Below are 139,097 nucleotides of genomic sequence, written 5' to 3' on the forward strand. Positions count from 1 at the left end.
TTAGCATAGGTATCTTAACGCTTGACACTGTGCAGTTGCTGGTGTCTGTAGTGCATTTGTGGGATTCGGTTGCAGTGACCCTCTACCTGCCTGAACCCAGGGCTATCGCGGGAGAGGGGTGGACAACATTGTAAGGCTTGGATAGAATGCTGTACGGGTGGAGTGTACGGTCAGGCCACTCGAGGTGGCCGTTCTCTTGCTCTTTACATGCCCCGCTTGACCAGTCCCTGCTTCACTCACATGACTATCCAATCCCCTTAATCATCGGGCTTAATCAGTAACTGCCTACAGGCTTGCCCCCAGCCCCACCCGCTGGTTTCCCTGGTAACTGATGAGCCAATCTGACATCGATTCCCCCTATAAGTGGTAGCCTCGTCCTCCCCAGAGCAGTGTGGGTGGTTGCCACGTCCTGCTTGCTGTTGTCCGGACGTGGTGGAGTATTGCTCCAGGACCCTTTACTCGGACTGGTAAGATCCCCCATTTAGTAACCTGTTGATGTCTTGTCACTGTGTGCGGGCTCTTTCTTTGGTTCTGAGGCTGAGAAGTTACAGGCCTTGCAGGCCTGCGGGGTGCAGCCCGACAATTGGTGAGGCAGCTGGGAAGCCGAGAAAACTCCTAGGAGCCCCGCGATGTCAGGAAAGAAGGACGGGAAGGGAAGCCGTGGGGGAGAAATCCCAAGGTGGCCGTCCACGAGCGTGTGGGACCCGAAAGTCTGAGTCTCTTTCCACTTTCAAAGCGGCAGCCCGGTGCTCGTGGCTCACCTGACTGCACGGGGATGGCTAGTGAATACAGACAAAATGCAATGACCTGCATTATCTATCATACGCTTGCGTGTTATCTGGTCCGGTAAGACAAGTGTACCCCTGAACCACCACCTGTAAGGGATTACAGACCCAGGCTGTGGGGTTATTAACTCAGGGATCGACTTGCAAACTGGATGTGGCTACTTAAGCGGAAGGGGTTGTTTGGGACCTGAGGCAACGGCAAACTAATGGGTACCCTTGGGCTTCTGGTCCCAGCAACGAAAGGGGTCAGAGGCACGATATAGTGGGATGGATCAGCTATATACCGTCTACATGGTGTTACAACAGGTGGGAGGCATTACAGAAGGTCAATCCGAGTCATCAAGCAACGCAGGAAAACAGTGTGGGGTCTAGAGCAGCTGTCCATAACATACGGGACCCCCATGGATATCGATAGTGACCAAGGAACCCACTTTACTGACCAGGAGGTTCAGGAATGGGCTGATGAAAAATGACATATGCTGGTATTTCCACCTGCTTTATGACCCTACTACTGCCAGGCTAATGAAAGGATGAATGGACTACTTAATAGAGACTGAAACCCGCTCTCCACGTGTGGACGAGGAGGCTGACTCAACCCCATGAACTCTAGCTGAACGTCGCAGGAGTAATCAACCCTGTGGCTAAGCCATGTTAACCCAGAGGCAACTAGTCCACGCCATCCAAGTCCAACTATTGACCACCGCAGGACCGTTGCCAAGTATCGATCTGGACAGTAACTTGCTTTTGCCCTGCCCACGGGACCTATCCGCAGGAGGAGACATTGTAAAACGGCCTGGGAGTCGCAGGTAATTCCCCGATGATTTCAGGTTTGCTGCCCCGTGGGGAATAGGATTTGAAAGATCTCACCTGTCTTCTCCCCGGCCCCAAGGAAGCCCCCTTTTATTAACCCTGTGGTCTGTGGTTACACGGCCTCTCCAGGGTTCAGCATCGGCTGTGGGGACTGAGGGCAGATGATTGGTATGGTACTGCAGGCCAGGACAAAAGCCACAGGCAGGGTGGTGTCACCTCAGGATGCTTTCACTGCTTGTATTTTAATGGTGATCTCCCCCGTACCGTGTGTGTCGAACGCCTTACGGTTCCTCCCTAGTCTGAGCAGAGGGAATCCGTTCACGGGCCGGGCGACAAGGGTGGCCTGGCTGTGAGTGAGTCTCATTGCTGCGTCTACAGTGAGAAGTCAGTGTCATCTTCGTCCGGACTTCCGTGAGAAATTGACCCGATTAGCATCTGGTTCCAAAGTTTGCCCACCTCTTGGTGAATGGCTCTTTTTAGCATAGGTATCTTAACGCCTGACACTGTGCAGTTGCTGGTGTCTGTAGTGCATTTGTGGGATTCGGTTGCAGTGACCCTCTACCTGCCTGAACCCAGGGCTATCGCGGGAGAGGGGTGGACAACATTGTAAGGCTTGGATAGAATGCTGTACGGGTGGAGTGTACGGTCAGGCCACTCGAGGTGGCCGTTCTCTTGCTCTTTACATGCCCCGCTTGACCAGTCCCTGCTTCACTCACATGACTATCCAATCCCCTTAATCATCGGGCTTAATCAGTAACTGCCTACAGGCTTGCCCCCAGCCCCACCCGCTGGTTTCCCTGGTAACTGATGAGCCAATCTGACATCGATTCCCCCCATAAATGGTAGCCTCGTCCTCCCCAGAGCAGTGTGGGTGGTTGCCACGTCCTGCTTGCTGTTGGCCGGACGTGGTGGAGTATTGCTCCAGGACCCTTTACTCGGACTGGTAAGATCCCCCATCTAGTAACCTGTTGATGTCTCGGTCACTGTGTGCGGGCTCTTTCTTTGGTTCTGAGGCTGAGAAGTTACAGGCCTTGCAGGCCTGCGGGGTGCAGCCCGACAATTGGTGAGGCAGCTGGGAAGCCGAGAAAACTCCTAGGAGCCCCGCGATGTCAGGAAAGAAGGACGGGAAGGGAAGCCGTGGGGGAGAAATCCCAAGGTGGCCGTCCACGAGCGTGTGGGACCCGAAAGTCTGAGTCTCTTTCCACTTTCAAAGTGGCAGCCCGGTGCTCGTGGCTCACCTGACTGCACGGGGATGGCTAGTGAATACAGACAAAATGCAATGACCTGCATTATCTATCAAACGCTTGCGTGTTATCTGGTCCGGTAAGACAAGTGTACCCCTGAACCACCACCTGTAAGGGATTACAGACCCAGGCTGTGGGGTTATTAACTCAGGGATCGACTTGCAAACTGGATGTGGCTACTTAAGCGGAAGGGGTTGTTTGGGACCTGAGGCAACGGCAAACTAATGGGTACCCTTGGGCTTCTGGTCCCAGCAACGAAAGGGGTCAGAGGCACGATACAGTGGGATGGATCAGCTATATGCCGTCTACATTGTGTTACAACAGGTGGGAGGCATTACAGAAGGTCAATCCGAGTCATCAAGCAACGCAGGAAAACAGTGTGGGGTCTAGAGCAGCTGTCCATAACATACGGGACCCCCATGGATATCGATAGTGACCAAGGAACCCACTTTACTGACCAGGAGGTTCAGGAATGGGCTGATGAAAAATGACATATGCTGGTATTTCCACCTGCTTTATGACCCTACTACTGCCAGGCTAATGAAAGGATGAATGGACTACTTAATAGAGACTGAAACCCGCTCTCCACGTGTGGACGAGGAGGCTGACTCAACCCCATGAACTCTAGCTGAACGTCGCAGGAGTAATCAACCCTGTGGCTAAGCCATGTTAACCCAGAGGCAACTAGTCCACGCCATCCAGGTCCAACTATTGACCACCGCAGGACCGTTGCCAAGTATCGATCTGGACAGTAACTTGCTTTTGCCCTGCCCACGGGACCTATCCCCAGGAGAAGACATTGTAAAACGGCCCGGGAGTCGCAGGTAAGTCCCCGATGATTTGGGTTCGCTGCTCCGTGGGGAATAGAATTTGAAAGATCTCACCTGTCTTCTCCCCGGCCCCAAGGAAGCCCCCTTTTATTAAGCCTGTGGTCTGTGGTTACACGGCCTCTCCAGTGTTCAGCATCGGCTGTGGGGACTGAGGGCAGATGGTTGGTATGCTACTGCAGGCCAGGACAAAAGCCACAGGCAGGGTGGTGTCACCTCAGGATGCTTTCACTGCTTGTATTTTAATGGTGATCTCCCCCGTACCGTGTGTGTCGAACGCCTTACGGTTCCTCCCTAGTCTGAGCAGAGGGAATCCGTTCACGGGCCGGGCGACAAGGGTGGCCTCGCTGTGAGTGAGTCTCATTGCTGCGTCTACAGTGAGAAGTCAGTGTCATCTTCGTCCGGACTTCCGTGAGAAATTGACCCGATTAGCATCTGGTTCCAAAGTTTGCCCACCTCTTGGTGAATGGCTCTTTTTAGCATAGGTATCTTAACGCTTGACACTGTGCAGTTGCTGGTGTCTGTAGTGCATTTGTGGGATTCGGTTGCAGTGACCCTCTACCTGCCTGAACCCAGGGCTATCGCGGGAGAGGGGTGGACAACATTGTAAGGCTTGGATAGAATGCTGTACGGGTGGAGTGTACGGTCAGGCCACTCGAGGTGGCCGTTCTCTTGCTCTTTACATGCCCCGCTTGACCAGTCCCTGCTTCACTCACATGACTATCCAATCCCCTTAATCATCGGGCTTAATCAGTAACTGCCTACAGGCTTGCCCCCAGCCCCACCCGCTGGTTTCCCTGGTAACTGATGAGCCAATCTGACATCGATTCCCCCTATAAATGGTAGCCTCCTCCTCCCCAGAGCAGTGTGGGTGGTTGCCACGTCCTGCTTGCTGTTGGCCGGACGTGGTGGAGTATTGCTCCAGGACCCTTTACTCGGACTGGTAAGATCCCCCATCTAGTAAACTGTCTCGGTCACTGTGTGCGGGCTCTTTCTTTGGTTCTGAGGCTGAGAAGTTACAGGCCTTGCAGGCCTGCGGGGTGCAGCCCGACAATTGGTGAGGCAGCTGGGAAGCCGAGAAAACTCCCAGGAGCCCCGCGATGTCAGGAAAGAAGGACGGGAAGGGAAGCCGTGGGGGAGAAATCCCAAGGTGGCCGTCCACGAGCGTGTGGGACCCGAAAGTCTGAGTCTCTTTCCACTTTCAAAGTGGCAGCCCGGTGCTCGTGGCTCACCTGACTGCACGGGGATGGCTAGTGAATACAGACAAAATGCAATGACCTGCATTATCTATCATACGCTTGCGTGTTATCTGGTCCGGTAAGACAAGTGTACCCCTGAACCACCACCTGTAAGGGATTACAGACCCAGGCTGTGGGGTTATTAACTCAGGGATCGACTTGCAAACTGGATGTGGCTACTTAAGCGGAAGGGGTTGTTTGGGACCTGAGGCAACGGCAAACTAATGGGTACCCTTGGGCTTCTGGTCCCAGCAACGAAAGGGGTCAGAGGCACGATACAGTGGGATGGATCAGCTATATGCCGTCTACATTGTGTTACAACAGGTGGGAGGCATTACAGAAGGTCAATCCGAGTCATCAAGCAACGCAGGAAAACAGTGTGGGGTCTAGAGCAGCTGTCCATAACATACGGGACCCCCATGGATATCGATAGTGACCAAGGAACCCACTTTACTGACCAGGAGGTTCAGGAATGGGCTGATGAAAAATGACATATGCTGGTATTTCCACCTGCTTTATGACCCTACTACTGCCAGGCTAATGAAAGGATGAATGGACTACTTAATAGAGACTGAAACCCGCTCTCCACGTGTGGACGAGGAGGCTGACTCAACCCCATGAACTCTAGCTGAACGTCGCAGGAGTAATCAACCCTGTGGCTAAGCCATGTTAACCCAGAGGCAACTAGTCCACGCCATCCAGGTCCAACTATTGACCACCGCAGGACCGTTGCCAAGTATCGATCTGGACAGTAACTTGCTTTGGCCCTGCCCACGGGACCTATCCCCAGGAGGAGACATTGTAAAACGGCCCGGGAGTCGCAGGTAAGTCCCCGATGATTTGGGTTCGCTGCTCCGTGGGGAATAGGATTTGAAAGATCTCACCTGTCTTCTCCCCGGCCCCAAGGAAGCCCCCTTTTATTAACCCTGTGGTCTGTGGTTACACGGCCTCTCCAGGGTTCAGCATCGGCTGTGGGGACTGAGGGCAGATGGTTGGTATGCTACTGCAGGCCAGGACAAAAGCCACAGGCAGGGTGGTGTCACCTCAGGATGCTTTCACTGCTTGTATTTTAATGGTCGTGATCTCCCCCGTACCGTGTGTGTCGAACGCCTTACGGTTCCTCCCTAGTCTGAGCAGAGGGAATCCGTTCACGGGCCGGGCGACAAGGGTGGCCTGGCTGTGAGTGAGTCTCATTGCTGCGTCTACAGTGAGAAGTCAGTGTCATCTTCGTCCGGACTTCCGTGAGAAATTGACCCGATTAGCATCTGGTTCCAAAGTTTGCCCACCTCTTGGTGAATGGCTCTTTTTAGCATAGGTATCTTAACGCTTGACACTGTGCAGTTGCTGGTGTCTGTAGTGCATTTGTGGGATTCGGTTGCAGTGACCCTCTACCTGCCTGAACCCAGGGCTATCGCGGGAGAGGGGTGGACAACATTGTAAGGCTTGGATAGAATGCTGTACGGGTGGAGTGTACGGTCAGGCCACTCGAGGTGGCCGTTCTCTTGCTCTTTACATGCCCCGCTTGACCAGTCCCTGCTTCACTCACATGACTATCCAATCCCCTTAATCATCGGGCTTAATCAGTAACTGCCTACAGGCTTGCCCCCAGCCCCACCCGCTGGTTTCCCTGGTAACTGATGAGCCAATCTGACATCGATTCCCCCTATAAATGGTAGCCTCCTCCTCCCCAGAGCAGTGTGGGTGGTTGCCACGTCCTGCTTGCTGTTGGCCGGACGTGGTGGAGTATTGCTCCAGGACCCTTTACTCGGACTGGTAAGATCCCCCATCTAGTAAACTGTCTCGGTCACTGTGTGCGGGCTCTTTCTTTGGTTCTGAGGCTGAGAAGTTACAGGCCTTGCAGGCCTGCGGGGTGCAGCCCGACAATTGGTGAGGCAGCTGGGAAGCCGAGAAAACTCCCAGGAGCCCCGCGATGTCAGGAAAGAAGGACGGGAAGGGAAGCCGTGGGGGAGAAATCCCAAGGTGGCCGTCCACGAGCGTGTGGGACCCGAAAGTCTGAGTCTCTTTCCACTTTCAAAGTGGCAGCCCGGTGCTCGTGGCTCACCTGACTGCACGGGGATGGCTAGTGAATACAGACAAAATGCAATGACCTGCATTATCTATCAAACGCTTGCGTGTTATCTGGTCCGGTAAGACAAGTGTACCCCTGAACCACCACCTGTAAGCGATTAGACCCAGGCTGTGGGGTTATTAACTCAGGGATCGACTTGCAAACTGGATGTGGCTACTTAAGCGGAAGGGGTTGTTTGGGACCTGAGGCAACGGCAAACTAATGGGTACCCTTGGGCTTCTGGTCCCAGCAACGAAAGGGGTCAGAGGCACGATACAGTGGGATGGATCAGCTATATGCCGTCTACATGGTGTTACAACAGGTGGGAGGCATTACAGAAGGTCAATCCGAGTCATCAAGCAACGCAGGAAAACAGTGTGGGGTCTAGAGCAGCTGTCCATAACATACGGGACCCCCATGGATATCGATAGTGACCAAGGAACCCACTTTACTGACCAGGAGGTTCAGGAATGGGCTGATGAAAAATGACATATGCTGGTATTTCCACCTGCTTTATGACCCTACTACTGCCAGGCTAATGAAAGGATGAATGGACTACTTAATAGAGACTGAAACCCGCTCTCCACGTGTGGACGAGGAGGCTGACTCAACCCCATGAACTCTAGCTGAACGTCACAGGAGTAATCAACCCTGTGGCTAAGCCATGTTAACCCAGAGGCAACTAGTCCACGCCATCCAGGTCCAACTATTGACCACCGCAGGACCGTTGCCAAGTATCGATCTGGACAGTAACTTGCTTTGGCCCTGCCCACGGGACCTATCCCCAGGAGGAGACATTGTAAAACGGCCCGGGAGTCGCAGGTAAGTCCCCGATGATTTGGGTTCGCTGCTCCGTGGGGAATAGGATTTGAAAGATCTCACCTGTCTTCTCCCCGGCCCCAAGGAAGCCCCCTTTTATTAACCCTGTGGTCTGTGGTTACACGGCCTCTCCAGTGTTCAGCATCGGCTGTGGGGACTGAGGGCAGATGGTTGGTATGCTACTGCAGGCCAGGACAAAAGCCACAGGCAGGGTGGTGTCACCTCAGGATGCTTTCACTGCTTGTATTTTAATGGTCGTGATCTCCCCCGTACCGCGTGTGTCGAACGCCTTACGGTTCCTCCCTAGTCTGAGCAGAGGGAATCCGTTCACGGGCCGGGCGACAAGGGTGGCCTGGCTGTGAGTGAGTCTCATTGCTGCGTCTACAGTGAGAAGTCAGTGTCATCTTCGTCCGGACTTCCGTGAGAAATTGACCCGATTAGCATCTGGTTCCAAAGTTTGCCCACCTCTTGGTGAATGGCTCTTTTTAGCATAGGTATCTTAACGCTCGACACTGTGCAGTTGCTGGTGTCTGTAGTGCATTTGTGGGATTCGGTTGCAGTGACCCTCTACCTGCCTGAACCCAGGGCTATCGCGGGAGAGGGGTGGACAACATTGTAAGGCTTGGATAGAATGCTGTACGGGTGGAGTGTAGGGTCAGGCCACTCGAGGTGGCCGTTCTCTTGCTCTTTACATGCCCCGCTTGACCAGTCCCTGCTTCACTCACATGACTATCCAATCCCCTTAATCATCGGGCTTAATCAGTAACTGCCTACAGGCTTGCCCCCAGCCCCACCCGCTGGTTTCCCTGGTAACTGATGAGCCAATCTGACATCGATTCCCCCTATAAATGGTAGCCTCGTCCTCCCCAGAGCAGTGTGGGTGGTTGCCACGTCCTGCTTGCTGTTGTCCGGACGTGGTGGAGTATTGCTCCAGGACCCTTTACTCGGACTGGTAAGATCCCCCATCTAGTAACCTGTTGATGTCTCGGTCACTGTGTGCGGGCTCTTTCTTTGGTTCTGAGGCTGAGAAGTTACAGGCCTTGCAGGCCTGCGGGGTGCAGCCCGACAATTGGTGAGGCAGCTGGGAAGCCGAGAAAACTCCTAGGAGCCCCGCGATGTCAGGAAAGAAGGACGGGAAGGGAAGCCGTGGGGGAGAAATCCCAAGGTGGCCGTCCACGAGCGTGTGGGACCCGAAAGTCTGAGTCTCTTTCCACTTTCAAAGCGGCAGCCCGGTGCTCGTGGCTCACCTGACTGCACGGGGATGGCTAGTGAATACAGACAAAATGCAATGACCTGCATTATCTATCATACGCTTGCGTGTTATCTGGTCCGGTAAGACAAGTGTACCCCTGAACCACCACCTGTAAGGGATTACAGACCCAGGCTGTGGGGTTATTAACTCAGGGATCGACTTGCAAACTGGATGTGGCTACTTAAGCGGAAGGGGTTGTTTGGGACCTGAGGCAACGGCAAACTAATGGGTACCCTTGGGCTTCTGCTCCCAGCAACGAAAGGGGTCAGAGGCACGATATAGTGGGATGGATCAGCTATATACCGTCTACATTGTGTTACAACAGGTGGGAGGCATTACAGAAGGTCAATCCGAGTCATCAAGCAACGCAGGAAAACAGTGTGGGGTCTAGAGCAGCTGTCCATAACATACGGGACCCCCATGGATATCGATAGTGACCAAGGAACCCACTTTACTGACCAGGAGGTTCAGGAATGGGCTGATGAAAAATGACATATGCTGGTATTTCCACCTGCTTTATGACCCTACTACTGCCAGGCTAATGAAAGGATGAATGGACTACTTAATAGAGACTGAAACCCGCTCTCCACGTGTGGACGAGGAGGCTGACTCAACCCCATGAACTCTAGCTGAACGTCGCAGGAGTAATCAACCCTGTGGCTAAGCCATGTTAACCCAGAGGCAACTAGTCCACGCCATCCAAGTCCAACTATTGACCACCGCAGGACCGTTGCCAAGTATCGATCTGGACAGTAACTTGCTTTTGCCCTGCCCACGGGACCTATCCGCAGGAGGAGACATTGTAAAACGGCCTGGGAGTCGCAGGTAATTCCCCGATGATTTCAGGTTTGCTGCCCCGTGGGGAATAGGATTTGAAAGATCTCACCTGTCTTCTCCCCGGCCCCAAGGAAGCCCCCTTTTATTAACCCTGTGGTCTGTGGTTACACGGCCTCTCCAGTGTTCAGCATCGGCTGTGGGGACTGAGGGCAGATGGTTGGTATGCTACTGCAGGCCAGGACAAAAGCCACAGGCAGGGTGGTGTCACCTCAGGATGCTTTCACTGCTTGTATTTTAATGGTCGTGATCTCCCCCGTACCGTGTGTGTCGAACGCCTTACGGTTCCTCCCTAGTCTGAGCAGAGGGAATCCGTTCACGGGCCGGGCGACAAGGGTGGCCTGGCTGTGAGTGAGTCTCATTGCTGCGTCTACAGTGAGAAGTCAGTGTCATCTTCGTCCGGACTTCCGTGAGAAATTGACCCGATTAGCATCTGGTTCCAAAGTTTGCCCACCTCTTGGTGAATGGCTCTTTTTAGCATAGGTATCTTAACGCTTGACACTGTGCAGTTGCTGGTGTCTGTAGTGCATTTGTGGGATTCGGTTGCAGTGACCCTCTACCTGCCTGAACCCAGGGCTATCGCGGGAGAGGGGTGGACAACATTGTAAGGCTTGGATAGAATGCTGTACGGGTGGAGTGTACGGTCAGGCCACTCGAGGTGGCCGTTCTCTTGCTCTTTACATGCCCCGCTTGACCAGTCCCTGCTTCACTCACATGACTATCCAATCCCCTTAATCATCGGGCTTAATCAGTAACTGCCTACAGGCTTGCCCCCAGCCCCACCCGCTGGTTTCCCTGGTAACTGATGAGCCAATCTGACATCGATTCCCCCTATAAGTGGTAGCCTCGTCCTCCCCAGAGCAGTGTGGGTGGTTGCCACGTCCTGCTTGCTGTTGTCCGGACGTGGTGGAGTATTGCTCCAGGACCCTTTACTCGGACTGGTAAGATCCCCCATTTAGTAACCTGTTGATGTCTTGTCACTGTGTGCGGGCTCTTTCTTTGGTTCTGAGGCTGAGAAGTTACAGGCCTTGCAGGCCTGCGGGGTGCAGCCCGACAATTGGTGAGGCAGCTGGGAAGCCGAGAAAACTCCTAGGAGCCCCGCGATGTCAGGAAAGAAGGACGGGAAGGGAAGCCGTGGGGGAGAAATCCCAAGGTGGCCGTCCACGAGCGTGTGGGACCCGAAAGTCTGAGTCTCTTTCCACTTTCAAAGCGGCAGCCCGGTGCTCGTGGCTCACCTGACTGCACGGGGATGGCTAGTGAATACAGACAAAATGCAATGACCTGCATTATCTATCATACGCTTGCGTGTTATCTGGTCCGGTAAGACAAGTGTACCCCTGAACCACCACCTGTAAGGGATTACAGACCCAGGCTGTGGGGTTATTAACTCAGGGATCGACTTGCAAACTGGATGTGGCTACTTAAGCGGAAGGGGTTGTTTGGGACCTGAGGCAACGGCAAACTAATGGGTACCCTTGGGCTTCTGCTCCCAGCAACGAAAGGGGTCAGAGGCACGATATAGTGGGATGGATCAGCTATATACCGTCTACATTGTGTTACAACAGGTGGGAGGCATTACAGAAGGTCAATCCGAGTCATCAAGCAACGCAGGAAAACAGTGTGGGGTCTAGAGCAGCTGTCCATAACATACGGGACCCCCATGGATATCGATAGTGACCAAGGAACCCACTTTACTGACCAGGAGGTTCAGGAATGGGCTGATGAAAAATGACATATGCTGGTATTTCCACCTGCTTTATGACCCTACTACTGCCAGGCTAATGAAAGGATGAATGGACTACTTAATAGAGACTGAAACCCGCTCTCCACGTGTGGACGAGGAGGCTGACTCAACCCCATGAACTCTAGCTGAACGTCGCAGGAGTAATCAACCCTGTGGCTAAGCCATGTTAACCCAGAGGCAACTAGTCCACGCCATCCAAGTCCAACTATTGACCACCGCAGGACCGTTGCCAAGTATCGATCTGGACAGTAACTTGCTTTTGCCCTGCCCACGGGACCTATCCGCAGGAGGAGACATTGTAAAACGGCCTGGGAGTCGCAGGTAATTCCCCGATGATTTCAGGTTTGCTGCCCCGTGGGGAATAGGATTTGAAAGATCTCACCTGTCTTCTCCCCGGCCCCAAGGAAGCCCCCTTTTATTAACCCTGTGGTCTGTGGTTACACGGCCTCTCCAGTGTTCAGCATCGGCTGTGGGGACTGAGGGCAGATGGTTGGTATGCTACTGCAGGCCAGGACAAAAGCCACAGGCAGGGTGGTGTCACCTCAGGATGCTTTCACTGCTTGTATTTTAATGGTCGTGATCTCCCCCGTACCGTGTGTGTTGAACGCCTTACGGTTCCTCCCTAGTCTGAGCAGAGGGAATCCGTTCACGGGCCGGGCGACAAGGGTGGCCTGGCTGTGAGTGAGTCTCATTGCTGCGTCTACAGTGAGAAGTCAGTGTCATCTTCGTCCGGACTTCCGTGAGAAATTGACCCGATTAGCATCTGGTTCCAAAGTTTGCCCACCTCTTGGTGAATGGCTCTTTTTAGCATAGGTATCTTAACGCCTGACACTGTGCAGTTGCTGGTGTCTGTAGTGCATTTGTGGGATTCGGTTGCAGTGACCCTCTACCTGCCTGAACCCAGGGCTATCGCGGGAGAGGGGTGGACAACATTGTAAGGCTTGGATAGAATGCTGTACGGGTGGAGTGTACGGTCAGGCCACTCGAGGTGGCCGTTCTCTTTTTACATGCCCCGCTTGACCAGTCCCTGCTTCACTCACATGACTATCCAATCCACTTAATCATCGGGCTTAATCAGTAACTGCCTACAGGCTTGCCCCCAGCCCCACCCGCTGGTTTCCCTGGTAACTGATGAGCCAATCTGACATCGATTCCCCCTATAAATGGTAGCCTCCTCCTCCCCAGAGCAGTGTGGGTGGTTGCCACGTCCTGCTTGCTGTTGGCCGGACGTGGTGGAGTATTGCTCCAGGACCCTTTACTCGGACTGGTAAGATCCCCCATCTAGTAAACTGTCTCGGTCACTGTGTGCGGGCTCTTTCTTTGGTTCTGAGGCTGAGAAGTTACAGGCCTTGCAGGCCTGCGGGGTGCAGCCCGACAATTGGTGAGGCAGCTGGGAAGCCGAGAAAACTCCTAGGAGCCCCGCGATGTCAGGAAAGAAGGACGGGAAGGGAAGCCGTGGGGGAGAAATCCCAAGGTGGCCGTCCACGAGCGTGTGGGACCCGAAAGTCTGAGTCTCTTTCCACTTTCAAAGCGGCAGCCCGGTGCTCGTGGCTCACCTGACTGCACGGGGATGGCTAGTGAATACAGACAAAATGCAATGACCTGCATTATCTATCATACGCTTGCGTGTTATCTGGTCCGGTAAGACAAGTGTACCCCTGAACCACCACCTGTAAGGGATTACAGACCCAGGCTGTGGGGTTATTAACTCAGGGATCGACTTGCAAACTGGATGTGGCTACTTAAGCGGAAGGGGTTGTTTGGGACCTGAGGCAACGGCAAACTAATGGGTACCCTTGGGCTTCTGGTCCCAGCAACGAAAGGGGTCAGAGGCACGATATAGTGGGATGGATCAGCTATATACCGTCTACATTGTGTTACAACAGGTGGGAGGCATTACAGAAGGTCAATCCGAGTCATCAAGCAACGCAGGAAAACAGTGTGGGGTCTAGAGCAGCTGTCCATAACATACGGGACCCCCATGGATATCGATAGTGACCAAGGAACCCACTTTACTGACCAGGAGGTTCAGGAATGGGCTGATGAAAAATGACATATGCTGGTATTTCCACCTGCTTTATGACCCTACTACTGCCAGGCTAATGAAAGGATGAATGGACTACTTAATAGAGACTGAAACCCGCTCTCCACGTGTGGACGAGGAGGCTGACTCAACCCCATGAACTCTAGCTGAACGTCGCAGGAGTAATCAACCCTGTGGCTAAGCCATGTTAACCCAGAGGCAACTAGTCCACGCCATCCAAGTCCAACTATTGACCACCGCAGGACCGTTGCCAAGTATCGATCTGGACAGTAACTTGCTTTTGCCCTGCCCACGGGACCTATCCGCAGGAGGAGACATTGTAAAACGGCCTGGGAGTCGCAGGTAATTCCCCGATGATTTCAGGTTTGCTGCCCCGTGGGGAATAGGATTTGAAAGATCTCACCTGTCTTCTCCCCGGCCCCAAGGAAGCCCCCTTTTATTAACCCTGTGGTCTGTGGTTACACGGCCTCTCCAGTGTTCAGCATCGGCTGTGGGGACTGAGGGCAGATGATTGGTATGCTACTGCAGGCCAGGACAAAAGCCACAGGCAGGGTGGTGTCACCTCAGGATGCTTTCACTGCTTGTATTTTAATGGTCGTGATCTCCCCCGTACCGTGTGTGTCGAACGCCTTACGGTTCCTCCCTAGTCTGAGCAGAGGGAATCCGTTCACGGGCCGGGCGACAAGGGTGGCCTGGCTGTGAGTGAGTCTCATTGCTGCGTCTACAGTGAGAAGTCAGTGTCATCTTCGTCCGGACTTCCGTGAGAAATTGACCCGATTAGCATCTGGTTCCAAAGTTTGCCCACCTCTTGGTGAATGGCTCTTTTTAGCATAGGTATCTTAACGCTTGACACTGTGCAGTTGCTGGTGTCTGTAGTGCATTTGTGGGATTCGGTTGCAGTGACCCTCTACCTGCCTGAACCCAGGGCTATCGCGGGAGAGGGGTGGACAACATTGTAAGGCTTGGATAGAATGCTGTACGGGTGGAGTGTACGGTCAGGCCACTCGAGGTGGCCGTTCTCTTGCTCTTTACATGCCCCGCTTGACCAGTCCCTGCTTCACTCACATGACTATCCAATCCCCTTAATCATCGGGCTTAATCAGTAACTGCCTACAGGCTTGCCCCCAGCCCCACCCGCTGGTTTCCCTGGTAACTGATGAGCCAATCTGACATCGATTCCCCCTATAAGTGGTAGCCTCGTCCTCCCCAGAGCAGTGTGGGTGGTTGCCACGTCCTGCTTGCTGTTGTCCGGACGTGGTGGAGTATTGCTCCAGGACCCTTTACTCGGACTGGTAAGATCCCCCATTTAGTAACCTGTTGATGTCTTGTCACTGTGTGCGGGCTCTTTCTTTGGTTCTGAGGCTGAGAAGTTACAGGCCTTGCAGGCCTGCGGGGTGCAGCCCGACAATTGGTGAGGCAGCTGGGAAGCCGAGAAAACTCCTAGGAGCCCCGCGATGTCAGGAAAGAAGGACGGGAAGGGAAGCCGTGGGGGAGAAATCCCAAGGTGGCCGTCCACGAGCGTGTGGGACCCGAAAGTCTGAGTCTCTTTCCACTTTCAAAGCGGCAGCCCGGTGCTCGTGGCTCACCTGACTGCACGGGGATGGCTAGTGAATACAGACAAAATGCAATGACCTGCATTATCTATCATACGCTTGCGTGTTATCTGGTCCGGTAAGACAAGTGTACCCCTGAACCACCACCTGTAAGGGATTACAGACCCAGGCTGTGGGGTTATTAACTCAGGGATCGACTTGCAAACTGGATGTGGCTACTTAAGCGGAAGGGGTTGTTTGGGACCTGAGGCAACGGCAAACTAATGGGTACCCTTGGGCTTCTGGTCCCAGCAACGAAAGGGGTCAGAGGCACGATATAGTGGGATGGATCAGCTATATACCGTCTACATTGTGTTACAACAGGTGGGAGGCATTACAGAAGGTCAATCCGAGTCATCAAGCAACGCAGGAAAACAGTGTGGGGTCTAGAGCAGCTGTCCATAACATACGGGACCCCCATGGATATCGATAGTGACCAAGGAACCCACTTTACTGACCAGGAGGTTCAGGAATGGGCTGATGAAAAATGACATATGCTGGTATTTCCACCTGCTTTATGACCCTACTACTGCCAGGCTAATGAAAGGATGAATGGACTACTTAATAGAGACTGAAACCCGCTCTGCACGTGTGGACGAGGAGGCTGACTCAACCCCATGAACTCTAGCTGAACGTCGCAGGAGTAATCAACCCTGTGGCTAAGCCATGTTAACCCAGAGGCAACTAGTCCACGCCATCCAAGTCCAACTATTGACCACCGCAGGACCGTTGCCAAGTATCGATCTGGACAGTAACTTGCTTTTGCCCTGCCCACGGGACCTATCCGCAGGAGGAGACATTGTAAAACGGCCTGGGAGTCGCAGGTAATTCCCCGATGATTTCAGGTTTGCTGCCCCGTGGGGAATAGGATTTGAAAGATCTCACCTGTCTTCTCCCCGGCCCCAAGGAAGCCCCCTTTTATTAACCCTGTGGTCTGTGGTTACACGGCCTCTCCAGTGTTCAGCATCGGCTGTGGGGACTGAGGGCAGATGGTTGGTATGCTACTGCAGGCCAGGACAAAAGCCACAGGCAGGGTGGTGTCACCTCAGGATGCTTTCACTGCTTGTATTTTAATGGTCGTGATCTCCCCCGTACCGTGTGTGTCGAACGCCTTACGGTTCCTCCCTAGTCTGAGCAGAGGGAATCCGTTCACGGGCCGGGCGACAAGGGTGGCCTGGCTGTGAGTGAGTCTCATTGCTGCGTCTACAGTGAGAAGTCAGTGTCATCTTCGTCCGGACTTCCGTGAGAAATTGACCCGATTAGCATCTGGTTCCAAAGTTTGCCCACCTCTTGGTGAATGGCTCTTTTTAGCATAGGTATCTTAACGCCTGACACTGTGCAGTTGCTGGTGTCTGTAGTGCATTTGTGGGATTCGGTTGCAGTGACCCTCTACCTGCCTGAACCCAGGGCTATCGCGGGAGAGGGGTGGACAACATTGTAAGGCTTGGATAGAATGCTGTACGGGTGGAGTGTACGGTCAGGCCACTCGAGGTGGCCGTTCTCTTTTTACATGCCCCGCTTGACCAGTCCCTGCTTCACTCACATGACTATCCAATCCACTTAATCATCGGGCTTAATCGGTAACTGCCTACAGGCTTGCCCCCAGCCCCACCCGCTGGTTTCCCTGGTAACTGATGAGCCAATCTGACATCGATTCCCCCTATAAATGGTAGCCTCCTCCTCCCCAGAGCAGTGTGGGTGGTTGCCACGTCCTGCTTGCTGTTGGCCGGACGTGGTGGAGTATTGCTCCAGGACCCTTTACTCGGACTGGTAAGATCCCCCATCTAGTAAACTGTCTCGGTCACTGTGTGCGGGCTCTTTCTTTGGTTCTGAGGCTGAGAAGTTACAGGCCTTGCAGGCCTGCGGGGTGCAGCCCGACAATTGGTGAGGCAGCTGGGAAGCCGAGAAAACTCCTAGGAGCCCCGCGATGTCAGGAAAGAAGGACGGGAAGGGAAGCCGTGGGGGAGAAATCCCAAGGTGGCCGTCCACGAGCGTGTGGGACCCGAAAGTCTGAGTCTCTTTCCACTTTCAAAGCGGCAGCCCGGTGCTCGTGGCTCACCTGACTGCACGGGGATGGCTAGTGAATACAGACAAAATGCAATGACCTGCATTATCTATCATACGCTTGCGTGTTATCTGGTCCGGTAAGACAAGTGTACCCCTGAACCACCACCTGTAAGGGATTACAGACCCAGGCTGTGGGGTTATTAACTCAGGGATCGACTTGCAAACTGGATGTGGCTACTTAAGCGGAAGGGGTTGTTTGGGACCTGAGGCAACGGCAAACTAATGGGTACCCTTGGGCTTCTGGTCCCAGCAACGAAAGGGGTCAGAGGCACGATATAGTGGGATGGATCAGCTATATACCGTCTACATTGTGTTACAACAGGTGGGAGGCATTACAGAAGGTCAATCCGAGTCATCAAGCAACGCAGGAAAACAGTGTGGGGTCTAGAGCAGCTGTCCATAACATACGGGACCCCCATGGATATCGATAGTGACCAAGGAACCCACTTTACTGACCAGGAGGTTCAGGAATGGGCTGATGAAAAATGACATATGCTGGTATTTCCACCTGCTTTATGACCCTACTACTGCCAGGCTAATGAAAGGATGAATGGACTACTTAATAGAGACTGAAACCCGCTCTCCACGTGTGGACGAGGAGGCTGACTCAACCCCATGAACTCTAGCTGAACGTCGCAGGAGTAATCAACCCTGTGGCTAAGCCATGTTAACCCAGAGGCAACTAGTCCACGCCATCCAAGTCCAACTATTGACCACCGCAGGACCGTTGCCAAGTATCGATCTGGACAGTAACTTGCTTTTGCCCTGCCCACGGGACCTATCCGCAGGAGGAGACATTGTAAAACGGCCTGGGAGTCGCAGGTAATTCCCCGATGATTTCAGGTTTGCTGCCCCGTGGGGAATAGGATTTGAAAGATCTCACCTGTCTTCTCCCCGGCCCCAAGGAAGCCCCCTTTTATTAACCCTGTGGTCTGTGGTTACACGGCCTCTCCAGTGTTCAGCATCGGCTGTGGGGACTGAGGGCAGATGATTGGTATGCTACTGCAGGCCAGGACAAAAGCCACAGGCAGGGTGGTGTCACCTCAGGATGCTTTCACTGCTTGTATTTTAATGGTCGTGATCTCCCCCGTACCGTGTGTGTCGAACGCCTTACGGTTCCTCCCTAGTCTGAGCAGAGGGAATCCGTTCACGGGCCGGGCGACAAGGGTGGCCTGGCTGTGAGTGAGTCTCATTGCTGCGTCTACAGTGAGAAGTCAGTGTCATCTTCGTCCGGACTTCCGTGAGAAATTGACCCGATTAGCATCTGGTTCCAAAGTTTGCCCACCTCTTGGTGAATGGCTCTTTTTAGCATAGGTATCTTAACGCCTGACACTGTGCAGTTGCTGGTGTCTGTAGTGCATTTGTGGGATTCGGTTGCAGTGACCCTCTACCTGCCTGAACCCAGGGCTATCGCGGGAGAGGGGTGGACAACATTGTAAGGCTTGGATAGAATGCTGTACGGGTGGAGTGTACGGTCAGGCCACTCGAGGTGGCCGTTCTCTTGCTCTTTACATGCCCCGCTTGACCAGTCCCTGCTTCACTCACATGACTATCCAATCCACTTAATCATCGGGCTTAATCAGTAACTGCCTACAGGCTTGCCCCCAGCCCCACCCGCTGGTTTCCCTGGTAACTGATGAGCCAATCTGACATCGATTCCCCCTATAAATGGTAGCCTCCTCCTCCCCAGAGCAGTGTGGGTGGTTGCCACGTCCTGCTTGCTGTTGGCCGGACGTGGTGGAGTATTGCTCCAGGACCCTTTACTCGGACTGGTAAGATCCCCCATCTAGTAAACTGTCTCGGTCACTGTGTGCGGGCTCTTTCTTTGGTTCTGAGGCTGAGAAGTTACAGGCCTTGCAGGCCTGCGGGGTGCAGCCCGACAATTGGTGAGGCAGCTGGGAAGCCGAGAAAACTCCCAGGAGCCCCGCGATGTCAGGAAAGAAGGACGGGAAGGGAAGCCGTGGGGGAGAAATCCCAAGGTGGCCGTCCACGAGCGTGTGGGACCCGAAAGTCTGAGTCTCTTTCCACTTTCAAAGTGGCAGCCCGGTGCTCGTGGCTCACCTGACTGCACGGGGATGGCTAGTGAATACAGACAAAATGCAATGACCTGCATTATCTATCATACGCTTGCGTGTTATCTGGTCCGGTAAGACAAGTGTACCCCTGAACCACCACCTGTAAGGGATTACAGACCCAGGCTGTGGGGTTATTAACTCAGGGATCGACTTGCAAACTGGATGTGGCTACTTAAGCGGAAGGGGTTGTTTGGGACCTGAGGCAACGGCAAACTAATGGGTACCCTTGGGCTTCTGGTCCCAGCAACGAAAGGGGTCAGAGGCACGATATAGTGGGATGGATCAGCTATATGCCGTCTACATTGTGTTACAACAGGTGGGAGGCATTACAGAAGGTCAATCCGAGTCATCAAGCAACGCAGGAAAACAGTGTGGGGTCTAGAGCAGCTGTCCATAACATACGGGACCCCCATGGATATCGATAGTGACCAAGGAACCCACTTTACTGACCAGGAGGTTCAGGAATGGGCTGATGAAAAATGACATATGCTGGTATTTCCACCTGCTTTATGACCCTACTACTGCCAGGCTAATGAAAGGATGAATGGACTACTTAATAGAGACTGAAACCCGCTCTCCACGTGTGGACGAGGAGGCTGACTCAACCCCATGAACTCTAGCTGAACGTCGCAGGAGTAATCAACCCTGTGGCTAAGCCATGTTAACCCAGAGGCAACTAGTCCACGCCATCCAGGTCCAACTATTGACCACCGCAGGACCGTTGCCAAGTATCGATCTGGACAGTAACTTGCTTTGGCCCTGCCCACGGGACCTATCCCCAGGAGGAGACATTGTAAAACGGCCCGGGAGTCGCAGGTAAGTCCCCGATGATTTGGGTTCGCTGCTCCGTGGGGAATAGGATTTGAAAGATCTCACCTGTCTTCTCCCCGGCCCCAAGGAAGCCCCCTTTTATTAACCCTGTGGTCTGTGGTTACACGGCCTCTCCAGTGTTCAGCATCGGCTGTGGGGACTGAGGGCAGATGGTTGGTATGCTACTGCAGGCCAGGACAAAAGCCACAGGCAGGGTGGTGTCACCTCAGGATGCTTTCACTGCTTGTATTTTAATGGTCGTGATCTCCCCCGTACCGTGTGTGTCGAACGCCTTACGGTTCCTCCCTAGTCTGAGCAGAGGGAATCCGTTCACGGGCCGGGCGACAAGGGTGGCCTCGCTGTGAGTGAGTCTCATTGCTGCGTCTACAGTGAGAAGTCAGTGTCATCTTCGTCCGGACTTCCGTGAGAAATTGACCCGATTAGCATCTGGTTCCAAAGTTTGCCCACCTCTTGGTGAATGGCTCTTTTTAGCATAGGTATCTTAACGCTTGACACTGTGCAGTTGCTGGTGTCTGTAGTGCATTTGTGGGATTCGGTTGCAGTGACCCTCTACCTGCCTGAACCCAGGGCTATCGCGGGAGAGGGGTGGACAACATTGTAAGGCTTGGATAGAATGCTGTACGGGTGGAGTGTACGGTCAGGCCACTCGAGGTGGCCGTTCTCTTGCTCTTTACATGCCCCGCTTGACCAGTCCCTGCTTCACTCACATGACTATCCAATCCCCTTAATCATCGGGCTTAATCAGTAACTGCCTACAGGCTTGCCCCCAGCCCCACCCGCTGGTTTCCCTGGTAACTGATGAGCCAATCTGACATCGATTCCCCCTATAAATGGTAGCCTCGTCCTCCCCAGAGCAGTGTGGGTGGTTGCCACGTCCTGCTTGCTGTTGGCCGGACGTGGTGGAGTATTGCTCCAGGACCCTTTACTCGGACTGGTAAGATCCCCCATCCAGTAAACTGTCTCGGTCACTGTGTGCGGGCTCTTTCTTTGGTTCTGAGGCTGAGAAGTTACAGGCCTTGCAGGCCTGCGGGGTGCAGCCCGACAATTGGTGAGGCAGCTGGGAAGCCGAGAAAACTCCCAGGAGCCCCGCGATGTCAGGAAAGAAGGACGGGAAGGGAAGCCGTGGGGGAGAAATCCCAAGGTGGCCGTCCACGAGCGTGTGGGACCCGAAAGTCTGAGTCTCTTTCCACTTTCAAAGTGGCAGCCCGGTGCTCGTGGCTCACCTGACTGCACGGGGATGGCTAGTGAATACAGACAAAATGCAATGACCTGCATTATCTATCAAACGCTTGCGTGTTATCTGGTCCGGTAAGACAAGTGTACCCCTGAACCACCACCTGTAAGCGATTAGACCCAGGCTGTGGGGTTATTAACTCAGGGATCGACTTGCAAACTGGATGTGGCTACTTAAGCGGAAGGGGTTGTTTGGGACCTGAGGCAACGGCAAACTAATGGGTACCCTTGGGCTTCTGGTCCCAGCAACGAAAGGGGTCAGAGGCACGATACAGTGGGATGGATCAGCTATATGCCGTCTACATGGTGTTACAACAGGTGGGAGGCATTACAGAAGGTCAATCCGAGTCATCAAGCAACGCAGGAAAACAGTGTGGGGTCTAGAGCAGCTGTCCATAACATACGGGACCCCCATGGATATCGATAGTGACCAAGGAACCCACTTTACTGACCAGGAGGTTCAGGAATGGGCTGATGAAAAATGACATATGCTGGTATTTCCACCTGCTTTATGACCCTACTACTGCCAGGCTAATGAAAGGATGAATGGACTACTTAATAGAGACTGAAACCCGCTCTCCACGTGTGGACGAGGAGGCTGACTCAAGCCCCATGAACTCTAGCTGAACATTGCAGGAGTAATCAACCCTGTGGCTAAGCCATGTTAACCCAGAGGCAACTAGTCCACGCCATCCAAGTCCAACTATTGACCGCCGCAGGACCGTTGCCAAGTATCGATCTGGATAGTAACTTGCTTTTGCCCTGCCCACGGGACCTATCCGCAGGAGGAGACATTGTAAAACGGCCTGGGAGTCGCAGGTAATTCCCCGATGATTTCAGGTTTGCTGCCCCGTGGGGAATAGGATTTGAAAGATCTCACCTGTCTTCTCCCCGGCCCCAAGGAAGCCCCCTTTTATTAACCCTGTGGTCTGTGGTTACACGGCCTCTCCAGGGTTCAGCATCGGCTGTGGGGACTGAGGGCAGATGATTGGTATGGTACTGCAGGCCAGGACAAAAGCCACAGGCAGGGTGGTGTCACCTCAGGATGCTTTCACTGCTTGTATTTTAATGGTCGTGATCTCCCCCGTACCGTGTGTGTCGAACGCCTTACGGTTCCTCCCTAGTCTGAGCAGAGGGAATCCGTTCACGGGCCGGGCGACAAGGGTGGCCTGGCTGTGAGTGAGTCTCATTGCTGCGTCTACAGTGAGAAGTCAGTGTCATCTTCGTCCGGACTTCCGTGAGAAATTGACCCGATTAGCATCTGGTTCCAAAGTTTGCCCACCTCTTGGTGAATGGCTCTTTTTAGCATAGGTATCTTAACGCCTGACACTGTGCAGTTGCTGGTGTCTGTAGTGCATTTGTGGGATTCGGTTGCAGTGACCCTCTACCTGCCTGAACCCAGGGCTATCGCGGGAGAGGGGTGGACAACATTGTAAGGCTTGGATAGAATGCTGTACGGGTGGAGTGTACGGTCAGGCCACTCGAGGTGGCCGTTCTCTTGCTCTTTACATGCCCCGCTTGACCAGTCCCTGCTTCACTCACATGACTATCCAATCCCCTTAATCATCGGGCTTAATCAGTAACTGCCTACAGGCTTGCCCCCAGCCCCACCCGCTGGTTTCCCTGGTAACTGATGAGCCAATCTGACATCGATTCCCCCTATAAGTGGTAGCCTCGTCCTCCCCAGAGCAGTGTGGGTGGTTGCCACGTCCTGCTTGCTGTTGTCCGGACGTGGTGGAGTATTGCTCCAGGACCCTTTACTCGGACTGGTAAGATCCCCCATTTAGTAACCTGTTGATGTCTTGTCACTGTGTGCGGGCTCTTTCTTTGGTTCTGAGGCTGAGAAGTTACAGGCCTTGCAGGCCTGCGGGGTGCAGCCCGACAATTGGTGAGGCAGCTGGGAAGCCGAGAAAACTCCTAGGAGCCCCGCGATGTCAGGAAAGAAGGACGGGAAGGGAAGCCGTGGGGGAGAAATCCCAAGGTGGCCGTCCACGAGCGTGTGGGACCCGAAAGTCTGAGTCTCTTTCCACTTTCAAAGCGGCAGCCCGGTGCTCGTGGCTCACCTGACTGCACGGGGATGGCTAGTGAATACAGACAAAATGCAATGACCTGCATTATCTATCATACGCTTGCGTGTTATCTGGTCCGGTAAGACAAGTGTACCCCTGAACCACCACCTGTAAGGGATTACAGACCCAGGCTGTGGGGTTATTAACTCAGGGATCGACTTGCAAACTGGATGTGGCTACTTAAGCGGAAGGGGTTGTTTGGGACCTGAGGCAACGGCAAACTAATGGGTACCCTTGGGCTTCTGGTCCCAGCAACGAAAGGGGTCAGAGGCACGATATAGTGGGATGGATCAGCTATATACCGTCTACATTGTGTTACAACAGGTGGGAGGCATTACAGAAGGTCAATCCGAGTCATCAAGCAACGCAGGAAAACAGTGTGGGGTCTAGAGCAGCTGTCCATAACATACGGGACCCCCATGGATATCGATAGTGACCAAGGAACCCACTTTACTGACCAGGAGGTTCAGGAATGGGCTGATGAAAAATGACATATGCTGGTATTTCCACCTGCTTTATGACCCTACTACTGCCAGGCTAATGAAAGGATGAATGGACTACTTAATAGAGACTGAAACCCGCTCTCCACGTGTGGACGAGGAGGCTGACTCAACCCCATGAACTCTAGCTGAACGTCGCAGGAGTAATCAACCCTGTGGCTAAGCCATGTTAACCCAGAGGCAACTAGTCCACGCCATCCAAGTCCAACTATTGACCACCGCAGGACCGTTGCCAAGTATCGATCTGGACAGTAACTTGCTTTTGCCCTGCCCACGGGACCTATCCGCAGGAGGAGACATTGTAAAACGGCCTGGGAGTCGCAGGTAATTCCCCGATGATTTCAGGTTTGCTGCCCCGTGGGGAATAGGATTTGAAAGATCTCACCTGTCTTCTCCCCGGCCCCAAGGAAGCCCCCTTTTATTAACCCTGTGGTCTGTGGTTACACGGCCTCTCCAGTGTTCAGCATCGGCTGTGGGGACTGAGGGCAGATGGTTGGTATGCTACTGCAGGCCAGGACAAAAGCCACAGGCAGGGTGGTGTCACCTCAGGATGCTTTCACTGCTTGTATTTTAATGGTCGTGATCTCCCCCGTACCGTGTGTGTCGAACGCCTTACGGTTCCTCCCTAGTCTGAGCAGAGGGAATCCGTTCACGGGCCGGGCGACAAGGGTGGCCTGGCTGTGAGTGAGTCTCATTGCTGCGTCTACAGTGAGAAGTCAGTGTCATCTTCGTCCGGACTTCCGTGAGAAATTGACCCGATTAGCATCTGGTTCCAAAGTTTGCCCACCTCTTGGTGAATGGCTCTTTTTAGCATAGGTATCTTAACGCCTGACACTGTGCAGTTGCTGGTGTCTGTAGTGCATTTGTGGGATTCGGTTGCAGTGACCCTCTACCTGCCTGAACCCAGGGCTATCGCGGGAGAGGGGTGGACAACATTGTAAGGCTTGGATAGAATGCTGTACGGGTGGAGTGTACGGTCAGGCCACTCGAGGTGGCCGTTCTCTTTTTACATGCCCCGCTTGACCAGTCCCTGCTTCACTCACATGACTATCCAATCCACTTAATCATCGGGCTTAATCAGTAACTGCCTACAGGCTTGCCCCCAGCCCCACCCGCTGGTTTCCCTGGTAACTGATGAGCCAATCTGACATCGATTCCCCCTATAAATGGTAGCCTCCTCCTCCCCAGAGCAGTGTGGGTGGTTGCCACGTCCTGCTTGCTGTTGGCCGGACGTGGTGGAGTATTGCTCCAGGACCCTTTACTCGGACTGGTAAGATCCCCCATCTAGTAAACTGTCTCGGTCACTGTGTGCGGGCTCTTTCTTTGGTTCTGAGGCTGAGAAGTTACAGGCCTTGCAGGCCTGCGGGGTGCAGCCCGACAATTGGTGAGGCAGCTGGGAAGCCGAGAAAACTCCTAGGAGCCCCGCGATGTCAGGAAAGAAGGACGGGAAGGGAAGCCGTGGGGGAGAAATCCCAAGGTGGCCGTCCACGAGCGTGTGGGACCCGAAAGTCTGAGTCTCTTTCCACTTTCAAAGCGGCAGCCCGGTGCTCGTGGCTCACCTGACTGCACGGGGATGGCTAGTGAATACAGACAAAATGCAATGACCTGCATTATCTATCATACGCTTGCGTGTTATCTGGTCCGGTAAGACAAGTGTACCCCTGAACCACCACCTGTAAGGGATTACAGACCCAGGCTGTGGGGTTATTAACTCAGGGATCGACTTGCAAACTGGATGTGGCTACTTAAGCGGAAGGGGTTGTTTGGGACCTGAGGCAACGGCAAACTAATGGGTACCCTTGGGCTTCTGGTCCCAGCAACGAAAGGGGTCAGAGGCACGATATAGTGGGATGGATCAGCTATATACCGTCTACATTGTGTTACAACAGGTGGGAGGCATTACAGAAGGTCAATCCGAGTCATCAAGCAACGCAGGAAAACAGTGTGGGGTCTAGAGCAGCTGTCCATAACATACGGGACCCCCATGGATATCGATAGTGACCAAGGAACCCACTTTACTGACCAGGAGGTTCAGGAATGGGCTGATGAAAAATGACATATGCTGGTATTTCCACCTGCTTTATGACCCTACTACTGCCAGGCTAATGAAAGGATGAATGGACTACTTAATAGAGACTGAAACCCGCTCTCCACGTGTGGACGAGGAGGCTGACTCAACCCCATGAACTCTAGCTGAACGTCGCAGGAGTAATCAACCCTGTGGCTAAGCCATGTTAACCCAGAGGCAACTAGTCCACGCCATCCAAGTCCAACTATTGACCACCGCAGGACCGTTGCCAAGTATCGATCTGGACAGTAACTTGCTTTTGCCCTGCCCACGGGACCTATCCGCAGGAGGAGACATTGTAAAACGGCCTGGGAGTCGCAGGTAATTCCCCGATGATTTCAGGTTTGCTGCCCCGTGGGGAATAGGATTTGAAAGATCTCACCTGTCTTCTCCCCGGCCCCAAGGAAGCCCCCTTTTATTAACCCTGTGGTCTGTGGTTACACGGCCTCTCCAGTGTTCAGCATCGGCTGTGGGGACTGAGGGCAGATGATTGGTATGCTACTGCAGGCCAGGACAAAAGCCACAGGCAGGGTGGTGTCACCTCAGGATGCTTTCACTGCTTGTATTTTAATGGTCGTGATCTCCCCCGTACCGTGTGTGTCGAACGCCTTACGGTTCCTCCCTAGTCTGAGCAGAGGGAATCCGTTCACGGGCCGGGCGACAAGGGTGGCCTGGCTGTGAGTGAGTCTCATTGCTGCGTCTACAGTGAGAAGTCAGTGTCATCTTCGTCCGGACTTCCGTGAGAAATTGACCCGATTAGCATCTGGTTCCAAAGTTTGCCCACCTCTTGGTGAATGGCTCTTTTTAGCATAGGTATCTTAACGCCTGACACTGTGCAGTTGCTGGTGTCTGTAGTGCATTTGTGGGATTCGGTTGCAGTGACCCTCTACCTGCCTGAACCCAGGGCTATCGCGGGAGAGGGGTGGACAACATTGTAAGGCTTGGATAGAATGCTGTACGGGTGGAGTGTACGGTCAGGCCACTCGAGGTGGCCGTTCTCTTGCTCTTTACATGCCCCGCTTGACCAGTCCCTGCTTCACTCACATGACTATCCAATCCACTTAATCATCGGGCTTAATCAGTAACTGCCTACAGGCTTGCCCCCAGCCCCACCCGCTGGTTTCCCTGGTAACTGATGAGCCAATCTGACATCGATTCCCCCTATAAATGGTAGCCTCCTCCTCCCCAGAGCAGTGTGGGTGGTTGCCACGTCCTGCTTGCTGTTGGCCGGACGTGGTGGAGTATTGCTCCAGGACCCTTTACTCGGACTGGTAAGATCCCCCATCTAGTAAACTGTCTCGGTCACTGTGTGCGGGCTCTTTCTTTGGTTCTGAGGCTGAGAAGTTACAGGCCTTGCAGGCCTGCGGGGTGCAGCCCGACAATTGGTGAGGCAGCTGGGAAGCCGAGAAAACTCCTAGGAGCCCCGCGATGTCAGGAAAGAAGGACGGGAAGGGAAGCCGTGGGGGAGAAATCCCAAGGTGGCCGTCCACGAGCGTGTGGGACCCGAAAGTCTGAGTCTCTTTCCACTTTCAAAGTGGCAGCCCGGTGCTCGTGGCTCACCTGACTGCACGGGGATGGCTAGTGAATACAGACAAAATGCAATGACCTGCATTATCTATCATACGCTTGCGTGTTATCTGGTCCGGTAAGACAAGTGTACCCCTGAACCACCACCTGTAAGGGATTACAGACCCAGGCTGTGGGGTTATTAACTCAGGGATCGACTTGCAAACTGGATGTGGCTACTTAAGCGGAAGGGGTTGTTTGGGACCTGAGGCAACGGCAAACTAATGGGTACCCTTGGGCTTCTGGTCCCAGCAACGAAAGGGGTCAGAGGCACGATATAGTGGGATGGATCAGCTATATGCCGTCTACATTGTGTTACAACAGGTGGGAGGCATTACAGAAGGTCAATCCGAGTCATCAAGCAACGCAGGAAAACAGTGTGGGGTCTAGAGCAGCTGTCCATAACATACGGGACCCCCATGGATATCGATAGTGACCAAGGAACCCACTTTACTGACCAGGAGGTTCAGGAATGGGCTGATGAAAAATGACATATGCTGGTATTTCCACCTGCTTTATGACCCTACTACTGCCAGGCTAATGAAAGGATGAATGGACTACTTAATAGAGACTGAAACCCGCTCTCCACGTGTGGACGAGGAGGCTGACTCAACCCCATGAACTCTAGCTGAACGTCGCAGGAGTAATCAACCCTGTGGCTAAGCCATGTTAACCCAGAGGCAACTAGTCCACGCCATCCAGGTCCAACTATTGACCACCGCAGGACCGTTGCCAAGTATCGATCTGGACAGTAACTTGCTTTGGCCCTGCCCACGGGACCTATCCCCAGGAGGAGACATTGTAAAACGGCCCGGGAGTCGCAGGTAAGTCCCCGATGATTTGGGTTCGCTGCTCCGTGGGGAATAGGATTTGAAAGATCTCACCTGTCTTCTCCCCGGCCCCAAGGAAGCCCCCTTTTATTAACCCTGTGGTCTGTGGTTACACGGCCTCTCCAGTGTTCAGCATCGGCTGTGGGGACTGAGGGCAGATGGTTGGTATGCTACTGCAGGCCAGGACAAAAGCCACAGGCAGGGTGGTGTCACCTCAGGATGCTTTCACTGCTTGTATTTTAATGGTCGTGATCTCCCCCGTACCGTGTGTGTCGAACGCCTTACGGTTCCTCCCTAGTCTGAGCAGAGGGAATCCGTTCACGGGCCGGGCGACAAGGGTGGCCTGGCTGTGAGTGAGTCTCATTGCTGCGTCTACAGTGAGAAGTCAGTGTCATCTTCGTCCGGACTTCCGTGAGAAATTGACCCGATTAGCATCTGGTTCCAAAGTTTGCCCACCTCTTGGTGAATGGCTCTTTTTAGCATAGGTATCTTAACGCTTGACACTGTGCAGTTGCTGGTGTCTGTAGTGCATTTGTGGGATTCGGTTGCAGTGACCCTCTACCTGCCTGAACCCAGGGCTATCGCGGGAGAGGGGTGGACAACATTGTAAGGCTTGGATAGAATGCTGTACGGGTGGAGTGTACGGTCAGGCCACTCGAGGTGGCCGTTCTCTTGCTCTTTACATGCCCCGCTTGACCAGTCCCTGCTTCACTCACATGACTATCCAATCCCCTTAATCATCGGGCTTAATCAGTAACTGCCTACAGGCTTGCCCCCAGCCCCACCCGCTGGTTTCCCTGGTAACTGATGAGCCAATCTGACATCGATTCCCCCTATAAATGGTAGCCTCGTCCTCCCCAGAGCAGTGTGGGTGGTTGCCACGTCCTGCTTGCTGTTGGCCGGACGTGGTGGAGTATTGCTCCAGGACCCTTTACTCGGACTGGTAAGATCCCCCATCCAGTAAACTGTCTCGGTCACTGTGTGCGGGCTCTTTCTTTGGTTCTGAGGCTGAGAAGTTACAGGCCTTGCAGGCCTGCGGGGTGCAGCCCGACAATTGGTGAGGCAGCTGGGAAGCCGAGAAAACTCCCAGGAGCCCCGCGATGTCAGGAAAGAAGGACGGGAAGGGAAGCCGTGGGGGAGAAATCCCAAGGTGGCCGTCCACGAGCGTGTGGGACCCGAAAGTCTGAGTCTCTTTCCACTTTCAAAGTGGCAGCCCGGTGCTCGTGGCTCACCTGACTGCACGGGGATGGCTAGTGAATACAGACAAAATGCAATGACCTGCATTATCTATCAAACGCTTGCGTGTTATCTGGTCCGGTAAGACAAGTGTACCCCTGAACCACCACCTGTAAGCGATTAGACCCAGGCTGTGGGGTTATTAACTCAGGGATCGACTTGCAAACTGGATGTGGCTACTTAAGCGGAAGGGGTTGTTTGGGACCTGAGGCAACGGCAAACTAATGGGTACCCTTGGGCTTCTGGTCCCAGCAACGAAAGGGGTCAGAGGCACGATACAGTGGGATGGATCAGCTATATGCCGTCTACATGGTGTTACAACAGGTGGGAGGCATTACAGAAGGTCAATCCGAGTCATCAAGCAACGCAGGAAAACAGTGTGGGGTCTAGAGCAGCTGTCCATAACATACGGGACCCCCATGGATATCGATAGTGACCAAGGAACCCACTTTACTGACCAGGAGGTTCAGGAATGGGCTGATGAAAAATGACATATGCTGGTATTTCCACCTGCTTTATGACCCTACTACTGCCAGGCTAATGAAAGGATGAATGGACTACTTAATAGAGACTGAAACCCGCTCTCCACGTGTGGACGAGGAGGCTGACTCAAGCCCCATGAACTCTAGCTGAACATTGCAGGAGTAATCAACCCTGTGGCTAAGCCATGTTAACCCAGAGGCAACTAGTCCACGCCATCCAAGTCCAACTATTGACCGCCGCAGGACCGTTGCCAAGTATCGATCTGGATAGTAACTTGCTTTTGCCCTGCCCACGGGACCTATCCGCAGGAGGAGACATTGTAAAACGGCCTGGGAGTCGCAGGTAATTCCCCGATGATTTCAGGTTTGCTGCCCCGTGGGGAATAGGATTTGAAAGATCTCACCTGTCTTCTCCCCGGCCCCAAGGAAGCCCCCTTTTATTAACCCTGTGGTCTGTGGTTACACGGCCTCTCCAGGGTTCAGCATCGGCTGTGGGGACTGAGGGCAGATGATTGGTATGGTACTGCAGGCCAGGACAAAAGCCACAGGCAGGGTGGTGTCACCTCAGGATGCTTTCACTGCTTGTATTTTAATGGTCGTGATCTCCCCCGTACCGTGTGTGTCGAACGCCTTACGGTTCCTCCCTAGTCTGAGCAGAGGGAATCCGTTCACGGGCCGGGCGACAAGGGTGGCCTGGCTGTGAGTGAGTCTCATTGCTGCGTCTACAGTGAGAAGTCAGTGTCATCTTCGTCCGGACTTCCGTGAGAAATTGACCCGATTAGCATCTGGTTCCAAAGTTTGCCCACCTCTTGGTGAATGGCTCTTTTTAGCATAGGTATCTTAACGCCTGACACTGTGCAGTTGCTGGTGTCTGTAGTGCATTTGTGGGATTCGGTTGCAGTGACCCTCTACCTGCCTGAACCCAGGGCTATCGCGGGAGAGGGGTGGACAACATTGTAAGGCTTGGATAGAATGCTGTACGGGTGGAGTGTACGGTCAGGCCACTCGAGGTGGCCGTTCTCTTGCTCTTTACATGCCCCGCTTGACCAGTCCCTGCTTCACTCACATGACTATCCAATCCACTTAATCATCGGGCTTAATCAGTAACTGCCTACAGGCTTGCCCCCAGCCCCACCCGCTGGTTTCCCTGGTAACTGATGAGCCAATCTGACATCGATTCCCCCTATAAATGGTAGCCTCGTCCTCCCCAGAGCAGTGTGGGTGGTTGCCACGTCCTGCTTGCTGTTGGCCGGACGTGGTGGAGTATTGCTCCAGGACCCTTTACTCGGACTGGTAAGATCCCCCATCTAGTAAACTGTCTCGGTCACTGTGTGCGGGCTCTTTCTTTGGTTCTGAGGCTGAGAAGTTACAGGCCTTGCAGGCCTGCGGGGTGCAGCCCGACAATTGGTGAGGCAGCTGGGAAGCCGAGAAAACTCCCAGGAGCCCCGCGATGTCAGGAAAGAAGGACGGGAAGGGAAGCCGTGGGGGAGAAATCCCAAGGTGGCCGTCCACGAGCGTGTGGGACCCGAAAGTCTGAGTCTCTTTCCACTTTCAAAGTGGCAGCCCGGTGCTCGTGGCTCACCTGACTGCACGGGGATGGCTAGTGAATACAGACAAAATGCAATGACCTGCATTATCTATCATACGCTTGCGTGTTATCTGGTCCGGTAAGACAAGTGTACCCCTGAACCACCACCTGTAAGGGATTACAGACCCAGGCTGTGGGGTTATTAACTCAGGGATCGACTTGCAAACTGGATGTGGCTACTTAAGCGGAAGGGGTTGTTTGGGACCTGAGGCAACGGCAAACTAATGGGTACCCTTGGGCTTCTGGTCCCAGCAACGAAAGGGGTCAGAGGCACGATATAGTGGGATGGATCAGCTATATGCCGTCTACATTGTGTTACAACAGGTGGGAGGCATTACAGAAGGTCAATCCGAGTCATCAAGCAACGCAGGAAAACAGTGTGGGGTCTAGAGCAGCTGTCCATAACATACGGGACCCCCATGGATATCGATAGTGACCAAGGAACCCACTTTACTGACCAGGAGGTTCAGGAATGGGCTGATGAAAAATGACATATGCTGGTATTTCCACCTGCTTTATGACCCTACTACTGCCAGGCTAATGAAAGGATGAATGGACTACTTAATAGAGACTGAAACCCGCTCTCCACGTGTGGACGAGGAGGCTGACTCAACCCCATGAACTCTAGCTGAACGTCGCAGGAGTAATCAACCCTGTGGCTAAGCCATGTTAACCCAGAGGCAACTAGTCCACGCCATCCAGGTCCAACTATTGACCACCGCAGGACCGTTGCCAAGTATCGATCTGGACAGTAACTTGCTTTGGCCCTGCCCACGGGACCTATCCCCAGGAGGAGACATTGTAAAACGGCCCGGGAGTCGCAGGTAAGTCCCCGATGATTTGGGTTCGCTGCTCCGTGGGGAATAGGATTTGAAAGATCTCACCTGTCTTCTCCCCGGCCCCAAGGAAGCCCCCTTTTATTAACCCTGTGGTCTGTGGTTACACGGCCTCTCCAGTGTTCAGCATCGGCTGTGGGGACTGAGGGCAGATGGTTGGTATGCTACTGCAGGCCAGGACAAAAGCCACAGGCAGGGTGGTGTCACCTCAGGATGCTTTCACTGCTTGTATTTTAATGGTCGTGATCTCCCCCGTACCGTGTGTGTCGAACGCCTTACGGTTCCTCCCTAGTCTGAGCAGAGGGAATCCGTTCACGGGCCGGGCGACAAGGGTGGCCTCGCTGTGAGTGAGTCTCATTGCTGCGTCTACAGTGAGAAGTCAGTGTCATCTTCGTCCGGACTTCCGTGAGAAATTGACCCGATTAGCATCTGGTTCCAAAGTTTGCCCACCTCTTGGTGAATGGCTCTTTTTAGCATAGGTATCTTAACGCCTGACACTGTGCAGTTGCTGGTGTCTGTAGTGCATTTGTGGGATTCGGTTGCAGTGACCCTCTACCTGCCTGAACCCAGGGCTATCGCGGGAGAGGGGTGGACAACATTGTAAGGCTTGGATAGAATGCTGTACGGGTGGAGTGTACGGTCAGGCCACTCGAGGTGGCCGTTCTCTTGCTCTTTACATGCCCCGCTTGACCAGTCCCTGCTTCACTCACATGACTATCCAATCCCCTTAATCATCGGGCTTAATCAGTAACTGCCTACAGGCTTGCCCCCAGCCCCACCCGCTGGTTTCCCTGGTAACTGATGAGCCAATCTGACATCGATTCCCCCTATAAATGGTAGCCTCCTCCTCCCCAGAGCAGTGTGGGTGGTTGCCACGTCCTGCTTGCTGTTGGCCGGACGTGGTGGAGTATTGCTCCAGGACCCTTTACTCGGACTGGTAAGATCCCCCATCCAGTAAACTGTCTCGGTCACTGTGTGCGGGCTCTTTCTTTGGTTCTGAGGCTGAGAAGTTACAGGCCTTGCAGGCCTGCGGGGTGCAGCCCGACAATTGGTGAGGCAGCTGGGAAGCCGAGAAAACTCCCAGGAGCCCCGCGATGTCAGGAAAGAAGGACGGGAAGGGAAGCCGTGGGGGAGAAATCCCAAGGTGGCCGTCCACGAGCGTGTGGGACCCGAAAGTCTGAGTCTCTTTCCACTTTCAAAGTGGCAGCCCGGTGCTCGTGGCTCACCTGACTGCACGGGGATGGCTAGTGAATACAGACAAAATGCAATGACCTGCATTATCTATCAAACGCTTGCGTGTTATCTGGTCCGGTAAGACAAGTGTACCCCTGAACCACCACCTGTAAGCGATTAGACCCAGGCTGTGGGGTTATTAACTCAGGGATCGACTTGCAAACTGGATGTGGCTACTTAAGCGGAAGGGGTTGTTTGGGACCTGAGGCAACGGCAAACTAATGGGTACCCTTGGGCTTCTGGTCCCAGCAACGAAAGGGGTCAGAGGCACGATACAGTGGGATGGATCAGCTATATGCCGTCTACATGGTGTTACAACAGGTGGGAGGCATTACAGAAGGTCAATCCGAGTCATCAAGCAACGCAGGAAAACAGTGTGGGGTCTAGAGCAGCTGTCCATAACATACGGGACCCCCATGGATATCGATAGTGACCAAGGAACCCACTTTACTGACCAGGAGGTTCAGGAATGGGCTGATGAAAAATGACATATGCTGGTATTTCCACCTGCTTTATGACCCTACTACTGCCAGGCTAATGAAAGGATGAATGGACTACTTAATAGAGACTGAAACCCGCTCTCCACGTGTGGACGAGGAGGCTGACTCAAGCCCCATGAACTCTAGCTGAACATTGCAGGAGTAATCAACCCTGTGGCTAAGCCATGTTAACCCAGAGGCAACTAGTCCACGCCATCCAAGTCCAACTATTGACCGCCGCAGGACCGTTGCCAAGTATCGATCTGGATAGTAACTTGCTTTTGCCCTGCCCACGGGACCTATCCGCAGGAGGAGACATTGTAAAACGGCCTGGGAGTCGCAGGTAATTCCCCGATGATTTCAGGTTTGCTGCCCCGTGGGGAATAGGATTTGAAAGATCTCACCTGTCTTCTCCCCGGCCCCAAGGAAGCCCCCTTTTATTAACCCTGTGGTCTGTGGTTACACGGCCTCTCCAGGGTTCAGCATCGGCTGTGGGGACTGAGGGCAGATGATTGGTATGGTACTGCAGGCCAGGACAAAAGCCACAGGCAGGGTGGTGTCACCTCAGGATGCTTTCACTGCTTGTATTTTAATGGTCGTGATCTCCCCCGTACCGTGTGTGTTGAACGCCTTACGGTTCCTCCCTAGTCTGAGCAGAGGGAATCCGTTCACGGGCCGGGCGACAAGGGTGGCCTGGCTGTGAGTGAGTCTCATTGCTGCGTCTACAGTGAGAAGTCAGTGTCATCTTCGTCCGGACTTCCGTGAGAAATTGACCCGATTAGCATCTGGTTCCAAAGTTTGCCCACCTCTTGGTGAATGGCTCTTTTTAGCATAGGTATCTTAACGCCTGACACTGTGCAGTTGCTGGTGTCTGTAGTGCATTTGTGGGATTCGGTTGCAGTGACCCTCTACCTGCCTGAACCCAGGGCTATCGCGGGAGAGGGGTGGACAACATTGTAAGGCTTGGATAGAATGCTGTACGGGTGGAGTGTAGGGTCAGGCCACTCGAGGTGGCCGTTCTCTTGCTCTTTACATGCCCCGCTTGACCAGTCCCTGCTTCACTCACATGACTATCCAATCCCCTTAATCATCGGGCTTAATCAGTAACTGCCTACAGGCTTGCCCCCAGCCCCACCCGCTGGTTTCCCTGGTAACTGATGAGCCAATCTGACATCGATTCCCCCTATAAATGGTAGCCTCCTCCTCCCCAGAGCAGTGTGGGTGGTTGCCACGTCCTGCTTGCTGTTGGCCGGACGTGGTGGAGTATTGCTCCAGGACCCTTTACTCGGACTGGTAAGATCCCCCATCTAGTAACCTGTTGATGTCTCGGTCACTGTGTGCGGGCTCTTTCTTTGGTTCTGAGGCTGAGAAGTTACAGGCCTTGCAGGCCTGCGGGGTGCAGCCCGACAATTGGTGAGGCAGCTGGGAAGCCGAGAAAACTCCTAGGAGCCCCGCGATGTCAGGAAAGAAGGACGGGAAGGGAAGCCGTGGGGGAGAAATCCCAAGGTGGCCGTCCACGAGCGTGTGGGACCCGAAAGTCTGAGTCTCTTTCCACTTTCAAAGCGGCAGCCCGGTGCTCGTGGCTCACCTGACTGCACGGGGATGGCTAGTGAATACAGACAAAATGCAATGACCTGCATTATCTATCATACGCTTGCGTGTTATCTGGTCCGGTAAGACAAGTGTACCCCTGAACCACCACCTGTAAGGGATTACAGACCCAGGCTGTGGGGTTATTAACTCAGGGATCGACTTGCAAACTGGATGTGGCTACTTAAGCGGAAGGGGTTGTTTGGGACCTGAGGCAACGGCAAACTAATGGGTACCCTTGGGCTTCTGGTCCCAGCAACGAAAGGGGTCAGAGGCACGATATAGTGGGATGGATCAGCTATATACCGTCTACATTGTGTTACAACAGGTGGGAGGCATTACAGAAGGTCAATCCGAGTCATCAAGCAACGCAGGAAAACAGTGTGGGGTCTAGAGCAGCTGTCCATAACATACGGGACCCCCATGGATATCGATAGTGACCAAGGAACCCACTTTACTGACCAGGAGGTTCAGGAATGGGCTGATGAAAAATGACATATGCTGGTATTTCCACCTGCTTTATGACCCTACTACTGCCAGGCTAATGAAAGGATGAATGGACTACTTAATAGAGACTGAAACCCGCTCTCCACGTGTGGACGAGGAGGCTGACTCAACCCCATGAACTCTAGCTGAACGTCGCAGGAGTAATCAACCCTGTGGCTAAGCCATGTTAACCCAGAGGCAACTAGTCCACGCCATCCAAGTCCAACTATTGACCACCGCAGGACCGTTGCCAAGTATCGATCTGGACAGTAACTTGCTTTTGCCCTGCCCACGGGACCTATCCGCAGGAGGAGACATTGTAAAACGGCCTGGGAGTCGCAGGTAATTCCCCGATGATTTCAGGTTTGCTGCCCCGTGGGGAATAGGATTTGAAAGATCTCACCTGTCTTCTCCCCGGCCCCAAGGAAGCCCCCTTTTATTAACCCTGTGGTCTGTGGTTACACGGCCTCTCCAGTGTTCAGCATCGGCTGTGGGGACTGAGGGCAGATGGTTGGTATGCTACTGCAGGCCAGGACAAAAGCCACAGGCAGGGTGGTGTCACCTCAGGATGCTTTCACTGCTTGTATTTTAATGGTCGTGATCTCCCCCGTACCGTGTGTGTCGAACGCCTTACGGTTCCTCCCTAGTCTGAGCAGAGGGAATCCGTTCACGGGCCGGGCGACAAGGGTGGCCTGGCTGTGAGTGAGTCTCATTGCTGCGTCTACAGTGAGAAGTCAGTGTCATCTTCGTCCGGACTTCCGTGAGAAATTGACCCGATTAGCATCTGGTTCCAAAGTTTGCCCACCTCTTGGTGAATGGCTCTTTTTAGCATAGGTATCTTAACGCCTGACACTGTGCAGTTGCTGGTGTCTGTAGTGCATTTGTGGGATTCGGTTGCAGTGACCCTCTACCTGCCTGAACCCAGGGCTATCGCGGGAGAGGGGTGGACAACATTGTAAGGCTTGGATAGAATGCTGTACGGGTGGAGTGTACGGTCAGGCCACTCGAGGTGGCCGTTCTCTTGCTCTTTACATGCCCCGCTTGACCAGTCCCTGCTTCACTCACATGACTATCCAATCCACTTAATCATCGGGCTTAATCAGTAACTGCCTACAGGCTTGCCCCCAGCCCCACCCGCTGGTTTCCCTGGTAACTGATGAGCCAATCTGACATCGATTCCCCCTATAAATGGTAGCCTCGTCCTCCCCAGAGCAGTGTGGGTGGTTGCCACGTCCTGCTTGCTGTTGGCCGGACGTGGTGGAGTATTGCTCCAGGACCCTTTACTCGGACTGGTAAGATCCCCCATCTAGTAAACTGTCTCGGTCACTGTGTGCGGGCTCTTTCTTTGGTTCTGAGGCTGAGAAGTTACAGGCCTTGCAGGCCTGCGGGGTGCAGCCCGACAATTGGTGAGGCAGCTGGGAAGCCGAGAAAACTCCCAGGAGCCCCGCGATGTCAGGAAAGAAGGACGGGAAGGGAAGCCGTGGGGGAGAAATCCCAAGGTGGCCGTCCACGAGCGTGTGGGACCCGAAAGTCTGAGTCTCTTTCCACTTTCAAAGTGGCAGCCCGGTGCTCGTGGCTCACCTGACTGCACGGGGATGGCTAGTGAATACAGACAAAATGCAATGACCTGCATTATCTATCATACGCTTGCGTGTTATCTGGTCCGGTAAGACAAGTGTACCCCTGAACCACCACCTGTAAGGGATTACAGACCCAGGCTGTGGGGTTATTAACTCAGGGATCGACTTGCAAACTGGATGTGGCTACTTAAGCGGAAGGGGTTGTTTGGGACCTGAGGCAACGGCAAACTAATGGGTACCCTTGGGCTTCTGGTCCCAGCAACGAAAGGGGTCAGAGGCACGATATAGTGGGATGGATCAGCTATATGCCGTCTACATTGTGTTACAACAGGTGGGAGGCATTACAGAAGGTCAATCCGAGTCATCAAGCAACGCAGGAAAACAGTGTGGGGTCTAGAGCAGCTGTCCATAACATACGGGACCCCCATGGATATCGATAGTGACCAAGGAACCCACTTTACTGACCAGGAGGTTCAGGAATGGGCTGATGAAAAATGACATATGCTGGTATTTCCACCTGCTTTATGACCCTACTACTGCCAGGCTAATGAAAGGATGAATGGACTACTTAATAGAGACTGAAACCCGCTCTCCACGTGTGGACGAGGAGGCTGACTCAACCCCATGAACTCTAGCTGAACGTCGCAGGAGTAATCAACCCTGTGGCTAAGCCATGTTAACCCAAAGGCAACTAGTCCACGCCATCCAGGTCCAACTATTGACCACCGCAGGACCGTTGCCAAGTATCGATCTGGACAGTAACTTGCTTTGGCCCTGCCCACGGGACCTATCCCCAGGAGGAGACATTGTAAAACGGCCCGGGAGTCGCAGGTAAGTCCCCGATGATTTGGGTTCGCTGCTCCGTGGGGAATAGGATTTGAAAGATCTCACCTGTCTTCTCCCCGGCCCCAAGGAAGCCCCCTTTTATTAAGCCTGTGGTCTGTGGTTACACGGCCTCTCCAGTGTTCAGTATCGGCTGTGGGGACTGAGGGCAGATGGTTGGTATGCTACTGCAGGCCAGGACAAAAGCCACAGGCAGGGTGGTGTCACCTCAGGATGCTTTCACTGCTTGTATTTTAATGGTCGTGATCTCCCCCGTACCGTGTGTGTCGAACGCCTTACGGTTCCTCCCTAGTCTGAGCAGAGGGAATCCGTTCACGGGCCGGGCGACAAGGGTGGCCTGGCTGTGAGTGAGTCTCATTGCTGCGTCTACAGTGAGAAGTCAGTGTCATCTTCGTCCGGACTTCCGTGAGAAATTGACCCGATTAGCATCTGGTTCCAAAGTTTGCCCACCTCTTGGTGAATGGCTCTTTTTAGCATAGGTATCTTAACGCCTGACACTGTGCAGTTGCTGGTGTCTGTAGTGCATTTGTCGGATTCGGTTGCAGTGACCCTCTACCTGCCTGAACCCAGGGCTATCGCGGGAGAGGGGTGGACAACATTGTAAGGCTTGGATAGAATGCTGTACGGGTGGAGTGTAGGGTCAGGCCACTCGAGGTGGCCGTTCTCTTGCTCTTTACATGCCCCGCTTGACCAGTCCCTGCTTCACTCACATGACTATCCAATCCCCTTAATCATCGGGCTTAATCAGTAACTGCCTACAGGCTTGCCCCCAGCCCCACCCGCTGGTTTCCCTGGTAACTGATGAGCCAATCTGACATCGATTCCCCCTATAAATGGTAGCCTCCTCCTCCCCAGAGCAGTGTGGGTGGTTGCCACGTCCTGCTTGCTGTTGGCCGGACGTGGTGGAGTATTGCTCCAGGACCCTTTACTCGGACTGGTAAGATCCCCCATCCAGTAAACTGTCTCGGTCACTGTGTGCGGGCTCTTTCTTTGGTTCTGAGGCTGAGAAGTTACAGGCCTTGCAGGCCTGCGGGGTGCAGCCCGACAATTGGTGAGGCAGCTGGGAAGCCGAGAAAACTCCCAGGAGCCCCGCGATGTCAGGAAAGAAGGACGGGAAGGGAAGCCGTGGGGGAGAAATCCCAAGGTGGCCGTCCACGAGCGTGTGGGACCCGAAAGTCTGAGTCTCTTTCCACTTTCAAAGTGGCAGCCCGGTGCTCGTGGCTCACCTGACTGCACGGGGATGGCTAGTGAATACAGACAAAATGCAATGACCTGCATTATCTATCAAACGCTTGCGTGTTATCTGGTCCGGTAAGACAAGTGTACCCCTGAACCACCACCTGTAAGCGATTAGACCCAGGCTGTGGGGTTATTAACTCAGGGATCGACTTGCAAACTGGATGTGGCTACTTAAGCGGAAGGGGTTGTTTGGGACCTGAGGCAACGGCAAACTAATGGGTACCCTTGGGCTTCTGGTCCCAGCAACGAAAGGGGTCAGAGGCACGATACAGTGGGATGGATCAGCTATATGCCGTCTACATTGTGTTACAACAGGTGGGAGGCATTACAGAAGGTCAATCCGAGTCATCAAGCAACGCAGGAAAACAGTGTGGGGTCTAGAGCAGCTGTCCATAACATACGGGACCCCCATGGATATCGATAGTGACCAAGGAACCCACTTTACTGACCAGGAGGTTCAGGAATGGGCTGATGAAAAATGACATATGCTGGTATTTCCACCTGCTTTATGACCCTACTACTGCCAGGCTAATGAAAGGATGAATGGACTACTTAATAGAGACTGAAACCCGCTCTCCACGTGTGGACGAGGAGGCTGACTCAAGCCCCATGAACTCTAGCTGAACATTGCAGGAGTAATCAACCCTGTGGCTAAGCCATGTTAACCCAGAGGCAACTAGTCCACGCCATCCAAGTCCAACTATTGACCACCGCAGGACCGTTGCCAAGTATCGATCTGGACAGTAACTTGCTTTTGCCCTGCCCACGGGACCTATCCGCAGGAGGAGACATTGTAAAACGGCCTGGGAGTCGCAGGTAATTCCCCGATGATTTCAGGTTTGCTGCCCCGTGGGGAATAGGATTTGAAAGATCTCACCTGTCTTCTCCCCGGCCCCAAGGAAGCCCCCTTTTATTAACCCTGTGGTCTGTGGTTACACGGCCTCTCCAGGGTTCAGCATCGGCTGTGGGGACTGAGGGCAGATGATTGGTATGGTACTGCAGGCCAGGACAAAAGCCACAGGCAGGGTGGTGTCACCTCAGGATGCTTTCACTGCTTGTATTTTAATGGTCGTGATCTCCCCCGTACCGTGTGTGTTGAACGCCTTACGGTTCCTCCCTAGTCTGAGCAGAGGGAATCCGTTCACGGGCCGGGCGACAAGGGTGGCCTGGCTGTGAGTGAGTCTCATTGCTGCGTCTACAGTGAGAAGTCAGTGTCATCTTCGTCCGGACTTCCGTGAGAAATTGACCCGATTAGCATCTGGTTCCAAAGTTTGCCCACCTCTTGGTGAATGGCTCTTTTTAGCATAGGTATCTTAACGCCTGACACTGTGCAGTTGCTGGTGTCTGTAGTGCATTTGTGGGATTCGGTTGCAGTGACCCTCTACCTGCCTGAACCCAGGGCTATCGCGGGAGAGGGGTGGACAACATTGTAAGGCTTGGATAGAATGCTGTACGGGTGGAGTGTACGGTCAGGCCACTCGAGGTGGCCGTTCTCTTGCTCTTTACATGCCCCGCTTGACCAGTCCCTGCTTCACTCACATGACTATCCAATCCCCTTAATCATCGGGCTTAATCAGTAACTGCCTACAGGCTTGCCCCCAGCCCCACCCGCTGGTTTCCCTGGTAACTGATGAGCCAATCTGACATCGATTCCCCCTATAAGTGGTAGCCTCGTCCTCCCCAGAGCAGTGTGGGTGGTTGCCACGTCCTGCTTGCTGTTGGCCGGACGTGGTGGAGTATTGCTCCAGGACCCTTTACTCGGACTGGTAAGATCCCCCATCTAGTAACCTGTTGATGTCTCGGTCACTGTGTGCGGGCTCTTTCTTTGGTTCTGAGGCTGAGAAGTTACAGGCCTTGCAGGCCTGCGGGGTGCAGCCCGACAATTGGTGAGGCAGCTGGGAAGCCGAGAAAACTCCTAGGAGCCCCGCGATGTCAGGAAAGAAGGACGGGAAGGGAAGCCGTGGGGGAGAAATCCCAAGGTGGCCGTCCACGAGCGTGTGGGACCCGAAAGTCTGAGTCTCTTTCCACTTTCAAAGCGGCAGCCCGGTGCTCGTGGCTCACCTGACTGCACGGGGATGGCTAGTGAATACAGACAAAATGCAATGACCTGCATTATCTATCATACGCTTGCGTGTTATCTGGTCCGGTAAGACAAGTGTACCCCTGAACCACCACCTGTAAGGGATTACAGACCCAGGCTGTGGGGTTATTAACTCAGGGATCGACTTGCAAACTGGATGTGGCTACTTAAGCGGAAGGGGTTGTTTGGGACCTGAGGCAACGGCAAACTAATGGGTACCCTTGGGCTTCTGGTCCCAGCAACGAAAGGGGTCAGAGGCACGATATAGTGGGATGGATCAGCTATATACCGTCTACATTGTGTTACAACAGGTGGGAGGCATTACAGAAGGTCAATCCGAGTCATCAAGCAACGCAGGAAAACAGTGTGGGGTCTAGAGCAGCTGTCCATAACATACGGGACCCCCATGGATATCGATAGTGACCAAGGAACCCACTTTACTGACCAGGAGGTTCAGGAATGGGCTGATGAAAAATGACATATGCTGGTATTTCCACCTGCTTTATGACCCTACTACTGCCAGGCTAATGAAAGGATGAATGGACTACTTAATAGAGACTGAAACCCGCTCTCCACGTGTGGACGAGGAGGCTGACTCAACCCCATGAACTCTAGCTGAACGTCGCAGGAGTAATCAACCCTGTGGCTAAGCCATGTTAACCCAGAGGCAACTAGTCCACGCCATCCAAGTCCAACTATTGACCACCGCAGGACCGTTGCCAAGTATCGATCTGGACAGTAACTTGCTTTTGCCCTGCCCACGGGACCTATCCGCAGGAGGAGACATTGTAAAACGGCCTGGGAGTCGCAGGTAATTCCCCGATGATTTCAGGTTTGCTGCCCCGTGGGGAATAGGATTTGAAAGATCTCACCTGTCTTCTCCCCGGCCCCAAGGAAGCCCCCTTTTATTAACCCTGTGGTCTGTGGTTACACGGCCTCTCCAGTGTTCAGTATCGGCTGTGGGGACTGAGGGCAGATGGTTGGTATGCTACTGCAGGCCAGGACAAAAGCCACAGGCAGGGTGGTGTCACCTCAGGATGCTTTCACTGCTTGTATTTTAATGGTCGTGATCTCCCCCGTACCGTGTGTGTCGAACGCCTTACGGTTCCTCCCTAGTCTGAGCAGAGGGAATCCGTTCACGGGCCGGGCGACAAGGGTGGCCTGGCTGTGAGTGAGTCTCATTGCTGCGTCTACAGTGAGAAGTCAGTGTCATCTTCGTCCGGACTTCCGTGAGAAATTGACCCGATTAGCATCTGGTTCCAAAGTTTGCCCACCTCTTGGTGAATGGCTCTTTTTAGCATAGGTATCTTAACGCCTGACACTGTGCAGTTGCTGGTGTCTGTAGTGCATTTGTGGGATTCGGTTGCAGTGACCCTCTACCTGCCTGAACCCAGGGCTATCGCGGGAGAGGGGTGGACAACATTGTAAGGCTTGGATAGAATGCTGTACGGGTGGAGTGTACGGTCAGGCCACTCGAGGTGGCCGTTCTCTTGCTCTTTACATGCCCCGCTTGACCAGTCCCTGCTTCACTCACATGACTATCCAATCCCCTTAATCATCGGGCTTAATCAGTAACTGCCTACAGGCTTGCCCCCAGCCCCACCCGCTGGTTTCCCTGGTAACTGATGAGCCAATCTGACATCGATTCCCCCTATAAATGGTAGCCTCGTCCTCCCCATAGCAGTGTGGGTGGTTGCCACGTCCTGCTTGCTGTTGGCCGGACGTGGTGGAGTATTGCTCCAGGACCCTTTACTCGGACTGGTAAGATCCCCCATCTAGTAAACTGTCTCGGTCACTGTGTGCGGGCTCTTTCTTTGGTTCTGAGGCTGAGAAGTTACAGGCCTTGCAGGCCTGCGGGGTGCAGCCCGACAATTGGTGAGGCAGCTGGGAAGCCGAGAAAACTCCCAGGAGCCCCGCGATGTCAGGAAAGAAGGACGGGAAGGGAAGCCGTGGGGGAGAAATCCCAAGGTGGCCGTCCACGAGCGTGTGGGACCCGAAAGTCTGAGTCTCTTTCCACTTTCAAAGTGGCAGCCCGGTGCTCGTGGCTCACCTGACTGCACGGGGATGGCTAGTGAATACAGACAAAATGCAATGACCTGCATTATCTATCATACGCTTGCGTGTTATCTGGTCCGGTAAGACAAGTGTACCCCTGAACCACCACCTGTAAGGGATTACAGACCCAGGCTGTGGGGTTATTAACTCAGGGATCGACTTGCAAACTGGATGTGGCTACTTAAGCGGAAGGGGTTGTTTGGGACCTGAGGCAACGGCAAACTAATGGGTACCCTTGGGCTTCTGGTCCCAGCAACGAAAGGGGTCAGAGGCACGATATAGTGGGATGGATCAGCTATATGCCGTCTACATTGTGTTACAACAGGTGGGAGGCATTACAGAAGGTCAATCCGAGTCATCAAGCAACGCAGGAAAACAGTGTGGGGTCTAGAGCAGCTGTCCATAACATACGGGACCCCCATGGATATCGATAGTGACCAAGGAACCCACTTTACTGACCAGGAGGTTCAGGAATGGGCTGATGAAAAATGACATATGCTGGTATTTCCACCTGCTTTATGACCCTACTACTGCCAGGCTAATGAAAGGATGAATGGACTACTTAATAGAGACTGAAACCCGCTCTCCACGTGTGGACGAGGAGGCTGACTCAAGCCCCATGAACTCTAGCTGAACGTCGCAGGAGTAATCAACCCTGTGGCTAAGCCATGTTAACCCAGAGGCAACTAGTCCACGCCATCCAAGTCCAACTATTGACCACCGCAGGACCGTTGCCAAGTATCGATCTGGACAGTAACTTGCTTTTGCCCTGCCCACGGGACCTATCCGCAGGAGGAGACATTGTAAAACGGCCTGGGAGTCGCAGGTAATTCCCCGATGATTTCAGGTTTGCTGCCCCGTGGGGAATAGGATTTGAAAGATCTCACCTGTCTTCTCCCCGGCCCCAAGGAAGCCCCCTTTTATTAACCCTGTGGTCTGTGGTTACACGGCCTCTCCAGTGTTCAGCATCGGCTGTGGGGACTGAGGGCAGATGGTTGGTATGCTACTGCAGGCCAGGACAAAAGCCACAGGCAGGGTGGTGTCACCTCAGGATGCTTTCACTGCTTGTATTTTAATGGTCGTGATCTCCCCCGTACCGTGTGTGTCGATCGCCTTACGGTTCCTCCCTAGTCTGAGCAGAGGGAATCCGTTCACGGGCCGGGCGACAAGGGTGGCCTGGCTGTGAGTGAGTCTCATTGCTGCGTCTACAGTGAGAAGTCAGTGTCATCTTCGTCCGGACTTCCGTGAGAAATTGACCCGATTAGCATCTGGTTCCAAAGTTTGCCCACCTCTTGGTGAATGGCTCTTTTTAGCATAGGTATCTTAACGCCTGACACTGTGCAGTTGCTGGTGTCTGTAGTGCATTTGTGGGATTCGGTTGCAGTGACCCTCTACCTGCCTGAACCCAGGGCTATCGCGGGAGAGGGGTGGACAACATTGTAAGGCTTGGATAGAATGCTGTACGGGTGGAGTGTACGGTCAGGCCACTCGAGGTGGCCGTTCTCTTGCTCTTTACATGCCCCGCTTGACCAGTCCCTGCTTCACTCACATGACTATCCAATCCCCTTAATCATCGGGCTTAATCAGTAACTGCCTACAGGCTTGCCCCCAGCCCCACCCGCTGGTTTCCCTGGTAACTGATGAGCCAATCTGACATCGATTCCCCCTATAAGTGGTAGCCTCGTCCTCCCCAGAGCAGTGTGGGTGGTTGCCACGTCCTGCTTGCTGTTGTCCGGACGTGGTGGAGTATTGCTCCAGGACCCTTTACTCGGACTGGTAAGATCCCCCATCTAGTAACCTGTTGATGTCTCGGTCACTGTGTGCGGGCTCTTTCTTTGGTTCTGAGGCTGAGAAGTTACAGGCCTTGCAGGCCTGCGGGGTGCAGCCCGACAATTGGTGAGGCAGCTGGGAAGCCGAGAAAACTCCTAGGAGCCCCGCGATGTCAGGAAAGAAGGACGGGAAGGGAAGCCGTGGGGGAGAAATCCCAAGGTGGCCGTCCACGAGCGTGTGGGACCCGAAAGTCTGAGTCTCTTTCCACTTTCAAAGCGGCAGCCCGGTGCTCGTTGCTCACCTGACTGCACGGGGATGGCTAGTGAATACAGACAAAATGCAATGACCTGCATTATCTATCATACGCTTGCGTGTTATCTGGTCCGGTAAGACAAGTGTACCCCTGAACCACCACCTGTAAGGGATTACAGACCCAGGCTGTGGGGTTATTAACTCAGGGATCGACTTGCAAACTGGATGTGGCTACTTAAGCGGAAGGGGTTGTTTGGGACCTGAGGCAACGGCAAACTAATGGGTACCCTTGGGCTTCTGGTCCCAGCAACGAAAGGGGTCAGAGGCACGATATAGTGGGATGGATCAGCTATATGCCGTCTACATGGTGTTACAACAGGTGGGAGGCATTACAGAAGGTCAATCCGAGTCATCAAGCAACGCAGAAAAACAGTGTGGGGTCTAGAGCAGCTGTCCATAACATACGGGACCCCCATGGATATCGATAGTGACCAAGGAACCCACTTTACTGACCAGGAGGTTCAGGAATGGGCTGATGAAAAATGACATATGCTGGTATTTCCACCTGCTTTATGACCCTACTACTGCCAGGCTAATGAAAGGATGAATGGACTACTTAATAGAGACTGAAACCCGCTCTCCACGTGTGGACGAGGAGGCTGACTCAAGCCCCATGAACTCTAGCTGAACGTCGCAGGAGTAATCAACCCTGTGGCTAAGCCATGTTAACCCAGAGGCAACTAGTCCACGCCATCCAAGTCCAACTATTGACCACCGCAGGACCGTTGCCAAGTATCGATCTGGAGAGTAACTTGCTTTTGCCCTGCCCACGGGACCTATCCCCAGGAGAAGACATTGTAAAACGGCCTGGGAGTCACAGGTAAGTCCCCGATGATTTGGGGTTTGCTGCCCCGTGGGGAATAGGATTTGAAAGATCTCACCTGTCTTCTCCCCGGCACCAAGGAAGCCCCCTTTTATTAACCCTGTGGTCTGTGGTTACACGGCCTCTCCAGGGTTCAGCATCGGCTGTGGGGACTGAGGGCAGATGGTTGGTATGCTACTGCAGGCCAGGACAAAAGCCACAGGCAGGGTGGTGTCACCTCAGGATGCTTTCACTGCTTGTATTTTAATGGTCGTGATCTCCCCCGTACCGTGTGTGTTGAACGCCTTACGGTTCCTCCCTAGTCTGAGCAGAGGGAATCCGTTCACGGGCCGGGCGACAAGGGTGGCCTCGCTGTGAGTGAGTCTCATTGCTGCGTCTACAGTGAGAAGTCAGTGTCATCTTCGTCCGGACTTCCGTGAGAAATTGACCCGATTAGCATCTGGTTCCAAAGTTTGCCCACCTCTTGGTGAATGGCTCTTTTTAGCATAGGCATCTTAACGCTTGACACTGTGCAGTTGCTGGTGTCTGTAGTGCATTTGTGGGATTCGGTTGCAGTGACCCTCTACCTGCCTGAACCCAGGGCTATCGCGGGAGAGGGGTGGACAACATTGTAAGGCCTGGATAGAATGCTGTACGGGTGGAGTGTACGGTCAGGCCACTCGAGGTGGCCGTTCTCTTGCTCTTTACATCCCCCGCTTGACCAGTCCCTGCTTCACTCACATGACTATCCAATCCCCTTAATCATCGGGCTTAATCAGTAACTGCCTACAGGCTTGCCCCCAGCCCCACCTGCTGGTTTCCCTGGTAACTGATGAGCTAATCTGACATCGATTCCCCCTATAAATGGTAGCCTTCTTAACCTCCAATTAGCGAGGATTGCTTCCGTGTCTTGCCAGTGGGGAGTTTCTTCAGGACCCTTTCCTTCAGGTGAGTGAGATTCCCCTGTCCAGTAATGCATTGGTGTGTCTGTCGTTTTCTCCGGGCTCTTTCTTCAGTCTTGTAGTTGGGCAGTGAAGAGGCTTGCTGGCCTGTGCGGCAGAGCCCAACTGCAGGGAACAGGGGAGGGAGGAAGAGAGAGTGGCTGCTTAATCTGTTCAGAGTTTCTTTTTGGAATCGTTTGGAACTGGATAAAGGTGATGGTTGCACAACATTGCAAATGTACTTAACGCCCCTGAACCATACCCTTTAAAGTGGTTAAAATGGTAGGTTATTTCAACATTAGTAACCTTCACGACAGCAGACAGGAGAAAGATAGGTGGATGGCGACAAGGACAGGAGGGAGGTTTTCCACTATTGTCACTTCTTATACTTGGGATTTCTGGAACTTCAACCCATTCTTCTCAGCCTGCATGTATGTCACATTGGTTTCAGTATTTTGATGAGCTAGTTAATTAGGAGCACCACTTTTTTGTTTATCTCAGAAAAACAATTCATGTTCTGGAAGCCTGGGGAAGCAGCTCAGTCTGCAGACAAGATGCAACGGGAAAATGAGCTGATGCCTCTGCAGGTCACTTAATCAGCACAAAATTTGTCTGTGCTGAGGCAGAGAAAGACCTGCCACGTGGAACTGCCCTGCAGCACTTTTTCCCCACCTCGTCCCTTGGGACACAGAAAAGCAGGGAGTGGGTTTAGCACCATCTTTCTGTAAACGCAGATTTCATCACTGGAGCCCCGCGGCTTTCTCTTTTTTCCAACTGTCAAACCGAAGGGAGACCAAGCTCCTGTGCCACTCTTCCTAGGCATCGTTCCCTCACCAAGCAACCCGCCCATCCCCCCTCCTTGCCCAGCATTTCATTAACTGCTTGTGATGAATTCCAGCTTCTCCCATATCCAAGGTAGTTAGCTCAGGAAGTCTGCTCTTGAGTGGCTTACGCACCTGTGTCCCCTCCCTCCACCCCTGACCCCAGCCTCCATCTGGAGACACTTTTACAGGCGGGGCACCGTGTGTATATAGCTGGTGGCGGGCTGCCCTTCCGGGTCCTTTGCTCCCCTTGGGCTTCGAGAAGTTCATCCAGTCAACTCGACTCTGTCTGGTCCTTCCTTTGAGGCTAAAGCTTCTTCAGAGAATTTTCTTGTCCTCCCTTTACTCAAGGATGAGGTTACCCACGCCCTAATCCAGACAAGCGTCTCAGTTGTAAGTTTTTAGTTTTTCCTGGAAATCTGAGTCAGGTGTCCTGCTGTGAACAGGAGGCCGGGGTCGCTGGAGAGCCTAGACGCCTGTAACATCATCCCTTACTCTCTGAGCTGCTGAAAGCTAGTCTTCCAGCCCATGGCAGCGCAGACGGTGAGTTCGAAAAGTGACGAGGCTCGTTAGGCTGCAAACTGGAGGTGAGTCAGCATTGGTCCCGGTAAGTCTCTGGCGCCCCCAAGTGGAAAGAATGAGGTGCAGAATGACTACCTTGCAAAGAAAGTACCCTAAGAGGATTCTTGGCCCTGGCGCTGCCTCTGGCTGTGGTTCCCATACAGGGTACAGGTGGGCACCGCCATGGGAGCCTTCCATCCGTGTGAAGAAATACGCCGGGGGTTCGGGAAGGGAAGTACAAGGCTTGGGAAGTGAACACTTTCTGACGTGCTTTCCTGTGGCCACGCCTTCATTTGAAGCGACTCTGCTTTTTATTTATTTATTTTTTAACTAAAATGGTTTTTAATGGGAACCAGAGATATGGTTACATTACATAATCTGACTCAAAAAACCGGTGGGTGACCAGGAGTTGGAAGGTTACAAAATAATGAGGGTAACACTGGGGACAGGAGGAAAGTTGCTTCAGAACCTCAGGAGCCAGGCTAATACGGCCTCTCCCTGCAATGCTGTCTGTGCTCACCCCTGGAGTCCATCTTGCCAGGGCCAAAGCCACCTCTGTCCCCACCACCCCGGCCCCCTCGGTCCCCCGCCTCAGCCGCGGTAGCCGCCCAGATCATAGCCTCCTCTGCCACCACGACGAGCGTCTCCATAGTTACCCCCCATGTGAGAGCCTCCTGATGGCCCTCCTGGGCCATCTGGTTTAGGGGCCTTACACTGGTGGCAGTCATTCCTCCACGAGAAGTTCACGTTCTCACACGTAGGATGAGGACACTTCCAGTCCCCTGCTCGCCGCTGTCCGCCACTGCCGCCACTGGGGAATCCTCGGCCACTGTCACCACCTCCACAGCCTCCACGGCCTGTGGGTCCTCCTTGCCCTCGGCCTCCACGACCATTGTCACCACCCCGATTGAAGTCTGCTCGCCGGGTAGCAGATGAGACCTTGATAGGATTCCCAGAGAATTCTTTACCTTCAAACCAGTCCGTAGCTGCTTTAGCGGTAGGTGGGTCATCAAATGATACTGTGCTATGCGGCTGCTTCCCACTAGCTACCTACTTAACATTTGGTAGTGTGTATATGTCCACGCCACTCTCTCACTTCATCCCGGCTTACCCTTCCCCCTCCCTGTGTCCTCAAGTCCATTCTCTACATCTGCATCTCTATTCCTGTCCTGCCCCTAGGTTCTTCAGAACCTTTTTTTTTTTAGATTCCATATATATGTGTTAGCACATGGTATTTGTTTTTCTTGCAGCTGCATAGCACAGGGAGATCAGCTCGGTGCTTTGTAACCACCTAGAAGGATGGGATAGGGAGGGTGGGAGGGAGACGCAAGACGGAGGGGATGTGGGGATGTATGTGTACATATAGCTGATTCACTCTCTTATACAGCAGTAACTAACACACCACTGTAAAGCAAATTCTACTCCAACAAAGATGTTAAAAAAAGAAAATGATACTGTTGTCTCTCCCTTCAGCTTGCCTGTTTCCCTGTCTGTACAGATTAATCGTGGGCTGTCCCATCTTCTTGTTTGCCTTAATGATCCCAATCTGCTTGAAATAATTGGCTACAGACTCAGTCGTAGCATTCTCTCCCAGGCCTTGCATGAAGATGGTTGGCCAGGGTCAGTCCTCCATGAGCTGGCGGTCGTTACAACTGCAGCAGTGGTGGCCGTGAACCCAGAGGTCGTGGAAGGCGACTCTGCGTTCTTGCCTAACTTTTCCTCCTACCTCTAGAAAGCCTGAACTTTCTGGATCCCCAGATAAAGAAAAAAGCCCTTTACCTCCTGGGCCCAAGTTGCAGCCTCTTGACATCTGATTGCCACTGCTTCTCCTTGAAGCTGCACAAACTCGTTCTTTCAGAGACCCCTATATTCTCCATAGAAATTCCCCAAGTAATCTTTCTATGAAGGTCAGTTCTGTTGATCAAGATTCATCAGGCAAGAATGATCTTGGGGCCTCCTCCTCTTGATGGAAGTCTTCATTTTATGGCCCAGTGTCTTGGTCCTGTGTCTGTACAAGAATGCAGCTGTCATTATGTGAAGGCTTCTTTCTCTCCAAGGGGACAGCCCCTCCTGCAGTCACCTGCCTGGGGAGAAACATGGACCCCAGCCCGTCTCTCCTCAGGGCCCATCAGCCTGAGATGCAGCTCGACTCATGTTACTTTCTTGCTGAAAACCTTCATGCAAGGACTCTGAAGATGATCTGGTCCTACCCCTTCTTTTAAGATGAGGAAGCAAAACACCAGAGACATCGACTTTTTTTTTTTTTAACCGAGGTCAACCCCTTTTAGCAGAGTACCTGGGGGCTGCAGCCAGCCTCCTGACAGTCTCCTGAGCTTCCATCCCCTCTGGCCCTGGAGTCTTCCAGGCTCAGCCCCTTCCTGCCTTTCGGCCTTATTTCCTACCCTGCTCCTCTGTGCTGTCAAATCCCTGACGTTGCTTGTTTTCCTCCTTCCTTATTTGGCTCAACCCAGATGCCACTTTCTCCCAGAATTCCCACGCAGAAGTGCTCCCTCCTTCCTGGGGTCCCTTGGCTTCAGGCGATGCCTGTCCTAGGACGTCAAACTCTCCAGCTGGTGTGAGCCATTCCCCAGTAAGCCGTCAGCATCCAGAGGCAGGGGCCGAGTCTTCATCACTTCAGTCTCCCTGGAGCCCAGCACCAGCAGTGCACACACAGTATAGGTCTCTCAGATGTTAGCAGAACCAAACGGATGAATCTTTGACACATACTGGAACCAGGAACAGTTACAATGAAACTTGGGAAGTGTGTTCTGTTTGCTCACTGTGCTTTCCAGACTCTGTATTTTGGACTTTATGACAGTGGCTATACCCTTCACCTTGACATGAATGGGCACCTGGGGGGACTAAACAGAAAAATGCAGCCAGAGGGGCCTGAGCTCAATGCTGTGCTCCCCCATCCAGAATGGGGGTTGGCAAACCTTTGCTGTAAAGGGCCAGATGGTAAATGCTTCCGACGTTATGGGCCATACAGCTACTCTGTCACGATGACTCAATTCTGCTGCAGCGTGAAAGCAACCATATGTACTATGTCACTGAACGTGAGTGTGTCCCCATAAAACTTTACAAAAACAGGCCGTGAGCCCCAAACCTGGCCTGCAGGCTGTACTTTGATGACTCCAGACTTAAGTGAGGGAACCTGGCCACGTGGCTTAAATTCTGAATCTGTTTCATCATTTGTTTTTTTTTTTAAAAAAAAGTTGAGTGGAAAGTGCTTCCTGCATATGGCCTTGTATGGGAATGATAGAGTAAGTAGACTAGGGTAGGTGAGCCCTGGGCACCAGGTCTGGAGCACGTTGCTTGCTTTTTTCTTTGTCTCTTCTTTCATCCTTTTAGGTGTCCGAAGTCTTCCGCTAATGTTCAGCAGGTGCTCTGTGGGAACTGTTCCATTTGTAGAGGAATTCTTGGTGTACTTGTGAGGAGCGATGAATTCCGCGTCCTCCTATTCCGCCATCCTGACACCCCCCTCACCCCCCGTCTGCTTGCTTAATAGTAATTCATATGATCTTTTCAAGTCGGCCAAAGACTTCCTAAACGTTAGCTCATTCTCACTCCACAACTTAAAATAGCTAGGCTTAAAGCCAATTGGAATGAGCAAAAAAGGAATTTCAGGTGCCTGAACCTGTTTCATCCAGGGGCAGTACTGGCTGGACACGGGCTTTGCACATGCTGTTCCTTCTGTCTGGAATGCCCTTCCCTCCCCTCCCTCACCTGCCTGCACCTGCAGCAAGTCCTTCTCAACCTCCAGGGTTCAGCACGTTCTTTTGGGAAGCCTTCCCTGATTTCTTGCCTAGAAAATCTTCTCCCTACACAAGCTTTTAAATCCTCTTCGTGGCATCCTTCATAGTTGTGCTTTAACATTTATTAGTTGAATAGTGTTTTCTTCCTTACTAGTCTACAAGCTGAGAGAATTGGGCGTGCCCAGGAATCACCAGGCCACCTTATTAAAATGCGGGTTCTGGTTTAGCAGGTCTGGGGCAGGCCTGAGGATCTGCATGCCTAAGAAGCCCCCAGGCTGTACCAAGGCCAAGGCTGCCAGTCAGCACACCACACCTTGAGTGTTAAGAGGTCCAAGAGAGCTAAACCCTTATTCCCTTCTTTCCCGCTTCAATTCCCATTCATGACTTTTGCACAGAGGTTTGTCTATTTTTTCCCCTTCAACCCATCAACCTAGGCCCCCAAGGCTGTGCATTCCGTTAGAGTCCCCTCCCCTATAACCCCCAACCTTCAACGTCACCACTACTAGTGCACGGGCTTATCAAGGAATTTCCCCCCAAATAGCTTTCTCTTGAAGAAATCTAGTGTCATTGGCTAAAATATTATTATTATTTTTTTTCCACTCGATTCCTTCAGGCAGAAGACCATAAGGCAATCACGCATTGCTGGGATTTCAGCAAGAAACATTTCCTTTTTCTCCTCAATTTGGGGGACCAATTAAGCTATAGATGCAGGTGAGAGATGAGCTTTTTTCAAAAAAAGAATCAGTTTTATTCCAATAAAGCTGATTGGGGAATGTGGTTGGGATCTACAGCCAAAGAGGTTTGCTAGTCTGTCCTCTCAGAGTAACTTAATTCTTCTTCAAAGCTGCAGGCCACCCCATTGCAAAGGAAGTTTCTATCCCAGCCACCTTCGTGTAGGCAAGCGGAGAACTCAGGTGCATTGGGGGGTGGCTGGGCTCTGCTGGACTTTGCTGCCTCATCTCTCCCGCAGCTTTCTAGGGCAGGTGACTATGGGAGAAGTAGGTGAGGGGCCGAGAGGGGTCAAGGGCACTATGTAAGTTACCTTCCTCCTAGAGGGACCCCAACACTTACGAGTATTAGTACAGTGGGAGAGAGGGCTTTTTCCTTCAAGTTGAACAGAAAGCCTACTTTGTTCTGAAATCTTAGCCCTCCAAACGTCTTCTCACTAGACCTTCCAAGGAAGTCCAGGTAGCCTTAAGGCAAGGGAGCAAAGGAGGGTCACTATCTTTTGGGTACTTTGACTAAACGGCTCAGGGATAGCTGTGGCTTTTTTTTTTTTTGTAGGAATATATTGTAGTTTTATCTTTTTTATTTTAAAAATAATTCTTAATTTTTATACAACTTTAAAAGCTACTTTCCATGTACATCTATTAAAAAATATTGGCTATATTCCGTTTGTACGATACCCCTTGAGCCTACTTACACCCAATAGTTTGTACCTCCCCCTCCCCCATACTTCCAGCCCCTCCCCTTACCACTGGTTACCACTAGTTTTTTTTTAATTCTTATTTATTTAGTTTTTTAAAAAAATTCTTATTTAGTTAGTTGTGGCTTGCCAGCTCCTTAGTTGTAGCAGATGGGCTCCTTATTGCAGCTTGCCGGCTCCTTAGTTGCGGCATGCGAACTCTTAGTTGCAGCATGCACGTGGAATCTAGTTCCCTGACCAGGGATCGAACCCGGGCCCCCTGCATTGGGAGCGCGGAGTCCTATCCACTGCGCCTCCAGGGAAATCCCACCACTTTTTCTTTCTTTTTTTGGCCGGGACTTGAGTCTTGCTGGGATCTTGGTTCCCCGAGCAGGGATTGAACCTGGGCCCTACACAGTGAAAGTGTGGAGTCCTAACCACTGGACTGCCAGGGAATTCCCTAGTTTGTTCTCTATACCTGTGAGTCTGCTTCTTTTGTTATATTCACTAGTTTGTTGTATTTTCCGATTCTACTCGTGACTCCTTCTTTGAAAAGTTGTGATTAGGGGTGGGGCGTGGCCTTCAGAGGAAGGAGTATTTGGGAAACGCGTCAGTGGGGGGTCAGCCAGGATGCTTTCAGCTGCCCCAGAGGAAGGTGAGGGCAGCTGTAAGCAGAAGAGGAAGAGGCTTCTGCTCCCTCTTCTCTCCCAGCTCTGTTTTCTCCCGTCTCCTCTTCCTTCTCCCTTTGCAATTCCTACGAGTTAGTAAACTTAATGTTTTCATTTTGGATCTCTTGACCAAACAGAAAACAGGCTTGAGGTGAGCAGTTAACAGTGTCAATTAGTAATCCCACAGCCCGTGACGAAGACTCTCTCCCGGACCACATTTAGTCTGGCTGCTCTGAGCCCTGTGCTCAGCTAGATCTCGACCTTTGGGCTTCCCCGTCTGTCTTTGCATCACCCAGTTTTAGCAAAACTTCTAAGTCCCTCAGTATGTGATCAAGTTCCTCATCCCTCACACCTTGGTGTCTAATCGTGCCAGCTGCCTTCAGCAAGAATCTCGTCAAGTCGGTGTAGCCAGAATCCCCCTCACCCCTGATGTTTCCCCTCAGTAATTTTCCACCGACCCCTAAGCCCGCTCCTCGGCTATAAATTACCACTGGCCCATGCTGTGTGCAGAACTGAGCCCAGTCCTATACCAAGGTCTCTTTTCCCCTTTTGCAATTGTCCTGAATAAAATCTGCTTATACCACTTGACTGTCCAGTTCTGGTTTTCTTTGACATCCACCCTACATTTTTTTTAAAATAAATTTATTTTATTTTTGGCTATGTTGCTGCGCATGGGCTTTCTCTAGTTGCGGCAAGCGGGGGCTACTCTTTGTTGCGGTGCGCGGGCTTCTCATTGTGGTGGCTTCTCTTGTTGCGGAGCACGGGCTCTAGGTGCGCAGGCTTAAGTAGTTGTGGCTCATGGGCTCAGTAGTTGTGGCGCACGGGCTTAGTTGCTCCGCAGCATGTGGGATCTTCCTGGGCCAGGGATCGAACTTCTTAACCAAGACACCACCAGGGAAGCCCCATCCTACTTCTTTTTTTTTTTTTAACATCTTTATTGGGATATAATTGCTTTACAATGGTGTGTTAGTTTCTGCTTTATAACAAAGTGAATCAGTTATACATATACATATGTTGCCATATGTCTTCCCTCTTGCGTCTCCCTCCCTCCCACCCTCCCTATCCCACCCCTCCAGGCTGTCACAAAGCACTGAGCCAATATCCCTGTGCCATGCGGCTGCTTCCCACTAACTATCTACCTTACTACGTTTGTTAGTGTGTATATGTCCATGACTCTCTCTCGCCCTGTCACAGCTCACCCTTCCCCCTCCCCATAACCTCAAGTCCATTCTCTAGTAGGTCTGTGTCTTTATTCCTGCCTTACCCCTAGGTTCTTCATGACATTTTTTTTTCTTAAATTCCATATATATGTGTTAGCATACGGTATTTGTCTTTTTCTTCCTGACTTACTTCACTCTGTATGACAGACTCTAGGTCTATCCACCTCATTACAAATAGCTCAATTTCGTTACTTTTTATGGCTGAGTAATATTCCATTGTATATATGTGCCACATCTTCTTTATCCATTCATCCGATGATGGGCACTTAGGTTGTTTCCATCTCCGGGCTATTGTAAATAGAGCTGCAATGAACATTTTGGTACATGACTCTTTTTGAATTTTGGTTTTCTCAGGGTATATGCCCAGTAGTGGGATTGCTGGGTCATATGGTAGTTCTATTTGTAGTTTTTTAAGGAACCTCCATACTGTTCTCCATAGGGGCTGAACCAATTCACATTCCCACCAGCAGTGCAAGAGTATTCCCTTTTCTTCACACCCTCTCCAGCATTTATTGTTTGTAGATTTTTTGATGATGGCCATTCTGACTGGTGTGAGATGATATCTCATTGTAGTTTTGACTTGCATTTCTCTAATGATTAATGATGTTGAGCATTCTTTCATGTGTTTGTTGGCAGTCTGTATATCTTCTTTGGAGAAATGTCTATTTAGGTCTTCTGCTCATTTTTGGATTGGGTTGTTTGTTTTTTTGTTATTGAGCTGCATGAGCTGCTTGTAAATATTGGAGAGTAATCCTTTGTCAGTTGCTTCATTTGCAAATATTTTCTCCCATTCTGAGGGTTGTCTTTTGGTCTTGTTTATGGTTTCCTTTGCTGTGCAAAAGCTTTGAAGTTTCATTAGGTCCCATTTGTTTATTTTTGTTTTTATTTCCATTACTCTAGGAGGTGGGTCAGAAAGGATCTTGCTGTGATTTATGTCATAGAGTGTTCTGCCTATGTTTTCCTCTAAGAGTTTGATAGTTTCTGGCCTTACATTTAGGTCTTTAATCCACTTTGAGCTTATTTTTCTGTATGGTGTTAGGGAGTGATCTAATCTCATACTTTACATGTACCTGTCCATGTACCTGTCCTTTCTCCACTGTACATTCCTGCCACCTTTATCAAAGATAAGGTGTCCATATGTGCATGGGTTTATCTCTGGGCTTTCTATCCTGTTCCATTGATCTATCTTTCTGGTTTTGTGCCAGTACCATACTGTCTTGATTACTATAGCTTTGTAGTATAGTCTGAAGTCAGGGAGCCTGATTCCTCCAGCTCCTTTTTTCGTTCTCAAGATTGCTTTGGCTATTCGGGGTCTTTTGTGTTTCCATACAGATTGCAAAATTTTTTGTTCTAGTTCTGTGAAAAATGCCAGTGGTAGTTTGATAGGGATTGCATTGAATCTATAGATTGCTTTGGGTACTAGAGTCATTTTCACAATGTTGATTCTTCCAATCCAAGAACATGGTATATCTCTCCATCTATTTGTATCATCTTTAATTTCTTTCATCAGTGTCTTATAATTTTCTGCATACAGGTCTTTTGTCTCCTTAGGTAGGTTTATTCCTAGATATTTTATTCTTTTTGTTGCAATGGTAAATGGGAGTGTTTTCTTGATTTCACTTTCAGATTTTTCATCATTAGTGTATAGGAATGCCAGAGATTTCTGTGCATTAATTTTGTATCCTGCTACTTTACCAAATTCATTGATTAGCTCTAGTAGTTTTCTGGTAGCATCATTAGGATTCTCTATGTATAGGATCATGTCATCTGCAAACAGTGACAGCTTTACTTCTTCTTTTCCGATTTGGATTCCTTTTATTTCCTTTTCTTCTCTGATTGCTGTGGCTAAAACTTCCAAAACTATGTTGAATAAGAGTGGTGAGAGTGGGCAACCTTGTCTTGTTCCTGATCTTAGTAGAAATGCTTTCAGTTTTTCACCATTGAGGATGATGTTGGCTGTGGGTTTGTCATATATGGCCTTTATTATGTTGAGGAAAGTTCCCTCTATGCCTACTTTCTGCAGGGTTTTTATCATAAATGGGTGTTGAATTTTGTCAAAAGCTTTCTCTGCATCTATTGAGATGATCATATGGTTTTTCTCCTTCAGTTTGTTAATATGGTTTATCACATTGATAGATTTGCGTATATTGAAGAATCCTTCCTTGCATTCCTGGAATAAACCCCACTTGATCATGGTGTATTATCCTTTTAATGTGCTGTTGGATTCTGTTTACTAGTATTTTGTTGAGGATTTTTGCATCTATGTTCATCAGTGATATTGGCCTGTAGTTTTCTTTCTTTGTGACATCCTTGTCTGGTTTTGGTATCAAGGTGATGGTGGCCTTGTAGAAGGAATTTGGGAGTGTTCCTCCCTCTGCTATATTTTGGAAGAGTTTGAGAAGGATAGGTATTAGCTCTTCTCTAAATGTTTGATATAATTCGCCTGTGAAGCCATCTGGTCCTGGGCTTTTGTTTGTTGGAAGATTTTTAATCACAGTTTCAATTTCAGTTCCTGTGATTGGTCTGTTCATATTTTCTATTTCTTCCTGATTCAGTCTTGGCAGGTTGTGCATTTCTAAGAATTTGTCCATTTCATCCAGGTTGTCCATCCTATTGGCACAGAGTTGCTTGTAGTAATCTCTCATGATCTTTTGTATTTCTGCAGTGTCAGTTGTTACCTCTCCTTTTTCATTTCTAATTCTATTGATTTGAGTCTTCTCCCTTTTTTTCTTGATGAGTCTGGCTAGTGGTTTATCTATTTTGTTTAGCTTCTCAAAGAACAAGCTTTTAGTTTTATTGATCTTTGCTATTGTATCCTTCATTTCTTTTTCATTTATTTCTGGTCTGATTTTTATGACTTCTTTCCTTCTGCTAACTTTGGGGTTTTTTTGTTCTTCTTTCTCTAATTGCTTGAGGTGCAAGGTTAGGTTGTTTATTCGAGATGTTTCCTGCTTCTTAAGGTGGGCTTGTGTTGCTATAAACTTCCCCCTTAGAACTGCTTTTGCTGCATCCCATAGGTTTTGGGTTGTTGTGTCTCCATTGTCATTTGTTTCTAGGTATTTTTTTATTTCCTCTTTGATTTCTTCAGTGATCACTTCATTATTAAGTAGTGTATTGTTTAGCCTCCATGTGTTTGTATTTTTACAGATCTTTTCCTGTAATTGATATCTAGTCTCATGGCGTTGTGGTCAGAAAAGATACTTGATACAATTTCAATTTTTTTAAATTTACCAAGGCTTGATTTGTGACCCAGGATATGATCTATCCTGGAGAATGTTCCATGAGCACTTGAGAAAAATGTGTATTCTGTTGTTTTTGGATGGAGTGTCCTATAAATATCAATTAAGTCCATCTTGTTTAATGTATCATTTAAAGCTTGTGTTTCCTTATTTATTTTCATTTTGGATGATCTGTCCATGGGTGAAAGTGGGGTGTTTAAGTCCCCCACTATGAATGTGTTACTGTTGATTTCCCCTTTTATGGCTGTTAGTATTTGCCTTATGTATTGAGGTGCTCCTATGTTGGGTGCATAAATATTTACAATTGTTATATCTTCTTCTTTGATCGATCCCTTGATCATTATGTAGTGTCCTTGTCTCTTTTAATAGTCCTTATTTTAAAGTCTATTTTGTCTGATATGAGAATTGCTACTCCAGCTTTCTTTTGGTTTACATTTGCATGGAATATCTTTTTCCATCCCCTTACTTTCAGTCTGTATGTGTCTCTAGGTCTGAAGTGGGTCTCTTGTAGACAGCATATATAAGGGTCTTGTTTTTGTATCCATTCAGCCAATCTGTGTCTTTTGGTGGGAGCATTTAGTCCATTTACATTTAAGGTAATTATCGATATGTATATTCCTATTCCCATTTTCTAAATTGTTTTGGGTTCGTTATTGTAGGTCTTTTCCTTCTCTTGTGTTTTTTGTCTAGAGAAGTTCCTTTAGCATTTGTTGTAAAGCTGGTTTGGTGGTGCTGAACTCTCTCAGCTTTTGCTTGTCTGTAAAGGTTTTAATTTCTCCATCAAATCTGAATGAGATCCTTGCTGGGTAGAGTAGTCTTGGCTGCAGGTTTTTCTCCTTCATCACTCTCAGTATGTCCTGCCACTCCCTTCTGGCTTGTAGGGTTTCTGCTGAGAGATCAGCTGTTAACCTTATGGGGATTCCCTTATGTGTTATTTGTTGTTTTTCCCTTGCTGCTTTTAATATGCTTTCTTTGTATTTAATTTTTGACAGTTTGATTAATATGTGTCTTGGCGTATTTCTCCTTGTATTTATCCTGTATGGGACTCTCTGTGCTTCCTGGACTTGATTAACTATTTCCTTTCCCATATTAGGAAAGTTTTCAACTATAATCTCTTCAAATATTTTCTCAGTCCCTTTCTTTTTCTCTTCTTCTTCTGGAACCCCTATAATTCGAATGTTGGTGCGTTTAATGTTGTCCCAGAGGTCTCTGAGCCTGTCCTCAGTTCTTTTCATTCTTTTTTCTTTATTCTGCTCTGCAGTAGTTATTTCCACTATTTTATCTTACTTCTAATATCAAATAGGACCAATATTTTGAAACAACAGTTATCAAGCCCAAATGGGAGAGACTATTGCACTCTGTTTTAATCATTGAATATGTAACATTTATCTCATGCTGGATACTGTGGAACATACAAAAACATAGAGCATACAATATTTCCTGGCCTTGAGGGACACTTGATGTGATAATAAAACAAGAGAACGAATGGACCAATATTTATTACAAATTATTTTACATGGCGAATGAAAGAATAACCTTATGGAATTTTTTCAGGTTTAATATACTTTCCTGCTTTACCAGGAGATACTCTGGTGATGGAATAATAGAAACAGAGGTAGAGAACGGAGTTTGCCTCCATCTCATGGTTTCCAAACTAGTTAGGGCTCATAATAGCAAGTGGGGAGCAGGGAAAAAACCAAGAGGGAGACATTTACAGAAGCAAGAAATCTAACCCAAGCTCAGAAGAAGATGCAGCAGGACCACCAGTGAAACGAAAGGGCAGCTTCCTGGGACTCAAGCAGATTGGACCAGACATGAGCCACGAGTCCAGACAAGCACAAGACCCCAAGTGCAAACACACGTGGCTTCCCTGGCTGTGTCCTGGGTCTCTGGTCTCCTCTCCAGGCAGCCTTCTGAGGGCTCTACATAAATCAGAAACATGACCACGCACCCCACGCCCCCGGCACGTTAAACAACACCCTTTGGTGCCTCTGCACAGCCTGATAAACAACACCCCAGCTCTTCACCTGGCCTTCAAGGCCCCCCACCATCAGATCTGCCTCTCTGGGACTCCCCACTCCAGACCCAGCGCTTCAGCGACACTGTCCCAGGGCACTGGCCAGGCTGCTTCTTACTTCTCTCTGTTCATACTGCCCCCCTGCCAGGGAAGCCCTTCTTTGACCTTCACACAGCTGTCTCTTCATCATCAGGACCTGGTTTGCACATCTTCCCTGAACCCTTCTCCGGATAGCCAGGGACAGCCTGAACCTCCAATGTTACAATGACCAGTTTGTGTGACTTGCTTCCCTTCTGACACTGTGAGTTACTGAGGGCAGCGGCTACGTCTTATTCATTTTTAGGATCCCCAGCACCAGGCACGGTCGTCTAGTGAGAGTCTGTGGAGGGGGAAATAAAATTCCTTAAGGCGGCAGGAAGGAGGGTTCCAGGCACTGTTTTGCGGTGATTTAGCGCATGAGTGGGGGGTTTAAAGGATGGTTCTGCCATTTACTAGCTGGGTAACTTCAAACAAGATTTTTTCAATATACTAAGGAAAACAAGCCTGGTAATAATACTCATCCGACAGGGCCGTTGGGAAGGATGAATGAAACTGGACATCTAAAGCATCCCGTGCCGCTCCACCAAGGTTGGTTCTTTTTCCATCCCTACCACGTGTGCCCCTACCCAAGTATCACTCCCAACACGGCTCGTGACAATAAGCGAATCCTGTTTACCCAAGACACGTTTAATGGTAAGAACAGAGACGAAGGTCAACTCTTGATAAAAATCAGGCTCAGGTCTCGTCTGGGCAGGGCCGTGTTGCCCCCTCCCTTCACTTCTTCGGGCGGCAGTGTTTCTGGATCTCTCCCGCCAGCCACAGGCAGTGCAGGATGCGTTTCTTCTCGGCAGCCAGCTCCTCTTCAGAGAACTGGCCCAGGAGTTTCTGGACAAATATATTTTGATCCTTCAGGAAAATATTCTTATTGACGCCTACGTTGGGCATATTCTCCAGGGACCCAGACTTGAAATGGAAGCTTAAATGTCTGTTTCGCTTTAGGCCAGGTGCCTTCTCTTCAATCCACGTCAACGGGCTGTGGAAGCAAGAGGCACAAGATTAGTTTCACAGGGGCGCACGGATGCGGGCTGGCACCTGAGTGCCCAGTGCCAGGTCCTCGTTTTGTGCCCGTTTTCCCTGCAGCTGCTGCATCCCAACCTCCACCATCCTCCCAGACGCCATGGGTGACTGTTGGCAACTTTACTGCCCAAAGGTCCTTTGTTCAATTTTGCCACCAGGCAGGGGAGTTCAAAGATTTTCGTGTATCAGTTTGTTATTTAGGAGTCTTTACCCTGAATCTCACCGGATCCTTCTGCAAGATCCAGACCTGAGATCCTGTGCAAACTGTTGTTTCCAAGTGTATGTGCATTTTTATGGGAAAGAATTCTTAGCGTTCTTTCATCACATTTTCCAAGAGGTCTATGACTCCAGGCACATGCCAAGACCAGATGCTGCCTGCCCACTCACAGGCACCTGTTTCCACTTCACATTTGCCCCTCAGGCCAAGGTCAGTACTCACAAAAATCTACAATTCAAATAGGACAGACCCCGCTCTTCTAAAGCGTCTTCTTTTTCTGGATTTATCTTTTCTGTCTTTAGATAAAAGCTGTGTTATCTGCTTAATGAAAAAGAGAAACCTAAGCAGATTTGATCTAAAGTTAGAAGCTTCACTTCTATAATAATGAATAATGTGACAGGAAAAATATAAAATCTGCTCTTCAAAAATATATTCTAAAAACAATACAGCATTGATTTAAGGACTTTCAATGGAAAAAAAATCCATAATTCTTTTGCCTAAATAATCTTCAGTTTGAGACAATCCTTTCAAATATTTGCCTATATGTATATGGAATATAAATCCTAAAGTATAACTAATTTTTAATTATGTTTATTTAAAAATGTTATGATCCTACAGATACTATATTATTTTTATCTGCATATTATTGAGACAACTGATTATATAATTCATTCAATATTTCATTATTGCCAAATATTCAAGCTCTTTCCAAATGGATAACCTCCATTCAACCTCTTTACACGTATACACATACAGAGTTTTCCTTCCTTCCTTCTGGGAACGAAGTCCCAGGAATGAGAGGACTTGCTCTGGCTACTTCTCTTTGCTTTCCCCTCCTTCTTCTTATACTACAGGGAGAGTCAGGGTCAAGGACAGGCAATCTGGTTGGGCTGCCATGCTAAGTAATGGCGTTTTCAGGGCGAATAGGGAAAGGGTTCAATGCCGGGCAGGCATCAGGGTCCCTGGCCTTCTCGTCTCCATTCCTCGGATTCCCTCTTCCTCTCCCCGTGGGCTGCAGTGGGGCAGGCCCGGCGTGGGCAGGCTAGATCAGCGTGGCTAAGGAACGAAGGGGAACTACCTTTGGTTTGTTCGTTCTCCGCCTCTAGAGGCACGGGCCATAATACGGCTAACGGTGTGAGTGCGGAGTTGCAAGAAAGGGGCCCAAGCAGGTCACTTAAGATTGTTTTGGGTGCTGTAGGAAACTCAGGGGTACCTCCAACCTGGGTAAAGGAGGCCTCCCCTTCAGCCAATCAGCTCACCCAGACCTACATTAGAGTGTGGGGTGAGTGGTTAGGAGGAAAAGATCTGAAGTACATAAAAGGGGAGCCGTCAGGAGAGATGTGGACAGAATAACTTCCTCATCTTGTGGCCCTAAAAACTTAAAGCATTTGCCCTGGAGGACGAGGGCATGGGGGGTAGGGCACGCCTGGCTCTGGTACCACTCCTACCAACTGGCTTCAACAGGAGGCTTGAAACGTGTACCTCTTCTATATAGATTTGGGTTGAAAAGGTGTTCTAATGCTTTTTTTTTTTTTTTTAACAAAGTTTGAAAACTGCTGGTAAAATGGGAAGAACACGGGCTTGGGAGTAAACTGCACCGGGTTTTCCTGGATAATCTGGGACCTGAGGCTAATGATACCCAACCTCGTGGACAGGTGAGGACTACAGGACAAATTAAAGACAAGGCCTGGCATGTTTTCAGTACGATTCCCTTCTCGTGCCCTTCCTGTGCATTTCTGTGGAGGTGTGACCATCTGGGGACCAAAGACAGGCTGCCTGAGCGCGATTCTCACACAATCACTTGTTAGCTGTGTGCCCTTAGCAAGTTTCTTAACCTCTCTGAGCCTCATAGTTTCCTAGGTGATCATAATCATAATAATGCCCACTCCGGAGAGTTGGTATAAAGATTATATGAGAAAATCCTTATAAAAGGACTAGGCCCTGGCACATGGTAGGAACTCAGGAAATGTTAGCAAATACTAGTACAACCGGGATTCAAGCAGTGATCCTGGTCTTGCTGATCCTTTTATTGTGACCTTTCAAGGTCACGTCTGCCCTCCTCCCCATCCTCTGCTGAGGTTCTGCTCTGTTCCACTAGGTTGTTGGAAGGCAGCTGTAACTTAAGAAACTGTGTGGGCAAATGACACACAGAGGGTCCTTATGTTTAAAAAGACTTGGCTTAGACAACCTGCTCAAATCTGTAAGCTTCTCTTAACCTTACGGGGCTGCTGGGAGGATGGCATGAGGCAGCGTAAGTGAAATCCCAGCACCCGTTCCGCTGGCATAAGCAGACGGCCCTTCTGGAGTCGAAGGTGCGGGTCTAGGCCCCTGGGTCCCCCATATCTCCCTTGTGAACACACGAGGATGTCCTTATGTTGCCTTCTCCTCGCAGCTTCTCGTGACCTACCTTTTGTTCTCCGTCTCTAAGCACACGGTCATCTTCATATACTGATCTTCTTTTCTCTCTTCCAAAGTGGCGGACACGAGAGAAAGCTCCCCAAAGAGGGAGACCAGCCAGGTCAGGCGAGAGATGCCACTGAATGCGGGGAAGCCAAACCGTTCTTCTTCCAGCGGGCTAGCTGTGGGGAATCACAGACATGGCGGGGACTGGAGGGGCGGGGCTGACAGCTGGGGGGCATGGGGGATGTGACAGGGAGCGCACAGATGTGGCTGGGTGATCAGGACACACAACCTGCCTTGTGACGGGGCTGCGCAAGATGACTAATTCTGATGGAGACTTTCATAAAAACGTCTCCCTTTTTTCCTGTTTCTTAAATTCACTTTGTTGGTAAAATAAAATATTTCACTGGAAATTGCAGTCTATCTGGCCCACAGGGTAATAAAAATGTTTTAGGTTTCTAACGTGTGTGTGTGTGTGTGTGTGTGTATGCACACACACACACACACACACACACACATGTAAACATATATCCCCTTCAGTTAATGACTTAAAGAAGTAAAAGAATTAACGTATTTTAGTCCCTCAAGCCTATATTCCTATAAATACCATATAACTGTCTGTGTAAGTGATAAGGGAGGGAAGGAATTGTGATAGCTGTGGAGAAAGCAGTAATTCCTATAAAGTCAATATCAAGAAAATTGATACAGCGTTAAGTGTTTTCTCAGTCTTCATAATCTCGTGTACAACAGTATATTGCAACGAGTATCTGTACGAGAAATCTGGTCAAGATACTGCTCCCCTCTCATCCCAGCCTAAATTTTAAACATAACCTAGATTTATAAGACTTCATATCTGTTACACTGCTCTTTAAACCAAAGATTTCTTAAAACTTTGATACTGACTTAAAACAACTAATAATTATGAGTATGTTCTAAAGAAAACAAGCAAAGTAAATAAAAAGATAAAGAAAACAAAGATTGTAAGTTTCATAGACAACATGGTTTCAAATCACTAGGGCCTAAGTATGAAACTTACAAAGGAAAGGCAGCTCCCTCTGGGCTGGTTCCTGTCTGCTCCTGTGCTTTGCAGAGGACCGAACAGCTGCTACAAGTCTGAGCTCCCATCTGTCTGCCTCGGCCACACAACTGTTGGGTCAACTTTGTGAAGCTACTCACTTCTCTGAGCTTCATTTAAAAAAATCTGTATAATGGGGGTAATAAATACCCACTTTCTAGGATTATATGAACTAACATGAAATAATGTCACATACGTAGCCCAGTTCCTTGTGCAGATTAACGGTTATTACTGTCTCCACAACTCTCATTATATCATCATTTTAAAGGATGAAGATGGATTTTGTGCCATTCTATTTTTTTTGGCTGTACCGCACGGCATGCAGGATCTTAGTTCCCCAACCAGGGGTTGAGCCCATGCCCCCACCACAGTGGAACCTCGGAGTCCTAACCATTGTACCGCCAGGGAAGTCCCTGAAAATGGATTTTGAAATGAGATTCCACTACCGTATATTTTCTGGAAACTCACGAACAGATGAATGGTTTTACCACATGACAATGTCGGTTTTGTTTCTGTAAAGAAAGCCCTCAGGAAAGGTGGCCCAGATGCCTTAGGGTGGAGACAAATCCAAGGAGTCCACCCAAAGGAGACTGCAGACCTTGAGGCTCCAGGCTGTTCATTTCCTTCTGCTAATGGAGGTGCTCAAAGAATGACCAACATGAAGTAAATAGCTGAATATATAGTAGATCAAATATCTTGGCCACAGCCAATGTCCTGATAACATGTTGGAGGAAGAAAGGGTCTATGCATATTCTATTTGCTCCACAGAGAAGTATAAACATGTTCTCTTCTCCAAGAACCTTCTCGGTCCTCTAGCAAAGAGAGCTTTCATTTTTAACCTCCTGTGGAAAAATCATCTCCAACTCATCAAGATTTCATGAGAGAAAATTCTACCTAATCGATTGGGCCAAAAGCATAAATGTGCTTGAGATTTCTAACACGTCTTCCCCAAGGCCCACTGAGCAATCAGAGCTCATTTGAGGAAAGAAGAAAAATAGATTATTTTTATTGTCTGTGGGTGCGTGGGAAAATTAAATGGGCCCTGAGTCAGAACGTCTTTAGCAGAAATGAATCCAAGCTCACATCCTAGAGAGCTCAGAACCCAGTAACCCTCCACCAGCCTCACCAGTTACATATGACCTGTGATCCCACCAAGGGCTGACCTGTGAAGAGGAGAGACCCTTTCAGCAGGTCCTTCCCCACCACTTCTTTTTTCAGGAATGCAAACTCCTCCATCAAGAGTTCAACGTGCTCCTCATGCAGGACTTTCCCTGTCACGACAAGGATGGGGTTTAAAAAAAAAAAAAAAGGCAGTCATCCTAAATCCTGTTAATTTCCTCGTATTTTTTTCATTTTTAAAAATTGAGAATGTATGTATAACTGAATCACTTGGCTGTACAACTGAAACTAACACAACATTGTAAATCAACTATACTTTGATAAAAAAATATATATATTAAAAAAATTTTTTTTTAATTTGCTCAAAAATGCTATGTCCATGCTTTGGATTCAAGATGGCTGATTGAACACACACATTTATTTCCACTTTTACCAAAATCCTAATGAATTTTATGAAAAAGTTATTTAAAAATAAAATAGAGGGGTAATGGACAGATATAACTATATATTTAAAGTGTACAATGTGCTGTTTTGACGTACATATGCATCGTGGAATGATGATCAAAGTCAAGACACTTAACACATCCATCACCTGACAGTTCACTCTGTGTGTGTGTTAAGAATGCTTAAGACCTACTCTCAGCAACTTTCAAGTATACAATTCCATATTATTAACTATAACAACCATGTTGCACATCAGATCCTTGGAACTTCTTATAATTGAAAATTTGTACCGTTTGATCTATATTGCTCTATTTCCCCTTCCCCCAGCCCAAGGCAACGGCCATTCGAATCTCTGTTTCTATGAAACAGGCTTTTTTTTTTTCTTTTTAGATTCCGCTCTAAGTGAAACCATACAGTATTTGTATTTCTCTGACTTATTTCGCTTAGCGTAATGCCCTCCAGGTTCATTCATGTTGTAGCAAATGGCAGGGTTTCCTTCTCTCCCGGCTGAATAATATTCCACTGTATATATTAGCCACACTTTTCGTTATCCTTTTCATCTCTGGAAGAACATTTAGGTTGTTTCCATCTCTTGGTTATTGTGCATATTGCTGCGATGAGAATGGGTATACATGTATCTCTTCGATATACTGATTTCGATTCCTCTGGATATATACCCAGGAGTGGGACTGCTGAATCATGTGATAGTCCTATTTTTACTTTTTTGAAGACCCACCACAGTCTTTTCCATAGTGTCTGCACCAACTGATATTCTCACCAACAGTGCACCAGAGTTCTCTTTTCTCCGTATCCTCGCCAACACTTGTCTCTCGTCTTTTTGATGACAGCCAATTCTAACAGGTGTGAGGTGATATCTCGTGGTTTTGATTTGCATTTCCCTGATGATTAATGATGTTGAGCAACTTTTCATATATCTGTTGGCCATCTGAATGTCTTCTTTGGAAATATGTGTATTCAGTTCCTCTGCCCATTTTCTAATTGGAGTATTTGCTTTTTGGCTATTAGTTTTCTGAGTTCTTTATACTTCGGATATTAACCCCTAATCAGATACACAGCTTGCAAATACTTTCCCTCTTCTGTAAAGTATCAATTTATTGATTGTTTCCTTTGCTGTGTGGAGGCTCTTTAGTTTGATGCAGACCTATTTGTTTATTTCAGCTTTCATTTCCTGTATGCTTGGTGTCTTACCCAAGAAATCACTGCCAAGACAAATGTCAAGAATTTTTCCCTGTGTTTTCTTCTAAGAGTTTTACAGTTTCAGGTAAGTCCCTTTTTTCTGAACAGCTCTATTTGTCCTTGATACATGTCAAGAGTTTTTCCCTGTGTTTTCTTCTAAGAGTTTCACAGTTTCAGGTAAGTCCCTTTTTTCTGAACAGCTCTATTTGTCCTTGATACATCTCAAGATAATTTTTGTGAATGGTGTAAGACAGGGGTCCAGTTTCATTCTTTTGCACGTGGCCATCCAGTTTTCCCAGAACCACTGATTGAAGACTATCCTTTTCCCACTGTGTGTTCTTGGTGTCAAAAATCAGCAGACTATATATGCATAGGTATATGCCCTGCTCTTTATTCTGTTCCAATGATCTATGTGCCTGTTTTTATGTCAGTACCACACTGTTTGGATTACTATAGCTTTGTAATATAGGTTGAAATCAGGTGGTGTGATGCCTCTAGCTTTGTTTTTCATCTCAGGAATGCTTTTTTTAATTTAAAGTCTTTTGTGGTTCCATACAAATTTTGGGGTAGTTTTTTCTATTTCTGGGTAAAATGCCATTGGAATTTTGATATGGACTACACTGAATCTGTAGATTGCTTTGGGTAGTATGGACATTTTAACAATACCAGTCCTTCCAATTCAAGAACACAGGGTATCTATCCATTATTCATGTCTTCCTGAATCTCTTTCATCAATGTCTTATAGTTTTCAGTGTACATGTCTTTCACCTCCTTTGTTAAATTTATTCCTAAGTATTTTATTGCTTTTGATGGTACTGTAAATGAGATTTCTTTCTTAATTTCTCTTTCAGATACTTTGTTGTTGGTATATAAAAATGCAACTGATTTCTGTATGGTAATTTTGTATTCTGTAACTTAACTGAATTTATTAGTTCTAACAATTTTCAGTGGAGTCTTCAGGGTTTTCTACATATAAGATCATGTCACCTGCAAAAAGACAATTTTAATTTTCTTTCTAATTTGGATGCCTTTTATTTATTATTCTTGCCTAATTACTCTGGCTTCAGCTTACAGTTTACTATGTTAAATAGCACACAGTGGTAATTATGGGCATCCTTGTCTTGTTCCTGATCTCACAGAAGAGGCTTTTAACTTTTCACTATTGATTATGATGTTAGCTGTGGGGTTCTCTGTATCATCTTTGTTGTGTTGAGAAACATTCCTTCTACACCTAATCTGTTGAGAGATTTTATCACAAATGGATGTTGAACTCTGTCAAGTGCTTTTTCTGCATCTATTGAGATGATCATATATTTATTTTTCATTTTGTTAATGTAGTATATCACATTTATTGATTTACATATGTTGAGCCATCTTTGCAACCCAGGGACCAATCCCACTAGATCATAGTGTATGATCCTTTTAATGTGCTCTTGAATTTAATGCAGATTTTTGCATCTATGTTCATCATGGATAGCAGCCTGTAATTTTCTTTTCTTGTAGTGTCTTTGTTTGGTTTGGTATCAGGGTAATGTTGGCCTCATAAAATATGAGTTAGAAAGTGTTCCTTCCTCTTCAAGTTTTTGAAAGAGTTTGAGAAGGATTGTTATTAATTCTTCTTTAAATGTTTGGTAGAATTCACCTGTGAAGCCATCTGGATTTTATATGTTTGGAGGTTTTTGATGACTTATTCGATCTCCTAATCCCCTTGAGTGTTATTGGTCTGCTCAGTTTTTCTTTTACTTCATGATTCAGTCATGGTAAGTTGTATGTTTCTAGGAATTTATCCATTTCTCCTAAATTATCTAATCTGGTGGCATAAATTGTTCATAGTCTCTTATGATTCTTTGTATTTCTGTGGTATCAGTTACAATGTCTCTTCCCTCATTTATAATTTTATTAATTTGAGTCATTTCCCTTTTTTCTTGGTAAGTCTAGCTGAAGATTTGTCAATTTTATCTTTTCAAAAAGCCAACTTAGTTTCATTGATCTTTTCTACTGTCTTTCTAGTCTCTATTTCTGCTCTAATCTTTATTATTTCTCCCCATCAACTAAGTTTGTTCTTCCTTTTCTATTTCCTTGAGACATAAAGTTAGGTTGTTTGAGTTCTTTCTTTTTTCTTAATGTAGGTGTTTATCACTGTAAACTACTCTCTTAGAAATGCTTTTGCTGAATCCCATCAATTTCTGTATTTGTGTTTCTATTTTCATTCACCTCAAAAATTTTAAAACATTTACCCTTGATCCATTGTTTTTTCAGAATGTGTTGTTTAATCCATATATAGGTGAATTTTCCAGCTTTCCTCCCATTATTGACTTCTAATTTTATACCATGTAGTCAAAAAAGATACTTAATAAGATTTTAATCTTATTAAATTTGTTTTCTGACCTAACATATGATGTGTCCTGGAGAATGTTCCATGTGCATTTGAGAAGAATGTGTGTCCTGTTGCTATTGGTTGGAATGTTCTGTATACGTCTGTAACGCAACTTGGTCTAAAGTGTAGTTCAAATTCATTAGTTCATAATGTACTTCTGTTTGGATATTTTATCCACTGTTGAGAGCAGGGCATTGAAGTCCCCTATTATTATTGCATTGCTGCCTATTTTTATCTTCAGATCTGTTTAGGTACTCCAATATTGGGAGCATACATATTTATAATTTTTATATCCTCTGAAGGAATTGATCCCTTTATTATATAATGACCTTCTTTTTCTCTAGTTACAGCTTTTGACTTTAAGTCTGTTTTGTGTGATATGCTACACCTGCTCTCCTTTGGTTTCCATTTGCACAGAGTATTTTTCCATCCACATGGAATATTTTTTCATCCCTCCACTTTTGGCCTATGAGTGTCCTTAAAGTGTGAGTCTTTTGTAGGCAGCATATAGTTGAGTCTTATTTATGAATTGAGCTATTCTTTGTCTTTTAATTGGAGAATTTAACTACTTACATTTAGAGTGACTATTGATAGGTAAGAGCGTATTGCCATTTTGTTACCTGCTTTCTGATTGTTTTATAGTTCCTTTCTTCCTCTCACTGTCTTTCTTTTAATTTTTTTAAAATTATTTATTTATTTTTGGCTGAATTGGGTTTTTGTTGCTGTGTGCGGGCTTCCTCTAGTGACGAGCAGGGGCTACTCTTTGTTGCAGTGCGCAGGCTTCTCATTGCGGTGGCTTTTCTTGTTGTAGAGCACAGGCTCTAGATGCACAGCCTTCAGTAGTTGTGGCACGTGGGCTCAGTAGTTGTGGCTCACAGGCTCCAGAGCACAAGCTCAGTAGTTGTGGCACACAGGCTTAGATGATCCGTGGCATGTGGGATCTTCCGGGACCAGGGCTTGAACCCGTGTTCCCTGCATTGGCAGGTGGATTCTCAACCACTGCGCCACCAGGGAAGTCCCTCACTGTCTTTCTTTATGAGTTGATGGTTTTTGGTTATGGTATCCTTTGACTCTTTTCTCTTTATCATTTTTTTCCTTGGTGGTACTAACAGTACCATGAGCCTTTCATAATACATCTTATAGTTATAACAGTCCATTTTAAGCGGACAGTAACGTAACTTCAATTGCATTTAAAAATTCTACATATTTACTTGCCTCCCCCCAACAATTTATGTTATTGGTGTCCCAATTTATGTATTTTAATCTTGTGTATCCATTAACAAAATATCGTAGCTATAGTTACTTTTAATACTTTTGTCTTTTAACCTATATACTAGAGTTCAAAGTGATCTACACACCACCATTGCAGTAATAGAGTATTTTGAATTTGACTATATATTGGGTTGGCCAAAAAAGTTTGTTTGGGTTTTTCCATAAGATGTTACAGAAAACACGAACGAACGTTTTGGCCAACCCAGTATTTACATTTAGCACTGAATTTCACGCTTTCATATATTTTCTTGTTACTAGTTAACATCCTTTCAGGCAGGTCCAGTGGCGATAAATTCTTTCTCCTTTTATTTGTCTGGGAAAGTCTTTATTTCTCCTTCATTTCTGAAGAACAATTTTCCTGGATAAATTATTCTCATTTGATATTTTTCTTTGAGCACATTGAATGTATCAGCCTACTCTCTCCTGGCCTGCAAGATTTCTGCTGAAGAATCTGCTCACAGCCTTATCAGGATTCCCTTGTGTGTGATGAGTCTTTTTCCTCTCACTGCTTTCAAAGTTCTCTCTTTGTCTTTGATTTTTGTGAGCTTGGTTAAAATGTGTCGTGGTAACAGTTCCTGATTTTGATGGTTGTATGTGGTTATCTAGAGACTGTTTTTATTTGCAGGATATACGCATGAAATTATTGGGGGATGAGGTTGGCAATTTACTCTCAAATGATTCTCAAGAAAAAAGAGTCCTCTGTACTGTATTCACAACTCTTTTATAAGTTTGAGGTTATTTCAAAAAAAAAAAAACAAACCAAATAAATAGTTATAGCACCAAAAATATGACAGCAAGCCAGAATCAGTCATGGATTATGAAATAAGATATAACTTCTAAGGAGAAAATGAAACGGCAACTTGCAATTAATAGACTTGAATTCTCGACTCATTTATTTCCTCAAACATGATTTCAGCAGCTTTCTGACATAAGCAGTATATTACGAAATTCTCAAAGAACCATTTTCTGGCCTCATCTTCTGAAATAGGGTGTTTTGTGTATCTCAGAAATAATAAATAAGTGTGTTTAAATTTGGGGGGAAAATTAGAAGAAATAAAAATACCCATGATCCTATTTACCAGAAAGAACCACTACTAAGATATATTGGTATATTTCCTTCTTTCTTGTCATTCTGCTGTGAATTATTTTTCATGGTTGTGATCATATGGTAGAAACAAAATTATATTTATTTTTAGTTTTAAAGTGTAAACATGAATTCATGTCATTGAAGAAAATTGAGAAAATGTGGAAGAGTATAAAGAAAAAAATATAACCGCCCAGAATTCTACCAGCTAATCTCTGTTATCATTTTGTTTCACTTGCTTTTTTTTTTCCTTGCATATATGTGACATGATGTTTATACTGATGATTGAGCAATACAGGAACGGTCTCAGATCCTAGCTGAGAGATAATCTGCAGGGAAGTCTGGTAGTAGGTAATCGATGTCACTGAGAGGACAAGTCACCGACAGGAAAGGGGCACTAGGGAATTTTCTGGAGTAATAAAAATGTTCTGTATCTTGGCTGGAGTAATAATTACATGGGTATATACTCTGTCAAAATTCATTTAACTCTGCACTTAAAATCTCTGAATTTATCATAAGGAAATTATATCTCAATTTACAAAAGGATAAGGACTTAAGGTAATTAATTTAGTGAAATGAGTACCAGAATTATTATTCAGTTTCTTCAATGGCTTTGGTGTTGGCCTATTCAGAGCTGCTTTTGTAAAAGAAATAAGATGTTTCTCAGAACTTCTTGTGTCATAGAGGTAGGTCTTCCTTTGTAACTAGTTTAACCATTAATACAAATGCTAGAAAAAATTGTCTCACTTGTTATTAAATGTGTCAGACTTGGCAAGCTATCCCATCTGATTGGCGGGGTGACAGATGGGGCTGGAGAAACACTGATTCTGAGAAGAAACAGAGGAACAGCAGGCCATGCACTGCCCTGAGCCAACAGTGATTCATTTTACATGTGCCCATGAAAACAAAAATATGATTTTCCATTCCATTTCTGATATTTGAAAATGCAAAAAGTACGCTTAACAAGCACTAGTCAGCTATATGATAACCAGTGCTGGGACTGTTTTCTATGGCATCCTGGGTAAATATGTCGGAACAGTTATGGTTCTTAGAAAACTCTTTCTTATATGAGGATGAGCTCTCCATCTCTATAATTCTGCCCCCTACAAACAGAAGCAATACAACATAAATTTATTTTCTCTTTCTGTGGAGAGCTTTTAATATATCTTAAAATGTTTCTCCTTTACATTAAATATTTAAACTCTAGTGATACGTCCAAATTATGTGTAACTTTTTAAAATTTGTTTTTGTTTGGGGGGATTATACTTTCTAATTTAGGTGCCTAGTATTCTTTTTCTTGCCTACCTGCTCTGGCTGCAACTTCCAGTACTATTTTGAATAGAAGTGATGAAAGTGGTCATCCTTATCTTGTTTCCTGATCTTGGAGGAAAAGCTTTCAGTGTTTTACCATTTAGTATGATATCAGCTGTGGACTTTTTATATATGGCCTGTATTATGATGAAGTAGTTTCTTTCTTTTCCAAGTTGTCATTATAACAGTGTGTCTTGGTGTGGGTCTCTGGATTTATTCTAGCTGGAGTTCATTGTCTTGAATTTCCTCCCCCCAATTTAGGAAGTTTTCGGCCATAGTTTCTTCACATAAGCTCTCTGTCCCTTTCTCTCTCTCGTCTCCTTCTCTGACTTGCATAATACATATAATGATCTGCTTGATGGTGTCCTTTAAGTCCCTTAAGTTTTATTCATTTTTTTCTTTTTTTGGCCACGCCACGTAGCATGCGGGATTTTAGTTTCCCCAACCAGGGATTGAACCTGCGCCCCCTGCAGTGGAAGTGTGGAGTCTTAAACCACTGGACTGCCAGGGAGGTCCCTTTTTCACTTTTCTTTATTCTTTTTTTTTTTTTTTTTGCTCCTTTGACTCAAATTTCAAATGACCTATCTTCAAGTTTGCCAGTTCTTTCTTTTCTGCTTGATCAAATTTGCTGTTGAACCCTTCTTGTGAATTTTTCAACTCAGTTATTTTATTCTTCAGCTCAAGAATTTTTGGTTCTTTTGTATAGTTTACATTTCTTGGTTGATAGATTTTCATTTTGTTCATGCACTGTTATCCTGATTTCATTTACTTGTCTCTGTTTTGTTTTAGCTGACTGAGCATCTTTTAGACAGTTACTTATTTTGGTAATTCTTGGATCTCCATTTCTTTAAGGTTGGTTTCTGCAGATTTATTTCATTCCTTTGAGTGGGCTGTATTTCCCTGTTTCTTTGTATTCCTTGTGATCATTTACAGGCAAACCTCGTTCTATTACACTTCGCTTTATTGCACTGTGCAGATATTGCATTTTTTACTAATTGAAGGTTTGTGACAACCCTGCCTTGTCAGAGGATGCTTAGCATTTTTTAATACTAAAGTATTTTTAAAATTAAGGTATGTACATTGTTTTTTAACATAATGATATTGCACACTTAATAGACTGTAGTACAGTGTAAACATAACTTTTATATGCACTGGAAAACCAAAAAATTCATTTGACTCACTTTACTGTAATATTCAATTGATTGCTGTGGTCTGGAACTGAACCCTCAATATCTCCAAGATACGCCTGTACTGAGATTTGAATATTTGAAAAAACAGCCATCTCTCCCAGTCTTTATAGACTTGCTTTGTACAGGGGAAGACCTTCACCAGTCAGCCAGGCCAGAAATTCTGGAGGCCACTCAAACCTTTTCTGGAGATGTATCTTCTTTGGGCTTGCACACGTAATTTCCAAGTTAAAGAGGTTTGCCCCTGTTCTCAAGAACCTGGAATCTCTTGCTCCCTGTGGCGTCTGTTCAGAGTACTGCAGTCTCCCTGGTGCTATAACAAACTACAGTGCTTGCTTCGTTCTTAGCTGCCCTGACCCTGGCATCCAGTGTCTACTCCTGTTTCCTTCAGCATTCCCAGTCAGGAGAGACAGAAATCAGTCCTTCAAGCAGCCCTTCAAAAGCCAGAACATTGGACACATGTTCCACTCTTTCCTTTCCCCCCAGCTTGGATTCTTCTAAACTAAGAATTAGAAGGGGAAGGGCTATGGTGAGCAAATGCAATGAATTTTCTTACCCACTTCAATGCAGCTCTTCTTGGCTCTGTGCTTGCCTGGGGGAACTGCAACCACTTAACTGATTTCTGGAGTACTTGCTAAGGTATTTTGGTCTATATATCGTTGTTAAGTTGGTGTCTGTGGGGAATGAGGTTCTGAGGCTTCTTATTCCACCACCTTGCTGACATCACTCCCAAATTATCCATAACTCTTGCCGTCCAAAATGATATAACATTAGGTATGCTGAGTTGAATAAGATCATTCCTTCCTGTGCTACCATGTAATTGCTATAATTACTGTTTCAGTTCACTTTCAGCAGATTAAGTTAATACTGCTAGTTGTGACCATTTGACACTGTGGGCTCCTCAAGGGCAAGGGTCATCTTCTTGTTATCCCCTATTATCAAGGCCACTATCCCATACATAGTGATAAGTGTCATGTAAACGCTGCTTAATGGATGTTCTAGTATGAGTTATGAATACTTGTCTAGAGAACAAAGGTCACTCTTGGTGTTCAGGGCTTTTCTCTTTTTCAAAGCCATTCACGATCTGTAAGCAAGCCATCCAGATTCTGCTTGCTTAAGGAGCTAATACCAGGATCCAATATAACAATAGTTTCTCATTTTTAAAAAAGTCCATATTTGATTCCGTTTTCTATAGTTTTAACCTAATGTGCTCTTTGTGTTTCACTTACGTTTCGTCGTCATGTCTTCTGAGGCCCTTCTTAGGTTAGAAAGTTTCTCAAAATTTCCTTGTTTTTTAATGACCTTGATAGTTCTGAAGAGTATTGTTTAGGTATTTTGTAGGATGCCCCTCAGCTGGGATTTTTCTGATGTTTTTCTCATGGTTATGAGTTTTGGACAGGAAAACTACAGAAGTAATGGGCCATTCTCATCACATTATATTAAGCGTACATAAGACATTAATAAACAGAAACTTCCATTAAATAGTGTTGGGAGACCAGAACAGGGAGCTCCCATACCCTGCGATGATAGTAGAGCCCAACAGGAAGACGACGACTCCTCTTCTGTCCTGGCAAGGACTCAGCCAATGAAAAGCCATGGACTCTTTGCTTACGATTCCCCCCACAAACTTCCTTTTCCCTATAAAAGTGTTCCCCTGCCCTTGCTGTGCAGGGATTTGCACGTGGCTCGCCACGGCTGCAGACCTTGAATTATAATTCTCTGCTGATTCTGAATAAACTCATCTTTGCTGGAGAAACAACTGGCAGTCTACTTGTTTTCAGTCAACAAGTACATCCTATTAACATGACTTATCACTGTTCACACTGACCTCAATCATCTCGCTGAGGCGTAGTGTTTGGTTTCTCTAGTGTAGAGTTAACTCTTTTCCCCCTTCTTTCCATCTTGTGCTCTTTGGAAGGAAGTCACTATGCACAGGACATTATCTTCCTGAAGCCACTTAGTTTGTTATCTTGTAAAGTGTTCCACATTCTAGTTCACTTACTCTTTTTTGGAGTCATTTAATTTGTTCCTTCATCCCTGTATTTCTTGTGAGAAGTTTGGTTAAAATCTCAGTTACAGGATTTATGCTACGCACATCCCACCAGACGGCTTGTGATGTCATACTTACCCATACGAGCAATCACTTGGTTAGGCTGGTAACAGTAGAACTCTTCATTGTAAAAGGACATTTTTTCCTTTGCAATTAGCAAGAAATCTCTGGCATCTTGCACTCTGTCCAGGGACGTTTGTGCCATAAGAAACACTATACAAAGGTGATGGCCCCAGAGCTCCCCAACCTTTTGCTCACTTCAGTAGTCATTCATCCATCTTTTCATTCGACGAACACCTACTGAAGGCCTATCTGGGCAGTGTTTAGCTTTAGCTGCTGGGGCTACAGAGAGGAAAGATGGGCTCTGTCCTCCAGCAGCACAGCCTAGTACTAGAGAAAGGCAATCAAGAGTTTCAGCAGTGTGACCCGTCTACGCTGGTGATAAGGACAAGGTGCTTTCTTTGGTGATTTTCATTATAATTGTTTACCATACTTTGTTCATATTTTAAAGATTTAAAATAGCAAGTGTTGAAGCGGAGAGAGTTTTTGACTTCAACTTCATTTAACTAGCTCCATGAATCCCTAAAACATTCTAGTTAGTTCTAATTGCCTCCGTAGAGGGACTTGTCCAGTTACCATAAAAACAGAAAAATCTCCGGAGGGCGGCATGGCTCAGAGGAATGAATGTGGACTTCAGAGCCCAGAGAGATTGAAACCAAAGCGCCATCTCCCGTTTAGTGGTCATATTACTAGCTTTGTGACCTGGCACAAAAATTTATTTTGCAAGTATAGTAGATGTACAATATTACGTAAGTCACAGGTATACAATATAGAGATTTGTAATTTTTAAAGGCTGTGCCCCATTTCTGGCACAATTTCTTAACTTCTCTGAGCCATGGATTCCTATACATAAGCTAGAGAAAATACCTACCTCCAAGGATTTCTAAGAGAATTAAGCAAAATAACATATGAAGTGTTTAGCAGAGTTTTCAAGTTCCTGGCATATAATAAATATGTAATAAACAGTGTTCCTCTTGAGAAACAATGAAAACTAAAACTATGCACATAAGACAATCAATTACCCTGATCTGAGCATTTTTCCATTAGCAATACAACTATCACATGAATAAAACCAAAATGAAATATAATTATATATCTTATAAAATAATATATAAATATTAATAATATATAATCTATAACACCAGCATAGGTGGAAGCTAATTCATACTTTTCATTAGAGTAAAAGAAGCTAAGTCTTGAACAAACGTTTGCAAATCCCCACCCATCCCTCTGCCCTGTGGGCCCGCCACACATGCCCCCTTTATGTGCCTGCAGTATGGGGTGTGGGGTGGTGGTGTGGGAGCCCATGGGACCAGTAACATATCTGACATGGCGTTAAGTTTTAAAGGCATAAAGATGGTACCACAGAAATCTTAGAGGCAGGAATCCTTAGGAAGAGGGTCTGTGCTCTATGCACAGAACATACATCACCTTTCTGCTCAGCCAGTGCCCACAGTTCCTTAGCTGCTGCCCAAGACAGTGTCATGGGATATTCCACAAGGACGTGCTTGCCAGCGTTTAGGAACTGTCTTTGGGAAAAAGGGGTAAATACAGAGAAAATGCACTTCAATTAAACTTCATTTAAGTGCCCTGCATGACAGAGAACAGAATATTATAAATGCACAAACGTCTCCATGTAAATATGTCATGACACGGGTGAGAGTCAGGGCCAGATGGGGAGGCGGATGAACTGCATCTCACGTGATTTTCTACTAAGCGGTAAGAGAAAGGCTTTCTAGTCGTGTGTTCATCTGAACACTCACCCATTCGTCTATTCACGTATTCAACCAGCTACTATGTACCAGTTACTCTGGAGGAGAAATACAGCCATGTTAGCAGGGAAATTGCCTATTACCACGTGACAGCTACAAATAAAAACCCACGGCAGCCAGCTGTGCCTGAGGCAATCGGAAAAGATTTCACTAAGGCTCTGAACTGGGTCTTGAAGTATCAACAGGCATTTTCCAGGTGCCAGGGGATGAGGATGTTTCACTCTGAGCAGCATATGCAGGGGATTGGGTGTTTATGGGGCGTTGTCCACTGGGACGTGGTGTGAATTTCAGCATTTCAGCATGGCAGGGGAGTGGGCTACAGGGAGTGGAGGGAAAACTAGGTCCTACGAGTGGCTGGGAGCCTGATGTAAAGGATGCAGAGTGCTGTGCTCGGAAGTCTGGCTTTTATTCTCTAGATATTCTCGGAAACAAACATTGATAAGCATGGGAATTACATGATCACTTTGTTAAGGACATACCCTCTGGTGCCACAGAAGTTTAAGGGGAACCACAGAAAGGTGTTTCTGTCCACACTCAGAGTGGGCCTGATAAACAGGGGGCAGCTGACTCTGGGGAACGGCATGGTGGAAGCAGCTGTAGTTTGATGTAAGGACCCAGAAGGGAAGCTGAGATTCTGGGGGCGGCTGGCCCTGCCTTGTCAACTGCCAGGTCCTGAGTGCGGCTTCTCCTTCCAGGCTCAGTCCTACCAAATGCTTGGGGGGCTCTAGGCTCTGCATTCAAAGGTGGGGCGGGGGAACACTTCACATCTCCTGCTCTACGAATAATGCGATCTCCCCACTCTGATGCCACCACTATCTCCTTACTCATCTCGTGGCCAAAACTCTTCCTATTAAAGCAACTCCTAGAGACCTTCTCAGAGATTTCATGTTGTTGAAAGGGCAAAGAACAAAATGTTGGAAACTGAAAGGACTATGGCAATTCTCCAAGGCACAGAAAAGATGGTGGCTAAGTTAAACCACCAGAAAAAGGCAGGCACTGTTCAAACCACACTCAGTAAGTTTTTTACGAAGAAATGAGATACTTTAATGTTTCTAATGTTTTAAGTTATGGTGTACTAAATAAATATTAGTTCTACAATATTTTTCATGTCCTTATACATTTATAACCCAGAGTGAGAGTTCAAATTCTGACAATTTTTAAAGGTCATGGATCCAATGTAGTTCTTCCCATCAATAATTAAGACCCCTTTGCTAGAAGTCAGCCTGCCCAGGCATCTTTAACGTACCGCACTACTGTGCAACGCAAGGACTTGAACACCCACCTGATGTAGTCCTCGTGGCTGGAGCTCTCACTGCAGATATAAGCAACCTCAACCTCTTGACTGGAAAGAGCATCTTCCAAAGAAATCTGCGGCACCCCATCAGTGCTCCCCAGCTCTCGTCTATTTGAGAGGAACAGACAAGTGGAGCTCAGAGTAGGCAGAACATCGGCTGAGAACACATGAGCGCCATCCTTCTCCCCATCCCCCAACAACGTCCTGGTGATCGACTTTTGGAAATGAAGCAATGAACTTCCTGCCTCCCACTTCCAGGGCATTTTTCAGTGCGCAGTGAGAAACACGGCCTCTGGGGTGAAGTCGGGGACCTGCCATCGAGTGCCGACACCACCGCTAACAGCCCACATGACACGGGAGTCTTTGCATTACTTCATCTCTAAGATAAAAAGAACTGATCTCGGGCTTCCCTGGTGGCGCAGTGGTTGAGAGTCCGCCTGCCGATGCAGGGGACGCGGGTTCGTGCCCCGGTCGGGGAGGATCCCACATGCCGCGGAGCGGCTGGGCCCGTGAGCCACGGCCGCTGAGCCTGCGCGTCCGGAGCCTGTGCTCCGCAACGGGAGAGGCCACAGCAGTGAGAGGCCCACGTACCGCAAAGAAAAAAAAAAAAAGAACTGATCTCCCGTAATCTCATTAGACACGATCTCCACGGTCACTGCCAACTTCAAGCACTTGGCCAAACACCAGGACTGCCTAACCTAATCCAAATCCAAGACACTTAACACCTTTAAGGGGCAAACGGCCGTGTGATTTCAAGCTCCTTCATGGCCTGTGATGGTCAAGTGGAAAGTGGGCGTCACTGCCTCATTTACAGCCGAGTTGACAAAGCCCCGAGAGGCAGGGGCTCCACGGCTAACCAGCAGCAGAGGCAGGACAGGAGCTGAGCGTCCCATGCAGAGGGACCCCCGCCTCAGGAGAGCTGGGAGCCCTGGCTGTCTGCACGCTGCCCCAGAGCAGAGGCTGCAGAGCAGCAGTCCTCCAACGGCGGCTGCCACAGAGGAGATGGGGCAGCCGGCGGGAGGCTCGGGCCAGCTCACAGCTCCACCCGAGCAGGAGCCAGAGCGCCTCTGGGGAAGCGTGGCTGCGGAAGGACATGGCGGCGGGCTTCTTCCTGTGGGGACCACCGACCTACACGGCTCAGTGTGACCAATGCTCCCCGCTTGTCTCCTGTGTGCCTTCCCCGTAGGGAGTATGTGGGGAACGGACTTCCAGTGAGCTCAGTCAGCTAGAGGGAGGAAGACACGTACACACCTATAACAACACCACGAGAGTAACAGGAGGAATGCCGAGCCGGGGGCACAGGTGAAAGCGTCAAGGAAGGCAAGGAACCCCAAGTTTCAGGGTTTCAGGAGAGGCTTCCCGGGGAGGTGACAGGACTTAGGTAGGTCGTGAGGAACAGGGCCCGTGAGAAGGGGACAGTGTAGTAACAGCAGGGCTGTGGTAAAGCAGGGATGGAGGGGAGCTGGCCGTCCTCCCGAGGGACCTGGGTAGGTTGGGCATTCCCGCTGCAGAGTCTCGGCGCCAGCTGCCGAGGGCGGGGCTGCAGGGGGAGCCGAGGGCGGGGCTGCAGGGGGAGCAGAGGCCCCATTTCAGCCCGGAGCCCGTGTCGTGCACGATCCCAGCCGCAGGCACGGGAGCAGCAGGAGAACGGTGCCGGCGAATCGTAATGTCAAGCCTCCCATTTGTGCTGCTCCCTTAGAATCTTTTCTTAAAAATTAATTAATTTATTTATTTTTGGATGCGTTGGGTCTTTGTTGCTGCCCGTGGGCTTCCTCTAGTTGTGGCGAGCAGGGGCTACTCTTTGTTGTGGTGTGCGAGCTTCCCACTGCGGTGGCTTCTTTTTCTGCAGAGCACAGGCTCTAGGTGCACGGGCTCAGTAGTTGTGGCTCGCGGGCTCTAGAGCGTAGGCTCAGTAGTTGTGGCGCGTGGGCTTAGTTGCGCCGTGGCATGTGGGATCTTCCCAGACCAGGCCTCGAGCCCGTGTCCCCTGCATTGGCAGGCGGATTCTTAATCACTGTGCCACCAGGGAAGCCCTCCCTTAGAACCTTACTGGGAGGGGAAGACTGACCAAGGGCAGATTCCCAGCACTTCTGGGTCACCTTAGTGTGGCCACTTTAAATCCTTAAGGAAAGGCCAGGTTTTGAGAGAGGCAAACTGGAAGAAAGCAGGTCCCATAAATTAAAATTTGAAAGAACTCCTACATGGACCGTCAGGATAGTTACTTACGCTCTGTTTAAATATTGACATTTAGTTGATTTCTCTAAAGCACTAGGAAGCAGACACGTGCCTGACTTGCCCTCTACCGCATCACCTGCCGACACAGGGCCTACCTCTAGTTCCCAATGACTATTGATAAATGATGTTACAGGGCGTTAGTCTGGTGAATGGTGTGTTTGTGAGGAAGTGGTCGGGTGGAGGAAGGAGCTGAGGGTGGGGCAGGGAAGAAGAAACGCGCTGAAAAGTTTGGTTTTGAGTTACAGGAGAAAAGTGATACTCCTTAAAAGCGGGGCTCAGAATTATCAAAGGGGAAAAGAACACATGGTGTTTAAAAGATGGGCTTTGGAATCAGATAGACCTGCGCTGACATCTAGTTCTTAGATTTTTCCAGCTGTGTGACCTCAGGCAAATTACTTAACCTCTCTGTGGCTCAGCTTTTTTTTTTTTTTTTTGCGGTACGCGGGCCTCTCACTGTTGTGGCCCCTCCTGTCGTGGAGCACAGGCTCCAGACGCGCAGGCTCAGCGGCCACGGCTCACGGGCCCAGCCGCTCCGCAGCACGTGGGATCCTCCCGGACCGGGGCACGAACCCGTGTCCCCTGCATCGGCAGGCGGACTCTCAACCACTGCGCCACCAGGGAAGCCCGGCTCAGCTTCTTTATCTGTCAAGTGGGTTGACATCTACGTCAAATAGTTGGTCAGGCTTGGAAAGCCCAGGGCCCTGCATGGATGGCTGTCATGGTAACTGATGTGACAGTTACATGGTAACTGATGTATCAACCTAAAGCCTTCATTCAGGACAACCCCCATGTGTTCACTGTGCCCCTTCAGTAACCGTCAGGCCCTGTGTTCATCTCCCCTATGTCTGACGGCGGTCCCCTCTACGGAGGAGCTGAGGGTGGTCACGCTCACTATTCGGGTACGCTGGGCTGACTCACTGTACATCCCAGCTGCAGGTCTAGTTACTCTTCAGCTCCCAGACCTGTCCAAACTTGTAATCCTGTGGGGCTGATCCTGCACGGTTCCCTGGAATGACCCTGGAGCTGGCTCGCTCTCTCCTGGGTCTGGAGGAGATGCGCGGCCCAAGGCCTAACCCGTCTCACCGGGCTTGCCGTGAATTACAAGGCACAAAGCAAAGCAAGCCACCTGGACACGAAGCCCATCAGGTTCAGGTACGCCGAGGAAGCGTGTGGATTCTGCAAGTCCCGGATCCGCACGGAGCCAGCTCTGCCGATGCCTACCACCACCACGCCAAACTTCCTCTCGGGCTGAAACACAAGGGGTCAAGGTGGGGTTTAAAAACGGTCCAGGCGTCTAGCAAAGCGCAGCGAAACAAAGACATGCGGGCAGGACCAGTCAGGGTCCAGACAAGCAAGGAGCCAACCCAGAGCACACAGGAAGCTGCAGCAGGTAAGGGGGGGGATGAGACGCTCCCTGAAACGCAGGCTCGGAGAGGAGTCAGCTCCCCCCAGAACATTTCTGTGCGTGCTCTGACCTGTGTCGTCCACGGAAAAGGCTCTCCACTTCTACTGCCACCTCCCCCAGGATGAGAGATCTTCCTCTTTAAGCCATACCCAGTCCTAGTTTGGCACCTCTGTCCTCCCCGAATCCCTCCTCCAGTGGATGTGCGAATCTGATACAGTGGGGAGTCACTCAGAGGCCACAGCTGCTCAGTGAGATGTGGGCAGACAGGGCCCATGGGTACCAGCTACAGTCACCTTACTCAGACTCCTCACTATGGCTTTCTGGGTTCCAACCAGTGTCACTCCCACCCTACTGTGGCAGCTTACTCATTATTCAGGTACACTGCTGGAGGCTGGCTGCATACAGTATTATAATGAAAAATCAAGTCGACTTTTTCAAGTTATACAGCAACTCACTATAATCCAAACTGATAAAAATTATCTCTACACATCCTTCAAACCTAGTTCTTCTTGGATGTCTCCAAGCATAGAAACTCCATTGTCTCCCCAGCCGCTAGCATCTAGCCCCTTTCTTTCACCTTTGTCATCTGGGTGTCACCATTTCCCACCCCTCTTCGTGCGTCCACTGCTCTAGTCTTGGCCCAGGACTTGTTTGCCTCCTGCCTGACGACGTGACAAATCACCACCTGGTCTCACCCTTCCCATGTGTGGTCCCCAGGCCTGCCAGAGGAGATGCTTCAGACGAAAACTAAGTCCCCCCCACCCCGATTAAAGCCCTTCATTTTCCCAGCTGTTACAGACTGAATGATTATGTCCTTCCCAGAAGTGGGAACTCTGTCCCTCAATATAATGGTAGTAGGAGATAGGGCTTTGGGGAGGTAATTAGGATGAGATGAAGTCATGAGGGTGGAGCCTGCATGAATGGGGTTGGTGCCCTTCTAAGAGTCACGAGAGAGCATGCCTCCTCTCCCTGCTCTCCGCTTATGTGAGGACGGGCTGAGGAGTCCGTAGTCTGCAGCCCAGAAGGGTACCCCTCCCGCCAGATCTCAACCTGATCTCAGGCTTCCAGACCCCAATCTGCGAGAGAGAAATTTCTGTGGTACTTTATTACAGCAGCCCAAACTGTAAGACAGTTTGTAGGACACCAACTAAAGGGAAAAAAAAAAATCCAAGTCCACATTCTTTACCAAACACATAACGCCTTTCACAACTCAGCTCCAGCCTGCTTCTCCAGCAACGCCTTCTGGTCAACTCCCCCACTGTGTAACTTTAGGCTTCTGACCTTCCAAACAACTTCAAAGTACACAGAACAAACACGACTGTTTGCTCCCTCTAAGTCTTTGCAAATCCTGTTCCCCTTGCCTGGAACGAGCTTCTCCCCACTGTCCACACCTTCAAAGCTTTTAAGACTTGGGCATCTTACACTTTATGAAGCTTTTCCTGATACTATCAGATTTTTTTTTTTTGGCATATAATAAAACCCACCCATTTTAGTGTACAGTTCTATGAGTTTTGACCAACATAAACTCATATACCTACCACAGTCAAGATATAGAACAAATGAACTTATTTACAAAACAGAAGTAGGGTCACAGATGTAGAAAAAAGATTTATGGTTACTAGGGGATAAGGGTGGGGAGGGATAAATTGGGAGACTGGGATTGACATATACACACTACTATATATAAAATAGATAACTAATAAGAACCTGCTGTATAGCACAGGGAACTCTACTCAACACTCTATAATGGCCTATATGGGAGAAGAATCTAAATAAAAAAAAGAGTGGATACATGCATATGTATAACTGATTCACTCTGCCGTACACGTGAAACTAAAACAATGTAAATCAACTATACTCCAATTAAAAAAAATAACAAAGGATACAGAACAGTTCTATCACCCCCTCCAAAATTACCTGCGCCCCTTTGTAGTCAACCCCTACCCAACCCCAGGCAACCACTGATTTGTTTACCATCCCAAGAGTTTTGCCTTTTCTAGAATGTCATATAAATGAAATCATACGATATGTAGTCTGAGTCTATCTTCTGCCTAGCACAATGCATTTTTCACCTATGTTGTTGCATGTATCCATCATTTCTTTTTATAACTAAGTACTAGTCATAATGGCTTGTTTATCCATTTCGCAGTTGAAGGACATTTCTGATGCTTCCAGTTCAAATGAATTCGTAATTCAATTATGAATAAAGCCGCTATAGATAGTCATGTCCTACTTTTTGTGTCAGCACAGTTCTCAAACTTGGGTAAATACCTGGGTATGAGTTTGCTGTGTCATATGGCAAGTGTAGGCTTAACTTTATGAGAAACTGGCAAACTGAGTTTTTCCAAAGTATACCTTTACACCTATACTGTTTTGCATTCTCGCCACTGATGTCTGAGAGGTCCAGCTGTTCTGCATTCTCACCAGCACCTGGTATTATCAGGTTTTCTCCTTTTTGTTTTAGCCATTATGACAGGCGTGTTGTGGTCTCTCACTGAGGTTTCTATTTGCATTTCCCTAACGACTAGTGATGTTGAGCACTGTTTCGTGTGCTTATTTGCCGTCTATAAATCTTTGCTGGTCAAATGTCTGTCCAAATCTTTTGCCACTTTTTATTGGGTTGTTTATTTTCTTATTATTGAGTTTTTAGAGTTCTTTATATATTTTTGATACAATTCATTTGTCAGATACGTAATTTGCAAACAACTTTTCCTAGTCTGTAGTTTGTCTTTTCATTTTCTTAAGAGTGACTTTTTAGGAGCTCAAGTTCTTAATTTTGATGAAGTCAACTTATCAAAAAACTTTTTTAATGGATCATTCTTCTGGCTACTCCAATGTCACAAACATTTTCTTCTATGTTTCTTTTAGACATTTTATAGTTTAAGATTCACAGTTTTAGCTTACTTTAGTTTTAGTTACTTTTTTCTTTCTTTTTTGGCCGCGTTGGGTTTTTGTTGCTGCACACGGGCTTTCTCTAGTTGTGGCGAGTGGGGGCTACTCTTCGTTGTGGTGCACGGGCTTCTCACTGTGGTGGCTTCTCTTGTTGCAGAGCATGGGCTCTAGGCACGCGGGCTTCAGTAGTTGTAGCACGTGGGCTCAGCAGTCGTGGCATGCAGGCCTTAGAGTGTGCGGGCTTCAGTAGTTGTGGCGCAAGGTCTCGGTAGTTGCAGTATGTGGGCTCTAGGGCACGCAGGCTTTGGTAGCTGTGGCTTGTGGGCTCTAGAGCGCAGGCTCAGTAGTTGTGGCACATGGGCTTTGTTGCTCCGCAGCATGTGGGATCTTCCCAGACCAGAGGTCGAACCCATGTCCCCTGCACTGGCAGGCGGATTCTTAACCACTGCACCACCAAGGAAGTCCTTAGTTACTTTTATAGTTTATGTTCTGAATTAATTTTTCCACATGGAGTAAGGTATGAATCAGTTTCTTAAAAACATTTTTTTAGAGCAGAGAGGCAGCTTCTAGTGTATGTATTCATTCCACAGGCTGTATCAACTATCTACAACTAGGCAGGGCTATGCCAGTCCTGTATTTAAATGTACCAGGACTTTAAACCCAGCTCATGTGCCTTCTTCTCTGGAAGCCATCAAGTTTCTTTTTTTTTTTTCCCCATATGATATCCAACTGTTCCAATATGATTTATTGAGAAAGACCATCCTTTTTCTATTGAAATGCCTTTGTGCCTTTGTACAAAAGGAAACTGTCTTGATCACTATAGTTTTATGGTAAGTATGGAGTCCATTACTGTGAATCCACCAACTTTTTCTTTTCCAAAATTATAGTTCTCCTGCCTTTACATATACATTTTAGACTCAGTTTGTCAATTATTAAATAAATAAAATGAAATGAAATAAAAATTCCTGCCAGGATTCTGAACGGTATTATGTTGAATATATGGATCAGTTTGAGAAAAAACCCAACATTTTCACAATAGTGAATCTTCTAATCCATGAATGTGGTCCATCTCCCCATTTATTTAGGTCTTTGACTTCTTTCATTTTGTCATTTTCAGTATATGGATTTAGCACACATTTTGTGAGATTTATACTTGTTTTTTTAATGATTTTTAGTGCTATTATAAATAGTATTTTTTTAACCCTCCATTTCCAGTTGTTCATTGTGAGTATACAGACATACAGTTGATTTCTGTGTACTGACTTGGCATCTTGTAACCTTGCTGAATTCACTTATTACTTCTAGCTGCTTTTTTGTAGATTCCATTAGATTTCCGCATAGACCACAGAGTCAGATGTGAACAGAGACGGTTTTACTTCTTCCTTTCCAATCTGTATGTGTTTTATTCATTTTTCTTGCCTGATTGCACTGGGTGGGACTCCAGTATGATTTTGAATAGGAGTAGCAAGAGCAGACATTCTTTTTTTTTTTTTAATAAATTTACTTATCTACCTGTTTTTATTTTTGGCTGTGTTGGGTCTCCGTTGCTGTGTGTGCGCCTCTTATTGTCGTGGCTTCTCTTGTTGCAGAGCACGGGCTCCAGGTGCACGGGCCCCAGCAGCCGTGGCGGGCTTAGCAGTTGTGGCCCACAGGCTCCAGAGCGCAGGCTCAGTTGCTCTGTGGCATGTGGGATCTTCCCAGGCCAGGGATCGAACCCGTGTCCCCTGCATTGGCAGGCAGGCTCTCAACCACTGCGCCACCAGGGAAGCCCCAAGAGCAGACATTCTTGCTCACGTTTTAATCTTAGAGGACAGCATTTGGTCTTTTCACCAAGAAGAATTATCTTAGCTGTAGAATTTTTTGTAGATACGCCTTATCAGGATGTGGATATTTCCTTTTATTCATATTTTGCTTATATTTTTAAAGGCATAAATGGTCTAATTTTGTCAAGTGCTTTTTCTATGTCTATTGAGATGATTGTGTGATTTTTTTCTTAAAGTCTGTTGATACAGTGACACCTTTCATTCCCAGGATAAACCTCACGTGGTCATAATGTATTACCCTTTATATATGCTGTTGATTCTATTTGCTAAAATCTTATTAAAAATGGCTGCATCTGTGTTCATGAGAGTTACTGGTCTGTAATTCTCTTTTCTTGTAATGCCAAATTATTTCTAGTATTTCTGATTCTATGAAAGTATTCCCTTTTTACTGCCTGTATAGAACAGTTTATATGACTGTTAGTTCTACTAAAGAACTGCTTTTTCTTTACGGTATGAATTCCAACTGATGGAATGCACGCCCTTAAAATAGGTTTCCTTTATCCAATAAAGTTAAGATTACTGGTGAGTTTCTTGGCTTTAAGGCTGGGCCAGTTGCTACTAGCGCATTTTAGGTAAATAACATTCTTTACTGAACACTGTGAGAGCATTCATTTGAAACTTTCAGAATAATTCATAGAAAATAGATAACATATTAAATTACATACTGAACGGTCAATCTACAACTATAGAAATTTATATATGAAGCAGCTCTTTAAAGAAGTAAGACCCACAAATATGTCTGTCTTGGGATAATATACATAGTTGAAATGAATAAAATCTGGAAGACCAATATTGTAACACTATGTTCTGTTAGTCTCTCTTTTTTAATCATACAATTAGTAATCCATTTGTGCTTATAATATTCATACGTATGAGCTTAAAGGGAAAAAATCTCATGATAATAAAAAGGTTTTATACTCATATATACTTTTTTTTTTCCTTTGGTACGCGGGCCTCTCACTGTCGTGGCCTCTGCCGTTGCGGAGCACAGGCCCCGGACACGCAGGCTCAGCGGCCATGGCTCACGGGCCCAGCCGCTCCGCGGCATGTGGGATCTTCCCGGACCGGAGCACGAACCCGCGTCCCCTGCATCGGCAGGCGGACTCTCAACCACTGCGCCACCAGGGAAGCCCTCATATATACTTTTAAATTCCACTACTGTTTAAACATTTTCCTAAAGTCAAACCCTCCTTTCCAGCTGGCATGGTTTTTCAAGCCTAACTCTTGACAGGGGGCGGCCCTCTGGCATTAGTGAAGTAAAGAAGGCGGTGATAAGATCAAGCCGAAACCATTAATCCAGGTCTTTGAATTGCACTGGCTTCTTCACCTGCACCTTCCCCACTCCCACCCTCATCGCCAAGCCCATCATCCATAAAATGACCCACTTCTTCAAGTTTTAGATTGTTTACTTGTTTCCCATCATCCTTAACTTGGCACTATTGCAGGGAGCCTGCGGCTGACCTCCTCATGCCTAACAGGAAATCCTCCAGCTTTCTGTGGCTCCCATTACCGTATAAATTGACTAAAGGAAGAAAAGAAATACACAATGCTAAAGAGAACTGCAGCTCGTGAGGACCTGTACATCCAATCCAGCCGGCCTCAAACTGACATCTTTGTTTAGCATTCTCGTTCAGGGGTTAGCCTTCTTGGACCGCTGAGTTTGGAGCCAGTGGTGATTATTCTCCAGGAACATGTGCCAACGTAGAGGCTATGAAGCAGTAGTTTGGGCTGGGTTGGCGTTCAATGTGGCCTGAGCTGAAACGGCAGCTTGACATTGTACAAAATATCACATATTACTAATGAGCATACACATGTTTGCCACCATAGTACCTGCAATGGACTAAAAGCAAGATACACTGGCAGTCTAGCTGGAACAGTTTGCCCGAGAAACCGGTTGTCTACGTTTCTTTGTATTACGTGTGGAAACAGGTAACTGTATGGGAATCCATCTGTGCTTGTGGAAGTGTGTGTTGTCTCAGTCTTTCTGAGGAAGAACTGGCAGCTCTAGACACGATTTCTTGACTGAATGAAGGCGGGGCTGATCTTGAATCATTTGGACTGGAGTTGCTGCTGGATGCTGGCGTCTCGTGGCTTTCTCTATTGGCACTGGGTTTGGAGTACTGGGATGAGTTCACGAAACATACACAAACGATAAACCATATGCCACTCATTTTGTTTTCTGATCATCTTTCGGTGGCAAATGATCAGGAAGGAGTCTGCCCAAGTAGAGCGCTCTGATCCTTTGTCAAATTCATTATCTCACAGTTGCTGAGGGTCTGGAATCTGAATGTGGCTTAACGGAGTCCTCTGCCCAGGGTCTTCCTAGGCTGCAGTCAGGAGCTGGCAGGTTACGTCCCCATCCAGAGCCCAGGGTTCTCTTCCACGCTCACGTGGTTGTCCGCAGAATTCAGTTCCTTATGGTCGTGGGATGGAAAGCTCTTAGACGCCACCTGAAGTTCCTGACAAATGCCTCTCTCTATAAGCAGTTCACATCAGAGCAGCCTGCTTCTTCAATCCAGAATTCCTCTCTGTGGAAAGGTTTCAACTACAGAGACTGTTTATTTAATAGGTATAGTTGGAATATATATACATTCAGGTTGCCACTTCTTTTTCAAAGTGCTTAGGAAGTCTGAGTCTTTCAAGGAATATGCCCATTTCATCTAAATTACTCTTTCCTAGCCATAAAGGTATCCACAGTATTCTCTTATTATTCTTTAAGTCTCTGTAGAATCTGCAGTAATGTCCTCTGTCTCATTTCTGATATTGGTAATTTGTGTCTTCTCTCTCTTTTTCCCTGAGCAGCCTGGCTAGAGTTTTATCGATTCTAATGATCTCAAAAAAACCCCAAAAGACTCTCTTTAGGTTTCACCGATTTTCTTGATTGTTTTTTGTTTCCTTATTGCGTTGATTTCTGCTCTTATCCTTATTACTTCAGATTTTCTGCTTGTTTTGGGTTTAATATGCTCTTTTTAAAAAAAACTCTGAGGTTGGGAATTTAAGTTATTCATTCAAAAACTTTCTTCTTTTCAAAAACAGACATTAGTGCTATAAACTTCCCTGTAAGTGACGGCAGTGCTTGAGCTGCACCCCACAAACTGGGAAGTGTCATGATTTCATTTTCATTCAGTTAACGATACTGTCTAATTTCCCTTGTGATGAACTCTTTGGTCAATGGATTATTCAGATGTTATTTAGTTCCAGATGTTTAGGGATTTTCCAGATATTTTTCTACTACGGGTTTCTCATTTAATTCCAGAGAAATATCAGTCAGAGAACATCCTTTAAATGATTTGAACCCTTAAATTTTTTGTTTGTTTGTTTTTGCGGTACGCGGGCCTCTCACTGTTGTGGCCTCTCCTGTTGCGGAGCACAGGCTCCGGACGCGCAGGCTCAGCGGCCATGGCCCACGGGCACAGCCGCTCCGTGGCATGTGGGATCTTCCCGGACCGGGGCACGAACCCGTGTCCCCTGCATAGGCAGGCGGACTCTCAACTACTGCGCCACCAGGGAAGCTCTGAACCCTTAAATTTTTAAAAACATGTTTTATGATCCAGAATATGGTCTGTCTTGGTAAATGTTTTGAGCACACTTAAAAAGAACGTGTATTCTACTGTTGTTGGCTGGACTGTCCCATAGGTCTGTTAGATCAAGTTGGTAGATGATGTTATTCAAGTCTTCTATATACTTACTGATTTTCTGTCTACTTGTTCTATCAATCATTGATAGGTACTAGAATCTCTGAATATAATTGTAGATTTGTGTATTTCTCTTTACAGTTCTATCACTTTCTGACTGATGTATTTCAAAGCTCTATTGTCAGGAATATAAATTTTTAGGGTGGTTATGGTGTCTTGATGAATTAACCACTTTATCATTCTGAAATGACCACTTTTATTCCTGGTAGTATATTTTGCCCTGAAATTTATTTTGTCTGATATCATCAATCTACTCCCAGTTTCCGCTGATTTGTGTTAGCATAGTACATTTTTTTTTCCAACCCCTCACTTTTAACCAATGTGTGCTTTCATATCTGAAGTGAATTTCCTGTAGGCAGCGTATTGTCAGGTCTCGCTTTTTATTCAGTCTAACAATCTCTGCCTTTCAGTGAAGTGTTTAAACAATTTACCCTATGATTACGGATATGGTTGGGTTCCAATCTACTGTCTTGTTGTCTTCTATCTGTCCAATCTGTGCTTCTTTCCCTCTTCTTCTGACTTCTTTTCAGATGAATAAAGTATTGCCAATGATTCCATTTAATCTCACCCGGTGGCTAGTAGCTGTAACAATTTTAGTGGTTTATTAAGGCCTTTATATGATACATATTTTACTTAGCACAGCCCGCCTTAAGATAACATCGTACCATTTCCCACATGAGAACCTTCCAACAGGTTACTTCCACCTCCTCTCTCCCAGACTTTGTACTACTGTTGTTCCACAACTTACTCATAACCCCCTCAAGGTACCAGTCAGGTTACTCATAAACCCCTCAAGGTACCAGTCAGGATTCAGTCTGGAAAAGAGAAAGCATTCAATGTGTTCTAAGCACAGAGTTTTAACACGGGGAATTAGAGGCTTATATCAGTGGTCCCCAACCTTTTTGGCACCAGGGACTGGTTTCATGGAAGACAGTTTTTCCATGGACAGTGGGTGGGAGTGGTTCAGGCAGTAATGCAAGTGATGGGGAATGATGGGGAGCGATGAAGAGTGATGGGGGAGCAATGGGGAGTGATGGGGGAGTGATGGGGAGCGATGGGGAGTGATGGGGAGTGATGGGGGAGCGATGGGGGAGTGATAGGGAAGTGATGGGGAGTGATGGGGAGTGATGGGGAGTGATGGGGAAGTGATGGGGGAGTGATGGGGAGTGATGGGGAGTGATGGGGGAGCGATGGGGGAGTGATGGGGAGTGATGGGGAGTGATGGGGGAGCGATGGGGGAGTGATGGGGAGTGATGGGGGAGTGATGGGGGAGCGATGCGGAAGCGATGGGGAAGCGATGGGGAAGCGATGGGGAGTGATGGGGAGTGATGGGGGAGTGATGGGGGAGCGATAGGGGAGCGATGGGAAGTGATAGGGAGCGATGGGGAGTGACAGGAGAGCGATGGGGAGTGATGGGGAGTGATGGGGAGTGATGGGAAGTGATGGGGAGCAATGGGGGAGTGATGGGGAATGATGGGGAGTGATGGGGAGCAGCAGATGAAGCTTCACTCACTCGTCCGCCCGCCACTCACCTCCTGTTGTGTGGCCCGGTTCCTAACAGGCCGTGGACCAGTACTGGTCTGCGGCCCCGGGGTTGGGGACCTCTGGGTTACATGACCATTGCCACCACTGGGGAGCTAAAGCCAGAGAAGCCATCACTGCCCATCTCCCTGCCGTACTGAAGCAAGTCATTCTCAGGAGCTTGCCTGGACGCCAAGACCTCGGGGAAAGCATCTGCGGCCTTTTCCAGCCTGCAGCTGGGAAGAAGCAACTGTGCTCTCTCAATAACAGTCTCTCTTTCTTCGGCCTTCCAAATCTCCCAAGTCTGCTTCTAACTGGCCAACGTCACACATGAAATGGACCAGTGGGCAATGCAGTTCCAGGCTTGTCTTCCTTGAGTCAGGGAGAGTGTGGGAAGGAGAGGCCACAATGCCCAACTGACAACAGGCCATTTAGCCCTGTTAGTACCTTCTGGGTTACAAGTTTACCCTTTTACTTTTAATTGTTGACAGTCTCATATACGAAAAGCAGAAAGACAGTCTTTAGAGAAATCTGTACTGTAACAGCCCAAACACACACGCCTGATCAAATATTTGTTTCTTCTTTCACCCAAAAAAGGAAACAAGCAATCTCCTTAAGAGGCTGAATATATACAGTATTCCTAAGATTAACTACTAAATTACTACATTCCAGAAAATAACCAGGAACATAAGTTTCTATTAGCTTTAAAAGAGCCATGAGGTTAAGAAACAGCTTCATGAACTGTAAGAAGCCAAGTTACTTTTTCTATTTTAGTAATTAACAATACACACAAACTTGTGTACAAAACCTGGCTGGCATGGTGTCAGACTGAAAGTGCTTCTGAGTTTGGTTTACACAACATTCCTTTGCAAAACTGACACACAGGGACAAGATACGGGTGAAAATGCTGACATATTAACAGTTGAGTTCCTCTGTAGGAAAGAACTTTGTTTTTGAGAAAAATGACTTTGCTAGAGAGACCATTTTACCTGCACCTGCTCATCTGACATGAGGCTTCTTCAAGGCATGTTCTGAAAGGAAACTGCAAATCAAAGAGGTGAGGGCTTCTGGTTTCCCACTGCACATGGAAGGAGCTTGGAAGTTGCCACTCCATCCTGATAATGGGTAAACAGCTAAACAGACTGAAAAACTAACTAAAACTAAGTCTTCCAGGATCCGTAAGAGAGGTAAGGACACAAGGCAAACCACTGCCCCCAAGATTGGAGAAACAGAGGGACTAATGAAGAGAATAACTTAGCAGAGCAGAGGTTCAAGAGTAGAAACGACCACAGGAACCAGACGCCAGAACCAGTAGGAAAGCCTGAACTGTAATGGGTGAGCTGCTGGGGGCTCAGTGTGGACAACTTGGAGACCTAAAAAATCCAGGGGGACCCAGTCATGGGGAGACCCTCTCATTTTTGTGAGATTTACCTCCAAGAGCTTGACCAGGTTCCCACAGTAAATACTGGAGATGTTTCCCCCTGTGCTTCCAGCAGGAGTGGGGAAAAAGCACCACTGAAATATACCAGAGCGTGCCCGTTCTTCCTAATGAGGCCTGCCCTCGCAGGAAACTAGCTAACCAGACCCTAACATGCTGGGGAATTATCAGACCCTAACTGACTGCAGGGAAGGGAAAAACAGTTGACCCTTGAACAACATGCATTTGAACAGTGCAGGTCCACTTACACATGGATTTTTTTAAAAAGTAAATATTACAGTACTACACAGCTGCGGCTGGTTGAATCTGTGGGTGCAGAGCTGTGTATATGGAGGGCCGACGGTAAGTTACAGGCAGATTTTCAACTGCACAGAGGGTCAGCATCTCTAACCCCGGTGTTGTGTAAGGGTCCACTGTACAAAACTCCAGACTACTCTAGAATTCCATTTGGGAGAAGGGAAACACCCAACTCTAGCCCACTCTAGCCATACTCTCCCACCTAAGAGGGGAAGAAGAAAAGAAACAACTGAGAAATACTTGTGTGGTTTGCAGTCCAGAGGCACAGGCTCACTATAAGACTGAGACCTGATCACGGGAGCAGAGAATGCTTCCCCTTCCCCTATATCTCACCACCACATGACTAAAGGCCCATTTACAGCAGCTCCTTTTACATGATACATCATGTCTGGCGATCAAGAGAAAAATGACAAGCCATAGCAAAAGACAAAAAACACAATTTGAAGAGACAGAGCAGCATCAGAACCAGACATAACAGGAGTGTTGGATTTACCAGACTGGGAATCTAAAACAACTATGATTACTATGCTAAGGGTCTAATGGATAAAGCAGACAATATACAAGAACAGATGGGCAATGTAAGCAGAGAGACGCAAATTCTAAGACAGAATGAAGAAGAAATGCTAGAGATCAAACACAATGTAACAGAAACAATGCCTTTTATGGGCTTATTAGTAGAGTAGACATGGCTGAGGAAAGAATCTCTGAAATTGAGGATATCTCAATAGTAACCCCCTAAACTGAAGAGCAAAGAGAACAGAGACTGAATAAATGAAGCGAATATCCAAGGACTGTGGGACAACTACACATGGTGTAACATACATGTAATGGGAACACCAGAAAGAGAAGAGAGAAAAGAACACAAGAAATACTCGAAACAGTAATGACTAAGAATTTCCCCAAATTAATGTCAGACACCAAACCACAGGTCCAGGAAGTTCAGAGAACACCATACAGGATAAATACCCCCCCCACCCCCCGCAAAATGATGTTAGGCATATCATTTTCAAATTACAGAAAAGCAAAGATAAAGAAAAAAATCCTGAAAGAAGCCAGAGAGACGGGACTTCCCTGGTGGTCCAGTATTGAAGACTCTGTGCTCCCACTGCACGGGGTGCAAATTTGATTAGGGAACTAGAATCCAATATGCCGCGTGATGCAGCCAAAAAAAAAAGAAAAAAACAAAAGCCAGAGGGAATCAACCTTACCTACAGAAGAACAAAGAAAAGAATTACATCCAACTTCTCCTCAAAAACCATGCAAGCAAGAGGAGAGTGGAGTGAAATATTTAAAGTGTTGAGAGAAAAAAAACTACCAACCTAGAATTCTGTACCCTGTGAAATTATCCTTCCAGAGTGAAGAAGAAATAAAGACTTTCTCAGACAAACAAAAATTTGAGGGAGTTTGTTGCCTGTAGACCTATCTTGCAGGAAATGTTAAAAGGATTTCTTTAGAGAGGAAGAAAAATAATACAGGTCAGAAACTCACGTCTACCTAAAGAAAGGAAGAAGGATTAAGTGAAGGTCAAATAAAAACTTTATTTTTTTTATTCTTAATTGATCTAAATAACAATAAAATAATAACAGCAACAAAGTATTCAATTATTTACGCTTATGTATATACTTTATGTATGTATTTATCTGCTTATGTATGCTTATACATAAGTGAAATGTGTAACAGCAGTGATACATACATAGGACAAGAAGGAGGAATGGAATTATTATGTTATTTTACAGTACTCACACTATCTGTAAAATGGTATAGTTATTATTTGAAAGTGGACTTGGATTAGTTGTAAATGTATATTGCAAGCCCTAGAGCAACCAATAAAAAAAGGAAGTATAGCCAATATGCTAAGAAAAAAGAGAAAATGGAATCATATAACACGCTCAATTTAAATCACAAAAGGCAGAAAAAGAGTGGAAGAGAAAAACAGGACCAAAGAACAAAGGCAATGAATAGAAAACAGTAACAAATATTAATCCACCTACATCAATAATCACTTTGAATGTTAATGGTCTAAATGCATCAGTTAAAAGATAAAGATTGTCAGAGTGGATTAAAAAACAAGACTTAACTATATGTTGTCTACAAGAAGTCCACTTTAGATATAAAGACACATATAGATTAAAAGTAAATGGATGGGGGCTTCCCTGGTGGCGCAGTGGTTTGAGAGTCCGCCTGCCGATGCAGGGGACACGGGTTCGTGCCCCGGTTTGGGAGGATCCCACATGCCGCGGAGCGGCTAGGCCCGTGAGCCATGGCCGCTGAGCCTGCATGTCCGGAGCCTGTGCTCCGCAACGGGAGAGGCCACAACAGTGAGAGGCCCGCGTACCGCAAAAACAAAAACAAAAAAACACATGCACTGACAACTCAGGAAAAAAAAATTATTCTGAGGTGAGGAGAGTAGAAGAAAATGTAAAATCACTATAGAACTTCAAGGTGGGAGGTTTGAGGGCAGGTGCTGGGTTTCCACTCCAGGAGGGGGTATGAAGATTTCAAATAGTCAGGAAGGACAACCTGTTTTTCACTTGTTTACAAGAATCAGTGAGTTTGATAACACACTGGCTGGCCTGGGAAGACAGGCATATTCATATGTTGCCAGAGGGAGAGAAAAACAGACAACCTTTGTGGAGAGCAACTTGGAAATGTTTATCACACAAATATTCTTTGCTCAGAGAAATCCATTTCTAAAGCATATATGCAAGTAAAATGACCCAGGTTTATTGCAGCCTTGCTTGTAACAGCAAAAGACTGAAAATAATGTATATGTTGTTAATAGCAGACTGGTTATATAATTATGGTATGCTACACAGCTATAAAAAAGAACAAGGAAGTTCTTTATGTATTGGAAGAGACTGATCTCCAAGATATATTGTTGGCTGAGAAAAGCAAAATACAGACCAGTGTAAGATGTGTGCTCTAGTTTGTGTAAAAAAAAAACAAGGGGGGGAGGCAGGTGAAGGGAAAAAATACTTGTATATGTTTAGAATCTCTCTGAAAGGATAGCCAAGAAACCAGTAGCACTGGTTGCCTGGGAGCGTAACAGAGTAGCTGAGAGAGAAGAGGTCTTCCCAGAGTAAATCTTTTTTTTTCTAAATTCTTTAAAATTTTCAATCATGTGAATGCATGTTATCCAAGATACAAACACTTAAAATGGATATAAAAATCCGAGGGATGCTCTGAGCAGGTGAGCGCTCTACAGTTTGTACAGCCTTGGGCTTACTTGCTGCTCCTGTCCTAGGGCTCCGGCTACAGAGCTGGGCAGCCTCTGCCACCTGGTCTTCAGTGCGCTCTGTCCCTGCCTGTGGCCTGTCCACTGCCCCCAAATCAGCCGGCTGCTCATATCCTCCGGGCCGCATCTGCTTCCTCCACTCACCCTTCTAGCCCAACTGTAAGCTGGTTTTCACTACCACACCTCTCTGCCGTATCACAGGGCATCTCAGATCTTCTCACTGCCAAGTTCAAGGGCCTTCCCTCAGCGGCATTCTCCTGGACCTCAACTCGTATTTGACACTTAAGGGGACCTTCTTTAAATTCGCTCCTTCCCTGTCTTCCCTCGTCTCACGGCGAGGTTTCCTTCTCACACTTCATCCTGCGCCCTAGCGTTGCACATTCCCCAGTGCTCAAGCCTGTCCCTCTGTTCTTCTCTTTTCCCCATGTTCCCAGAGTGGGGGAGGGGTGTCTCGCACTCTTAAGGTTTCCAGGACCACCGTTAGGCTGAAGTCTCCCACATCATGCGCTACGAGCCATCCTCTCCTCCAAGCTCCAGTCCCAGGAAGAAATGCAAACCGGGCATTTCCACCTGGCCGTCCCGCCCTGACCTGGATCATCACGTTCTGTGCTTGATTCCAACCACCCACCCCACCTGACTGGCTGTGCTCTGAACTTCCGGGCAAAGGCCAGTGGCTCTGCAAATTCTGTCAGGCACCCAGCTTGACGTGCTGGAAATCCTGGGAGTCATTCCTGCACTGGACAAATCCTCTGAGACCAAAGGGCTGATTACGGCTGAGACCCCGCTCCTCTCTCCCTCTCCAGCTAGCCTCAAGTCTCTGCAAGTCTTCCTTCCTCTACGTTTCTACTGATCCACCCAAGATCTGGAATGAATCACAAGATGACTCAACCGTCTCTGAATCATCCCATCATTTAGTCAACTGCCAGAGTGAGGACACGCGGTGTTGGAGGCATCCTGCCAGCTGCTATGGGGGTGCGAAGATGAACAGGGCACACAGACGGTTCTGCTCCAAGTCAAAGGATGGAAGGTAACAAAAGAAGGGTGACGGAAATTCACAGGAGGGAGGGATCACTTCCAGAGAGAGAGCTCTGAGAAGTTTTACTGGAGCAGCGAGGACCACGTCAGGCTGCCCTGGGATGAGACAGGAGAGGGTAGTGAGAAGGGTGACCACCACCACTAGAAGGTGGTCACAGGGTGTTTAAGGCAGAATAGTTAGAGGGGGACCCAAGGTCTGGGAGTATTTTCAAAAGGTTGAGAGAGAAAAGGCACCAAAGGGGCTTCCCTGGTGGCGCAGTGGTTGAGAGTCCGCCTGCCGATGCAGGGGACGCGGGTTCGTGCCCCGGTCCGGGAAGATCCCACATGCCGCGGAGGGGCTGGGCCCGTGAGCCATGGCCGCTGAGCCTGCGCATCCGGAGCCTGTGCTCCGCAACGGGAGAGGCCACAACAGCGAGAGGCCCGCGTACCGCAAAAAAAAAAAAAAAAAAAAAAAAGCACCAAAGGAAAAGTCAAAATTATAGAACAGAAGGGGTGGCTGATGATTGATAGAATTCTTACCAGGCCAGGTTCTATGAGCTTAATGTTAATGCTAAGTTTTTACTCTTTTTTTTCACAACTTCCAAGAACATGAGAATTAGAGTGAGTTACAGGGCCTTCAGATAAGGCGGCAGAGGCCCCAGAAAATGGTTAACAGAGGCCAGCCCTGGGGTGGAGGAGGCTGGGGGGATGGGGTACCTGGGAGACTCGCTTTTGACTATTTAACGTCTTGTATATACCTTTTGAGTTTTGTACTAGGTCTGTGTATTGACATTATTACAAAACTAAACTTTTTAAAAGCTATTTTTTTTGTTTTACACATATCTACATTCTTTTTTTATAGTCTTTTCCATTACGGTTTACCACAGGATATTGACGAGTTCCCTGTGCTATACAGTAGGACCTTGTTGTTTATGTTTATCCATTCCAGATATAATAGTTTGCGTCTGCTCATCCCACACTCCCAGTCCAGCCCTCCCTCACCACCCCTCCCCCTTGGCAACCACAAGTCTGTTCTCTATGTCTGTGAGTCTGTTTCTGTTCTGTAGATAGGTTCCTCTGTGCCATATTTTGGATTCCACATGTAAGTGATATCATATGCTATTGGTCTTTCTCTTTCTGACTTACTTCACTTAGTATGATAATCTCTAGTTGTATCCATGTTGCTGCAAATGGCCTTATTTCATTCTTTTTTATGGCCGCGTAGTATTCCATTGTATATATGCACCACATCTTCTTTATCCATTCCTCTGTCAATGGACATTTAGGTTGTTTACTGTGAATAGTGCTATGAACATAGGGGTGTACGTACCTTTTTGAATTATATCAAAAAACTACTATTAAAGATGAGTTTCTGAAGGGAATGAGAAAAATAGGGTTACGGTAGCTCGACAAGACCTCATGTGTTGCTTTGTTCTGAAGAAAGTAAAAACTAAAGCAGTTGGAAATACTGATGGGAAAGATCGAGTAGAAATGAGCCCAACAGTGCCGCTGGTCCAGGAGGTAATCAGGGAGGTGGTACAGGGTCTGAACAGGCGGCAGAGTCTGCAATTCAGAGTGTGGACATTTCAGTAAAGAAAGGCTGTTGAGGCCATCAAGCCCTCAGCCACTGCAGCTGCCCCCGAGGTGCATCCTGAGGGGACTCAGGATGGGAGAGAGCAGGCTACTGCTCTTAGGCACCCTCGATAGCTAAGGTGCCTATCAAAGGAATGATTTCAAGAAGCCTAGACTCTCGCATCTTCCCATACATAGAAGAGTGATAACTTCATTAACTTGAGATGTCTGTTTTCCTTTAACAGTAATCTTTTGATGTTCCAATTGCCTGGGGTTTTTTTGGGGGGCAAAAAACCCTATATATCCTGGCTTGTCCCTTACCTCTTTGGAGCAGTCCCTCAGAGTTTCCCGAGAGGCTATATCCCGGGGTTAAGTCCTCCGTAAGTCAGCAGAATAAAACATAATTCTCAACTTTTAGGTGTGCGTGTTTTTCAGTCAATACGCTTTCACCAGAAATGTCTGGGACGGGATGCAACGGGTCCTTTCCAGTGTCCACTCGCCCTCCTTCTTCCCAGATCCAGCCCTGGGGTAGAGGGGGAAGCAGCACCAGGTGGGACTGATTAGTCTAAGCCAGTTGGCAAAATCCTGGCTCCTCTGACACAGTCATTAGTCCAGGAATGGGCATGTGACCTGGTTCTGGCCAGCAAGACCTAAGCAGGAGTTTGGTGGAGGCTTCAGGAAAGAAGGTTCCCACTTTTCTGGGAGAGCTGCAGAAAGCCATGTCTTTCTCCCGCTCAGAGCGAATGAGGAAGCATGTAGTCCCAGCCCCTGCCGGCAGCCATCCTAGAACCCTGAGGGGCACTACTTCGAGGATGAAGCCAACACTTGGATGAGAGTAGAGAGATGCAAAGATCCTGGACATCCTTGATAAGATGTGGCTGAGCCACTGGATCAACCCGCCCTGAAGCCTGCCCTGCATCTGAACTTCCAGGCTAAAAACCGCATTAAACTGTGTTTTCCTGTCCTCGCAGCCTGGAGCTCTGTCACTGACAAGCATCCCTTCCACTCTGAAAAAAGGAACAAGCCAAACAGGAAGTCCGAAATTGAGAGAGATGATGGCTGATGGTTCCAGTTTTTCTCCGTAAAGTAAAAGGTTACCCACGTGCTAAGAGTGAGGAGGGAGCTGGGAAGAGTGAGGAAGACCAGACCTGGTTGTTTCGGGCAAAGGGCAAGAGAGCTGCCTGGGGCTACGGAGGGGGCCCGGTGGGTGTGCTGAGCACCCAGATGAGGTTTTAAGACCTCTGCCAGCCGCAAACAGCATGAAGCTGTGCCTCTCACCCAAGACCACCATCCTGTGGGGACAGCCTCTGGGCTGGCCATGGGGCATCAAGGGGACAAGCGGAAAAGGAGTTGGAGATGTGAGCACGATAGCAGTTGAAGAGATGGACCCCACGATCTACGCTGGACCTGGAAGGGAGTGAGAGCAGGAGGGGCTGATTGGTCAGGAAAAATCAGAGGGACAAAGAGACTAGGCATCTCGTTGGATCGAAGAACAGGTTCAGTGGAAGTGAGGTGAAAGGGAGACGATGCAGAGAAAGGTCCTTGTAAGCAGAGTTAAGTGTTCCCAGAATAACACAAGGGCCCAGCAGCCTCCAGGGCCCAGCAGCCCCCAGGGCCCAGCAGCCCCCAGGGCCCAGCCCACTCTACCCCTAACCCATGAGTGTTGTTTCAGGATTAACTGAAGCAGATAAATCTTAATCTAACTGAAGCTGGACTGACACAGATAAGAACTCAGAGGGGCCTAATTCTTCCCATATCACCGGGAGCCATGTGTGGTGGCAGGAAGGAGGGGACATGTTTTCAAGTTTGTGCTGATGTTTCCGAAAACTCTGGAGGAAAGGAGACACTCTGTGAAGGAGAAATGAGGGACACTGCAGAAAAAAGCATCCTTAAACGGGTCCTTTTGGAGGACTCACCTCTGCGTTCATCTTAGTCCCTTTCTGCAGGAGCTGCGAAGACAAAAGCAGAGGTTCAGGACCTTGGTGGGACCTCCCCAAACTCCCTGCCGACACTCTCCCTGGCCACCCCCCTTCTCCCCCCACTTCCTGTCCCATTGGCCCCATCTTCCCCAAATGCCTTCACCACCTTGTGCCCTCCAGTGAGGACACCCAGGCCGGTGTCTGATCTGACACCGGCAGGTGGTCGCTGGCCCCCCTGGGGACATCACACCAGTAATGTTTCTCTAAAGAACACTGCCAACCCCCAAGGGCTGGCATCTCTCATACTAGAAGGGATGCTTCTGTATACTTAAAAGAATGATGCAGGGCTTCCCTGGTGGCTCAGTGGTTAAGAATCCACCTGCCAACGCAGGACACACGGGTTCGAGCCCTGGTCCGGGAAGATCCCACATGCCGCGGAGCAACTAAGCCCGTGTGCCACAACTACTGAGCCTGTGCTCTAGATCCCGCGAGCCACAACTACTGAAGCCCGAGCGCCTAGAGCCCGTGCTCCACAACAAGAGAAGCCACCGCAATGAGAAGCCCACGCACTGCAACGAAGAGGAGCCCCCGCTCGCCACGACTAGAGAAAACCCGGGTGCAGCAACGAAGACCCAACACAGCCAAAAATAAATAAATAAACAAATTTATTTAAAAAGAGAAAAAAAGAAAGAGGCACGGGAAGAGCCAGAGACAACGTGTAACAAATGGGTCTGGCCATGTCCTAATGAAACAAAACAAAAAGAATGTAGTGTTATGTGTCCCTTACATGTGGGGTGGGGAAGTCAGATAACGAAATATGAGGAAGATGGTAACAACTGTGAGACAACTTGTGTCAGCTGCTTTATCTACATGAACCCTAATCCTCGAAACCTTGGCAAAAAGGCTAATATTGACTCCATTTTACAGATGAGGGGTCTGAAGTTCAGGGTGGGTTAAAGCACTTGGCCTTACAGTCACGGTGCTGTGGCCCTGTGCTGTAACTTCCAGCTTCCTGGCTATGGAGCCAAACCCAGACTGCCCCAGAGACCTTTCCAGGGCTGTCTTACACACACCCGGAGAGCTTTTATGGTAAATAAAAGACCTAGGGTTTGGTCTGGCTTCAGTCACGGACCAACCAGGTGACCACAGCCAAAGAGGTTCTCCATGTGTAGGCTGAATGGCTGGACCTCATCTCTAAGGTCTCTTCCAGCTCTAAAATGCTCTCTGATTCCCAAAAAAGGAAAATCTGGTGACTCTTAAAACAGTGCTCAACCTCAGTTGTGAAATGACTTTACCTAGATGCCCTGTCACACAAAAAAACATTTGCCACATGTTGGTCAAATATCTCTGATTTTTTTTTTTTTGGCCTTGCCGCACAGCTTAGTCCCCCAACCAGGGAATGAACCCAGGCCCCGGAAGTGAAAGCTCAGAGTCCTAACCACTGGACCACCAGGGAACTCCTACCTATTACTGGGGAACTATCGGTAGGTATCATCTCTACAGACAGCAGTTTAGCAACATCTATTAAAATTCCAAATGTAAGCAAGCAATTCCACTGCTTCCCATTTTTCTTTAATTAAAAATGTGTTTTTCAAGATTTAACCTTTTAATTGCAGTACAGTTAATTTACAATGCTGTGTTAGTTTCAGGTGTAAAGCAAAGTGATTTAGCTATATATATACATACATATTATATATATATTATACATAGATGTGATATATATATATATAAATAACAGCCAAGCCACAGAAGCAACCTAAACATCCATCGACAGATGAATGGATAAAGAAGATGTGGTACATATAGATACAATGGAATATTACTCAGCCATAAAAAAGAAAGAAAGAATGCCATTTGCAGCAACATGGATGGACCTAGAGATGATCATACTAAGTGAAGTAAGTCAGAGAGAGAGAGAGAGACAAATATCATAAGATATCCCACTTACATGTGGAATCTAAAGTATACAAATGAACTAATTTACAAAACAGAAGTAGACTCACGGACACAGAAAACAAACTTATGGTTACCAAAGGGGAAATGGGTGGGGAGGGATAAATGAGGAGTTTGGGATCAACAGATACACACTCCTATATGTAAAATAGATTAACCAAGGACCTCCTATAGAACACAGGGAACTCTTTTTTTTTTAATTTTATTTTTTTTTTATTTTTTAACATCTTTATTGGGGTATAATTGCTTTACAATGGTGTGTTAGTTTCTGCTTTATAACAAAGTGAATCAGTTATACATATACATATGTTCCCATATCTCTTCCCTCTGTGTCTCCCTCCCTCCCACCCTCCATATCCCACCCCTCCAGGCGGTCACAAAGCACCGAGCTGATATCCCTGTGCTATGCGGCTGCTTCCCACTAGCTATCTACCTTACGTTTGGTAGTGTATATATGTCCATGCCTCTCTCTCGCTTTGTCACAGCTCACCCTTCCCCCGCCCCATATCCTCAAGTCCGTTCTCCAGTAGGTCTGTGTCTTTATTCCTGTCTTACCCCTAGGTTCTTCATGACATTTTTTTCCCTTAAATTCCATATATATGTGTTAGCATATGGTATTTGTCTTTCTCTTTCTGACTTACTTCACTCTGTATGACAGACTCTAGGTCTATCCACCTCATTACAAATAGCTCAATTTCGTTTCTTTTTACGGCTGAGTAATATTCCATTGTATATATGTGCCACATCTTCTTCTTGATATATTCAGTATCTTGTAATAACCACTGCTTTCCAATTCTGTCTCCAGTCCCCACAGGAGAAATCACTAAATTGCCCTGAGTCCTTTGTTCTTGTAGAAACATTACTGTTGCTTGCCTTCCCTTTCTAATAACAACTTCCAGAAAAGGTTTCCTATAAAAAGTCAATAAAACATTACTTATGAACTTTACTACCTTTCCCACAGAATCTGGGGAATGCAAAACAAAACAAACCAATTTGCAGAGATGCACATGGTTGAGAAAGGACCCCACCTAGAAACCTTACCACCTTAGGCACCAGCGGTCAATTACCAAGGGTGAATTGCATTATTACTTATAAAGCACGTTCAACAGGGGTATCCTGGCCAGGATTCTTTCCATACTCCTTCTCCAGCTTTCAACTTCCCTTGTAATAAGATGGCACTGTTGGGGTAGGCAGCAACCCCAGGCCACCTTTCAGCACCCTCCCTGCCCATCACACATCTCTCCCTTCCTCCCCACTGTCCTGCCAAGACCCATTAAAGTCTGAACAGAACCCAGGGAGAACTTTATTCTACAGTTAATACATTCTAAAAGATCTAAGACTAGGGCTTCCCTGGTGGTTGAGAGTCCGCCTGCCGATGCAGGGGACACAGGTTCGTGCCCCGGTCCGGGAAGATCCCACATGCCGCGGAGCAGCTGGGCCCGTGGGCCATGGCCGCTGAGCCTGCGCGTCCGGAGCCTGTGCTCCGCAACGGGAGAGGCCACAACGGTGAGAGGGCAGCATACCGCAAAAAAAAAAAAAAGAAAAAGAAAAGAAAAGATCTAAGACCTAACCCTATAACAAGAAGATTTACTTTTTTCCCCTGTACTCTAGTGTATTTTATTTTTATTTATTTATTTTTATTGGCGTAGAGTTGATTTACAATGTTGTATTTGTTTCAGGTGTACAGCAAAGTGGTTCAGTTATACCCATACAAATATTCATTCTCTTTTCGATTCTTTACCTATATAGGTCATTACAGAATACTGAGTGGAGATCCCTGTGCTGTACAGTAGGCTCTTGTTGGTTACCTATTTTATATACAGTAGTGTGTGTATGTTAATCCCAAACTCCTAACTTATCCCTCCCCCGACGTTTCCCCTTTGGTAACCGTTAAGTTTGTTTTAGAAATTTGTGAGTCTGTTTCTGTTTTATAAATTATTTCATTTGTATCATTTTTAAATTAGCTTCCACATATGAGTGATACCATATAATATTTGTCTTTCTCTGACTAACTTCACTTTGTATGATAATCTCTAGGTCCATCCATGTTGCTGCAAATGGCATTATTTTGTTCTTTTTAATGGCTGAGTAATATTACATTGTATACATGTACCACATATTCTTTATCCATTCCTCCGTTGGTAGACATTTAGGCTGCTTCTATGTCTTGGCTATTGTAAATAGTGCTGCAATAAACATTGGGGTGCAAGAAGATTTACTTTTTTTTTTTTTTATTTCAAGGGTTTAATATTTTTAACAATATTGAAAATATTTTTAATAATATTTAAAAGCCTAAAAGGCTTTAAGTTTCTGACTTTTAGTGTTATGTTTAGAAAGACGTATACATTTTAATTTTCACTTAGATTTTTTAACTTTTTTTCCCTTTATTTACATGTTTAGTTTTAATCTAAATTATATTTTGGTATATGGCATGATATAAGACTCTCCTGTAATCTTCCCAAATAGTTGAGTTGTTCTCACATCATTTACTGACTCTTTCATTCTTTCCCCCAATGGCTCATACTTAAATTCTTATGCATATGGTTATTCTTTCTTTCACCTTCTGGGCTGTGCCACTGACCCGGCTTCCCGTGCCTGTAATATGTTGTTTACTGTAGCTTTACAATATGTTTTGCTATCTGGTAGTTCAAGTTCTCTCACTAACTTGTTCAGTATTCTTATCTAGTCTTGCTTGCTCAGACTTCTAGATGAAGTTTAGAACAGCTGTCAAGTTAAAGAAAAAAAAAATTTCCATAGGAACTGTGCCTATGATTGCATCAAATTTGTAAATTAAATTAGGATTCAGCCTTCCCACCCAGAAATATATGGTGTGCCTCTCTAGGGGAAGCCACTTAAAGAAAAAAGAAGAATCTCGAGTTAGTTCCTGAATTACTGCATAATTACAAACAACAGCTCAGGCTGCAGTGGTTCACTAGAAAGTTAAAGGAAAAAAGTCAACACTTTTGCATAAATAACCTGTTTAAAGCGTTTTCAAATAGGTTTCTCCTTCCCCCGTATCTCCTGCAGCAGACAAGCTACCCTCTGGGAAATGGACCTAGAGATTATCATACTAAGTGAAGTAAGTTCAAAAGAGAAAGACAAATACCATATGATATCACTTATATGTGGAATCTAAAGTGTGACACAAATGAACTTATCTACGAAGTAGAAACAGACTCACAGACATAGAGAACAGACTTGTGGTTGCCAAGGGGAAGAGGGTGTAGGGGAGGGATGGATTGGGAGTTTGGGGTTAGCAGATACAAACTAGCATACATGGAATGGATAAAAAACGCAGTGCTACTGTACAGGGAACTATATTCGATATCCTGTGATAAACCATAATGGAAAAGAATATGAAAAAGAATGTGCATACATGTATAACTAAACCACTTTGCTGTACAGTTGAAATTAACACAACATTGTAAATCAACTATATTTCAATAAAACAAATTTTTTAAAAAAGAGACTAGTTCTAAACCTGGCCTGGGTACCCACTAGCTCTGTGACAGAGGCCAGGGCACATGGTCTCTGAGCAACTTGGTTCCTGCACCTTGAAAAAGCTGGGGGTCGGGGGGGATGAGCTCAGACAAAGTTAAATGACCCCTACACACTCTTCCGGTGCTGATTCGCCATAAATTTTAACTCACTTCTATTATTTTCTTCTCCTTTGCTTTAGCTGTCTTCCTTGTTTTGCTTGGTTAACTGGAGGTTATTAGCTTCTCTTCTGGTTCTCTCGGGGGCAGACAGACACACGTGAACTAGGACAAAGCTCAGGTTATCAGAGCTAGTAAAGCTGCTGCCCTGAGACGCCAGGCACAACAGTGCTGGACAGGTGAAGCTCTCCGCGGCACTGTCTCCAGACAGAAGCCACTGTCCTTCCCACCCCAACTTTCAAGCCCCTCCCACCTGCCCCATGTACCTTCTGTTCCTCCTCGTGGCCATTTCAAAACCTTTTGCCTTTTACTGAGAGTGTTCTTGATATAACAGAAGAGAAAGGTTATACCAGGAGTCAAAACACTCTTACTAAGGAATGAACATCTGGTATCCTGTATTTAGGCTTACCAGGGTGTGTTCCTTCTTTAAAAGAGCAGCTTATTAACTCAAATAATTGCAAACAATGCAACTGCAGTGCAACTAAATTTTAAAAGTGGGGTGAGACCAGGACATTCCAGGGGGGCCCATACATGTCGTTAGGCACTGATCCCCCAGAAAGTCCAGGTCAAAACCTTGGTCTCCTATTGCTGAAAGACTAGTTCTTTCTGGCCAAGTGCTTTTGGAAACGACAAACTGCTGGAACATCCGAGCACAGCACAAATGACAAGTGTGTGTGGTGGGGGCCAAAGGAATATAAATCTTCCACCCAGAAGGAATCCCTGTAAATGTAACTTTTGTCTTTAACAATTTAAAAGCTCGCTAGAAAGAATGTATTTTCTTTCCTTAGCAGATCAGTCAAGATATTTTTTATAAGCAAGATTTCACAGTGTGTTATTTGTGACCTTGATGTTAACTGCATAAATCATGTTATGCTCTACACTGAGCATATGATGCTTTTCTGCTGTTTTGTGCCTATTTTGTTTTCCTATGCCGCTTTCTTCCAGCTTTATAGAGATGTAATTGACAGATAACATCCTATAAGTTTAAGCTGTACCTATGATAATTTGATACATGTATATATTTTTCATGCATTTTTTTTTTTTAAGATGCTGCAAATTCTCAGATATCAGGTGAGAAACTGTAAGGCCTTTTCAAACTCTGAGGTATTATAATATGGTTTCTGTGATGATTAAAAAAAAGTAAACAGGTAAGCTACAAGAAAAATCATTCTGTACAAGATATATAGAAAATATCCAACTATTTATTCAGGCACCAGCAAAGATATGTTTTATAAGAGTGCACCAAACAGCACAACTGAGTTGGAATATGCAGGATTAAGAAGTTTAAAGAAATCCTGCAGTAAATTTGACCAAAATGGCAACACAGAGGGCTCCTGAGCTCCCCTTCTGCCACAGTCACACTGAATGTACAGCTACCCTGGGAGCAATCCCTTCTGAAAGAGATCCAGAAACTAGCTTAGCGACTCCCACATACCTGGTGAATGAGAAAATATCTACATCAAAACAGGTAAGAAAGGCTGGACCAAACAAGGATAGCACAGGGAACTATATTCAGTATCCTGCGATAAACCATAATGGAAAAGAATACAGAAAAAAGGAATGTATATGTATGTATAGCTGAATCACTTTGCTGTACAGCAGAAATCAACAAAACATTGTAAATCAACTATACTTCGATTAAAAAAAAAAAGATCTTTACAATGAAAACTGTAAGACGTGAATGAAAGAAATCGAAAAAGACCCAAATAAATGAGAAGATATTCTGTGCTCATGGATTGGAAGAATGAATATTATTAAAATGTCCACACTACCCTAAGTGATCTACAGATTCAAAGCAATCCTTATCAAAATTCCAGTGGTATTCTTCACAGAAACAGAAAAAGCAATCCTAAAGTTTGTACGGCGCCACCTAAGATCTGAGACTGTAAATCTAGAAGAATACGTACAGGGTGAGCTCCTTCACATTGGTCTTGGCAATGATTTTTTTGGACTTGACACCAAAAGCAAAGACAACAAAAATAAAAATAAACAAGTCGGACTACATGAAAGTAAAAAGCTTCTGCACAGCAAAGGAAGCCACGGAATGGGAGAAAGTATTTGCAAACCACATATCTGATAAGGGGTTAATATCCAAAATATACAAGGTACTCATACAACTCAATGGCAAAAACCACAAACGCAATTTTAAAATGCACAGAGGGACTTCCCTGGCGGCCCAGTGCTTAAGACTCTGCCCTTCCACTGCAGGGGGCATGGGTTCGATCCCTGGTCGGGGAACTAGATCCCACATGCCACGCACTGCGGCCAAAAAAATTTTTTTTAAAATGGGCAGAGAAACTTAATAAGCATTCTTCCAAAGACATACAAAGGGTCAACAGGTACACGAAAAGGTTTTCAGCATTCAACATCATTAATCATGAGGGAAACTGAAATCAGAACCATAAAGGGAAATCACCTCACACGTTAGGATGGCCATTATCAAAAAGAAAAGAGTTAACAAATGCTGGTGAGGGTGTAGGAAAAGGGGAACCTCTGTGCACTGTGGATGGGAATGTAAACTGGTGTAGCCACTATGGAAAACAGCATGGAGATTCCTCAAAAAATTAAAAACGGAACTACTGTATGATCCAGCAATCCCACCTCTGGGTATATATCCAAAGGGAAGAAAATAATTATCGTGAAGAGATATATATGTACTCCCACGTTCACTGCAGCATTATGGCAACAGCCAAGACCTGGAAACAAGCTAAGTGTTGACGGATGAAAGGAAAAAGAAAATGTGACCCATATACAGTCAGCCGTCCATATCTGAGGATGTGAAATCCACAGATAGGGAGAACCAACTCTATTCACGGTACTATACCATTTTATATAAGGGATTTGAGCATCCAAGGATTTTGGTACCCACGGGGGCTCCTGGAACCAATCCCCTGCAGATACCAAGGGATGACAACATATGGAATATTATTCAGCCTTAAAAAAGAAGGAAATCTTGTCATTTTTGACAACATAGGTGAACCCGGATGGCATTATGCTAAGTGAAATACGCCAGGCAGAGAAAGACAAATACTGCATGGTATCACTTACATGTGGAATCTAAAAGAAAAAAAAACCCCACCAAACTCACAGAAACAGAGATTAGAAAAGTGGTTCCCAGGGGCTGGGGTATTGGGGAAATAGGAAGAGGCTGATAAAAGGGCACAAATTTTTAGTTACAAAATGAATAAGGTCTGAGGACCTAATGGTAACTATAGTTGATAACACTGTCTTGAATAACTAGAATCTGCTTAGAGTAGAACCTAAATGTTCTCACCAAAACCAAAACCAGTAAACATGTGTGTTAATTTACTCGGAGAGAATACTTTCGTAATGTATCCGTATATCAAATGATCACACTGTATAGTTTATCTCAGAATTTTTTGGTCAATTAGACCTCAGTAAAGCTGGAAAAAAAAAATCCTGCAGTAGCTAAAACAGCACGACTTGACCTTAGTGCTTGAAACAGAGTCAGAGGTCAGAAGCAGCAGTGCCCTGCGTGTGTTACATGTTTTAATTTTCAAAAACATTTTTTGCCTATCTCCTTTTCCTCCCCCTTAAGAGTTAGAGCCCTCAAACTTTCATTCTACAGAGGCAGAAGACTTTAGATCACACGCTACTGGTGGTTCTGGGGGCTCTCCATCGGCCCTGCTCCCACCCCCTCGGGAGTTGGCTGACCTCCCCAGGCTGCATCACCTGGGTTGCTTCACCCACCAGCTTCCACTAGGGACTGGCCAGAGGAGGAGCTCCGTGGGTACAGGAGGGGAAAGGTGTAACAGAGAAGAACAAGCCTGACTCCATACTGGATCTATTCCTTTAGCGCTCACCTTTGCACTCTGCTGCCTGTGCTTCCTTATGCTGGCTCTACTTCTTTGCAAAAGAATGTTGCCTACAGCCTGAAATATACATGAGAGCACATTCTCAAGGTTCTGCCTCCCAGGCTTGACCTTTAAAGGTATAACAATTTTCATTCATACAGAGATAAAAAGTTGCACAACAGAGAATCACATTCCTCTTGCTGGAGGTTTACAGCAGACCTACCTGGACCGCTGCAAGAACATCCCCTTCCCGGTCTGGCCCACCAAGAAGTTCGCAACAATCTGCTACACCCCCTCCCCTCTGAAGCCTGAATTCTGACTTGGGGGTAAGATGGTTCTTTGGGACACAAGTCCACCATCTTCTCTGTCTGCTGGCTTTCCAAAAAAGCTGCTATTCCTTGCCCTAACACTGTCTCTCTCAATTTAGTGGCCTGTCATGCGGCTGAGCAGTACGAACTTGGACTCGTAACAAAGGGAGAGGCTGGTGAACTTATCCCCCATCTGCTGGGCTGCTGCTCTGACAGTGTCTGCATCTGCCAGGGCCACAGCAGCCCTGGAGGGCGGCTCCTCCTCCAGTTCTCCCACCCACCACCCGGCCCCCACTTCCAAGCTCTGGTATCCCAGTCCCTTCCCTGCCCCTTCCGGCCAGCGTGGGGATGGCATCCCGCCGGCCGTCCTCCCCGGGTGTCGCACTGTCATTTGCTGGTTCCCCAAATCCTACCCCCTCTTCTATGGAATCCCCTCAAAAGTGTCTTGCATTTTTGTGGTTTTTTCCTGTTTCCATCCTAACTGATATACCTGCCCACCAAAATCTCACCGTAAGTGAATCGTACAGCCAGGACTAAACAGCTTCCTTAGCTTAAGCTATGCCTCTCTTTCGATCTCAGTCCTTCTCCTACGTGCAAACTGGAATATGAACCTCTTTAGTGCACGTCATGAATAATTTAGCAATTTCCGTTACCCCAAGTGGTCTCAACCAACACTGCTGATTGTCATGATGAGGAAGTGGGGGGGGGGGCGTGTGAGCCCTCATGCTGCTAAACATCTTCTAATACACAGGACGGCCCTCCCCCAACAAAGTTATCCAGCCCCAAATATCAACAGTGCCAAGGATGAGAAACCCTGGATTACTCCTCATGCGGAATGAACCACAGCTGTGACTTTCCTCTTCTCCGAAATGCTCTCTCAGATGCCTATAACCACTGCCCCAAAGCCAGGCCACTGGCAGAAGTACGAGAGAAGGATTAGGGAGACGGTGACCTTGTTGGATGGAGCCAGGTGCTGGCCTGAGAGGTCCAAAGGTTAAGGTAAAAGCGACCCTTGCCCCCAGACTGGATTTTCCTTTCTTGGAGGGAGCTGATACTTTGGGGCCTACCAAGGAAAATAAAATGGCTACATGGGGCAAAGGTCTGGAAATATACACATCAAAATCTTAACTGCAATTATGTCTCTGAGTGGTGAAATTTTTAGTGATTGTTTCTTTTTGCGTATCTATATATTTTAAATTTTCCTATAAAGGTAAGTTAACATTTTTATTCAAAACTCTAAAAAAAAGTTATAAATTATGCCATATTCACTGACTCCATCCCTCCCAGCCCCAGTTCCTCAACTGAGTAAACTTTCACATGATAATATATCAGGGTGCTCTAATAATGAAGTACAGAAAACTGTCTTTCTAGCTATTTATAAGGAATGGCTCTACTTCCTCCAAGGCCATTCATATTTGAGGAATGAATGAAGGACGTATGTTTCAAATGACAGGAACAATGCAAATGACCAAGTTCACTTTCCTAGAGACAAATTTGAGACTCAAGTAGAAAAACAATATAGACCTGCAATGTCCTATAAGGCAGCCACTAGACACACACTTTTTAAAAATTGAAGGAGTACAGTGGATTTACAATGTTGTGCCAGTCTCTGGTATACAGCCAAGTGACTCAGTTATACACATAAATACATTCCTTTTCTAAATATTCTTTTCCATTATGGTTTATCCCAGGAGACTGGATATAGTTCCCTGTGCTGTAGAGTAGGACTTTGTTGTTTATCCATTCTAAATGTAATAGTTTGCATCTACCAGCCCCAAAATCCCAGTCCATCCCTCCCCCTCCCCATCCCCCTTGGCAACTATAAGTCTGATCTCTATGTCTGTGAATTTATTTCCGTTTTGTAGGTAGGTTCATTCGTGTCATATTTTAGATTCCACATATAAGTGATATCATATGGTATCTGTCTTTCTCTTTCTGACTTAACTTCACTTTGTCTAATAGTCTCTAGTTGCACCCATGTTGCTGCAAATGGCATTATCTCACTCTTTTTTAAGGCTGAGTAGTATTCCATTGTATATATGCACCGCATCTTTAGCCATTCACCTGTCGGTAGGCATTTAGGTTGTTCCCACATTTTGGCTATTGTAAATAATGCTGCTATGAACATGGGGTGCACGTATCTTTCTGAATTATAGTTTTGTCCCGGTATGTGCCCAGGAGTGGGACTGCTGGATCATATGATAATTCTATTTTTAGTTCTCTGAGGAACCTCCATATTGTTTTCCATATAGACACACTATTTAAGTGTAAATTAATTAAATACAGAACATTTCCATTTTCACAGCAAGTTCACACTTTATTTTTTTCCCCTGGACTTATTTTCTGTCTTACATTACCTCTGCTCCCAATATCTGGTTATATTTATTCTATGCTGACTTGTTACTATTCTACGTGATTTTGTTGCAAACTACCTTAGTTCCTTTGTGGAACAATTCAGGGTTATCAGTACTTTGAAATAGTTGTGTCTAGGTAACCCTGTTGTTGCTGCGAGCTCAGCCTTAGTTTTTTTTTTAAGAGTGCACTTACTTCATGTAACCCTCAGAACAACATCTGAAATAATAAGATTTTCCAGTTTCCAAAGAGGAGAGCGCGGCCAGGAGAGCTTAAGGGACCTGCGCAGGGTTCCTACCAAGGAGCACAACCCCAGCGCGGCGGGTTCCCGGATTCCCTTCCGGCCGAGCCAGCAGCAGGAGCCGAATACCTTTGCATAAAAACCCAAACCATCACCATTTTACAAATGAAACATAGATATAATGTTTTTAGTAGTTGGTCTTTGTTTACTTGAGACAGGCCCTCCCTGGGGAGCACGTCGGGACCCCGGGCCAGCGGAGCCTCCAGAACGCCAGCTCCGCGCCGGGCCCGGGCAGGGCGAGGTGGGCGGCGCCGAGGGCTCGTGGGCCCGGCAGCGGGGCGCGCGCCGGGTCTCGCACTAGCATCAGTTTTCAGGCTCCTTGACGGTTTTAGAAAAGCCCGACTCGACCCAGATCCCGCCGCGCACCTTACCTGCCGCTGGGCACAAAGCTCGAGCTCTCCAAGCCGCCTGCGGGCGCCGTGCCACCACCCTGAGCAGCCGGGCAGGAGCGCGGCTGGGATTGGCTGCCTGGCTGCGGGACTCGGGGGCGCGGAGGGAGGGAGCCGGGGAAGGAGGAGGAGAAACGGGGCGGCGGAGTGGGGTGAGGGGAGGAGTTCCGCCTTCCGCCTGCTCCGGGGACTGCACGGCCCCAGCACTCCGCTGGCTTACGGAACCCGCAGGACTGGCTGTGAACTTGTCCGGGCAGTGTCTGCAACCCAGCTCCTGCCCTGTCCCTGCGCGAGTGGGCCGAGGGCGCGCGTCCACAGGGGAGGGGGAGCCCTAGGCGTGTGCTCCCGGGCCTGTAGAGGCGTCTGGGGCTGTGCTCGGGTGTGCCCTGTCCACCAGTGGTGCGCATCGCAGCCCAGTCCTCCGGCCCCACTCACACCACGTGGAACCCGACATATCCTTTTTGGGTTAGTAGCCCCGGCCGTGGTGGAACAGGCAGAGAAGCCTCTCTCTCTCTTTCTCTCTCTGTCGTAAAATACACATAACATAAAATTTCCATCTTAACCATTTTTTAAGTGTACAGTTCAGTGGTATGAAATATGTTAACATCCTCGTGCAAAAATCACCTCTGTCCATCCCCGTAACTGTTTTCATCTTGTGAAATTGAAGCTCTATCCCCATTAAACAATAACTCCCCGTATTCCTTGCCCCCAGCCCCTGGTAACCACCAGTCTACTTTCTGTCTTTATGATTTTGACTATTCTAAGTACCTCATATAAGTGGGATCATACAGTATGTATCTTTTTCTGACTGGGTAATTTCATTTAGCATAATGTCCCCAAGGTTCATCCATGTTGAAAACATACTGCAGAATCTCTTTCCTTTTTAAGACTGAACAATATTCCATTGTATGTATATCCACGTTTTGCTTATCCGTTCATCCACTGATGGACACTTGAGTTGCTTCCATGGTTTAGTTATTATGAATAATACTGCTATGAACATGGGTGTATAAATATCTCTTTGAGACCCTACTTTCGGGGTATATGCACAGAAGTGGAATTGCTGGATCATATAGTAATTCTGTCTTTAATGACTTGAGGAAACACCATACTGTTTTCCATAGTGACTGTACCAATTTCCACCAGTAGTACACCAGGGTCCCAATTTCTCCATGTCCTTGCAAACACTCATATTCTATTTTTTTGATAGTAGCCATCCTAGTGGGTGTAAGGTGGTATCTCATTGCAGTTTTGATTTGCATTTCCCTAATGATTGGTGATGTTGAGCATCTTTTCATGTGCTTATTAGCCATTTGTATCTTTTCTCTGGAGCGGTATCTATTCAAGTCTTTTGCTCATTTTGAATCAGGTTGTTAAGTTTTGTCGTTAAGTTTTAGGAGTTCTCTATATATTCTGGATATTAATCTTTTGTCAGATATATGATTTGCAAATATTTTCTCCCATTGTATGGGTTGCCTTTTTACTCTGTTGATGCACAAAATTTTAAAATTTTCATGAAGTGCAGTTTGTCTATTTTTCCTTTTGTTACCTGTGCCTTTGGTGTCATGTCCAAGGAATCATTACTAAATCCAACATCATGAAATGTTTTCTTCTATTGTTTTAGGTCTTACATTTAGGTCCTTGATCCGTTTTGAGCTAATTTTTGTATATGATTCTTTTTTATTTTTGGCCGCGCCACACAGCATGCAGGATTAGTTCCCTGACCAGGGATTGAACCTGTGCCCCTTGCAGTGGAAGCATGGAGTCCTAACCACTGGACCACCTGGGAGTTCCCTATGATTCTTTTTCATTGTGGATAACCAGTTTTTCCAGCAACAGTTGTTGAATAGACTGTCCTTTCCCCATTGAATGGCCTTGGCTCTGTTGCTAAAAATCATTTGACAACATTCAGAGGTTTATTTTTCGGTTCCCTATTCTATTCCATTGGTCAATATCTCTGTCTTTATGCCAGTACCACACCGTTTTGATTACTGTAGCTTTGTAATAAGTTTTGAAATCAGGAAATCAGGGGTAAATTTCTCCGCTTTAGCTCCTTTTCAAGATTGTTTTGGCAATTTGGGGTCCCTTGAAATTCCACATTAATTTTAAGGTGGGTTTTTCTATTTCTGCAAAAAACATTGTTGGAATTTTCACATGGATTGTTTGGAATCTGTAGATTACTTTGGGTATTATTGACATTTTAACAATATTAAGTCTTTCACTCCATGAACATGGGATGCTTTTCCATTTATTTGTCTTCTTTAATTTCTTTCAGTCTATGGCCATACCACCCTGAATGCACCCGATCTCATCTAATTTCTTTCAGCAATGTTTTGTAGTTTTCATTGTACAAATCTTTCACCTCCTTGGTTAAGTTAATTCCTTAGTATTTTATTCAGTTTGATGGTGTTATATATATTGTTTTTGTAATTTCTTTTCAGATAGCTCATTGTCAGTGTATAAAAATGCAACTGATTTTTGTGTGTTGGCTTTATAACTTGCTACCTTGCTGAAAATTTATTAGTTCTAACAGTATTTTTTTGTGGATTTGGGTTTTCTATATATTAGATCATATAATCCATGAACAGAAATAACTTTACTTCTTCCTTTCCAATTTGGATGACTTTTCTTTCTTTTTTTTTGCTTAATTGCACTGTCTAGAATTCCAGTATTGTGTTGAATTGAAGTGGTGAAAGTGGGCACTCTTGCCTTTTTCCTTGTCTTAGAGGAAAAGCTTTCAGTCTTTCACCATTGAGTCTGATGTTCACTGTGAGTTCTTCATAAATGGCTTTTATTATGATGAGGTAGTTTTCTTTTATTCTAGTTTGTTGAGTATTTTTATCATGAAAGGATGTTGAATTTTTTCAGATGCTTTTCCTGCATCAATTGGAGTGATCATGTGGTTTTCCCCTTTCATTACATTGATTGATTTTCATATGTTGAACCATCCCACTTGGTTATGGTGTATAATCCTTTCAATATGCTGCTGAATTCTGTTTTCCTAGTGTTTTGGTGAGCATTTCTGCAACAATGTTTATAAGGGATATTGATCTGCAGTTTTCTTTTTTTAGGGTGCCTTTGTCTATCTTTGTTATCAGGGTAATAGTTGACTCATAGTTAGGGAGTATTCCCTCCTTTTCATTCTTTCTTTCATTCTTTCTTTTTGCAAATTTGAGAAGAATTAGTATTCTTCTTTAAACGTTGGTAGGATTCACCAGTGAAGCCATCAGGTCCAGGACATTTCTTTGTGGGGAGAGTTTTTATTACTGATTCAATCTCCTTACTAGTTATAGGTCTGTTCAGACTTTCTATTTCTTCATGATTTAGTCTTGGGAGGTTTTGTGTTTCTAGGAATTTGTCCATTTCATTTAGGTTCTCCAATTTGTTGTTGTACAAGTGTTCATAGTACTCTCTTACAATCCTTTTTATTTCTGTAGAATCAGTAGTAATGTCACTACTTTCATTTCTGATTTTAGTAGTTTGAGTCTTTTCTCTCTTTTTCTTAGTCCATGTAGCTAAAGGTTTGCCAATTTTGCTGATCTTTTCAAAGAACTAACTTTTGGTGTCATTGATTTTCTCTATGGTTTTTATATTCTCTATTTCATCTATCTCTGCTCTAATCCTTGTTTCCTCTCTTCTGCTAGCTTTGAGTTTGTTCTTCTTTTTCCAGTTCCTTCTGTAAAGTTAGGTTGCTGATTGGAAATCTTTCTTGTTTTTAATGTAAGCATTTATAGCTATAATTTTCCCCCTTAGCACTGCTTTTGCTGAGTCCCATAAGTTATGGTATGTAATGTTTTCATTTTTATTCATCTCTAAGTATTTGCTAATTTCCCTTATATTTTCTTTTTTGTTCCATTGGGTGTTTAAATGTATATTGTTTACTTTCCACAGTTTTGTGAATTTTCCAGTTTTCTTTTTTTATTGATTTCTAACTACGTCCATTGTGGTCAGAGAAGATATTTTGTATATCTACCTTTTCAAACCTACTGAGACTTAATTTACAGCCTAACATATGGTCTATCCTGAAAAATGTCCAATGTGCACTTGAGAAGGCGTAGTCTGTTGAGTAGAGTGTTCTGTGTATAACTATTAGATCAGTTGGTTTATTGTGTTAAGTCCTCTATTTCCTTAGTTATATTCTGCCTTTTTTTTTTAGCCATTATTGTGAGCGGGGTATTGAAATCTTCAACTATTGATATTGTTGTAGAACTGTCTATTTCTCCCTTCAATTTTATCAGTTTTTGCTTCATATATTTTGATGTTCTGTAACGAGGTGTGTATATGTTTATAATTGTTAAATCTTCTTGCTTTACTGAATCTTGTATTAACATATAATGTCCTTTTTGTTACTTATAATCTTTTTTGATTTAAAGTCTATTTTGTCGATATTATTACAGCCATATCTGCTCTCTTTTGGTTACTATTTTCATGGACTATCTTTTCCCATTCTTTCACTTTCAATGTGTTTGTGTTTTTGGATCTCAAGTGCATCTCCTGTTAACAGCATATAGTTGCATCATTTTTTTTTTTTATCCATTCTGCCAATCTGGGTCTTTTGATTGGAGAGTTTAACCTATTTACATTGAAAGTAATTACTGATAATGAGGCTCTTTTGGGTTTGGGAGGGGTTGTTTGTTTTTTAATATTGATTTTTATTTCTTTATTTGGCTGCATTGGGTCTTAGTTGCGGCACGTGGGATCTTCGTTGTGGCAAGCGGGATCTTTCGTTGCGGTGTGAGGGCTTCTCTCTAGTTGTGGCACACGGGCTCCAGAGCACACGGGCCCAGTACTTGCGGCATGTGGGCTCTCTAGTTGTGGTGCGCAGGCTCCAGAGCGTGTGGGCTCAGTAGTTGTGGCACATGGGCTTAGTTGCCCTGCGGCATGTGGGATATTAGTTCCCTGACCAGGGATTGACCGTGTTTCCCCTGCATTGGAAAGTGGATTCTTAACCACTGGACCACCAGGGAAGTCCCGAGGCTCTTTTCTTATTATGCTAGTTGTTTTCTATATGCCTTGTAGCTCTTCTGTCTCTCATTTCCTGCATTACTATCTGCTTTTGTGTTTAGTTGATAGTGAAATGTTTAAATTCCTTTATCATTTCCTTTTATGTATAGTCTATAGCTATTTTTTTTTTGTGGCTACCGTGGGGATTACATTTAACATCCTAAAGTTATAACATTCTAATTTATACCAGCTTAACTACAAAAACTCTGCTCCTTTACAGCTCTATCTCCACCTCTTTCAGTTGTTGATGTCGGAAAATTATATCTTTATACATTATGTGCCCCAAAACATAAACTAATAATTATTTTAAATCATGTAGAAAACAAAAAGTGCAGTTACAAACCATTGTTACAGTGATATAGCTTTTATGATTGCCTTTGTATTTATCTTTACTGAGATCTTTATTTCTCCATACAGCTTCAAGTTACTGTCTGGTGTCCTCATTTCACCTTACAGGACTCCCTTGAGCATTTCTTGCAGGGCAGATCTAATGGTTACAGACTCCCTCAGTTTTTGTTTATCTGAGATTGTCTTGATTTCTTCCTCACTTTTGAAGATAGTGTTTGCCAGATTTAGGATTCTTATTGATATCTTTTTTTTCTTTTAGCACTTTGAATATATCAGCCCACTTCTGGCTTCCAAGTTTTCTGATGAGAAATTTGCTGATAATCTTTTTGACAATCCCTAGTATGTGATGATTTTCTTCTCTCTTGGCTGCTTTTAAGATGATCTCTTTGGCTTTTCTAAGTTTGATTATACGTATCTTGGTATGGATCTCTCTGAGTTCATTTTACTTGGAGTTTGTTGAATTTCTTGGATGTTTATATTCACGTCTTTCAACAAATTTGGGAAGTTTTCAACCATTATTTCTTCAAATATTCTCTCTACCCCTTTCCCTCTCTATTATTCTTCTTGGACTCCCACATACATATATTCTTCTGCTTGATATTATCCTGTATGTCCCTTAGGCTATGTTTGCGTTTCAATTTTTTCTTTCTGTTCCTCATACTTGATAATTTTAATTGTCCTGTCAAGTTCACTGTTTTTTGCTGCTTGTTAAAATCTGCCTTTGAATCCCTCTCATGAACTTTTTATTTCAGTCATTGTACTTTTCAGCTCGAGAATTTCTATTTTATTGCATTTTAGGCTTTCTGTGAATTGGTATTTCCATTTTGCTCACACATTGTTTTCTTGACTTTTTCCACATCTTCCTTGAGTTCTCTGAGCATCATTAAGACAGTCGTTTTAAAGGTTTGTCTAGTATATCTGTCTTTAGGTCTTTTTCAGGGACAATTTCTGTGGATTTCTTTCCTTTGAATGGGCTATACTTTTCTGTTTCTCTGTATGCCTTGTGATTTTTCTGTAGAACTTTGATTATTTGAATCTAATAATGTAATGCTGTAAATCAGATCTTCCCCCTTCCCCAGGGTTTACTGATTTCTCTTATTGTCGTTGTTTTTGTTTATTTATTTTTTAATTGTTGTAGGTTGTCTGTGTTGTGAGGATCAGCCTAAGGTGTGTAAATTTAAGGTCTTCCCAGATCTTTCGTGAGCCTTTCCCTGGGCATGTGTGCTCACATGACAATTTTCCCCCTTATATGCAGTTGTTTTTTATGTCCTAGTCTTTAATGTCTGGCTCCCAAAGTGGGAAAAAGCCAAAACGGCAGGGGCGGGGGGAAGGGCATTGGCCCTTTTCAACCCCTGGACATGGCTTCAGTTGGGGAGGAGGGGCTTACCACGATGAAGGGCAGTGAAACGACAACGGCTGCCCACCTCTTTGACTACATCTCTGTGATCATAAGCGGCAGTGATCAGAGCACAGATATTTGGAGGACAGGCTCCTGACACCTGCAACCTGTGTGTGAGCTGCTCCAGCAACATGTACACAGCTGACTGCCGTGCAGCTGGGGATGGGGGATGGGTAGCTGCTACTGTGCTAAGAGCTGAAATGGACTGAAATTAACCGCTATTGACCATCCAAATCTTCCCCTGGAAGTTGAAAGCCTTCAGCAGACCTCGGAGTTCCTAAATAGTTACCTCAGACAGATTCTGACAATATAATTGCTTTCTAGGTGGGGAGACAGATTCTTGGTGCTTCCTGCTCCACTATCTTCCCAGAATCAGGACTCTGACCTGTTAGGTTGACTGGTATTTCCCTCAACAAAGAGTTTTCACCCTTTATCCTATGACCTGGCAAGTCTGCTTAACTAAGTGAGAAGAGAGAAGGCAAGTCTTTTTATCTTGACTTTAATTTTTTATCCCCAGCCCATGCCTGTGTCCTGAACTCCATACTCCTCCATCAGTGGTCTACTTAATATCTCCTCTTGGATATCTGAAATACATTTCAATACGTCAAAATCTGTGCCCCTGATCTTTTCCCTAATTACTCTTCCCATATTATTACCAACTCCATCCTTCCAGTTTTTCAGCTCCCAAACCTGGTGTTATCCTTGACTCATCTTTTTCTCACATCCCACATCCATGGGCCAAGAAATTCTGTTGGATAGAGTCTCCTAGCATATACAGTCTGACTACTTCTTACCATACATCTTTCATCTCCTACGTGAGTCATTGAAGTCTTCTCCTTCCTGGCCTTCCTGTAGTTTATCCCCACACACAGTAGCCAGGGTGACCTTGAAAAAATGAAAGTTCATGTCCCTCTTCTGCTCAAAGCTTCCAGTGGTTTCCCCTTTAATTTAGAGTAAAAGCCAGAACTCTCACAACGCCCGTCAAGTCCCTAGACAATGTGCTCCTCCATCACTCCTGCAACCTGAATACTACTGTCCTCTCCTTGGCTGACCCAGTTACTCTGGCCTTCTTGCTATTCCTTGAACAGGCAGGCAGGCTTCTGCTGTAGGGCCTTTGCACTAGCTGGGCCTTCTCTGGAATGCATGGCTAATTCCCATTTCCTGATCTTTGCTCAAATTCCATCTCAGAACTATCCTTGCCACCTTATTCAAAATTATCACCTGCCCTACTCCTGACTTCCTTAATTTGCTTAATTCTTCTCATAACGCTTGTCATCTCCTAATATACTCTGTTATTTATTTATTTACTATGATTATTGTTTATTATCTGTCTCTTCCATCCACCTACCCCTGCCTCTTGGGCCATGATATGCCCTTTCTTGTAAATAAATTTAAAAAAAGCTGCCACCAGAGATATGCTACATTTTCACTGGCAAGGCCTAGGTCATAAGCCAAACTCTGGGGTCCGAATGTGAGATCATTTTAAATAAACCACATGGAGAAGAGGTGGTTCCCCACAAGGAAATGCTGGGTTCTGTTTCTGGGAGAAGAGATGCTGGCTAGGCAAAGCCCACAGGTGTTCACTTTCTGAGACTAGCACACCCAGAAGAACTTTGAGAGAGTCTGTGAGAGGGGCCCCATGTGTCCTTGAGTGTAGGGTGTAAGGACGAGATCGCCAATGCCCTAACTTTCTTGTAATGATGTGTCATGAATGTGTTAGTTTATTTATCTTAATCCCTGTGTAGTCTGATTTTTTTGTTCATTTTCTACTCCTTTCTTGAGTAAGAACTTCCCATGATACAAAGTAGTAACCTTCTCCAACCTGAAGGACTTTGTGATAGGTTGCAGGGGACAGTAGCAGGCTGCCTCAGGCCACAAGTAGTAGGAAGCCCGCACTCAAATAGCATTAAGCAATAAGGAGCTGCGTTAGGGCTCCAGCTCCATTTCTCTGTCATCCGCTTTGCTCTTTTATTTTCCCCCTATGAATGACAGATTTTGTATCGATTTGTACAGATTTTGAGTAAGACATCAGGATACCGTAGATGTGAAATTCTAGGACCAGATCTCCGAGGATATAAGAAGGACTAAAAGGGGAGGGATGATTTGGTGAGGAAAATTCTGATGAGTTCTTGCTGTGCTGTGAATTCCCCTTCTCCCTGTGTGAGGGAAGCCGCAGCCAGCCTATTTCCCTCATGTCATGCCTCCAGGCTTCCAGAAGACCACTTGGGGAACTTGATAAGTGTGTCAGTAACTTGAAGAACTCTCTGGACTGTCATCTCCTCTCACCTGGGAAAGACAGGCTGTGGACAACTGGGGTGGCAGAGGTAGCAGTGTGACGCTCTACTGGAGCTGGTCAGCACACACAGAGGGTTGGTTCATAGGGTGCGTTCATGTTTTCCACGGTCAGGTGTGGGACATTCAGAAGAGACAGTCCTCCTGCTTCCAGTCCAATAAAGCTGCCTAGAGGGGCAGAGGGATCCTCTCAGGAAGAAGCTGGAGGTAAATGTCAGATTTGTAGGGACTGAGGCAGGAATTACAATACATCTGCCTAGAGCAGGAGAATTTCTGGAGAGAGGTCCTTGGTGAAGGTCCCCTCCAAAGAGTTTGTAAAAATCCCAGTCCGAAATTAAGATCATGTATGTAATGTCTCAAAATCTTCTAATAGGAACTGTTCAGTTAGGTTCCATTTTTTATTCCTTGCCAGTCAGAACCGTTTCAGGATCTCTCTCTTTCACAGAATCAGCAAGTTGCTTGTAAATTCATTTTACTCTATTGGAGAAAGTTTGCAAGTGAGAGGTATTTTTTTCCCCTGCATTTTGTTCCATCCAAATGTCAAGACCTATTTGATTTTAAGACTCAAGAGATAATGACTTCTACTTCTGGTCCCTTACCAGAAGTGCAGAATCACTGAGATTACCAGAGTGGTTAGAGTTTTCAGAAGAAACCTCTATTTAAACTACTCAGTTTTATATTTTCCTGAGCCTCTCCCAATACAAAGGTCCCTGTAGCCTTAGCCCAACCTGTGATAACTTCATTTTAGGGCAGATCAAAACACATTGGCTCCAAGCTCCAGTTCCCTCTCCCCAAGGACACCTGAGTGCACTTTTAAGGCCTTATATAACCCATTGGTTAGAATTAGTCTCACGGCTCCATCTAACTCAGTGACTGGCTAGGAAATATGGGGAACCAAATGGAATGTTTGGTGGGTCTTACTCTCTCTGCCATCTAAGGGCATAATGGAGTCCATCATTCTACAAATATTTATTGAGTACATGCTGTATGGCGTTGATACAAAGTACTAGGAAAACACGTGAAAGAAACCGTTCTAGATGGCATTGCTCTGAGGACGTTGTAGTTTTGGAAGAATCTCAGAGGCAGGAGATGGCAGTATCCTGCATGCATTGACCTGTTATGAACCCCTCTGAGATACCACCTGAAGAGGGGGACACTGCATAGGGTCCTGCATGTGTAGGTAGGAATGGTCAGCTAGAAAAACACGGAGAGTAAGTGCAAATGTGACCGTATTTATACACAGGCAGGAGACGTTTGAGGACATCAGAAATAGATCTACATCTTCTAAAATTTTGGATGCAGGGAACACACAGCTGGGAAGGGATTACCATATTTTCCATTATATCAGAAAAAATCCTTGTGTCCATCTGGATCTCCTTTAAGATTTGGAGGGACTCCTCCCTTCCCAGAGGATACTGCTTAGGAAAACCTACCACCTTTCTGTAAAAGGAAGCAGTGATTTCAAATGCTGTTTAAATTGCCTACCCAGAAAAATGGTTCAACTACTGCCCCATCAATTTACCTCTCCACCCGCTTCGTCTTCCTTTGTAACCTACCTTGGGATTTCTTTATTGACTCCTTTTGCTGACCCACATTTTCTTTTCTCCCTGCAAAATGTAATTAGCAATGCTAAATACTCGCAGCTCTGGTATGGCAGACCCGCTTTTGTTCCCACCAGCTGGGCAAGCATCAGGGTAGTGGGTGGACTGTTATGGGTTGAATTGTGTCCCCTAAAAAAGATCTGTTGAGGGCTTCCCTGGTGGCACAGTGGTTGAGAGTCTGCCTGCCGATGCAGGGGACGCGGGTTCGTGCCCCGGTCTGGGAAGATCCCACATGCCGCGGAGCGGCTGGGCCCGTGAGCCATGGCCGCTGAGCCTGCGCGTCCGGAGCCTGTGCTCCGCAGCGGGAGAGGCCACAACAGTGAGAGGCCCGTGTACCGCAAAAACAAAACAAAACAAAACAAAAAAAACAACTGTTGATGTCCTAACTCCGAGTACCTCAGGACGTGACCTTATTTGGAGATAGAGTCTCAACAACAGAGGTATTCAAGTGAAAATAAGGTCCTCAGAGTAGGCTCTGAGCCAATATCATCAATGTTCTTATGAAAAGGAGAAATTTGGACAGATGTACACAGAAAGAAGATGGCCATGTAAAGACAGAATTGTAGCATTGTGTCTACAAGCCAAGAACACCAAAGATTTCCAGCAAACAATATGAAGCTAGTAATAAGCAAGGAAAAATACCTCCTCTAAGGCCTTGCTGATCCCTTGGTTTCAGACTTCTAGCTTCCAGAATTGTGAGACAACAAATCTGTATTGTTCTCAACCACTCAGTTTGCGATATTTAGTTATGGCAGCCCATACAAAGCTACTACAGTCTGCGTATACCAATGCCAGTTATAAGTTCTTGTAATTACGTAATTTAATTAAATGTGTCAACCAAAGAATTCATGCAAGAAGGTGTAAGCTGAATGCTTTGAAAGACTTGATAGAAGTGAGTCTTTGAAAAACCTGCTATTGAATTAGATGTGGGGAAACAACTGTAATTTACTGGAAGAAAAAAATGTAGGGTTCTGCCCTCAAATTGCTAAAAACAAATCTTTCATGATGCCTGGTGTGGTTCATGCAAGAAAGATGATATAAAGCTCTAGTCATCAGTCATATACTCAAATGAACGCCTTGAGTCTATAGAAAAGACTGGCCAACAAATATACATTTATGTATATCACTTAAAAGTAATTCTCTGCCTTGATTCTTTTGATTAATTGGTCATTTACACGCAGACTACATGAGTAAGAGGACCTCAGCTGTATTGTTGTAGAGGGTTTGGAACTAGATATGAGTTCGAAACGTGGTTCAATGAGCTGTGCGTCTTGTGCCAGTTTCCAAATTTTTTCTAAGTTTTAGTGACCTCGTTTGTATAAAATGGGAATAATAATACCAATGAATCACATTGTGAAATTAAATGATATGATGTATTTAAATTGTCTAGCAGCATTAGATATTTTTCTGTCGAAAGTGGGAGAAAACTCAATCTACCATGGCTTAAACAGAAAGAGCGTGTACTGGCTTGTGACAATAACAGATTTCCAAAGGTAGCATTGGCTTCAGGCGGTGCCAGGCTCAGTGCTGTGAGTAATGTTCCAGAACCTGGTTTCTCTGTCTACATCAATCAACGACTCCTTGTTGGCTCAATGTTTAGACAGAATCTCCCTGACGGCTATAGAAGGCATTTTTTTCATATCCTCCCAAGTTCAAGACCCGTGACTAAGAGCCCCTGCTTTACTTTTCGAGCCCCATAAATTCCTTGATTCTCAGTAGATTACATACCCACCTCTGTGTCAATCTCTATTCCAGAGGAATGCAATGATTTGATTTGGGAGGACGAGGTCTTATGCGCCACATAAGGAATGTGGACTGAGTAGGGGAGGGGGCTTTCTCAAGAAACAGGAACAGTATCGAGAGCAAGGGAAAAGAGTTTGGGGCAGGTAGAAACACTAAGTGTTCATACACTAGTTTTGAGGACGATGCCTCCTATTAGCTACCTCTGTTGTGTCTTGCACCTCCGTCCCCTGACTCAGACTTCCCTTTTGGCTCTAGTGAGAGTGCTGACGTCATGAGGGCAGACGCTCTGCTCTTCCATCTGCTTTCAAATTCTTGGTTGTGTATCCAACCAGCCTTCCAGACCAGACTGTGGCAAATCTCCTCTGGCGCTGTTCTTCTAACTGCCTTACCCGTCACCCCCACCCACCGTTCCACTCTAGATCTCCTTTAAGGTTCAAGGTTACCCCTCAGTTCTAGGATATCAGGATGCGGTAAAGTATTAACGTCTTCATGATTTTTATGACTTTGTTCATTTAACTCTTAGCTTTATTCTTTGTCTTTCCAAACTCAAATCTTAATCTTGATTGAAGCCACATTCGGAAACGCATCTATCTCCTATCACTTGCATTGGGAAAATGGATTTTTCTGCCTCTTTTTCTTTAATTGTTTGGAGTAGATATCCACCCAGTGATCATAATTGGCCTTAAATCGAATACTGTGGTAGAAACTACTAATCAACCCAATATCTGCTCTCCTGCTTTTGGTGCCCCAAATTTTAGCTGGGCACATGCTGCCCAGAACAGACCACATTACCACATCTCCTTTACAGCAAGATGTGGCCATGAGATTAAGTTCTAGTTGGAAGGATGTGATTCATACAATTTCCACATCATTTCCTTGAAGGACAAGGGTGGTCCCTCAACTTCTCATTTTCCCTTCCCCTTTGGCTTTAGTACCACTAATCTATTCTTGCATGTTTCTCTTCATACAACCCTGACCAATTCAGCTCAGTTGTCCTCACTAGTTATCTTTCCTCTACCCATTCCTTCATATAGGTAATACCATCAGTTATAGTCTTGGTTCTCTTTTAGTCCACCCTGGAGTCCCACAGATTCCCAAGGCTTTTGTCATACACCATATCCTAATGACTTTCAAATGTGAACTGCCAGGGTTCATTTCTCTCTTGAGCTCCAACCCTCTATGCCCAACTGCCTATCTTATTCCAGGTGATTTCCTAAACCTATCATTCTTCTTGTGTTCATTAGTTGAAATTCTTCTATTCAGAAGAATTTCCCCTCTTCAGCTGAAATATAATATGTAGAGAAAAGGCAGGTGAATGCTTATTTATTTCTATTCTGTTTACAGAATACTTTGTGGGTGCCCTAACAACCCCAACAGGGGTCGGTGAATTTGTTTTAAGTATCACTATGCACAGCAAAAGAAACAATCCACCAATGAAAATGCAACCTTCAGAATGGGAGAAAAATATTTTAAAACCATATATCTGATAAGAAGTTAATATCCAAAATATACAAGGAATTCATACAACTCAATAGCAAAAAATACATAAATAATCCAATCCAAAAATGAGCAAAGGACTTGAAGACACTTTTCCAAAGAAGACACACAAATGGCCAACAAGTACCTGAAAAGGTGTTCAACATCACTAATCATCAGGAAATAGAAACCAAAACCACAATGAGATATCAGTCACTCCTGCTAAATTGCTGTTATCAAGAAGATAAGAGATAACAAGTGTTGGTGAGGATGTAGAGAAAAGGGAACCCTTGTGCACTGTTGACGGAAATGTAAGTTGATACAGCGTTATGGAAAATAGTATGGAAGTTCCTCAAGAAATTAAAAATAGAACTACCATATAATTCACTGTAGCATTATTCACAGTAGCCACGACATGGAAGCAACTTGTGTCCACTGATGGATGAAAGGATAAAGAAAAACAATTACATATGTATAATCATTATATATATGAATATTGTTCAGCCATAAAAAAGAAGGAAACCTTGCCATTTGTGACTGTAGATGGATCCTAAAGGCATCATGATAAGAGAAATAAGTCAGTCACAGAAAGACAAATACTGCATGGCATCACTTACATTGTGGAATCTAAAGAAAAGCCAAACTCATAGAAACAGAGCAAAATGGTGGTTGCCAGTGGCTGAGGAGGTGATGTAGTCAAATGAGGTGATTGGTCAAAGGGTTCAAACTTCCAGTTATAAGATGAGTAAGTTCTGGGGATCTAATGTTCAGCTTGGTGACTACAGTTAACAATACTGTATTATGAACTTGAAAGTTGCTAGGAGAACAGATCTTAACTCTTCTCACCACACACAAAAGACGTAATTATGGGGAGTGATGGAAGTGTTAACTAACCTTATCATGATAATCATTTTACAAGACTTATGTATATCAAATCATCACTTTATACATGCTAAATGTATGCAATTTTATATGTCAATTATAACTCAATAAAGCTGGAAAGAAATTTTTTAAAGTATCATTATGAATTCATGGATTTTAATATACTTAATGCATTTTGGGTTTTTTTTGTTTTTTTTCCGGACGCGCAGGCTCAGCGGCCGTGGCTCACGGGCCCAGCCGCTCCATGGCATGTGGGATCTTCCCGGACCAGGGCATGAACCCGTGTCCCCTGCATTGGCAGGCGGATCCTCAACCACTGCGCCACCAGGGGAGCCCTACTTAATGCATTTTGATTCAATATAGTCATTATTTTTCAAATTTGTCTTATCTTTGGCCAGGTCAGATGGATGTCTGTGTCCTTTTAACATGACTCCAGTAGTCTTTGATAGCTCCCTTGCTTTCAAACATCATGAAATATCCCAAGTACATTTCTCATATTCCCTGTCCCATATCTGGTTTCTTTTCAGAAGGAATAGTAATATGTGACCACAATCCAAGCACTAGAGGTATTCATTGCTAGTGGATTGCCATTATTTCTAGGCCTTTCTAGTGGACAGGGCTAGGAAATATGTATTTACGTAGGAAAAGAAAAATAAATAAATCCTGTACTTATAACAATATTTTTTATTGGAATAAAGATATCAAGTTTTTAATTCTTTGATTTTGCATCTCATTTTCTTATTGTGAAAAAAATTGCTTCCCAACAACACTAATGTAATTACTTGATTTTATCCCAATACACACACAGACATTAAATATTATATATATATAAACTATTGTAATAGCTTCAAAATAACAATATTAGTACAAATACGAACCAACTGAATTCAAGTTATGATATCTTTGCGGGTGTTTTTTCCTTTAGATGTACAGTCAAAGTACAGGGCTTTGAAGTCATAATAATTTTTTGAAAGGGGTTATACCACTAATTTTATGCAGTTAGGTTCATTTGTTCAAATTTTGCTTCAAACAGGTTTTTAAAAAGATATTTTAAAATTAAATTTTGACTTTTAATTATGTGAAATAATACTTGTTTCCAAAATAAAAACAATAAAATCTGGTGGAGGTCTGGCTTCCATCCCTGTTTCCTTTCCTTTGTTCCTCCCTCACTTCCTCTAAATGATTAGGTTTTATATTTTTCTAAAATATTAGCAAATACATATTCATCTCTCTCCCCCCTCCCATTCCTATACAAAATATAGCATATTATCCATTCCCTTCTGACTCTTTTTTTTTAAATTAATTTTATTTTTGGTTGCATTGGGTCTTCATTGCTACGCGTGGGCTTTCTCTAGTTGCCGCGAGCAGGGGCTACTCTTCATTGTGGTGCGCGGGCTTCTCATTACGGTGCCTTCTCTTGTTGCGGAGCACGGGCTCTAGGTGCACGGGCTTCAGTAGTTGTGGCATGCGGGCTCAGTAGTTGTGGCTCACGAGCTCTAGAGCCCAGGCTCAGTAGTTGTGGCGCAAGGGCTTTATTGGTCCGCGGCATGTGGGATCTCCCCGGACCAGGGCTCGAACCGTGTGCCCTGCATTGGCAGGTGGATTCTCAAGCACTGCACCATCAGGGAAGCCCTCCCTTCTGACTCTTGGTTTTTCTTTCTTTTTTTTTTTTTAACACTATATCATGGAGATCGACTGGCCCTGTGAAGAGATATTCATTATTTCTTTTTATAGCTGCACAGAGCTTCATAAAACAGATGCATCGTAATTTATTTGACTAGTCTCTAGTTAATATTTCAGGAAAACCCAGTCTTTACTAATACAAATAATGCCTATTTCATTTCATATTTGTAATGTTTTTTTTTTTTTCGGTATGCGGGCCTCTCACTGCTGTGGCCTCTCCCGTTGCGGAGCACAGGCTCCGGATGCGCAGGCTCAGCGGCCATGGCTCACGGGCCCAGCCGCTCCGCGGCATGTGGGATCTTCCCGGACCGGGGCACGAACCCGAGTCCCCCGCGTCGGCAGGCGGACTCTCAACCACTGCGCCACCAGGGAAGCCCCTGTCACTGACTTTTGGCAGTTTGAATATAATGTGTCTTGGAGAAAGTCTTTTTGCACTGAGGTGTTCTATTAGCTTCCGTGGACTTGTGTACCCAGTTCCTCCCCCAGGTTCGAGATGTTCTCAGTTATTGCTTTAAATAAACTCTGCTTCCTTCTCCCTCTCTTCTCCTTCTGGGATACCCATTACCCTAATGTTTTCCTTTCTAATGGAGTTCGATAGTCTCATAGAATTTCTTTTCTTTTTAATTGTCTCTTCTCTTCTACCTGTATCATTTCTAGGTTTCTGTCTTTGAACTTGCTAATTCTCCTTTCCATATGGTCTGCTCTATTTCCATTGCTTTCTGTTGTGTTCTTCACCTTATTTATTGAGTTATTCAGCTCCAGAATTTCTGTTTGGTGCTTTTTTCGAGTTTCAACCTCTTTGGTAAAGTATTCCTTCTGTTCATTAATTTCATTCCTGAGTTCATTGAACTGCCTTTCTGAGTTTTCTTGTAGCTTGACTTTCTTTATGACAACTATTTTGAATTCTCTATGAGTTAGCTCACAGTATTCCATGTTACCGTGGTTTTTCATGATGCTTGACGAGTTGTTCCTCACCCAGTTTGTTTTACGTGACCCTAATGATTCAGCAGGTTAGTCGTTAGGGGCCTTTCTTTTGTTTCCCAGTAGGTGGTTCTATAGCACAAGTTTTTGGTTTCTCTTACTTGAGCTGCCTGCTTGAGAATCAGCACTTTCCACCCTCTACCAGCACTCTCAGAGCTGTTGCTTGGTGCTCTCATTGTGGTTGCTTGTGCCTCTGGGCTCATTGGTGCCTTTGCTGCTAGTGTCACTGGCAAAGCTGCTTGGGGCACCAAGATGGCGGTGCCTCTGCTGTATCTGGGGTCTCCTGCTGCTGTGAGGGGAGGTGGAGGGTGGGGGAGGAACCAGGGTTACAAGTGCCTCTACCATGATCTGGGTGGTTGGGTTTGCGGGCACAGCCACTGCAGGTGGGGGCCTGAGTTCCAGGCACCTCCATGGCTGGAGGGACAGGGTTGCAGGCCCTGCTATTGCTGCTCTCTGGTTCCCTGTGGCTGAAGTCACCGCTGCAGCTGGGAGGCCAGTGTCGGTGAGCACTACCCCCAACGCAACTGGATTCTCTGGGGCTGCAGGTTCGACCTTTGCAGCCGGGGGTCTGGGGTCACAGACATCACCCTTTTTGCTTCCCTGGTTCCACCACTTCCATTTGTTCCATCCACCCACCTTTAGGCACCTTTGTTGAGTTATGGATGTTTTACTGGTTGTAGATTGACGGGGAGAGGCAAAGGGAGCATCTCATAATGCCATGATGCGGACCAGTGTTTCTAGCTTCTTAAGGTTGAAACTCAGATTGTGATTTTCACCACCTCTTTTAAAGCAAGTATTATTTAAAGCTCTAATTGCCCCCTAAATATCTCCAACTATTTCGGGGTTTTCCAGATATTTTTCTGTTATTTATTTCTAATTTAATTCCATTATTGTTAGAAAATATAATGCCTGATTTCAGTCTTTTAAAATTTATTGGGACTGGTTTCATAGACCAGCATATGGTTTATCTTGGTGAGCAAATCATGTACATTTAAAAAGAATGTATATTCTATAGAGTGCAGTGTTCTATGAGATACTGATGAGGTCAAGGTGGTTGATAATGCTATTCAGATATCCTGTGTCTTTACTAAATTTTAATCTAGAACTTAAATTGCTAAGAGAAGAAGGTTGAAAGCTCCAACTGTGATTGTGAATATTTGTCTATTTCTCTTTTCAGTTCTGTCATTCTTACCAGACTTCAGTTGATGTCTGTAGTCAGTTTTTGAGGCTTAGATAGCTCAAAAATTTGCTCCACACATGTGTTTCAGGTGCCAGCTGGAAATATGGGCAGTTTATACACAGAATTTGGTCTTCTACCTGACTCCGCTCCTTCTTGGGATTTCCTTTTTGGACGTCCTCCTACTTTCCAGCTGTTGTAGTTGTCCCATACTCTGTCTTCTGGTTTTTCAAGCCAGTAAGACTGAGGGTGACAACTGGGGCCTGTCCTCAAGTGAAAATCCATAAAAATGGAAAACTCACTGAGTCCCATTTCTTTCTCACAAGCATTGACTCCTCTCCAGTATATGCCTTTTTTGGTGTTCTCCTGTATCTTCAGGGGCTTATTTTTTTCTATTTGGTTCATAGTTTGCAGTTTTTGCCTTGGTTCAATGGGAAATACTCAGCTATTTTTGGAAGCAGAACCTGTTATTTTCCTACTAATCTCTATAGGATCTGTACTGATTTCTCTCATTCCTGGTGTTGGTAATTTGCGACTCTCCCACCTTCTTTTTGGCTGCTCAGTTAAACTAGAGGTTCACCAATTTTACTAAACTTTTAAAAGAACCAGCTTTTATATTCAGTCGATTTCCAAAATTGTCTTTATTTTCTTTTCTACTATTTTTGTTTTCCCCTGATTTCTTAAAGTGGAAGCTTAAATAATTTAATTTAGACTTTCCTTCTTTCCTAATATAAACACGCAAAGTTATAATTTTTCCCTCTAAGCACTGCTTTAACTGCATTCCACAGCTTTTGATGTTTTAAAATTTTTATTCAGTTCAAAATATTTTTCAGCTTCCCTTGTGATTTCTTCTTTGACCCATGGGTTATTCAGAAATATGTTGTTTAATCTCAAAATACTTGGAGTTTTCCCAAATAGCTTTCTGATACTGATTTCTAATTTAATTATATTATGGTTAGATAACATACTGTGCATGATTTCAATCTATTTAAATTTATTGAAACTTGTTTTATGAACCAGCATAATAATGGGTATTCTGTACACTTATAAAAGTATATTTTGGTTTTTGTGAAGGGTTTTATAAACATCAATAGGTCAAGTTGTCACCCACTGTAATTGTTGATTTTTCTAATTCTTCTTTCAGTTTTTGTTTCATATATATCAAACCTCTGCTATAAGTTACATACAAGTTTAGGATTATTATATCTTCTTGATGATCTAACCTCTTTATCATTATAAAACATCCCTATTTTCAACAACCAGCGTATTTGAACTGATACAGCTTTATAACAAAACTACAGTAGATCCATGCAATTTCCCATAAAAAACATATAGAGCAAGCATAGACTTTGGATTAAAGGTGACATTTTGTTAGAGATTGCAAAGAACTTTTCCAGGTTTAAAACTGAGGGAATTACCATGGAATTTCTTATAAACAAACTAGTCAGGACTCAATTTCATGATGATAGTATGTAAGATAAGTAAGAAAGGACATTCATTCCAACCTAGCTAATGCTAATTTTATTAGTGTCTTTGTGGTAAATATTGTCTAGTTTGCACTTACTTTTATGACAAGATGTAATGGCCTGCTCAATTATTTTCTCAAAGTATCTGTGTCAAAATTTTCCCTGTTTTCTTTCAATAGCTGGATACTTCCTTAACATGCTAAGTGATAGGTACCTCAGTCCCCACAACTAGCTACATACGTAGTGGGAAAATTCTAGCAATATCCCATTAAAGGTAGGAATAAGACAAGGAAGCTCACTGTCTTCACTATTATTAAATATTTTTACTGGAAATACTAGCTAATGCAATTAGATATGAGAAATTAGAGGTAGAAAATTTGGAAAGGATTAGGTAAAACTATAACCATTTCAATGATATGATTGCAATCCTAGAAAATCTAAAAGAATCAACTCCAAACAGTAAGGCATCGTAGTAATAACTAACATTTTTGAGCACTAACATTACCATCTCTATTTTAACTCATTTAATCATCATACTATCTATCAGAAAACGATAAGAAAATGTATTAGATATCCCTAGAAGAAGTTCAGAAGGAGGGTGAGTTCCAGGTTTGGAATGATAGTCCATCACTTCATGCAGTGGTCCTCAGCATCAGCTTTATTCCCTTGGGGCTGCCAAATGGCTGCCAGTGTCAGTGTTGGGCTAGAAGTTTCCATGTCAAGAGGAGAATGTGTTGGAAACTTTCTTGTAAGCATGAATCAATACCACATCAATACCATAGATAGTACATGTATATAATCTAGTTTTCTAATGCAGATGTGTGAGCAAGAATTTGAAGACCACTGCCTTGGACTAAACTTGGTTAGTCTGGTTATGGAACACATCAAATTTAGGTGACTCACCAATTGTGAGACTCATTGATTTGTGGAGGAAAGGTACTTGTGAGATAGGCTGGAAACTGGGACCCTTTACTGGAGTGCTTGGTCTCATTTTCTGGAGCAATAGAATACAAAGAAACTATGAGGGACGAAAAATAACTGCACACGTGCAGTTGGGGCAATTATGAACAATAAGATACAAAAAGTCCACAAACCAACTGCCACTTCTGAGGTGCTGTGAGCAGAAGAAGGGTACTGCACATGATCCCTGCACACAGCACCACCAAAGGGGTGGGCAGACCATCTAAACTATGCCTCCTGCCCAGCCCATGGACCTGGCCTCCTTGTTACCCCATTTAAAGACCCAAACAGCTCATTCTGCTGCACCTGTTTCTTGTTTTCACTCCTTCCTGCTGCAGCAGGAGCCCCACAAAGCCTTGCCTAGAATTCTCCTCTGGCCTCTACCAATTTCTACTGATTAAAGAGTCTAAGGGCCTGGGTCGTAGGTTAACACTCCAAGCTTGACATTGAAAAAGTGAAGGATGACGTTATTACTAGTGACGATAGCAATGGAATGATCAAGATGAAAACAATAATAACTAGCATTTATTGAGCACTTACAAAGTGCCAGACTATT

The 139,097-nt window shown here is 46.5% G+C and overlaps 1 protein-coding gene and 1 pseudogene across 1 annotated transcript; both read right to left on the minus strand.

Annotated features, from left to right (window-relative positions):
• Window positions 1-61,138: 61,138 nt before the first annotated feature.
• BLVRA (biliverdin reductase A) lies at window positions 61,139-117,638 on the minus strand. The gene is made up of 8 exons (XM_060020191.1): window positions 117,512-117,638; window positions 104,753-104,785; window positions 85,071-85,192; window positions 81,698-81,817; window positions 80,075-80,172; window positions 67,706-67,813; window positions 65,475-65,646; window positions 61,139-62,806 (listed from the first exon to the last, which is right to left on the minus strand). The coding sequence occupies exons 2-8, from the start codon at window positions 104,762-104,764 to the stop codon at window positions 62,548-62,550; spliced, it is 891 nt and encodes a 296-aa protein (XP_059876174.1). The 5' UTR covers window positions 104,765-104,785; window positions 117,512-117,638; the 3' UTR covers window positions 61,139-62,547.
• LOC132431338 (homocysteine-responsive endoplasmic reticulum-resident ubiquitin-like domain member 2 protein pseudogene) lies at window positions 91,245-92,319 on the minus strand (annotated as a pseudogene).
• Window positions 117,639-139,097: the final 21,459 nt, after the last annotated feature.

Source organism: Delphinus delphis, chromosome 9 (genome assembly GCF_949987515.2).
Source record: "Delphinus delphis chromosome 9, mDelDel1.2, whole genome shotgun sequence".
NCBI classification, from domain to species: Eukaryota; Metazoa; Chordata; class Mammalia; order Artiodactyla; family Delphinidae; genus Delphinus; species Delphinus delphis.

What these genes read in the sequence shown, in the direction of transcription:
- BLVRA (XM_060020191.1), bottom strand. An exon ending in GGCACTGGCTGAGCAGAAAG is followed by an intron (nt 67,814 to 80,074) that starts GTGATGTATGTT and finishes TTGTCGTGACAG; the next exon opens with GGAAAGTCCTGCATGAGGAG. An exon ending in AGGGTCTCTCCTCTTCACAG is followed by an intron (nt 65,647 to 67,705) that starts GTCAGCCCTTGG and finishes GATTCCCCACAG; the next exon opens with CTAGCCCGCTGGAAGAAGAA.